The sequence below is a fragment of the Rhizophagus irregularis genome, chromosome 18, assembly GCF_026210795.1.
Source record: "Rhizophagus irregularis chromosome 18, complete sequence".
In the NCBI taxonomy this organism is placed as follows: Eukaryota; Fungi; Glomeromycota; class Glomeromycetes; order Glomerales; family Glomeraceae; genus Rhizophagus; species Rhizophagus irregularis.
In genome coordinates, this window is record NC_089446.1 from 2,194,022 (window position 1) to 2,321,700 (window position 127,679).

Here is a 127,679-nt window from a genome sequence, read left to right on the forward strand (position 1 = left end):
AAAATTGGTTAATTTACAATTTTATCTAATCACGAGAATGTTTAGACATACAAACGAAATGGAATTTTTTTACCGGTTAATTAACTGTCATGGCTAATAATGGTCAAAATACTATCAATTTTCGGCAATGGATTTTTCTTCATTACACAACAGTAAAAGTAGTCATGCACTAGAATTTGTCGATCATCTCCTAAAATAATCATTAAAATGAACAATTAGCTAAATACTTGAACTTGGAACGTATAAGCAAAAATAGGCGTTCAACTTTTCTTTGTTCTATACTATAAGCTACCAAAAAACTGATCTTCGGTAATACCCGAATCCATTGCCGATTTGGCTTCACGTAATACGTTTGCGTTATAACAAAGAGATAAATCTATTTATAAGTTTCACATGGTTATTAATGTAAGCAACTACGATCATAAAAATTTTCATAATTGTAGTTATTATTATAAATTAAAAACTATTCAAATTGGATTAAAAAAATCAAAATATTAATAACTAAATAATTGTATTATACTTGCTAGACAACTAAAAGTTTATAGTTTGTAGATTGCAAAAAATCTGAAGGTTAAACCCTTAAAACACAAAGTACTTCTTATCCATATAAACGTGTACAATAGCTTATTATTTGTTATAGAATAAACTTGCTTTTTATTAGATTTGCCAATTCCTTTCCGATTTCTCAAAACCAAAATCTGCAAACTACTTTGAAGACACGAAAACGTTAGAAAAAAATCTGGATTCATGATTAATTATGAGATCATCCATGTTCACTGGTTAAAATTCAGCATCGTGAAACTAAAAAAATAAATTTTATGTAACAAGATCGAGTTGCCTACTATACTCGAAAAAAAGAATATTATAATATTACTTTATGTATGGTAAACTCGGTAAATGAATTCTTAAAATCAAAAAAATAATTAATTAATACTAATTTTGATACTTAGTTCAGGGATGTTTGTTTACTGAAGATCTTGGATTTTCTGTAGCACGGAAAAGGCTATCGGAATTACGAATATACTTTTCTTTGTTCCGCACCATAAGCCACCAAAACACTGATTTTCATTGATATTCCTTTTATACTCTTGATTTATTCATTGTTCATTGTTTTTTTTAATGAAATAGAATATATAATGAATAGAATAATAAAAGTTTTTTAAAAGGTAAACATGAAGCTTCTATCACATTCTATCATTTATTCATTACACAAATCCACCGAATTCATTGTATTTCTTAACATATCTTACAAAAAATTAATTTAATTTGCTATGAATCCTCCTAGAATGAGTAACGTAAATACGTTAAAGAAGTCAAGACAAATATTATTTATGAAAAAAGGGCAGTATTCGTCAAATTTATTAATAAGAACCATCAAAAAAATATGACAAAAAGAAATGTCTATGTTCCATATTTTATTTAATTAGGTCAATCCCAATTTCTTCTCTCCTTTTTTATTGGTTTTTGTCAACTATTTTAAGATAAACAATGAAACTTGCAAACTTAATAAAATACATCATACAATTCTTCAATGGCGTGACCAGAATATGAAGAGAAGAAACTACAGGGAACAAAAAAAAAAAATTAAATAATGATCAATAATACTAAAATTTTACTTTCAACAGCTTTCCAAATATTGAAATCAAATGTGACTATATAAATTACCGACAGGTAAATTTGAATGACTAATTGGTCGGATAATCATATGTTTTTTCTTTCCTTTTTTTTTAAAAAAAATATATATATATATAATTTCTTTGCGACATAAAGTCAATAAAATTATTTTTTTTTTCGTTAGTTTACAGTCCGCAGTTAATTCCCGAACGAATAAAAATTTTTAGCTACATCTGTGTTTCACAGAAATCGCAGAATAGAGTTATAATTTTCGCCTGATTTAGCTGGCTGACATTAAAATTGGCCAGAATTTAACGACCTTGCATAATTCTGGCCAAATCAAAGAATTAACTTTTACCACATGCAGAAAATCATCGACCCTCCCTATAAAAATTTTAGAAAATTGATCACATATCGGAGTTTTTTGAAATGAAAACTTAATGATCATTTATTGGAATGTTTCCCAGAAAATTCTTTATAGGGCCTGTCATCAAAAATTCGTCACACAAGGATGATCCGATTAGTATTCGGGGTATAAAAGTAAACCTCCTTGGAAAATGGATAAATCGAAAAAATGGTCTCCTGAGGACAAAGGGAGGTTGTTGGATTCATTAAATGACATGTGCGGACAAGAATAAGAGGGCCTTACCGATACTCATATTTATACACTTAAATGTTTATTTAACTCTTTTTTTACAAATTTTTTATACCTAAATTTCTCTGGGGAGAGAGAAAAAAAATTATGTCTAGATTTAATCAGGACGTAATTTTATTGATATTTGAAGAATTACATGATTCAAAATCTTTATTTTCATGTCTAATGGTTAATAGATTATGGTGCGAAGTTGTAATTCCAGTATTATGGAGAAATCCTTGGTGTCACTCTATTAATAATTTCTATAAAAATTCTGTGTACGACATATATAATTACGGGTAGTCTTACCACACCACCTTGGGTAGCATAATTATTAATGGTGACGGTCACACTGCATACAGTTAAGATTACTACTTAACCGATGAAGACAGGTTACTTCAAGCGTCACGTCAATCACCTTTATTTGATTATTTATCTTTCTTTAGGAGTATTAATGTGAACATAATTAATAATATAATTTCTTTCTGATCTTCTTTGGCTTATTATCAATTTCTTTTGCAACAAGAATTTTATAATATATTGATGGAAAAATGTTCAGAATTGAAATATTTGGATATAAAATCAATTAGACATCAAATATTTTTATTTTCCAGACGCAAAGTCCGACTTGAATCACTTTGTGAGTTAATATGTGATACAAATTGATTCTATATACTTTTATGGATTAACAAATACATGTCAGAATATACAAAGATTAACAATTATTAATACAGACACACGTGTTAATTAAAATATTTTCAATAGAAAGATAATATTAAAGTAATTATTTTATAGATCTTTATGAAAAAAATTTTTTGCTTTGGTAAAAAAAGCAAATACACTCAATCATTTAATAATTTATGGTTACAAACATACATCATTCATTATTACAGGACCTTTTTAAATTAAAAACTATTGATAATCTTTTAATTGGAAATGATGAATCGAAAAAGTTAATCTTCCATTATCTTGAGCAACTTGTATTATTGAAAATAATGGAGAATATTTAATTAAAATATTATGATTTTTATAGTTTTGAACGTAATTTAATGAAGATTCTCTCAAATTTATAAACATTGTCCTTCAATTGAATATTTATCACTTTTATTTAATGATTTTAAAAAATTTGGAGGAATTTTTGGAATGGTCGACCTGAATTTAATATATTTACAACTGAATGAACTGATCCTCTTTATAAAAAGAGAAGCCAAGATTATATAAAATTGATTAACAAATATAAGAATAATGGCGTAATTAAAGATTTTAAGTTTGATTTTGAAAGAAATGTTTATTATTAAGTAAGAAATTTAAAAAAAATTATCAAATTTAAGTAATGATGTATGTGCACGTTGGTTACATACGCCTCGCACTTTCCCCTATTTTATACTGTAATAAGTTTTTATAGAAATTTAGACCAAACAAATGTATATGGTGTAGAATACATACTTGTTATCTAATCGTGTATGGCGTATACACCGATGGATTTTATACTTTACTTTTTTATACTTTTTTTATGATGGATTTTATACTCTTTTATACCGTTGGAACAATCAAATCTATCGGTGTATACATAATACCGATGGGATATTACAAGATTTGTATATTATTACAATAAAAATTAAATTAGATTTGAAATTGTACAGTACATTGTAGAACGATCTGCCTTTAATATTTACTTTTTCCTTGGCAGTTTTTGTAAGCAATAATTATAAATTTTACGTACGTTGATCATTATATGGTCGAAGAGTTTTTACTACTCCGGTGCAATTCTTTTTATCGGAGATACTGTATTTACGTTGGATCTTTTTTACTTAAAAAAAAAATGTTCAAATACTCTTTATTGAAAAAAGTAAAAGTTTTTATTATGAACTTTGTAGTATACTGTATATGACGCCATTTGTAAATTGGAGTATTTTTTTCTTGCCGAAAACTTTATCAACTATCATCAAAACATTTTGCTAACTTTGTATTCCTCTTCCATTTCATTATTTCAGTGCGTGAATCTGTACTGTTGATATACATTATACACAGTATATAATTAACAATTATGGTGCAATTATATAAATACTACGTCAAATCTGTTATTGGCGTTTTCTATTCTCAACCTATCAGTTTTGCCCATTTTTTAATGATTGTCATCACCGAGAATCAGTTTTTTTCTCAGTTTAATACTCTGAAAAATTATGTCTCTATCAATTATATAGAATATTTAATAAAGTATATATAATTCATAAGTTTATATTTTGTCCTCACCACACATTTTCTTACCATGAAGTTTCTCAAGTTGTCACTTAGTATCATGCCTAAAGTGGCTTAATTAGGATAATAGTTCATTATATAGTAAAGTTTATCTGATAAGTGATTATGTAATAAATAATAATAATGTAATGTTTTATACTTTGTAATACACCTAATAGAAAAGAGCAGCGTGCACAAAATATTATTATTATATTTTGACCAGTCTTTTGTGAATTACGACTAAATATTTTGCACTGATTGGTAAAAATAAATACTTACAGTGATGAGGTTTGAATTATTTATTAATCACGTTCAATTCCCTTGAATTTTCCGCTAAAATATCAAATATTTATTAACACAATAAATATTTATGATATTGTTTAATGGAGTGTAATTGCAGATTTTCGTGTTCAGATACTTGTCAGTTTGGATGGGATGAAGTTTGTTTTGTGTAAAATTTTCCTATCAATATTTCTCTTGTCATTTTAGCACTTGCTACATTATAACAGTATCCACCACCTGGGTAATGCAACTATCAATTTTAATTATGTGGATACTTGTCATAGTTCCTGTGGGAAAGCGAGCAATAACGCTCAAGAGTAATATTTCATGCCATCACTTTTTTTGTGCGTGCCTTTGTGCAACTATTAAATTGCATGTGTTAAATTTATTATATTAATACGATTCTTATTTATATCACAAATGTGATCAATAGCTTCTTTGCATATCCTCTTTATGGCATTTGGTACTGGCTATAGTGCCTATGAAAAATTGTTATTGTATAGTTTCAAGAGTACTCCACGCTGGGTTAAGTCACTTTCTTTCAATGATTATTAATATATAACTTTGTTGTTTCAGGTAAAAAAATTTATTAATTAAACAGTAAACGTCGATTATTAGTCTTGCATTTTTTTCTTTAACGTGAAAAGCTCATTGTAAATACTAAGTATCAATATAATTTTATTTTTTGGACTTCTACTTCGTCTGCTAATAAAAGAAATAAGACGCATTTAATGCTATATTAGAAACACAATAATAAGAATCAACTGCTAAATATAGATTACAAAAAAAAATTTTAGATTCTGACAAGCTTGATAATTATCACTTACTCGATAACATAATTTTTAAAGATTTATAATCTAGGAAAGTAATATCTTTGCTAAATAAGTTAATTAATATTAAAATCTTTTGTTCTATTATTCTAATTTAAACGTTGAATCATTAACCTAAAAATAGTGAGCAAAATTAGCCAATTATGTATAAACAATTTTATAATAGTATTAAAAAGGAAAGGATATAATCACAGCCACACTGTGTCTTATTATTTTTCTTCCCGTACGGAATTAAAGTCACGGGATACTTGTCATTCGACAAATTTTATTTGTTGAAGTGTAACACACACTCTCTGGGTAAAGAATTGTATCACTTATATTCGGTGCATTGATCCAATTATCGATGCAAAATGATCAGCAACTCGTGACTTTTGAATAACAACTAACGGGAGATCGGCACTAGCTTCATTAAAGGCCGGAATTATACAATGCCACCTGGCATTATCTAAAAAGGAATGATCTACGTTCCAATCTGCGTAAGCTTTTGTTTCCATCTTTTGCTTGTATGACTAATTTTATTATAATTACCAAAATGGTGCATATCAAAAATATAAAAATAGTAAATGGGTAATTTTTTTTTTCTTGGATATAATTAAACTAAAAAAATTCGTTCCCTTCAATTAAAAATTCTCGGTTTATTTTTCGATTTTTAATAAAATAAATAGAACAGAATGATAAAATTAATTATAGAATTATTATTTAATAAATTTTAGATGTTGATTTTATATTTAATTAATAAAACAATTCATTCGTTATATTATGTATGAATTATGAATATTTAAGATTTAAGACATAAACAATCATTTAAGTAAATTATTTCCTGAATAAAATTTTTACACCAATTTTAAATTTGAGTTACGAGATCAAAAGAATCATTATACTTATGATCAAAATATTATGTAATATATACAAATCTGTAATAATTATGTTTCCAATTCTAGAAATTCAACGGTTACGAAGATCGTCATAAAATAATATAAATAAAGCTTTAGTTCAAAAACTTTAAAAATTTTATTACTCTTTTTTTTTTTTTTTAAACAAGTAATAATAATGTATTCAAAATTTTGGAAAGAATTATCTAACGATTATGAAAAACTTTTTGAAACAGAAATAGGATATGATGTTATTATTTATGCAGGGGAAGAACAAAATGTTAAAGAAATTTATGCCCATTCAAATATATTATGTATTAGATCTCAATATTTTCGTTCCGCATTTTCCAACAATTGGGCTGAAAAAAAAGATGGAAAATTTATTTTTAGAAAACCGAATATTTCACCAAAATTATTCAATATAATTCTTAGGTATGTGATATATGTGATAATTTAAAACATATTGTATGTGATAATTTAATACTAGTTAATCAAAAAAAAAATCCTAACTTATAATTATATCAAATCCAGATTTATTTACTGTGGAAATATTGATTTGAAGAATTTACAAGGTCTTGAAGTATTAAATTTGTTGATAGCTGTAGATGAACTTAATATTCATTCATTGATTTCTTATATTCAAGAATTTTTAATTGAACATAGAACTGAATTTTTATATCAAAATCCAACTGGTATTCTTGAAATTGTTTATCAACATGAATCATTTACAGATTTATGGAAATTTTGTCTTGAAAAAATTTGTGAAGAACCTAAAATTTTATTTGATTCTGATAAATTTATTAATTTAAAAGCTCCTTTATTAGAATTATTATTAAAAAGAGATGATTTAAATGTTGATGAAATTGAAATTTGGGAAAATTTAATTAAATGGGGAATTTCTCAACAAAATATAATTATTAATGATCCAACAAAATGGACTAAAGAAGATATTATAAAGATTGAAAAAGAATTATGTCAATTTATTCCTTTAATTCGATTTTATGATATTAAACCTGAAGATTTTTTTTATAAGGTTTATTGTTATAAAGAAATATTACCAAAAGATTTAATTCATGATCTTTTAGAATTTTATATAGTTCCTAATATAAAACCTAAAACTAATTTAACACCTTCAAGAGATCCAGATTTAAAAGATTCAACTTTAATTAAATCAAGTCATATTTCACTTTTTGCTTCATGGATTGATAAAAAAGGTTCTTCTCATTATAATAAGAAAAATATTCCTTATGAATTCAAATTATTATATCGTTCAAGTCGAGATGGAAATGGTACTGATTCTTTTCATGAAAATTGTGATAATAAAGGTCCTACTATTTGGGTAGCAAAAATTAAAGATTCAATACAATTAATTGGAGGGTATAATCCACTTGATTGGAATGGAAATACTTGGAAAACTACTGCTGATAGTTTTATATTTAATTTTACAAATGGAAAAAGTATTTCTACTGCAGAATTAGGTTATGTTAATAATACAAGATATGCTGTTTATTGTGATGATGTTTATGGTCCAACTATGGGTAATTTACAATGTAATAATAATAATTGGTCTTATTATGGTGTTGGTGGATGTTATCATCCTAAATTAGGAATTCCAACAGGTTTTACTGTAGAAGAATATGAAGTATTTCAAGTAATTAAAAAAACAAATTAAATTCATAAAAATTTTTATTATGTTTCACTGGTATGTCATTTTACTATTTATTATTTTTATATTCAAAATTTGTCAGTTTATTTCCCTTCATTATTGAAAATAAGCTATAGTAATTTATGAATCAATTTTTTCATATTTTTCTCAAAAACAATAGTCTTTTTTTCAAAGATTATAGGTCAATATTGTTAATTTACGTTCACTACTAACAAGTTTAATGCTTTAAGGATGGTAAAATGTGAGAAATGATTAGCTGGAACAAGTTTACTTAATGATTTATCAACGAATCCATATTTTATTGAATCATATTGTTCATCACTATAATTCTGGCCTACATTATACTTTATTTTGTTTTTCAATAAAAGATCATAAGATTAGATATCAATCTCTATTATGAAATATTTTTTTAAAACAGAAAAGATATGATGTTATTATTTATGCAGGGAAAGAACGAAAGAAATTCACGTTAATTCAAATGTATTATTTATTAGATCTCAATATTTTCGTTCTGCAATTTTTAATGGTTGGACTGAGAAAAAAGATGGAAAATTTATTTATAGGAAGCGTATATTTTACAATACGCATTTGATAACAATACATTCCAAAATTGTTTTCATTTAGATAAAAAAATTTCTTTGTAATAAATTTATCATGATTGATGAGTCTATTGTATATCACAAAAAATGTGGATAATTAGTAACGTATATATGAGATTTTTTCGATATATAACTAGTAATTAATTTCTTAAATTTTAAGTAAATTACACAAAACTAAAACAAATGTTTCGTAAAAATTATATAATAGATTAGAAATATTTTTTTGCGTCTCTAATTAAATTAATTATTTCTATACCATTCATTTAATAAAGTTTCAGAATTCATTTCTGCAAGTTATATATAATAATCTTCTCCATTTCAATCGCTGCAAATAAATTGTATATTTCTCTTTAACCAAAATTTCTATCAAGTTCCAAAAGTTCTTTAATAGACGGTTCAGTGGTTATGTAAAGTATTAGATAAAGATGTTGAATCTGGAGATGAAGTAGAATCAAATTGCATATATGATACCCGATAAATGTGATGGTAAGTACGATAATGAATATGATGATTGAGGATTAGGTGATGTAAATAGTGTTGTTAAAACTAATATTATTTATAGGATGAAATATCGCTATTTGCGTTATTTGCTAGTGAAGGTGGTTTTGTTGGTGTAATTTTAAATACTTTTCCTATTTCCAGATTAGAATGCGGTAGCGGAATTTCATAATCACAAAAACAAGTTTATTAAAGAACTAGTAAGTGACAAATGTTTATCATCTTTAACATAATAATATTCTGTTTTATCACTTTTATGAATGCTATACTGTATTCATGCTTTTTTTCTTTTAATGTTCATAAAATCAACGTTGAACAATTTCTATTTTTTGTTGCTTTAATGTGATTGTTGATGTAAATTGGTGGTGACAAAAACAAATTTCATGGTAAATTTGAAAAAATTTTTTTTTATCAAATCGCTGGTCACGTGAAAAAATAAAGAGACATTGTGTAGATTTGTGTGAATGTAAATATCATCTACTTCTGACAATAATGAATTTATTTATTGATGTTATTAAAATAACTATTCTGGTATAAGCAAATGAAGGACAATGATAAAAAAGAACTATTTATTATTTAATTTAAAGTGAATTTTTTTTAATACATATTGTGTACTAAAATTAGTTATATAAATACAGCGCAATAAGAGCTCAGAAATATATATATAGAAATCAGGTGGCGAAAAATTTTTTTACTATGAGCTGTATGCCAAGACTTTTTACATGAGTATTACGCATAATTGACACCTGATATTGAAATATTTTAAGTATAAAATAAAATTTTAAGTCTAAAATTATATAAATACATTTTTATTCTAAGATAAATATGAAATATAATATAATAATTTATTTTAAGTTGTGAAAAAAATAAAATTTATCCTATTTTACCATTTTTTCAATAATATTTTTCAAAATAGTCAAAATTTCACTTTTCAACCCTTAGAAATTTCCTCCGATTAATACTAAATATTACAATGCGGTTAATAACTAAATAAGTACGTACAGTACAATAAATATATTTATTTTATATATAAGATTAGCCAAATTTACATATAAAAATTTTGATAAAAAATACGCAATTTTGGTGACAAAAAATTTCTTAAATTATGATGGCGACGCATCTGTGTACCTACCCCTGCATATATATTTCTGCGTCCTGCTTCATGCATTAAAGGTTTCATAAAATTAATCTTTTTTTAGAAAATGGCAATCATTTTCAATAATAAAATTGCCGATACCAGGTAACAATAGACACGAAAGAATAATATTTAATTAGTAATATGATGCTTTTTTTCTATAAATTAAATCATAATTTTTAATAAATATTATTATTAATTAAAATCATGATAAAATACAATTACTATTCTTAGAAATCGAATTTTAGTTATCAGAATGCTTTTTTTTTCATGTTCCGCTTAATTTTTTTAGTGAAAATAATTGGACAATATAATACAGTATGTTACAGAGTAAATTTTAATAATAATTTTAGATCTTTATCCATACATTATTTATATATATGGAATAAATGGATTTTGATTTTCTCTGCTCATAAAATTCTTAATTAATCTTCTTTGTTCTTATTATTCAGTAATGCGATAATTATTATTTTATAAAATTAAAACATGATATATAATTATATAATTATTATTTATATTAGTTCTCCTTAAATAATAATTATTATTTAGACTTCGACAAATGACAATTCATAATGATGAAACAAGGCATTCCTTTTTCTAAGGCAATTATTGCATGCATGTCTTACAAATTTTGATCATTTCCAAATTTATGTTGAATCAATCGCTTGTTTTGTTTGTTTGTTTTTTAAAGTTTTTTTTTTTTATCAAAGCTAATTAAGAATAAAAATGCAAAAAATTAATTAAATGAGTATAATATTAAATAAAACAATAATAAAGATTCGTAATTAAAGTAATTGAAACAATAATTTATTTCGTCAATAACAACAGATAAAGGAATTCTTTATAAATCAATTACTAAATTTAAATTATAATATTAAGCATGAATTCCAGGTCGACAAAGAATCCTTAATTTAAATAATATTAATTTAATTCATAATTATTTACACCTTTGTTGAGACGAACATAAAAAATATTTATGCGTGGGGATTTGGGAAATGTGTAAGGTCATGATTTGCAAGGGGGATTAACGCAAATGGTTTCTATGAGTAAAAAGGTCTTTAAGCCAGTTAACAAAGGAATTCTTTATGATTATACTAACAAAAATTTTTTAAAATAATTGATGTCAAGAATTAGTTTTATTTTACTAAGATACGTTCCATAAAAGATAACAAGACTCATTTCGAACAATATAAACAATATGAAACTTTACAAATTTGTTGACTTTACTATTATCCTTGTATTGCAAAAAAAAAGATAATCATTAGTAATTATCAGATGGAATTAAAAGTATAAATACATTTGAATTTTCCGCTATCCTCAAAAGTTCATGTTCATACACAATAATCTATTTATTATTAATTAATAATCTATAATTTTCTTTCACATTCTCACGTATATCATTACTACACAAATTCTCACATATATTATTAATAAAAAAATGAAAGTTCATAAAAAAGCAGAAAATGATTTGAAAGAAAGAGAGCATTGGTATAATACTAAAGAATTAAACTTATCGGCATTTTTAAATTGTCATAAAGCGCTAGTAGGCCAACTTGATAATAAGACCGAATACGAACGTTATAATGATGCATTGAAGTGCAGTACTACTACAATTACTTCCACCGCTATAAGTTTACCCACCTTCGGTAAAATTAGTTACACACGGCTGAAATCTAAAATAGAAGATAATTCTGTGTGGTATTAGGGCAGTGACATTTATTACGTAATATCCATTTATTATAAGCCCATACCCCCCACCCCCATGTAAATCTTACGTTACACTTATATGTTATATGACCTTCAAATACTCCTCCACCCCCTAAAATATTACGTATAAATGTCATTGCCCTTACAGAAAAATAACGTACTATTATGATATTGATGTGATTACAGCTTTAAGAGCAATGTCAGCTATAATTTTATATTCACCATCACGATTTGGTACCATAGCATGTATCTTTTGCTCAATTCAAGGTCAACAAGAAGGATTTGCAGTAACAGATTTTGCTGCAGTTGTTACAGCTAAGGCTCGACAGTTCCGACTTGAATCAATTTACGAATTAAAATGTGATACATGTATTGGTTCTTCATACTTTTATGGAATTAGCTCGGATTTGCCAAAATATCCAAAGGCTCATTATTATAAACAGAACGTTTGTGAAGATGGATTATGGATTAAACACATATTAAGTAGGAAGCTTAAACCAAATAATACTGTATGTTAAAATTAAGAGATAATTACCAGTAAATGCTGAAAAATCTCGTAAGAGTAAAGCAACATTTACTCCCAATTGTTATGGAGGAACTGGTACGATTTCTAAATGAAAGAAATAGCATGACCAACAATATCTTTTTCCAACCTTTAATAAGATATTTCACTTGCTATGAAGGTTTAGGTGATGTCGAATAAACAGACAGCACAAACCTTTCAAATAATTATAAGAAAGATACAGAATAAAGACTTAATATAATTCACAACTTTATAAAATTAATAGAATTATATTTGATTATATTATGTTCGATTTAGACTGAAGTAAGATGATATGGAAAAAAGTGTGGAAGATGTTCTACGGTTGATAACATTTATTCTCTCTCTTAATAACAAATGACAAAAAAATAGTTAAAATAATTGCAAGAGTTGAGGATAATAATAATGATAATAATAACGAAATATCTGTATGATTTTATTATAGTATAATTTATTCATTTGATTTTATTATAGTATGATTTATTCATTCAATTTTATTATATGAATTATGGATTAAACACATATTAAATAGAAAGCTTAAATCAAATAATACTAAGAGATGCCATACCAAAATTACCAGTAAATGCTGAAAAATCTCGTACGAGTAAAGCAACATTTACTCCACATTCAAAAGATATTACAGAATAAAGACTTAATATAATTCACAGCTTTATAAAATAAAATTTTTTACTTGTTTATATTACCGGTTACGTTTTATTGTCTTCATTATGAATTTATGATAATTCATGATGAAGGTTGTCGTAGACCAAACTTGACCATGTCCCAAACCTTACCATCGGCCTAAATTATCGGCCCAATCTAATAATGCCTTAAGACTGTGCCAACGATGATCTCCTAATTTAGGCTGATGGTAATGTTAGGTTTGGGACATGGTTTGATTTGGTCTACAACAAGGTCATCCTTAGATCGGCTTTGTTTTTAAATAAAATTTTGAAATCAAAAACATAAAATTAATCTATCTTAAGATTGAATTCCCCCTGCAGAAAGATTGGCATGAAGCTTCAGCCTTACGACTTTAAATCATCCATCGCGTTAGAAAGAAACATACCAACGTCAATAGTTTATCTCGGATACATTAAAAGTCTTACAAAATTAACGTTTTTTTTATCGGGACACGTATTTGGACGACACTTCTTAACGGAAAACGGCTTTGTCAAAATAAGTTTGATGATAAAATTATTAATTCTGTATTATATTCGAGTAGTTTATTTTCGGAATCTTATTTTCATTTTTAATTTTTAAATGATATAAATTATATTGTTTATAATTTCGCATTAGTACTTGTCGTCGAATAGTGTCAAAGACTTCTAAATTCGCTTGGTTTAAATATACAGTGGATCATGTGGTAGTGATAACTGATGCATTTATTACTTTTTTTTTTCATTAATTTAATTATTACATATTTTATAAATAAAAACAAGAATTATCTGTTATATATAATTTTAATTGATATGCCCAATACTTAATAAATAATGCACAGTGTTATTCTCGAACGCTTTATAACGTGCGTATTAAATTTTAAGTAATTTGTGAATATTTCGAGTATACACTTCGCCGGATCCTATTTTGGATCGATAAAATGACTTAAATTTATTTTTATTTACACATATTTTAGCAACTTGATTACTCAACATATAGAAATTTTGAAGTTTTATTGATAGCGAATATATATAACTTTAATTATTATAATAAATTTAATTTATAAGATACGAACAAAATTTATATGAGGAATTTATATTTCAATAAAATTTTATTATACAAATTGAAAAATAGACAATAGAAAAAATTTTTACAGAAATAACGCGGTCTCAAATCGTGGATACAAAGTGCTAAATTAAATTAAAGATAATTATAATGTGCAAAAAATTTAAATATTTCAATAAAAAAATTTTTTTTTTCCACTTTTATATTCTCGCTATACTATAAAGTCTATATTTTATTTATAATCGCATTTTTTTTTTCGTTTTTTTTTTTATTTTAAATTTGTGCAGTAAACATACATTGTTATTTTGCGTAGATTAAAAACATTTCGTAATTTTTTTGTGTGACATTAAAAAGCTTTTTATCGGGGGTATCGAAAAAATGATGGTAACTTTAGAAAAGGGGATTTTATTATGATTATCAACTTAATATTTAGTCTAGAATGATTTGTTCTTGGCACTTTCTAAATTATCATATTACTATACTAAATATAGAATTTTGCTAAAATTGTCTGCGTATGGCGTGATAGATCAATATAGTAATTTTCATATGTTTATTTTAATTGACGATTTCTATTTGTACATGGGTGTACGAAGGCTTAGTGGGACAAAATATCTTGAACTAAATCTATAATTACTCTAACTATAATGTCTAACTGATCTTTTTTAACACAGCATATATGGTAGGATTCGATCCTGTATTCAAAGTTATGTAAAATAAATAAATAAAAAACGCCTTACAAAAAATTTATTCCGGGTTTTTTTATTCCATGTTATTTCCGTAACGTATCATATTCGTGGAATTTATAGTCCTCAAAACATGGAGTTGCGTAGATTTTTAATTATTTTTCGGTAAATGTATCATATTTACGGCGTTTTTACAGAAATTCGGATAAAATTTTTTGCGGGGACGTTTAACCTCTTGAAAAAAAAAATTACTTATAATATCATGTGTACAATTCTATACGCTAAAATTAAAGTTTAAGGTACAGTAGAAAATCTCGAATCTCGTATGAAGCTCTCGTATCTATAAAGATCAATTCCGCTCTGCATGACTTCATTTTATTAAGGTAATTTGTGCATATACAAAACTTTCTCTATGAATGTACAAAATTCCTTTATTCACTATACTGACAAAAATAAATAAATAAATAAAATGATATTTTGTTAGCATTATTATTGGATTATTCTCTTACAATCATAACTTGTAATCACACGTCCAAAGAATAAAAAATTGTACGCTAAAAATACCTGCTTATATAATCAATTTTATAAGTACTGCGCATTGAATTTTAATAAAAGCATATATTCTAACATATTTTATACCTATAACATATGTTTATCATATGAAAGTGAGTATTTTTTAAAATACAAATTTTTTAATTTTAATTTTATTAAAACACAAAATATTATTATTTTACAATATACAAAAAAAAGGAAAGAAAAGAAAAGAAATAATCTAAATGAGAATTTACTAAAAAAATCTATCTAAAGTATATATTTCTTTCAGAATCACATCTAAAATCTTTAATCACTCCGTTATTTTTATATTTATCAATTAATTTCATATAAGCTTCTCCATTATAAACAGAATCAGATGTAATTATGGTAAGCGGAGGTCGTTCCTTCCAGTTTTCTAAGAAAAATTCCAAATTCTTTAAAGAAAATTTAAAATAATCAAAAAATCTAATTTCTCTTAAATTTTTCGGAGCTGATTTAATTAATACTTTTAATAATTCTTCACCATTTGACATAATTTTTTCATAAGTTTCTCTCTCATAAATATTTGATATAATTAATAATACTGATTTCAAATTTTTACATACTTTTAATAATTTTTCAAATTCAGCGAAATGTTCTTTTGATGACGAAAATAAAAGTGATAAATATTCTATCTCAGGACAATTTTCATAAATTTTACGTATAAATATTAGAGAATCCTTATAAAAGTCATTATCTCTATAATAATAATAATAATAATATTTTAATAAAATTTCCTTTATATGCCCTCCACTATTTTCAACCATAGAAGCTACTGTATTCATTTTAATATAATCTATATTAAGAATTTCAAGGTCCTGATATATCGAAGTTTTTAATTGTTCTTCTTTAATTAAAATAAAATCACCAATTATTAATGATTTTAATTTAGAAAATTTTGGAAGTATCTTTTGTAAAAATGTATGATCACAACCATCAATAAATTGAAAATATATTTTTAAATGATTAATTTTATCTGCTTTTTTCGTTAATGCAAAAAAAATTTTATCATAAGGACTTTCTATAAAACATTCTTCTTCAATATTATCTTTCCATTGAAAATATTTTAAATTTTCCTGAAATTCAATTAATTTAACAATTCCGTGATTAGGTTTTAAATCCTTATTAATAATTATAAGCCTTTGAATACGACGACAAACACGTGCCAATCCATAAAAATATGAAGGATCAATAGATGTGTCACATTTTAGTTCAATAAGTGATCCAAGACAAGTAGCTCCCGGAAAATAAAATATTTGGTGTTTAAGTGATATTATATCCAAATACTTCATCTCCCGACATTTCTTTATCAAGAGACTATAAATTTCTTGCTGAAACAGAAATTGATCATATACCGAAGTAGACCCAATAGAAATAATATTGTTCATAATTTCTACGTTAATGCTTTTACAGAAAGACAAATAATTGGATGAAAGTGATTGGTATGAAGTTGAAGGTAATTGAAGTCCTTGACTTTTTAAAAATTCTTTGGTATTATTAGGTAAATCGAAAGTAATTATGATAAATAATGAATTTTTATTGCTATAATTAATATCAAAGCGCCAAGGATTTTTCCATAAAATTGGAATCACAGTTTCAAACCAACGTTTATTAACCATAAGACATGAAAAGAGAGATTTTGGATCATTTTGCAATTCTTCAAATATCAAGAAAAGAGTGTCTTTATTGAGTCTGGACATCTTCTATTTATTTTATTTATTTACTTTTGTATTTTTTTTTAAAAAAAAAATAAATAAATATAAATGTTTATAATATGTCTTGTAATTCCGCAGTATGTCAATATATTGGATTTTTTTTTCTTTTTTATTTTTTTTCTAGTGATGAACTATGATTTTATTAAAATGGAATTATATTCGTGCGACCGTGTTGCTGATCGGCAATGTTTCACTAGGCATTTCACAATATTCAACAAACATTACGTCATTTGTCAACGAGTTTTTTTACAATACTTAACAATACTTTAATGAAAGAATGTAATGTAAGAGGCGTTTCATCGTATAGAATTGTCAATTTGTGCTTTTGTTAATTATTTATTTTATTTATTTATTTATTTTATCTATTTTATTTCATATGGTATTTTTCAACAAGATTCGTAGATAACTTGCATGAAATTAGAGGAACACATGCATTTGTCGATAAGAATAATTTACTCTGCATACCCTGCATAATTTAAAAGACAACTCTTTGTGGTTATAGGGACTTAGAAACTAGGGACAGATATGATTCTGAATACAAAATTTTAAAATTTAATAATTTCGATTTTTTACGACTTCGTCATATCTATTTATTTCGATCCTTTCAGTTTTTATTAATGTACGCGATAAAATTCATTTCGAGAGAGAATGTTCATTGTTCTTTGAATATCAACAATCGAATTTTTTTTATATATTGTTCGATATTACATGTATTAACAATAAAAATTTACTATATAAAGTTTGTTATCTTCTTTTTATTATAGATATATGGTTAGAATTTTTTTTTTTTTTTTCTCGTCATTGTATGTTATTATTATTGAACGAGAGACCAATTTAGTACCGTTCAATCACATCGTAAGGATCTGATGCAGATCTGGCCTCCAACTGGTTCCAAGTCTCTTCTCTTTTTAGAATTTCTATTTCTCTCAAATTGGTTTAGTACAAATTAGATATTATTTTTTTTTTTAATATTTCCAAATTTATTTTATTATCATGTTTTTTTCAGTAAATCTGTAAATCTTCAACAATTTCGTGATTTTTTACTTATATTAATATTTAATGACAAATTTGTCGATTGTCTATGCGCTAATGCATAATAAGTTAAAGGTGAAGATCGGCTTTAGCTTTTTGGGTAAGCATTAATTGAAAAAAATTCCCCGTCTGGGTAGTTTTACTATGGTAGATAGGGGCCAGTAGTTCTTTTTAGTTTGTAATTTTTATATTGGTTTTGTATTGTTTACTTTAATAAATTGACTTACAATCTTAATTTTTTTTTAAAAAAAAGAAAAAAAAATCCGATGGAAATTATTTTGGCGTGAAACTGGTATATTAAATTCTTTAATGTAATATGTAAAATAGTAGTAGTATAATTGGTCGGTAGCGTCTCGATCGAGATTCGTACTCAAGTATTTCTTCATAATTTGGATTAAATTTTTTCCGAAATTATCTTTAAATTTTTCTCATAACTTTTCCGGCAAAATTAGAAATTTTGCTAATTCTGACCAAGGTTAAAATCATGAAATTTTAATGATTCAGCCTAGATTCTTTTCAACGAAAGTTTGAACATTTCGCCGAAAAAATTATTTATTCCATTCGGTTATTTTATTATATTAGATGATTTTTATTAAACTTTTTTGTGAATAAATATTATCAGAATATCAGTTACTTGAACAGTTAAAGTGATAGTATCTGAAAAAAAAAGCTCTCTAAAAATAAATTGCGCGATGAATATTTTTTATAAAAATGTTAAACGCTACCATTTTCGATCGAAATGTCCATTCGGCAAAATGGATTTGGTGAATGAAATGGAATTCGGTGAAATGGACGATTCGAAATGGATTCGATAAAATGCACTTTCGGTGAAATGGACGATTCGAAATGGATTCGATAAAATGTACTTTCGGCGAAATGGACGATTCGGTGAAATGGATTCGATAAAATGTATCCCCTTTGGCGAAACATCTCTTCGGTGAATCATCCCTGACTTCGACCGTAACCCTCAAAAGTATTAGGTTATTAATAATTGTTAAGAAAAACATTAATCGCTGATAATTAATAAATTCAACCCAACAAGTTACTTTATCTATTTTACTTAAAATGATATAATGACACTTCCATGTGAAAGTAATTTCCATTTCTTCAAGTAGATATTTCTTGAAACATTTTGATAAATTAATCCAATATGAAACGAATATACAACATCTAAATTTATTCTATCATCAATCGTTGATTGAAGAAACAAAAATTTTATTTAGTTTATTCATATAAATTATTCTATTACATCAATCTATTCAAATAATAAATAATATTATGATAAATAAAACTTTAGTTTCTAAAATCTTTGATTACTCCTTCAGCTTTATATTTGTTAATTAGGTTCATATAATCATTGCTTCGATAAATATTCCCATCACTATAAATACTTATGGAAATTGCAGGTCGTCCTCTCCACTTTTCAAAGAATGTCTCTAAAATTTTTAAGGAAAATTTAATTTCATAATTAAATACAATTTCTCTTAAATTTATTGATGCTGTTTTGATTAACATATCTAATAATTTTTCACAATCTTTTATCTCAACTTTTGTTTCGTAAGTTTCCGTGTCCTTAAAAACTAATGATCGTAATTTTTGACATTTTTTAAGTAATTTTTCAAATTCAATGAAATGATTCTCTAAAAATGGAAACACAGGAATTGACAAATATTCAACTAAATTACAATTTTCACAAATTGTACGAATAAGATGAAGAGTTTTAACGTTAAATTCATCATCAAAATCCTCATAATAATCATGGATTATTAATTTTCTAAGATATTTGCTATTTCTAATTATACAAGTAACGTAATGAATATCAATTACATTTATCTCAAAGATCTCAAGGTCACGATAAGCCACCATTTCTATCTTTTTTTCAAAATCTTTACTATATGGGAATATCAGAAAACTAATATCTAATGTTTTCAATTTATAAAGCTCTAGAAGTGTATATGGTAAAAATATATAATCAGAATCATTATAATCGTATTCATACCAAAGACTTATATTAACATGATCAAGAGTATTTGCATGCTCTTTTAATACATCAAAAATTTCTGCATATGGATAATTAGCTGCATAACTATCTTCATTAGCTTCATCTTCCAATTTAAAATATTTTAAATTTTTTTGAACTTCAATTAATTTAGCGGATCCATGATTAAATTCTGGCTTTTTATTAATAATGATGATTCTTTGTATATTTTGGCAGACACGTGCTAATCTGTAAAAGTAATCAGGATCAATGGATGTGTTACATGTTAATTCACAAAGTGATTCAAGGCGAGTCTTTGCTTCTGGAAGATAAAATATTTGATAGGTACCACGTATATCCAAATACTTTATTTCTGGACATTTTCTCATCAATAGATTGTAAATTTCTTCTTGTAAAAGAAATCGTTCATATTCTAATGATGATCCAACAGAAATTATGTCATCTATAATGTCTACATTAATACTTCTACAGAATGTCAAATAATCAAATGCAAGTGATTGACCTAAAATTTGAATTCCTTCTTTTTTTAAGAATTCTTTAATATCATCAGAAAAATAGGAAGTAATAATGGAGTATAAGGGATTTTTATTGGTACGATAATCAATATAACGCCAGGGGTCCTTCCATAAAAGTGGAATCACAATTTCACACCAAAGTTTATTAACCATTAAGCATGAAAAGAGAAAGTTTGAATTATCTTGTAACTCCTCAAATAACAAGTAAAGAATATCTTTATTAAGTTTGGACATTCTTTTTTTCTTTTTTTAAGACGATATATATATATGTTTATATATATAAAAATATAAAAAGGAGCGAGATTTTTGATTATATATTTTTAAATGGTTATCATGAAAAAAAAAATGGGATGAATGGATGAATGACAAAAAAAGGTTTCAAATGCGATATAGCCATGAAATTAACTCCGCCCGTACGACCATATGGAACGTTTCATCAGAACAAATATGGAAACTATAAAATTTCATGGAATTTTTGGAGTATATACCGATGGATCTTCAAACACGTGTTATCGGCAATTTAACTATCGATTAATTTGAGGTGCAAAAAGCAAATAAAATAAAGGACGGACTAGTATTGATTCTTAATATAGTATCTCTTCAAATAATTCTAAAGTTTTTTCATTAAAATTCGATATAATTAGTAACAATGAATTTAATCTTCAATTCAAATAAATCTCCCTGTCTTTGGTGAAAGTAACAAGTATTAATAGACAAAATTTCATAAATTTCATATATATATATATATACGAAAAAAAACACTACTTTAGTTATCTTAATATTTCATGAAATATTTCTCGGATGTTCTGTTGATTGATTTACCAGTCTTATGATGAGATTTTAATGTAAATTACAATTAGTTTCCACTATTATTAAAATATTTTCAAATAAGCCGGTCATTTAGCTATCGAAATTATTTTAAATAAATATATAATAGAACTTCGTTCTATTAAATGTGATTCGAAATGGATCATTTGTAAAGGTAATTGAATTATCTAAGGGTATAAATTTGCGATCTAGAATTGAACAGTGCTATTGATCCAAGTATTTCTTAACTGAGATTAATTTCCAAACAATTATGTTAATTTCTAAAAAATTTCTCCAAATGTACGATTTTATAAGTTCACAATTAAAGTAATTATTATGGAGATGAATAGGAATTTTCTCTAACGTTAATAGGTAAATTTTTTGCTAAACTTGTAAAACGATTTAATTGTATCATAAAAGCTATGAAAATTAATATTTATTTAATATTCCCACTTCCATTTTAAACGCTTGAGTTGAATAAGAAATATGTTGAATGAATTTTGAAATTTATTTCATTGAATTTATTATTGAATTTTCAATATAATTAAATAAAAAATGATATTATATAATATTCATAAAATATGAAAACTACTACATAACTTACTTTAACAACTTGTTTTCTTCCGTCTTGTTTTATTCGCATTATCAACTTAATATCAAAAAAAAAAAATGCCAATTTTAAAATTTGATCATTTCAGTTCTCTTTTAGTCTTTTTTTCGTCAACTAATGATGCAAGTGCCCTACAAGATTTACAAAATTTTTAGTCACTATCATCTCATACCATATGAGTATTTACCACCCTGTTAATTATGTCTAAGCAGGGAACCCCAGGACACCCATGTGGCCATCATAGGATCTATGGTAAATGGACTCATATAGTATTTAATAACAACAACTAAGTAAGTGACATGACATAGGAGGATATGTGTCATTTCCAACGGGAACCACGGCCTTCCCTCCCATATGGATCAGCTTGGGGATCACCTATGTGGCATCATTGTAGCTACGACTTTGTGCACAAAGCAGATAGCTACTAGCCAGTAGCATATGGTACGTACTACGAGCACATAAACCCCTATGTCAATCATAACAGTTCACCATCCGGAAGACTTTCAGTGAACCCTGCAGTGCACACCTACACATACGTCCATCCGGCGAACTATTACAATTTATACTTACCACTTAATGATGTGTCCTAGCCTCAAATAACGTCTCTAGTCTGTTCTTTAAATACCAAATTTGGCGTCATCTTTGATGGTCTTAAATGTACTGTTTCCATTGCCCTGGTTAATAGCCATAATTGCATAGGAAGTGTGCCAACGTTAAGACACTTATTATACATGCCCTACAAAATTTACAAAGTTTTTTAGTCACTATCACCTCATACTATATGAGGTTTACCACCCTGTTAATTATGCCTAAGCAGGGAACCCCAGGACACCCATGTGGCCATCATAGGATCTATGGTAAATGGACTCATATAGTATTTAATAACAACAACTAAGTAAGTGACATGACATAGAAGGATATGTGTCATTTCCAACGGGAACCACGGCCTTCCCTCCCATATGGATCAGCTTGGGGATCACCTATGTGGCATCATTGTAGCTACGACTTTGTGCACAAAGCAGATAGCTACTAGCCAGTAGCATATGGTACGTACTACGAGCACATAAACCCCTATGTCAATCATAACAGTTCACCATCCGGAAGACTTTCAGTGAACCCTGCAGTGCACACCTACACATACGTCCATCCGGCGAACTATTATAATTTATACTTACCACGTGTCCTAGCCTCAAATAACGTCTCTAGTCTGTTCTTTAAATATCAAATTTGGCGTCATCTTGATAGTCTTATAAGTACTGTTTCCATTAATTTTAGACAATCTGCCTAAAGAAAATTGAATGTGAAGGTTAAAATGCTTTAACAGGACAGAAAACGCGTAAAAAAGGACCACAAAATCGTCTATACTGACAGGATGGTTTCTACCTACAAAAACAAATTTCCAAGAGAACTCGTTACCTATATGTTGTCTGAAGGCAGTCCCGCACAATAAATGCAATGACGGATACCATGGGTTTGTATTTTTTTTACGACTTTTTTTTTGCTTCTTTGATGTATGTTGCCCTAACCTTGGACTAGACCTAGATAGGACAGTGAACACCTACTCATACGACCATCCGGCAAACTATTAATTATACTCACCACTTAATGATGTGTCTTTTCCTTTGGTCATACTAATTCAGAATCTATGGACATGATGTTGACTGCGCCACACAAGAAAGCGAAGGTGATGTTTGTTCTCGACTGATTGTGTAAGCTTTTAAGCAAGTCTTTGGAGCGACTTCTTGCAATAAAACTTCGCCAGTATTGTTATGGCGTTATGACCTGAGTGTTGAATATTCTATAGCCAACTGTCCGGGTCTATACCTAAACATATCATAAAAAATTTTGTAATAAACTCTAAGGTTTAGTGTATTGTTGTATGTGATATTTGGATGTTCGGTAATACTTCTAATATATTTTCTATCGAGTATTGCATTAGTATACTTCTTTGACGGGTTTTGTGTTTATTGTGTCGTGAAATTTTGATAAAGTAATTCAAAAAAAAAAGGAGTCTTTTTATGTATTTTTTTTGTTGTACAAACTTTTCTCTGAATTACGTAATAGAAATAGCAACAAATACATAAATGGAATTCTTATGAAGTCATGATTTATGCAAAAGCATATTTTATATATGAAAATTTTCAATGACTCATTACAGCCAAATATACCAAATATATCAATAATTGTCGTCGCGTCGCGTAACATTTTTACTTTACGCGTTAATCGCGTTAATGTCGCAAAATGTCGCATAGCTTTGACAAGGAACAAATTTTAAGGAATTAAATATTTATTATAGTTCTGATTAATAGTGAAATTATTAATTAAACATATACAATTTAAATAGACATAACTGAAAAAAAATTTTTTACATTACGGTCGCTTCTGTTAATAAAGATCAATAAAATTTCTCACGAAAATGATCCAATTAGAATTCATCAAATTCATATGGTATGACTTTTTTTTATTTGTATTTTTTTCTTTTTATATATTTTAAAAATTTTAAAAATTTTTCAACGATTTTATTTTTTAGAATTTTAATTCAAAATTTTCTCTCCTGCTCGGACCATTTACTGCCCATTTATGGAATGACCAACATTGCACTTTACTTCAAGTGCCCCTTCGGAAGGTTGTTTCGAGTTCCAGTGTTGTTATGAATTTTTTTTCGATACTGGGCCAAAGGCGTGACATTACTACGAGTAATCATTTTTTATTTGTTTGAGCTGTGAAACGTTACGAGGAAAACGATCTTGAGGAGATGAAAATGTGGACATGTTAATGAAAGAGTTTTATTGATAAATGAATATTCAGAAGAAATACCAGAAATACCGCAATAATAAAGGGTTAAATTTTCCAGCTAGTTTAAACTGTAAATAAAACGTAAAAACGAATACTCTAGCGGAAAGTGTTATATTAAGAATATTGGCCAAATTTCGTTCAAATGGTAAACGATTATTAAGTACGCGAGTTCCAAGATGACATATTAATTGTGCGGTCCATTGAAACTGGCATACCATTATTGGGATGACAAACCATACGCGATCCTTTAAATAATCGTTATATAATACACAAAATAAAATCTTGTATTTCTCACTCTACAGAAGATCAGTATTTGTTTGAAAAGTTGACAAGATGTAGATGCAGAAAGAAAGAAGTTTTAATTACTGTGAACATTATAGATGAATGGGAGAAAAAGCCAAAAGTCACTGGATTGGGTCAGTTGATATAGAGAAAAAGAGTAATAGAAATAATACATCATGTTGATATAATTAATTATTTAAGCGCCGTATCAATTTTCATGGTGAAATTAGTTGTATACAAATGCGCTAAACAAATCTCAAATACTCATTACACGCAAAATAGCACCTTCACATAATGAATTACGAAATATAATGATAGAATTATACATAACTTCTACTCTTAAATAATAACATTAATCAAAAAAAAATCTTGACTTACTAAATACTAAAAACGCATATTTTTGACTTTTCAAAAATCTTCACTTTTTATTTCATTATGAATGTTTTAGCACCGATCAATAACATGATAATTAAAGCCGTACCAACAATAATGCTATGCTACGAACATGACAAAGAATATATTACTATTTGGTATTTGGAGTATGTTTGAGTGAGATTCAAACCCAGTAATTGACTGGTTGTCTCCATTGGTTATACTTGCGGTGAGGTTTTACATCATGTGTCAAACTGATTTAACGATGAAGTGCATACAACAGATAAAAGAGAATACACAAAAGCTTGGACACCACCTGTTTCAGTTGAACATCCAAAATTAGAAGCAAATATCCACTGGTAAATTTGGAAGTGTAAGCAATGCTATAGTATAAATGGAGTAATGGACGGAGTTTGTGTTAATGATGAGTTCGTGAGACAGTGGTCGTAACACTTGTAGGGGTATTTCCCTAGTTTAAAGAATGAATATTAAATTTATTGTAGTATATTGTCAAAATTTTCTAAAGTTTAAAAAATTGCAAGTAAAAAAATTGGTTAGTTTAGAGCTACCGATCTCATGGAAAGTAATATAATGGTATTCTAACGTGATCTCAAAAGTTATAATAAAAAAATATTATTTGTTTCAATGATATATTATCATCGGTTGTTCTAATAACATCGGTTATGCCTTCACCCGTTGTGGACCATTTCTTTGAGTAAATACTGTAATTTACTTCTCCCTTAAGAAATAATAATGAAGCGGATAAGATTATGAGCGCCAATGCTATAGTCATTGAGACTCCAATAATCTCGAGAATTCCATGCTTTGACTACCAACAGGGAAAGGGACGGTAACACATCTTGATTATCTAGCTCGCGTAGGCATTAGTACCAGGGAAGCTGAAGAGCGAAACTAGGATTTTTAAGCGTAAGGGTTACAAAAGAAATAGCAAGCATTCAGGAAGTTCATTCCAAAATAAATACAGGGAAATCCATCATCAAAGTTTATTGAAAATAAATGGTTTGCATATATTTTGCTCAAAAATAGACGATAAACTTCGATTTTTTTTTTAAGAAAAAAAAAAAACTTCATGCTGCATATACTTTATTATTAAATAAGAAATTTAAACCAATGCAACATATATTACAAAAAATTTTGCCTTGACTTTGAAAATTTCCACCATTACCATCTACATATCTACATAAAGACCTAAAATCGTTGAAATCCACAATTAGCATATTCATCTGAAGTAATGTCTCCAGTAAGTAGATTTCAGGATGAGGTGTTATGGTTATCGCTGATAAAAGTTGTTGGGAGTGGTGGTGGAGGCAGAGAGAACATCAAATGTAGCGTATCAAAAGGCTAGCGTATTTGCGCCGGACGACTTCCAACATTATTTTTCTCGTGAAAATGATGAAAGATCCTGTTCCGTCCTTCTCGCAATTTTTGATGCAGGAAGCTACAGGTTGTAACGATGCAGTGTTCATCATATTTATAAGAGTGGAGACATTTCCTTCTATGATATTCCACTAGTATTCTAAATTAGCAAATTTTTTGCTTAGTATTCTCTGCTAGTAGTATAAAATTCATTTATCAAAACCGACTTTATGATGGTTTATGCTTACCTATGTTAAATGCAATTTTAATAGCGTGAAAATTATCGATCCAGTCTCTTCATAATAATAATATATAATAAAATAGATTGTTTTTCAAATATTGGGTATAGTAAAAATAGCCGAAGGTTATTTTTTGATTTCATTTTAAAATAATAATTAAAAATGTCAAATAGGGTTTTAATATATTAAAGATATTTATAATTCCGCCAATAATAATTTTACGAGACCATTATGCATCGACTAAATTTGGCACTGCCGATAAGTTTAGACAACCTAAAAATTTTGCGGTTTTATCATTATAAGACGTATGTAATGTATGTAATAATAATGTTTTATGGTTGTATATAGCTCCACCAACTGCTCAGTACTTTTTTTCTTTTGCAACATACCTAAAATATCAAAAGTGTGGTTGAGATGAGTACCAATCAAAAAAAATCGAACGTTCCTCGTTGTCTCGTTATCAATTACTTAGAAATTTTAGAATTTAAACTTGTTATGTTAGATTGGCTATTTATTTTAGTTGTTTCTCTTGCACGAATTTTATAATTCATGATATTTATTTAGACTATTCTACCAATCAAATAATTTTCTTAATAGTTATATTTCGGTAATTTCTTACTACAGTCAAAAAAAAGAACAAGTTGTCGTAACTTACTAATTATTTAATTCATTTACTTTTGAAATTTACTAATTTTGGTGGATGATAAATGAACCTGATAAAATATGGATTAATTGAACTTTTAATTCGTCCATAAATGCATGCACACATGAAACAAGTCGGTCATGTTATCATCAATAATTTGATTGTGAAATTTTATTATTATTGTTAATCAGATAATCAGAAGCTTTATAAGGAAATTTAATAAACATTCAATTTTCCAAAAAGTTATTTAAATAATCATTTGTATTGTCATCAATCAATTTTATTGATAGGGCTGAATTCCTTTCAAATTAAACAAATACTGACAAGCCTATCAAGACGCTACTAAAAGTTATTTTCGTACAAATTTGGATATTGATTAAATTGATCAGATGACCCATTTAAAATATACAATAACAAGTAAAATAGGAAAAATACAAAGCAATAAATTAATAGATAATTATTACGGGGCCTTTTTTTTTTAAGTGTATTCTAATCATGTCGCAAAAAATAAGAGACGTTAAAAAAATTCATATTCTTATATCGAATAGTATTTTCTTTGATTTATTCTGGGAAAACAAACTAAATTTAAATCAATAATCAATAATCAAATAAGCATGCACATACATTTTTTTTATTGCATCCTTTAATAATTTACGGAAAAAAAAATGATAAAGTTTATTTTATTGATAATGGGATTGGTACGTTTCACGTACGAATTTTTTAACCGTTTTTAGTTAATGTACATCCCATTTGTAAACTTTTGATTGTAATGGCATAATCTTTATGTGTAGCCGTAGTCGGAAAATTTTGAAAGAAGAGTCAGGTAAGTAAATGTTGACGAATGATATCTATGTAAAGCCATATTATAGAACGGTCAATAGGCTGATCTATCTAGTGAAACATTATTTGTCGCACTAATAAATTAACAAATTTGGTCGGAGTTTGAACTCCGATGATTTTTATATAAATTTAGATAGGATACGGAATTTTCGTTCCTTTATAATTTTTCTCTGATATTAAATATTTCAATACCGTGAAATTATCGCTTCTAAAAAATATTTTAGCCATAACAAATTATTGAACTTTTTTTTTATTTATTGATTAGAAGGATGCCTAGATTCAACAAAGATATACTTTTTTTGGTTATTGAAGAATTACAAAGAGATATAAAATCTCTCTTTTCGTGTTTATTAGTTAGTAGAAATTGGTGTGAGACGGCAATGCCAATTTTATGGAAAGATCCTTGGTGCTATGATATTAATTATTCCAAAAAGAATTCTTTGTTTATAATTATTGCTATCTATTTATCTGATAACGTTAAAGAATTTAAAGATTTCTTAACAAGACAAGGGCTTTCAAGTTCACCTAAATCACTTTTGTTTGACTATTTATCTTTCTGCAGAAGTTTTAATGTACCCGTTTTGAATACTTTAGTTTCTATTTGTCCTTCAGAATTACATAATCAATTTCTTTTGCAAGAAATTTACGGTTTTATGATTAAGAAATGTCCTGGTTTTAAATGTACGAGCATTGAATTGTTCAAACACCAACCATTTTATTTTCTAGAAAATAAGGCTCGTCTTGGATCATTGTGTGAATTAAAGTGTGATACTTCTGTTGATTCTTTGCACTTTAATGAATTAGCAAATGTTTGTAATTTTATACAGAGACTCATTATTATTAACAAATGTTTGAAAGTTAATGATGGAATAGTTAATTTAATTGAAGTACAAAAGAATTTAAAATATTTTGAGTGGAAGGATGATTTTAATGATTTTGAAGATAATTTTGAAAATGATCCTTATGAAAAAATTTTTCTTGCATTAGCAAAAAATGCAGATACACTTAATTTTCTGATTCTATCCTTACATTATATTGAATCCCAAAATCTTGAACAAATAGTTCTGCAAGATTTACTCACAAAACTTTATAAATTAAAAACTTTAATAATTACTGGCGATGTTTTTATGCAATTTTCTGAAGAACAAATAAGAATGTTGGTCTATCAAGAACTAGAGATCTTTAATATGGATTTAATTTCATTACCTGAAGTTTCTTGTATAATTGAAAACAGCGGAGGACATCTCAAGGAAATTCCATTAAATTATGATTATTATGAGAGCAATTATGATAATATTGAGGAAGAAGAATCTCTCATTTTTATTCGCCAAATCTATGAAAAATGTATTTTGATTGAAAATTTATCATTAATAATTTTATCATCAGAGCAATATTTCACTGAATTTGAAAGGTTATTAATAAGTTGTAAGAATCTGAAATCATTAACATTAAGAATGGTAAATAATGATGATGAAGAAGCTGGAGAAGATTTGTTAAACACATTAATTAGATCAGCACCAACTAATCTAAATGAAATTAGATTTTTAAATAATTTTAAATTCTCTTTGGAAAGTTTGGAGAATTTCTTAGAAGGATGGAAAGGTCGACATGTAATTTCCATTTATACATCTAATCCTGTTCATAAAGAAAATAGTTATATGAACCTGGTCAATAGATATAAAAATATCGGAGTAATTAAAAATTTTATATGCGATTTATAACGGCTTCAATTTTATAATTTTTTTGGGTTAATATTATGAGAAATATTATTCTCTTGAGTTGATATTGAATTCTAACGTTCACTTAATGACATCAAGGCTATAGGTTTATTACGAGATTTTTTATTATTTTTATAAGTATTTCAGTTGATAGGTTCAATAGTATTTTAGTATTTTTTTAAACGATGATGCGGGTGAGGTATCTCGTAAGTCATGTGATATTTCATATTAATATATATATTATTTTTTTTTTCACAAATTGTAAATTTTGAGTAAACCAAATACGATTATCGTTGTTTAATAAATAAAATTCATGTTTAATAAAATTTCAATCTATTAAAAAATTTAAAATGAACATATTGGAAATGAAGTTCATTATAAGTTTGGGGCGAGAATATATCGCGAACATGATGATAATAATAAATCTTACTCTCAAAGAAGTTGATTAATTTTTAATCATTTTATTTTTTTTTAGGAATTGAGTGAATGAAAGTTAATATAGAGATTTCATGAGATATGATGCTTTATATCTAACATGTCGCAATTGTCGTAATGTCGCGCGGTTAACCGGAATTTATATCGTGATCTTAATTGTCACTGACCTTTGTAAACATTACACATAGTCAATGAATATAGTGAATTCGATCGAGCCAAACATGCTTGATCATTATTCGGGTTCAATTAATCGACCAAAATTCACAATTCGGACCAAAATTAGTATTGAAAAATCTGAAATTATCCAGTCCTAGGGATTGGAATCGATCTGAATTAATCGAAAATCGATTCTGAATCGATTAATCGAAAATCGCATGAAAAAATCGAATCTGACGCCTAAGCAATTTTTTCATTCTTATGACCATTTATGGTCCTAGTCAATTGTTTCCATTGATGTTTGGCCTAAAATAATATTAAAAAATTTGTGTTTACCGATTAAATAAAATTTTAATTCCGGCCGGCATTAAAGCTCGGCCGGAATTAACTTCGTGTAACCTAGAAAAGTTTTTTGGTTACAATGTGGTACAAAACTTATACCAATCAATAGGGAATACACGCATTTATAAGTAAATACTATTAGCTATGTAGTCAAATTTTGTGTAACATTTACTGCATAAAAGTCTTTGCTTAAGCGAAACTATTTCTAATGGTTAAAGTGGTCATTTGACTTAGAAGTGGTCGATTTGGGCTATTGAATGAAAATTCATAATTATTAGCTACTTCAAGGCCAAATTGACCATTTTCAAGGTCAAATTTACTAGCCAGAATTAAACCAGTGACAATGATGTAAATATTAAAAGAATAAAAAAAATTCGATTTTCCGTAAAAACCATGATCGTCCAAATTGTGTCATGATTTTTATGGTACATATTACATAATATCGATTAGAATCGATTAATCGAAAGTTCGAAACCGAAAATCGAATTTTTAAATCGAATCTTGAGATTCGATTAATCGCGATTAGTCAAAATTAGAATCCCTATCCAGTCCAACGATAAATGATCCTCTATCACGTGATATTCATCCAACCAAATAAATCACATGATTGATTAAATACGAACAAGCTAATTTTTTTTTTCGATCAATGCATTCGCTAAAGAAAATTAATATTTGTGTCACCATTAATGACCCTTATTGTTGTGAAACATTATTTGATCAGCGTAATAGTCGTACGGAATAATCCAATTTGGCCGGAGTTTGTGGAGGTTGACTCCGACTTCTTATTATATAAATTTAGATTTCATTCATTAAATTTTTGAAATTTTTCTCTTATATTTTTATTTGTAATTAATATTTAAATACCGTAAAATTTATCACTTTTAAAAAATATTTTTATTGTAATCGCAGATTATTATTGAATAGAAAAATGCCTAAACTAAACAAAGATATCCTTTTTTTGATTTTTGAAGAATTTCAAAAAGATTCAAAATCTCTTTTTTCATGTTTAATGGTTAATACACTTTGGTGTGAAACTGTTATTCCAATTCTATGGAAAGATCCTTGGCGTTATAATATTATTTATTTTAATAAATATTATTTGTTTACAACTATTACCTTCTATCTATCTGATGGTATTAAAGAATTCTTAATAAATCAAGGGATTGAATTACCTTCAATTTCACACAAATCACTTTTGTTTGATTATTTATCTTTTTGCAGGAGTATTAATATAGATATTTTGAATGATATAATTTCCATGGGTTCTTCAGATTCATATAATCAATTTCTTTTGCAACAAGAAATTTACAGTCTCATGATTAAAAAATGTCCTGAATTGAAATATTTGAATATTGAATCAATTAAACATCAAATATTTTATTTTCCTGAAGCTAAGGCTTGTCTTGAATCACTTTGCGAATTAAAATGTGATACTTCTATTGATTCTATACACTTTTATGGATTAGCGCGTATTTGTAAATCTATACAAAGGCTCATCATTATAAACAAATGCTTGGAAGTTAATTTTGGAATAGTTAAATTAATCAAAATTCAAGAGAATTTAAAATATTTTGAATGGAGGGATGATTTTGAAACTGAAGAATTTTTAGGAGATCCTTATGAAGAAATTTTACTTGCATTAGAAAAAAAAGCAGATGTTCTTAATCATTTAATAATGTCATTTAATTTTATTGAAGTTTATGAACACACAACCCTACAAGATGTACTTACAAAACTTCATAAATTAAAAACATTAATAATTACTGGTAATTTTCATATTATTTCTTCTAGAAATCAATTAAATAAGATGGTCTATCGTGAACTAGAGATCTTTAATATAGATTTTATTTCATTAGGTAAGGCTTCTAATATAATTGAAAATAGCGGAGGACATATTAAGGAAATTCCATTAAGTTATGAATATTATGAATATGGTTGTGATGATATTGAAGAAGAATCTCTCATTTTTATTCGCAAAATTTATGAAAATTGTCCTTTGATTGAAAATTTGTCACTATTATGTTTATCATCAGATGAACATTTAACTGAACTTGAAAAGTTATTAAAAGATTGTAAATATTTGAAGTCATTATCATTAATTATAATAGATCTTGATAGACTTACTACAGACGAAGAAATTGGGAAAGAATTGTTAAAAATATTAATTAGATCAACGCCAAATAATCTAAGAAAAATCAAATTTTATGGAAATTCTCAATTCCCTTTGAAAAGTTTGGAAGAATTCTTAGAAAAATGGAGAGGTCTAAATGCACTTTCTTTATATACAACTGGTGATATTTATAAAAGTAATGATTATATGAAACTAATAAAAAAGTATAAAAATAAAGGAGTAATTAAAGATTTTATATCTTAGTCACATTTTCTTCATTTTAGTTAATTTTATCACCTGTATTTAAATTGATACCTGATTCAAATCTCTAATTTTTTATTCTATAAATAAATTTGTATATCACAATAAGTTATACATATTACGATTATATGAAATCATACATTGTAAAATTTACTTTGAAAAAGCTCGAAATCTCTATTTAATAATAAAAAATTTTTTAAGACTAGGAAACAGGAACTGTTGGAGCGTTATAATCACATAATCATCAATTACATATTACAAAAAATTACATTGCTAAAGTTAAAAAAAAAATGTACAGTTAAAAAATGTATCATCGCTAAAGTTAAAAATGTATAATAGTTCAAGCTACGATTTAGGGGATCACATTTTATTTTATCTAATTTTTGGAAGCAACGATTAATTTACACTTTAGAAAGCGAATGATATTTATTATTTAAAAATTTTATTATAATTTATAAAAAAATAATTAACATGAATTTTTAATAATTTAGTTTTTTTGTTATTTTGTTTCTACACTTGATCCTAAAATTTCATTGGGCATACACGCGGCGTGACGGACAGACATTGCATGCTTTTGAGTACGAAAGTCCTTTGTTAACGTTTCGGACAATAAGAAAATTTAATGTTTAATTATACAAATTATACATTAACGTTACGACGTTACGTGGGTTACGTGCCAAGTGGCGCACGTCAGTTATCACCTGACGTAAATCAATGCCCTATTCTCGAGGAAAAATTAAATGCTACTATGCTTGAGATTTAAATGCAAAGATTCCAAACAAGAAGAATATATATAGTAAAGTATTTAATCCAAGAAAAACTTTCCTCATTCGGCTTTAATAGTTATTCTTCAGAATTATTTGCTTCGTCGTCAGGATACTTAAAAACCTAATTTGATTTAAAAATATAAATTTCCAATATTTTACTGATATGCCATTTATATTTATTTGGAAAAAAATTTATTTGCGAATCAAGAGTCAATAATTTGATCACATGTTTGGATTGCTTACTTGAATGATCTGATCAAAATGTTCTGATTAACAGATATTTCAGATTATACAGTAAGTAGTATAAAAATGAGGTTTTATCCCAGGAGGTCGTCCTGAGTATTGCAAAAATTACACATAGCGAAATCATAATGAAATATTACTTGTAAGCCTAAGAAATCCAATTTACCTTCCTGCTTTTCATTCTCTTTGAAATCGTTTGTTTCCTAGAAGTAAAAAAAATTTTTCTACTTTGGCACATTCCTATTCGAAACCCATTTGAGTTACCTTCCAATAGCATTCTCAACTTTAAGCAAAGTGGTATAAAGAAACAAGGCACACTGGGGTGGATCCAATTGGTATACCACTTGATTACTACTAAAACTAGAACAAGCCATTGCAGAGGTACTAAGCAAAGATAATTAGTATTTTATTCATATCATGTAAAGCGAACTATTCGCAATTTTTTATGTATTATTGTCCGCTTCCGGCGACGTTTTTATTTCATAATATATACAATAAAAATATTACAAATCATTTCTCTGGCTATTCAAGAAAGCGTTCTGAATTAATTTCACTCTGTTAATACATTCCTAGAATTGATTCACTTCTAAATAATGGGTTAGATCATTAAAAAATCAAACGTTCCCTACGAGCCATTGCTAAAGTTATTCAATACTAATACCAATTCAATTTTTCAAGTCCGGAGTGATGATCACTTGATCCGTTGATCGGGAGAATTTATTCACTGCATTCGTGTTACAAAATAATGGATCACACGGCAGGTCTGTGAAACGATCATATTCTCACATATACCCTACCTCAGTATTAATGTTTTTTTTTATCATTTTGTCCTTTACGTACGCTATTTTACACCAATAATATTTCGCAAAAAATACTATAAAAGTCGCTGTCTATCACTTTACTCTGCCTCGTCAAAGGAAATACGAACGCGAACGCTTTTCTTGTCGATATTGATAGGGGCCAGCTTGTTAGCCACCTCAAGAAAGTAATTAAGGCGAAAAAACGTAACTTTTCATGGTGTAAAGGCTGAAGAACTCAAGCTATGGAAAGTAGAAATTCCTGGCGATCATGTCGATCCCACAAGCAATCTCTCACTTCAGGACAACGATGAGCTGTTAGCAATAAAAAAGAGTTCGAAATACTTTCCTGACTCGCCGGTCGAGGAGCATATTCATGTCTTAGTCGAACCGCCCGTGTCAACCGCTACTTCGAGCCATGAACAGGAATTACTTGAGCAAGTCGCCTCGTTGCAAGCATTACTCAACAAGTCCACACATGGTATGTATTAAATAATGGGAAAGGTCGAGAGGTTTATACTTTTTTTCTAACCGTCTTCACATTACAGACGTCGACGTCGTCGTTCACCCGAAACGAAAGCAAAATAAGTGGACTACAAATATCGAACATGCGACTCTCGAAGGCCTCAAAGATTATATACGTAAGATGTATCAACCACCCGCACTTGAAAGTGATGGGCGGATCTCAACTTCATGAATGATGGAGAAAATATTCGCCTCGGAACGATCAAGATCTCCGTGAAATCCTCCGCATATTTGTGTCAAATAAAAATCTCAAGTTTACTGTATTTATCGAGACGCTATCAAAACCTTTCTCAGATTGGTCGTTCCCAAAAGTGTGCGCTTTATAGTATTAGCAATGACCCAAATTCAGACATAGACATGTTCCCTCCTTTTTCATGTGGTTCTGCGGACCCAAATAATGATAAGTCCAAGGCTGTGATTGAGCTCGTAATGGCAGAAATAAAACTTCGTCAAGATGTTACTCCTCTCAACAAGGCGAATGAGGTAACGAAAACTATTTATTCTTACAGCTATCTGGCTTCCGGTCTCGTTTTACAAAGATAATTTTCAAGCTCATACCGGAAAAACTTATAGAGGGTCGAAATGGGCAAGGAAACCTTGATTATGCGATAGAGTGTCATTCAACCGGCAGGATCCTTGGTATAATCGAAGTTAAGAAGTTAAGAAGGAAGATTTTATGAAGGGATTTACTCAGGCATCTGTGCAGATGGAGTCAAACTTTGTCACGTAAACGTAAAGCCGAAGACATCGATAATGGGTGGGACGTAGATAGGGTGTTTAGAATTGTTACCGATGCTTCCGAATGGAATGTTCGCTAGATAATGAGGGAAAGCCTTCGTTTAAGCTATCGGAACTGGTGACTGTCCTGTATAAAGATGAGAATTTGCAAGCTAAAGTGGAAAAGGTCATCGGGCATATTGTATGGTTACTGGAAGAGGCACAGAAGCCGATGGAAGCTTCTCAAAGTGGAGTAAAAAGGGTAAAGTCATTAAGCAACATCGCAGGAAAGTCGAATTAGAATTTAGCCTTCAAAGTCATAGGAAGCTTCCAGTGCATATCACTGGTCATTGGTTTTTTTGAAGGAATATACAATATAATTGTACTATTTTAAGATTTCACTCTAGTAATAATTAAAATAAACAAATCTTAGTTTCGATTTCGGAGTTGAGGTGTTGGACAGATAGGGCTTAGGATAGAAATGTAGAAACGGGCAAAGTCCCGAGCCTTGTATGTGTTTTTCCGCATGTATTAATAAAAAATTTTTCTTGGACAAAAATCGTTAACATTGATCACGATCAGTCGGTATAACCTAATTATTTGTTACTTTCGGTAACGTGTCGTGTCTTATATTATATACAGTATACTAACGAACTTTTGAATAATTCCCGTCATGTATAAAAAACATTCTCAAAGAATGTCATCCAAGCTTGATTTATTAAAAACAAGAAAAAGTTAGGCTTCGGTTATGAAAGCCGCTGAAAATGCCAAGCTTAAATCCGAGAAAGCTGAGTTTATAAATTCTTGAGGCCCATATAGCAAAATTAAAGCATCTTAGTTTGAAACAGCCAGACCGCCTTGAGAGTATTGAGGCTATAATTATTGATATCAAGGCTCAGAATGCAAAAATAAATAAATTATAGAAGAATATGAAAAGGCATTGGAATCTAAGAAAAATCGCAAATTACAGACTAGATGCATCCAGATAGCTAAGGAAATTCTTCATGAGGAGCCGATATTGAGTATCGCCCTCCTTTCTTGAATGGATTAGAGCTTGATGCTTTCTTCCAAAAACATCGAATTGCATTGGAGGTGTAAGGGGTTCAGCATCGGTTTCATAGCACCAGCTGGTATAAAAGACTCGAGGACATCGCTAATCGTGATAAGCAAAAAAGATGCATTTGTCTAGATAATGGAATCTGTTATTTCAGAAAGGATACGAAAAAATTAAGAAATTTGTTGATCAAACATCCAAAAGTTTCGATCTCTTATAATCAATAATCTTATATTGTTTTCATCACCACAACAACGTGACTTATCACATGTCTACCATATCTTGCGCGTCATATATAAATGATTATTCTCCTTACATCTCATTCTTATCAAAAAAAAAAAATGAATATCATTTATATTTGCTGTTTCCTCCTTTCACTTCCTTTTATCAATTTTTCATCCTTTCTGTGGCTTCTGATCATTTTTATATTAGTTATTTTTCATTTACTTATACAACTTCTCAGGTATTATTAGATAAATAAAGCCAAAGCATATTATTATACCATCTGATATACCAACTTTTTATTCACAGCTTCTTTTGTAGTACCTCAGCCTCAAACAATACTTCTGAAGACACTCCCTTGAACAATATTTTGAAAGACGTAATACCCGAAATTCCTTCTTGTTTTGAAGGTTTAGAAGAACAGTGGGCAGATCTCAATAAAAACGGAAGAGGTTTGTTGTTTATTATTTTTGAATATAACTAGTTATTGTATTAAAGGTTACTATATTACATAATAGATTTTCGAAAAGAAATCTGGTTCAAGACACATATTAATCAAGCAAAAAGTAAGTATTTAATTTATTATTGTTTTACTACGATAATACTTTTTAACAATTTATTTTTTTGCAGAGGAAAATATCACTCCTTTAGAACATCTTGCTGACTTTTTAAGAAGAGCATACCAAAAAAAAGAGGAAGATTTACAGGAAGAGGATCTATCCGGAGAGGACAACGAAGATTCTAACTACCAAGAGTTCGAATTATGTCTCACCGATCGGACGAGGACCCCGTCGACAAATAAATTTAAGCAGAAGAGCTCTTTCTAGAGTGAATAATCTGAGCAAATGTAGAAAGGCACTTTGTATGCATTGATTGATATTTTTTGTGCAACAGCAACTCATTTAGCTTCACGTATGTTGCCCCAAGTTCAAGGTCAGATCAGATCAGATCTAAAGTCATTTATCTAAATGTGAATCAGACACATTATGTAGATGTTAGAATTACATTTAGACGTGGAATCCAAATTAAAGATGTATTTAGTGGATAATTAATTGCTATTCAAAGATTAAATAAATAAAATTCATGCATTGATTTTTTCTATAAAAAATATCTTATTACAATGAAAAATTCAAGATAGCACATGGAAAAAGTCCCATAATTGTATTTATGCTTTATCTGTATTAATAAATCAAGTCTTACATTTGTCACGTAACATTGAATAATTCCCATCTTGTACAAAGTATTGCATCCAAGCTTGGATTGTTGAGACCGCGCATTACTGAGCTGAGGTATTACAATTATATTCTGGAAAATCAAGTCTGGATACCTGGAAGCATCTCTTGAAGTTCCCAGGTAAAGGTATAGGCGCAGTTTGCAATGAAGGGTGTTATTGCCCAGAAGGGTGTATAGTTCACTGGAATTCACCTAATCGAGTTTCCTGTAATTGAATGTGGTAAATTAACTTCCTCTGTATATGGCGCTTGCAGATAAGTATCGTTTTAGAGAATCAAAAGCTTGCAAAAATTCAGACCCTCACGCAGTACCAAAGGTATGGTATGCTATTGGGAGCGTGCCTTGTTTCTTATACCACTTTGCTTATATTTGAGCATGCTATTGGAAGGCAACTTGCATCCAGAATTTGAATTAAATCATCTTTATTGCTGTGAAACATTATTTGATCAACGTTATAGTTGCACAGACTAATCTAGTTGGGCGCTCCTGATTTATTATATAAATTAGTCTTCATTCATAATTTATGCCCTTTTAAATTCTTTTTCTGTAACCTGTAAAAACTGTCACTTCTAAATATTTCATTTTACAATTTTTTGTTTTATTTGTTGGATAAAAGAATGCCTGAACTTAACAAAGATATTCTTTTTTTAATTTTTGAAGAATTGCATGAAGATTCAAAATCTCTCTTTTCGTGCCTAACGGTTAATAGACTTTGGTGTGAAAATGTAATTCCAATTCTATGGAGGAACCCTTGGAACTACATTATTAATTATGATGATAAAATTTCTTTATATTATATTGTTATGTTCTATTTACCTAACGATATTAAAGAATTGTTAGCAAGACAACCTCCAGAATCAATTTCATTTGATTATCTATCTTTTTGTAAAAGTATTGATGTAGATATTTTGAATATTATAATTTCTAGAGGATCTTCAAGCTCATATAATCAATTTATTTTACAAAGAGAAATTTACGGTCTCATAATTAGAAAATGTCCTGAATTAAAATATTTGAATATTAGATCAATTGAACATCAAGTATTTTATTTTCCAGAAGCTAAGTCTCGTCTTGAATCACTCTGTGAATTGAAATGTGACACATCTATTGATTCTTCATACTTTTATGGATTAGCTAGTATCTGTCAAAATATACATAGAATTATTATTACTAATGAAGGAGTATCAGTTAATCATGGAATTGTTAAATTAATAGAAGTTCAAAAAAATTTAAAATATTTTGAATGGGAAGATAATTTTGGATATGAAGAATATATTGGGGATCCATATGATGAAATTTTTCTTGCATTAACAAAAAATGCAAGTTCCCTTAATCATTTAATACTGCTCTTTCAATTTATTGAAGGTTGTGAATACCAATTTCTTCAAGAGACACTTCCAAAACTTTATAAATTAAAAACATTAATAATTACTAATGTTTTTATTTTTATTAATGAATACAAATTAATTTATCATGAACTTGAGGTCTTTAATGTAGATTATATTTCATTAAGTGCAGCTTCTAGTATAATTGAAAATAGTAGAGGAAATCTTAGGGAAATTTCATTAAGATATTATAATAATTACGATTATGAAGTTAATTTTAATGAAGATTCTCTCGTTTATATTCGTAAAATTTATGAAAATTGTCCTTTAATAGAATATTTATCACTTACGTTTTCATCAGAAAATTTTATTGAATTTGATAAATTATTAAAAGCTTGCCAAAATCTAAAATCATTATTATTATTATTTATACATAATTCTGATAGAGAAGAAACTGGAAATGAATTACTAAAAATATTAATTAGGTCGGCACCAACTAGTCTAAGAGAAATTAGATTTTTCAATGATTTTCAATTTTCTTTGAAAAACTTGGAGGAATTCTTTGAAAAGTGGAAAGGCCGGCCCGCACTTTCCATACAAACAGCGTATTTAAGAGATGATTATATGGAGTTGATCGACAAATATAAAAGCATTGGAGTAGTTGAAGATTTTAAATGCGTTCCTATGCTAGATATATATTTTTAAATATAGGGTCACAGATAACGTTATAGAACTTTTTTTTTTCTTTATAGCATGAAATTAAAAAGAATTGATGAAATTTTTAGAATTTAAAGCCAAAAATAATATCTAATATAACAAAGTTGTAGATTTATTACAGAATTGTAAAAAAAAAAATGATTAGATTTTTTTCTATTGTATTTAAGTATTTTTCTCATGATTACTAATTGGTCGCCAGTGATTTTTATCTTTTCGTTATTTTATTGTCCGGAGCGAAGCGTAGGTATGGTCATGGACAATTTGTGATATCCCTGTAATTCTGTAATTTCCACCCCCCCTGCTCTCCTTTTTAGGTTATGCAATATAACACTAATATAACAATGTACCTGATCGATTTTTTTGTAGCATATTGATCACGTACCTTTATTTTTACTAAGATTACGTGACAATTCATATGAATTTCGGCCGTCTACTGTATAATGTACAGTATATACGATTACTAAATGCCTGCTTCTCATAAAAATGTAAATTACTTCCCCTTAATAATAGTTACAATGGAATATTCTAAAGTAAGCTCAACCTTTATATCTCGCTGTGTATCACGTGATCTACTTAAGATTTTTTTTGTTGTGAAACACTATTGGCGTTAACAATCACATGGAATGCATGGTTATACAAATTTAGTTTACATTCAGTTTTATTCCTTTCCATTGTTGATAAATTTTTCTTCTAAAAATATTCAAACTTGTTCTCATTTATTGGTAAAAGAATGCCTGAATTTAATAGAGATATTCTTTTTTTGATTTTTGAAGAATTACAAGAAGATTCAAAATCACTCTTTTCATGTCTAATGATTAATAGACTTTGGTGTGAAACTGTTGTTCCAATTTTATGGAAAGATCCATGGCGCTATAATATTAAATATGCTAATAAAAATTTTTTATATTCGATTATCACTTCTTATTTGTCCAATGATATTAAAGAATTCTTAACAAGAGAAGGAACTCAAATTTCAAACCAATCACTCACATTTGATTATTTGTCTTTCTGTAAAAGTATAAATGTAAATATTATTAATAATATAATTTCTATCGGAACAGCATCAACTTTTAAGCAGTTTCTCTTACAACAAGAATTTTATAATATTATGATTAGAAAACGTTCAGAGTTGAAATGTTTGAATATGATATCACTTAAACATCAAATATTTAACTTCCCGGATGCTAAAGCTTATCTCGAAACACTTTGTGAATTAAAATGTGACACATCTATTGAATCTTCATACTTTTATGGATTAGCATTTATTTGTCAAAATATTCAGAGGTTAACCATTATTAATAATGTTGTAAAAGCTAATTATGGAGTTGCTAAATTAATTGAAGTTCAGAGAAATTTAAAATATTTTGAATGGGAGGATGATTTTGATGAAGATTATTTTACAGAAGAAGATCCTTATGAAAAAGTTCTTCTTGCATTAGAAAAAAATGTTGATAATATCAATCATTTAAAGATTATCCTTTCATACGTTGAGGATTTTGAACACATATTACTAATGAAGTTATTTCCAAAATTTCATAAATTAAAAACGTTAATAATTGAAGATTTCAATTTTATTATTCAAGAACAACTTAAAACATCAGTATATCGTGATCTTGAGGTCCTTGAATTATTTTATATTTCATTAGATGTAGTTTCTATTATGATTGAAAATAGTGGAGGACATCTTAGGGAAATTTTATTAGAATATGATTATTTATTCGAGGAAGATAATTTTAATGAAGATTCTCTAATTTTAATACGTAAAATTCATGAACATTGTCCTTTAGTTGAACGATTATCGCTTGCGTTTTCGCCTTCAGAGCAACATTTCACAGAATTTGAAAAATTATTAAAAGTTTGTCGAAAATTAAAGTCTTTATTAATTATACCATATTTTAAAGAATTTAAAAAAAATTATGAATATGGAGAAGAATTATTGAAAATAATAATTAGATCATCATCAACTAATTTAAGAGAAATTAGATTTTTTGAACAATTTATATTAACTTTGAAAACTTTGGAGGAATTCTTTGAAAATTGGAGAGGTAGGCCTGCACTTACCATATTTACATCTAATCCCATTTATGAAGAAGAAGATTACGTAAAACTAATTAATAAATATAAAAAAGATGATGGTGTGATTAAAGATTTTCGATATAAATTATTTAGAGATCTATTTAATTTTAGATGAATTACTTTTGTAGATATAGTAAATGAATATTTTTAAATAAATAGTGTCATATATGTAATGTTCAAATATTTGATCCTGATTGGTTATTCATATAAAAATTGTTATAATTATATAATTATTATTTAGAACCATTTAAAGATGCTAATTTGGAAATGGCGGTAAACTTGTCAAATATATTAATTAGAGCAGCACCAATAATTTGAATTATTATCTCACATTGAACCATTACTGGAAATTTTTGACATTTTTTTTTTTCGTAATACAACTGAGTCCGATCGATCAAACTACTAATTTATTTGATCACAATAAATCAGTTAAATTGATGCTTTTTATTATTGATTTTTAAATTTATTTAATAATAGTTTAAATTGATTAAATCATCTCAGATTATTTGGGACAATTAAATAATTTAACCAATAAGAAGTTTTGGTAAGTTTCATCATATATCGTCATGTTTTAAATTTCACGGAGGTTTTGGGAATTAGAAGACTAGACTCATAAGTTTGCCCACAACACTATTTAGTTTAATGTTATAACGTTTCAATGAAATGTTCTAGCCACATAATCAAAATTTTAAAAATCGTATTACATTATTTTTCAAAAATTTAAAAAATCTATCGTATTTCTACCTCCCACGTGACCTAAAAATATTCATCACCGGCATTACACCACAAATTATTTTTCACATTTTCAATGTCACCGGTCACGTGGGGTAGAATTTTATTGTTGGTGTTACAACGGTAATTTTGCGACATTTGATCATTTACACAATTATTTGTGACCTGATCACAGCGTAAATATTTATTTATTTAGTCAACTCCGTATATGATTTTCTTTTTAACCTTGACCTTTTTTAATTGAAATATCTTTTAGAACTTTACTAATTTATAATTTATTGATATGGAAATATCAAAGGAAGAATCCGAAGGAAGGTCGAAGAATTTATGGAAATATGTTGGTTATTATCATGTAAAATGAATTTCATATAATTAAGAGTTTAATATTTTAATATAATATTGATTTTTAAAATTATCATTTACTTTGTTTTAAAAAAAAGGAACATGTAACCATTATCAATCCAATCACTAAATCAGAAGAGATAAAAATGAGTTATATGGAAGGTTTGGAAGAAGGTAACCCTTATGTTGAAGACACTCATTCAATTACTGAACATGAAAAGAATAAAGTTACTTATAAGAAAGGCTTACAAGAAGGACTTTTTGTCGAATATAGTCATCCAATTATTAAATTTGAAGAGAATAAAGTTATTTATATGGAAGACCTAGAAAAAAGAAAAGAAGCATATGGAATATGTGGAGAATGTAATGAACCTGGCACTGGAGAAAAATGGTGTCAAACTTGTAATGCTAAAAGATTGAAGGAAAATTTTAAATTTTGGACTAGTGGAAATAAAATTATTGACGAATTTATACAGAAATCACAACTTGAAGCAACACATTGTACAAATTGTATTGAATGGATACCTTTTGAAAAATTTCATAATGTTACTTATATTACCAAAGGTGGGTTTGGTGAAATTTATTCAGCTGATTTTCCTGAAGGATTTATCAATTGTTGGGATATAGATAATCAAAAATGGGATAATATAACGAACAAAAAATGGGTGCTGAAAAGTTTAGGAAATAATAACTTAACTTCCGAATTTTTAAATGAGGTAAATAAGATTAAAAAGAATTACTTAGGTTTATTAATTAAAATCATTATTAATTTTCTTCATTTTTATTACTTACATTAGGTCGGTTCTCATCTTCAGATTTTTATTCAAAATGTTATTGTATGCCGTGGAATAACTCAGGATCCCAGTACAAATAATTACATGATGGTTTTAGATTATTGTGATAGAGGGGATTTGAGAAATCTTAATATATCCGAATTAGATTATAAAGAAAGAATTAATATTTTAGTAGAAATTGCAAGAGGCCTATTAGAAATTCACAATGCTGGAAAAGTTCACAAAGATTTCCATTCAGGAAATATATTATTCTATAGTACGCATTATGATGAACGAGATATACAGAGCAGGGAAGGTGAACCGGTTTTTTATTATAATATACATGCATATATTAGTGATTTAGGATTGTGTCGACCAGTTAATAATGAAAAGCTATCGGATGAAATACGTGGAATAATACCTTATATGGCACCAGAAGTTTTACGTAATCAACACCCATATACAAAAGCAGCAGATATTTATTCATTCGGAATAATAATGAATGAATTTTTATCTGAAGAAGCTCCTTTTTATGATTCTTCTTATGATCATTTACTAATGGTTGACATATGTAATGGGATTAGACCAAGGATTTCTAAAGACATACCAAAATTATTTGCAGGTTTAATAAAAAGGTGTTGGGACCCCGAAATAGAAAATAGACCAACTGCTAAAGAATTGTTTCTTATATTAGCAAAATGGCAGATTAATATATTGTCTGATAGTTTGCAGGATAATGAAGAAAACAACGATAATAATAGTACTTGTTACAGCAATTTTAAAGATGCTTTAGAAAATTTTAAGATTAATAAGGTTGAAGATGATAAAGATGATGAAAATGGCAAAGATGACAAAGATGATGATTATGGAGATGATAAAGATGATAATAAGGATATGGAAGATATTTATCTTGAAAATATTGAAGATACCTACGAAACTATTGATTATGATGAAAGTGATTGTGTAGGTTTTTTTAGTGAAATTTATAATCAAATAAAGGAGTGCGAAAAGATAAGAGAAAATAAATTAAAAGACAAAAATGAGCTTAAGAATATTAAAGCTACAACTTATTCTCAAGAGACCTATAGCAGCAGTTTAATACCAGAAAATGAAAGTTCTCAATATCGATTAATTTCAGATAATTATTCAGATTGTGAAATTGATTGAATATTGGATAAGTATTTAATTTTTTACTTCTTTATTTTTGTTTATTTTTGTTTATATAGTTATTTACGTTATTTCATTTATAATATTTATGATTTTATTGATTTATTATTGTAAGATTTTATAAATAAATTTATTTTATTCACAACCGATGAAAATATCAAACAAAAATTGATAAAATGGTGCCATAAAAACCATGATGAAAATCTGTATCAAATTTTATGATAGTGCCGATTTCAGATGGATTGGCAATTAAATAAACTATAATAAACGTTTCCTCTGTAGTTTTTTATTGAAACTACGTGAAAAGATAAATGTTGCACAAAATATCTGACCAATAAAATTCGTCAAGTCATGTTAGCGTTGTAACGGCCTGCGTAAAAATTATCATTTTTTTTTTATATTTTTTATATTAAGAATAAATTAAGACACTTAAGAGTATCGGTAATATACTTTGATAATATTCCTCCAGGTAAAGAATATACATTGGAACGTCAAAATTTTTGATTAGAAATAACCAGCAGTGCAGTGGTCAATTAAAAGGTTTCACCAATATCGATAAGTTTCGGCAATTTCGCCTTAGTATATGTACATTTAAAGGCAGAAATTTTAGGGATTCATTATTTTTTTCAGCATCAGTACTAGTTAATCTGACAACTAAATTAATTTAGTATTTTTTTTTTTTTGTAAAAGTAATGAATTTTTTTCTTCTTCCAATAAAGACAATTTTAAGTCATAATTATAATAAAATTGGAAATGGCTAATAATACTTTATTATGTTCATCTGTAAGTGGAACTTTATAAAATGCAAATGAAGTCTCAGCGTTCCAATTTTTCCAATTTTCAAAAAAAGATTTTGATCCATTAACAGTAAAAATCCATTCTTCACTAAAGTAAATTTTGCATAAAGTTTTTGGTGAATATTTTAACAAAATTTCAAAGAATTTATCACAATTAAGATTATTTTCATTATATAATGAGAGATTTATCATTCTTAATTGATTACAATTTAAAAAAATTTCTTTAATATCATCCAAATTTTCAAATTCAATTTCTATAGTTAATCTCTCAAGATTTGGACAATATTTAACAACACTATTAATTAATTTTTTGGTATAAATAGAATCTGGTTCTTGAGATATATTGATTTCTAAAATCTTACCATTAGATTTTTCAATTAACATATAATCATTATAAAATGGTAAATATGTAGTTTCAAGATGTTGAAGATTTGGGAAAGAAGAAATTGATAAATATTTTTCCCATTCTTTCATTTCTACGCTCCCATCATAAAGTATTTCACTGTTATGAAGCCTTAAACATCGTAGATTTATTAATGATGGAAAAAAATTAGGTGAAAGTGAATTATCAGTTAAACTTATTTCAACTTCTTGAAGTGTAATGGCTTTTCTTCCTATCACGTCACTTAATTCTTTACATTGCTTTTTTACATTATTAAATTCTAATCTTAATGATTTCAATTTTGTTTGAACATCAATAAATCTATTTAATCCTGGAATATCTCCATCACAATATAGTATTGTTAGATCCTCAACATTTTTACAAATTTTTGCCATTCCAAATAATATTGTTGAAGATACATTAAGAACATTAATTGTTAAGACACAGATCTGAGAGAAACAAGTTAATGCACCTGGAAATTGATATAAATGTTGTGTTGTATTCAAATAAAAACACTTGATATCTTTACAATTACTGATAAATAACTTATAAACTTCTCGTTCTAGTAAATTTCTTTTATATAAACCATATTTATCTTCCTTTTTAATTAGAGTTTCTATCATATTCTTGATAAAACGTGATGGAACTTGGGGAGAAATATTAATGTAATTAAATAATGGTCGATTCGAAAAGGTAATATTTTCATTATCAATATTATTAATTAATAACATCTTTGAATATGATGGTAACAAATAAATTATTGTATTATAAAGTTTAGAATTAGATGAAATTTCATTGTCATCAAAGTTTCTATTCCACAATATTGGTATAGCTACACGGTACCAGAACTTATTTACTAAAATACATGAATATAAAGATTTTAGATCATATTTCAATTTAATAAAAACAATTCTGAGACAATCTTCGTTGAGATATGACATTATTGAGTTAATGAATGAATGAAAAGAAGAATAGTCAAAGAATAAAAAGTTAATGAATGAAAAGGAGAATAGTCAAGAATAAGGATATGGTAATACCAAATTGTAAATACCCTCTTCTTTTATTTATATTTTTTTTTTGTAATATGTAATGCTAATAATAAGTCACATATTGCTGTTAGTTGTAGATGACTCTCAGGAACACTGTTATAGAATCGCCGTCCTAAAATTATATTAATACAAAGTTAGATGTACTCTGAATCACTTCAGAATACTCTTCAAAATATTAGATGTTACGATGATTTAAAGACTGTTAACATCGTAGTAATGTTATGTGACAAGTGACACGTGTCAGGTATCAATGACGCACGTCAGGCTATCAATTGACGCAAATCGACACCTGAGGCACAACAAATATATGTCTGATAATAATAATATGTTATATGTATCAGACCCAACTATCTGATTCTAAACTATAATAATTACGGTTAATTGTGTTACTTATTTATATATTGGCCGGAGTGGGGGTATTTAAATTTCCAGGCTTAATAAATTTTTTTATCACATTAAAAAAAATATGTAATCCTAAAATATTAGGTTAATTATCATGGAAAACACTTTATTCAAAATTGTTTATAAATTACAAAATTTCATAAAAAGTGAAAAAAGTGTTTACTATGGAAGACCTTATTGTGCAGATACATACATCATACAGGTGACACGCGTCAGTTATTAACTGACGCAAATCGATGCATAAAACACAACATATATATTCATTTTTATAAGTTGTATGCAAAGTGACTTATTTTTATTACTCCAAATATCGATTACGTCGATTACGATTAACTGGTCATGTATTAATTGATTGGCTATATATCACGTGTTTGTAGAGTGATCAATCATTGTTAATTACATTGAAACTTTCATTTTTTGTTGAGTTATTGAGTGATACACATCAATCATTAACATATAAGCGTAATTTCAATTGATTCTACACATAGAATATTAAGACACAAAATTAGTAAGTACGTTGCCGCAAAAACTTTCATATGTTGATATATTGCACGATAGTACAGCAAATAAATAGAATCTATTTATTTTAATACATACAAATATTGATTTCAATTGACAAATGTGACATGATCTCTTATTACGCAAAAATGCATAAATTATAAAGTTATAATTTTACAAAGAAATCTCATGATTTCACATAAATCATAATATTTAAACCTACTTACACAGGTGCCGAAATTGTTGTTCATGTTCTCATATTAAAAATCCACATTCTTGCTCTTCAATTGGTAATGCTAAAAAAATTAATTAAAAAAAAAAATCGTTAGTATGGTTGGTACCAGAGACCACACAACATAAAAAAAAAAAACCTCCAAGAAAAGTGAAGGTAGCAAAACCACTTCAGTGTACTGTCATGGTCTTGATACTAACGTAGGAGTGTGTTGGTTAACCCTTCTTCAGGAAAACCAGTTCACTCCTCTTCTCTTTTCAGTCTTTTTTTGTCTGTAAGCTTATTTATCGAAATTACCCTGCTTAGCCTGCCTAGCCTGCTTACCTAAATAGACTCAATAGATGCATGAAATACTATTAACTCGGTAAAACCTATGTCCTTGTTGATATTGTTGATAGAAATAATTTCTTCTTCAACAAGTGCAAAAAGTTCAATACGGTATTGTCCGGTTTCTTGTGTAAGTTTATTTATTAAGTAGATATATTAATAAGAAGGGTAAAAAAATTAATAAAAAAAAAGAGGGAAAAGTAGGGGAAATAAGGTCTTTTTATATCTTTTTTTTTGTTGTACAAACTTTTGTAATGGAAAATAAATCTTTTTCAGATTTTCCCACAGGTACACACGAAAACGCGAAAAATAATCAGTTTTCGCGTCTATTAATACTATAGTATATATATTTAATCAATCTAATCAATCTTAACTCGGCCCCACAGTCCAAATACGGGTTTACATATGAAAACGCCGAAAACGCCAAAATACAGTTTTCGCATTAAACATATAAACTATTAGTTATTAAATAATACTTATAGTATATTTAATCAATAAACTCAGAAACGCCGAAAACGCCAAAAAAAATAATCAATAAACCCAGAAACGCCGAAAACGCCAAAATACAGTTTTCGCGTCTATTAAGCATTAAAATAAACTAAAACTTTAATATACTATAGTAATAAACTATTAGTTATTAAATAATACTATACTATAGTATATTTAATTAATCTTAACCCACAGTCAAATTAATTCATAGTTTTCCACGGGTTACATATGAAACTTTAATACACATGAAAACGCGAAAGATAATCAGTTTTCGCGTCTATTAAACATATTAAACAAATTTTAAATCTTCCCACGATTAGAATTTCAACCTCCAGAAATTTGTTTCTACACATTATGACCAATTATATCTCCAGAATTTCTTCACTCTTACCAGATTTTCACGATTTGACCACAATGCGTCCGGGATCTTTCATGGAAATTCTTAACATTATTCCCTTTATCATGGCCCTCGTTTCTATTTTAAGAACCATAACTTAATGATATTCCGGCTAAAATTACTCTTTGAAGCACTTTCGACCCTATAGCAACGAAGGTGAGGTGGGTTTTTGTACGGATCTGAAAAATTCCTGCACCTAATGCACCTAACTTTCTATTGTACTATAATAATCCAACTCAGGATCCGGTTTATCGAAGATCCAGTTTATTGTGTAATTTAAATATATAAGATTATACAGTATAATATTATTTATACTCACGTAATTACATTATTCTAGAAGTTGGATCAGTTGTTTGAACGGAATATCGAGATAAAAGAAATGATATAAAGATGTATTACAAACACGCCAAAAATATTTTTAATAGTTTTTTAATGATAGCAGCATTAATAATAGTCATTGTGAACAACTAATAATGGCGTGAATAATATTGTACAGTTTCGAAATTAAGCAACCATTTTTAAACTTAATTCCGGCCAAAGACCTCATAATTCTGGGTTCGGAACTGTATGGTATTCGATACTGACTATTATTTATAGTGACCAAAAAAAGGAGATTTATTATCTAAATTTTGTTTAATGTTAGACAATTTGTCATAATTATTAAATGACGAGTTATTTATATATTCACTCTTTTAAAGACATTTTAAAAATCATAGTATTCATGTTTGGCAGATTTCAATGATAATGATCGGTGAAAATTGACATTTATTTACCATTTTTAATTATAACGTATAACAAATAGGGACTAGTAGAAGAAATCAAGTTTTTTATTCAATTAAGCCAAAACCAAAAAAAAAAAAATATCGAACATTATTTTAATATGCCATATTGCATATATATTTTAAAATAAGATCACATTAGAAAATTATTATTTGAAATAATTGAAAGCGAAATAAAATTAAAAAATTAAATTAAAAAAAAAAAGCTCAAACTACTTTACACTAATTATAAATGTAAAACTTTAAATTATTAAAAAATTAAAAAGATATAATAAATTAATTGTCCGTCAAGAGATGATCAGATTCATCATGAATTTTGGACTATCAAATATCCAAAAAAAATGTTACATTATGGAACATGAATTTGTAGGGTTGCCTGGATTTTCTGTTATTTCAGAGACAACGACAACTGGTTTTGTGGGAGTTTTTACGATTATTTGATTCATTTTAAATTTGTTTGTTTTATTTGAAAAATTTTTAGAGTTTTTTTTTGATAATTTTGTTTCGTTTAAAGATTTAAAGAATCTTTAGTTTGTTTGATTTATTTTGTTCTTTGAAAAATTTTGATACTATACAAGAAAGCGAAAATGAAGTTATATTTATAATGAATCGAAACAAGCGAAGATATTAATATTATCTAAAAAACCGAGGAAAATCGAATATTCTCTTCTCACAGATTACTTATTTCCCTTAAATGCTTCCAAACGAAAATAGCAAACTATTGTAAAGAAATTTCGTATTGTGTTATATGTTCTTACCTTGTCAAATAAAAAAGAACTAATTTTAAGACCAAATTAGGAAAGTTAACATAATTGTGCATTATTGCGCATTATACACATGCAAATCATTTAATATAGTTCGGCCTTAATTTCGATACGTCAAATGCCGCCAATTTTGAATTAACATAAAAATAGTTGTATAAAACATGTGGTTTTTAGAAGCTTTTTGGGCTGTGAAAAATTTATAAGCATGGCTTAACATGTGATTGCTAAAATTTTATTGTACAGTAGTATTTTCCGATTTCCGGGTGATATGATTTTGTTGCAATTTGCAAATTCTCTGATACCCGATTTTCTGTCCTTAAATAATACTCTCTCTTTGTGAACTCATTCAACATTAACATATTTTAATTCATAATATTTATTATCTCAAAGTTTCAAATTGTTTATTTTTTTAAATAACTTTATAACTTTTTTACATTTTATTTAACACAACGAATTTCTGCAGATCCATTGTAATTGACTTACAGATCACGAATTAATATTTTATTTCTTTGGTGGAAATTATCACAATTTAATAATAATAAAGTTTTCAAGATTTGATCATATAATTAATTAACTGAATGGTTTTTTTATTAATTTATTAAATCATTTAAACGATAAAAAGGATAAAAAAGTAAAATTAAATAATACAAAATATTTAAATATGCTATACAAATAATTACATAAATTTAATAAATTGGACCAAAAAAAAAAAAAGATACAATTTAATTAAATTTAGAATTCTCTTTTCTTTTTTTTTTTTTGAAAAAAAAAGAAATCAATTTTAAAAATATAATAAATCATTCATTCATCCCACTAAGCAAAAAATCGTAAAAAAGCCGATCAATTTTATTCGCGGAGAATTTTCCAAAGAAGAATCTTGACGTTTTACATTATGGAGCATGAATTGGTAGGATTTCCTGGATTTTCTGTTATTTCAGAGACAACGACAATTGGTTTAGCAGTAATAGTGTCGATGGTTGTTTGCTTCATTTTGATTTATATAATTTATATATGAAAAGTATTTGAACGCTTTTGTTCTTTTTTTTTATTGTTTCGTTCGTTTCGTTTAAAAGAAACCTTTTGATTTGTTCGTTCTTTTGAACTTTTTTTGTTATTTGATGGAAGGGCGAAATAAAGTTATATTTATAAAAAAAAAAATTCGAGATACTCCGAAAATTGCATATCAAAGCCCATAATATTAAGACAATCAAACACAATACTCTTTTTTTTTTTTTTACAAAGAATCTCCTAAATGTTTCAAGATTATATAACTTTTTTTTTGTACTTAGTATTGTGAAAAAAAAATTATTTTTCCTGAATACATACAAGTTTCGGATCAATCGGACTTTATAGTAAAGAGGTTAAAACATATGAAATATGGGAAGAATACGTGGCGTTTTTATTATCCCTATATGTCAAATAAAACCATTACGAAGTAAATCCCTTAACTACATTAGAATTACCTTCTTAATTCATCATAGTTTTGTTCTACCTATTATGTCGTGATCTACAATTTCGGCAAATGATTCAAGGAATTGAAAAAAGTTTATCTAACTTTTATTAATTAGCATAAATCTGACTAATCAATTATTTTTTAAAAAAAATGAGCATTATCTATTATTATAGAATAATTATAATCTACTTCGCCACTTGAGTATTCATGTCTCTAAATATTTATTATTATTACTAATTTCTAAAAATTTTCATACTCATTTTCCTCGTTTCAATACTAAATAATACTAATGTATTGCCGGCGTGCATGATTATTTCTTTCTTTGTTGACCTGAAATATTAATAATATCTCTCGAATTTAATTGTCAGTTCAAACATAAGAATATGAAAAATAGTAAATTCTGATCGGCAGAGAATTGAATAAGAACTGGAATTACTAATAAATTTTCTAGAAATTATCGTCAATCATCTTTTAAAACTTTAAATATATTTGCTAATGACACTTACTTAAAATGATGCCTATATGTCACAAAAATAATCCCAATAAAGATAGATTGTATGGTAAATTCTTTTGTTAAATTGGAAATTTGGAATTTCAATTACAAATTTCTCAAATTGAATTTTGATGTTTTATTGGCACCGACAAAAAAAATATTATCACGTGACTTTTGGCTGAATTATTTATTTATCACTTAAAAGTAATTGTTACAATGAATTTTTAAACCAATTTACGTAATTAGTTGATTTTTCTTCCGTTGGTGTATCATAATTATAGAGATAGTATTATTGATAATGTTTCTTTGGGAAAATTTTTTAATGTATGACTGTATATATTCGAATTATTTGATGCTTACGTCTTTGGTCCGACCGGGTCTATCTTATTTATCGCTTGAGTAATGAATGTCATGTCGAAACATCAATCATATGATGTACATGAAATTACAATGATAACGCCTTATCAAATAACTGATGTTTTTGTACTTTGTTATTTAATCATGTGGCCAAATAATTGCCTTGCTGATTAGATTTTCACAATTATTTTGATCCACATGATTATATAAAATTTTGATCTTTCTGTGTCATATGATGTTATAATTCACTAAATGCTAAATATATTCAACTAGCCTATATTAATTATTTATTAAATCTCTCATTTTATTATGATCTTTTCGATTACTGATAACAGAGTCCCTAAAAGGTAATTTTCATATTGATTAAATTATTAATACAACTTATTCATGTGTTCATGTGCTTATGGTTAAATTTAGAGTTTTACCTAATTTCATATTTCAAATTCATTTATAACAAACAAACAATAAAAAAAAAAATTGTTAAATGACTCCGCCGGATTAGTACTTTCAAAAAATAAAATGAATTCAAATAATTAGGAAATTTGAATAAACGAAAATAAGGCGTATCTTATAATTATGAAAAGAATTTTTTTGATTGATAGATCTAAATAGATATGACGTATAATTCCAAAAAAAAAATAAAAAAAAGAAATTGTGCAAAAAGAAATAACATATAAATATATCAATTTGACATGATAAATTAAAAATTTCTACATATTATTCATATTATCTTCGTAAATAATTGATAATGAGGAATATTCGACCTTTTGAGTTGGTACTTTTCGCAATCATACTTTTAGTATTTCAGGTATGTTTGCAAAAATAAAAATAAAAAATTTAACGCCATCAACTATATTCACTATGACTTTTATATACATTTATTAATGATAAATTGTTAGGTTGACCAAACCTTATCGTCAGTGCCACTTGTAGTCAATGACAATTTTGATAATTTCGTGACATTCACTGGAAGGGATGTTTTTACCGCTTTTAAACTTGCGTCTAAAATAGGTGAACTGAACATTAGTTTTCATATATCATAAAAATTTAAATACGGTAATATAAATATTGAAGCAAAGAAGGAAAATTAAGAAAAAAATTGCTATTTTAGAATATAGCTGGGAATTTGTTGAAGGAGATGCTTCCGCCTTATCCTTGTTTGTGTTAGATGAAAAAACTTTGAAAGAACACCCAGAATGTTTCGTAGTTGAAAACTGTAAAGTTTTTCCTTATCCAGAAGCTTCCTGTATCAGCGGAGGTTGCGGAAATGGGGCAAAATCACTAAATTCGAATTTGCCAAAACAAAGACTAATGTTGGCGATTGTCAAAGCAAACTTCGACAGCTCTTTGAAATTAAAAATCAAAATCACATTTGACCCTCCAGACACTCCTAAACCAGAAGTCTCAGGCACTCCTAAACCAGACACTTCCCATCCCCCTTTATTAACGCCAACTGTGACACCTCACCCCGGGAATCTACTTACTGGAGACATTACTCCAGATGGATATGCCAATTGTGGATCTATCAAATTCAACGATTTTAGAGTTTTGTATTCAAAAGAACAGAATAATATAGAACTATATTTAGAAGGCAATGGTGAAAATATTCAAAGTCAAGGTATTTTTGTAATATATATTGTACTGATTATTAATTTCTTATTTAATAATAAAGTATATGTAGCATTGAAGTTGTAAATTTTTTCAAAAAAAAAAAGCAAAAATTTTCGTCTATTTTGATGCGGAACATATTGTATACAAGAAGTTTCCCATACAATTTAATGGACTATTTACCTATAAAGATAAGTTTTCAACAAACTTTGATGATAGAATTCCTGGTATTTATTTTGGTATAAGCTTTCTGGATGCTTGTTATTACTTTTGGAATGGTAAATAATCTTTGCGTTTAAATTGGAAAAATCTTAGATTCATTCTTCAACGTTCCTGGCACTGGTTCCTATGCAATACTTACCCTCCAAGATGCTGACCAAGGATGTGTTACAGCCCCTATTGGTAGCCAAAGCACGGCATACTCGAATGGAATTACTGGAATCTCAATGACTATAGCATTAGCGTTCATACTCTTATCTGCTTCATTATTATTTCTTAGGAGAGATGTAAATTACAGTATTTACCCAAAGAAATGGTGGTCAATAGGTGAAGGCATAACTGACATTAGTAGAACGACCGATGATAATATAAATCGGAACATACCATCGTTGATTCCTATAAGTGCTACGGCTACTGCCTCGTATAATTCATCATTAACACAAATTCCGTCCATTTATGATCTTATAAGTGTCGCTCAGTGGATTGTTACTATAGCATTGCTTACACTTCCAAATCTACCAGTTGGTTACCGTCAATTTGCTTCTAATTTTGGTTGGTCAACAGGAACAGGTGGTGGAATAAATGTCCAAGCTTTTTCCAATGCCGCCAGTAATTTGCGAAAGCTAGTGTGTCCTTTATCACCCGTTGTATGCACCTCATCGTTAAATCAGTTTGACACGTGCCAACCTTGGTTTAATTCTGATGTAACACCAGAGCACTTATTCACTGCAAGTATAACCAACGGAGACAAAACTTATTTTCCAGATCCTACTGGATTTGAATCTTACTCAAACGCACTCCATATACCAAATAGTAATATATTCTTTGTCATGTTCGTAGCATTATTATTAGCTATTGGTGCAGCTTTAATTATCATGTTATTGATCGGTGCTATAGCATTTATGATGAAAGAAAAAGTAAAGATTTTTGAAAAAGTCAACAAAAATATGCGTTTTTTAGTATTTGGTAAGTCAAGTTTTTGGTTTTTTTTTATTAAACGTTGTTACTTAAAAGTAATAGTTATGTAATCATTCCTATTATTATATTTCGTAATTCGTTATGCGAAGGTGCTATTTTGCGTGTAGTGAGTAATATAATTTTATTGCATATTCGAGACTTGTTTAGCACATCTGTATACAACTAATTCACCATTAAAAATTGGTACGGCACTATAATAATTGTTAGGTCAATACGATGTATTATCCTATTACTCTTTTTTCTCTATATCAACTGACCCAATCCAGCGACTGTTGGCTTTTACTCATGCTCGCGTCTATAATGTTCATAGTAGTTGCCGTAGGACTTCTTCCTTTCTGCATCTACAAGGTCTTGTCCACTTTTAAAACAGATGCTGATCTTCTGTGGAATGAGAAATACAAGATTTTATTTGGTGTACTATATACAGATTATTTAAAGGATCGTGTATGGTTTGTCATCCTAATTATGGTATACCAGTTTCTTCGTTCGCTAATAGTAGCAATTGGTCACCACAGTGGAATTGCACAATTAACATGTCTTGTCATCTTGGAATTTGCGTACTTAATAACCGTCTATTATTTTAAACCATTTGAACGAAATTTGGCCAATATTTTTAACATAACACTTTCTGCTGGACGTCTGATAGTCCTCTTTCTTCTTATACCATTCTTGGGTGGTGATATTACAATCACGCCTACAACTCGCTTCTCCTTGGCTATTGTGTTAATTATCATACAACTTCTAATGGCAGTTTGTGTTGGTGGATTGATCCTCCTCAATATCCTCTGTGCTGCTTTTAAGTTCCTGTTTAAAAAGAATGCTAAAACAGATGAGAGTGCTGACTTAAATCAAACACAAGAAGCTGGTGACGATAATAACTTATCTATTAAGGAAAAAATTGATGATTAAAATGATTAGTAAGTTTGTTAAGTTTGCATCAAGAAATATTTACATTAAAAAAAAGTTGATTTAAATTTATAATTATAATGGCTTTACAATTTACATTTTTATTACTCTTTTATATTTAATAATATATGAATGAAGTTCTTTTTTTAAATACTCGTTAAAAATTTGAAATTTTGATTTTGATGTTGCTCAACCATTTTCATAAGTAAATTAATAAAGAACCATGATTATTCATTTTTATTCCCTTGAGACCGCACGTTAGCTGCACTTTTACCAGTAAGTCACGATGATATTAGCTAATAACACTTTTTTCAACTGCTAATATTGTTTTACACGTTGCAATACATATTTTGAATGTTTTTAAGTAGCATTTATTGACAAAGGGTTTGTTGTCTGACATTTTTTGGTGTTGAGCAACGCACGATATTTATTGACACATTATACGTCTATCCAAGCTTGTTCGAGAAAAAAAGTAGACAAATGAAAGTTTGGTCAAGGTAAAAAAAATCTACTTTTGCTTCCTCTACTCCTAAAAGTAAACCACCCTACAAAAATACAAGCGTAAAGTTTAAACTATCGAGGAAACTTTGGTACAATTCTTTCATTATCTGCTCGACTGATTCGACATGATGATCCGTGTAGATTCCTGGTACATAATTTCTTTTCGATCATTGATTCTTGTTTGAAATTCGTATTAATTAGTTTCACGTTCACCTTAAATTGGTTTTAATTTTTTTTGTGATTTTTATATCTTTAAAATATTTTTAATTTCTTCAGAAGTACTCGTACCAAGACCACTGCAGTGTTCAATCAGCTTTTACCATTATCGTTATTTTATGACTTTTTAGTGTTACCTCTTGTGCACTTTACAATGAATTCCATCAGGGACAATAAAGGATAAAAGAGATAAAATTCCTTACTGTCATGGTCCAAAAAATAGGATTTTCAAAGCGGGTTAATAAAATAAATTCATAATATGAAAATAAAATATAGTTAACTTCAATATTACAAATCGTTTCACACAATATTTTAATATAATCATGAGACATCTTTTGTGTACCCGTTATTTACAACAAATCATATTTTAAAATAATAAAATGCTCAAATTGTAGTTATTTAATTGGGTTCTATTTATTTTAAATTAGTTATTTAAAATACTTTTAAAAAAATTTTTATTCTAATAATTATACGTAATTTTCATTACAATTTACGAAAAATTCGCACTTTTTCATGATAAATATTTATTATTTATTTGATAATTCACGTAAAAATTTCTCATTTATCTCTTTTATTTCATTTATTAATTAATTCTTTCATTTATTATTTGAGAAATCATAAAATTTAAAAATATCTTTTTGAATTTTTAATTATCTTTGAGGATTGTGGTTATAGCTTTTAAGAATTTAAAAAAAAAATTAAACGCAAAGTTATTTTTTTGACTTGATCACTTACTTTCAATCTAACCAAATAAAAATTATTTACAGTACATTTCCGATTTTAATGGGATTATAGGATTGGAAAATTTCAATTTCTTAGGTAATTTTTTTTACTAAATATTAGTTATTATTCATATTTTTTCCTGCCCCACATTATTTAAAGAGACTTGAAAGATTTATAATTGCTATTTTTTAACTTTTTTATTCTATAATAACCATATTATAGTATTAAAAAAAAAAAGTACCACTCGCTATTTTATAATAAATAATTTTCCAAAATTTCTAAAAATGAAAAATTAGATGATTCTATTATCTGTAATTGAACGAGGATATTTAAGAATTTTGAAATTACGTAAATAATCCGTAAAGTTGAAAAAGAAACTTAATCTATAAAGTTAACCCCAATTCTCACCAATTATTTGAGATTATATATTATATAAAAGTTAAGAATTTCGTGAAAGATGATTAAGAATAACATATAAGAAACTAAATGTTTAGATATTTTTTTTTTAAAAAAAAAAATGTAAATTTTAGAAATAAATAGTTTCAATAATACTATAAAGTAAAGTTATTGACAAATAATTTTCTTCGTTTATAGAATAAAATATTGCATACTATTATTGTTAAAAATTTTCTTCGGGTTCGAACTTCGAAAGTCCTGAAAAGAGCGCTTTTGAAGATTCGGCCCGGAAAATTCTTAATTGTAATCTTCATTCGAAGGAAGGGATCGAATAGTTACCAACAGAAATTTTGGTGATTTTCGAAACAAATTTCTGAGGAAATGGTAGAAAAAAAGGGTACCCTTTAGCATAAAGGGTTTAATAAGAATCGTCGAAAACTGTATTTTACGGAAAGTATATATAGGTGATTTCGAACAACTTGCTTAACTTCGATAGAAATAATACTGACGTCGACTTGCGCCACGCTCTAATATTCGTTTAACAATTCACGAAACCCTTGCTTTCTTGTAAAAATATCTTAATATACTAATTTCTAGTGAATTCTTTTAGCTCAAATTTACAAGCCGGTTGAATGTTTTGCAATTCCAAATAAAGTTACGCCACGGAGAGTACATCTTGATACTTGAATAAAGTTATACCAAAAGCTAATCCGGAAGAGAGTAAGTTGGATGATGTGACGGAATACTTCGATGTCCACAGATTAATGATTAATTATATTTTTACGCTATACAACTAATGGTTTTCGAATTTTGGAGAGAGAGTCGAGAGAGATGCTGATATATGTTCTACGATAGAGGATGAAATAAACTCTTACTGATGATAACTGAAACAGGAGATATCTTGATTATCAGTTTTATAGCCAACATTTGCATATATAAATATAGGAAAAAGGCTTTTTTTTGTCTTTTTTGAGTTAATAACACCGTAGATATGAATTTAACCGTTAAGGGGAGGAAAATGGAAGGGATAATCGGATAAAATTCCTCTTACATAATATTTTAAATATTTGCAATCAAATGTAGAGTATTGTTGTGCTACAATAAGCACTAATAAAAATTTGTTGAAGGGCCATTTACTTCATCAAGAATGGTAGGAAATTCGTTAGATTCCATTGTATTAAACGTGAAACCTGTATTATACATGTTTGAAACCATATCATAAAAAGGATCTGGCGCTTGTATTTGTGCTTGAACGACAGGCGGATTAGCCGGTTGTGTATTGGCATTTATCTGTGCACACGCATTTTTTGCGTCGGTATATAAATCCTCATAAATTTTCTTTTCCCCAACTGTTGCGTTTCTCCATAAAATTCCAGAAGCTTTAAAGACAATACGCATATTTCCGTTTCCAAACCTGTTAGCTTCTTCCTTGACATTTTTACAACAGAAAAAGAAGCAGTTACTTTTCACAACATGACCTTGTTGCGTAGAAACAATAAAATCATTCGGTTGATTATAATAAAATGGAGGAAATATTCTATTTTTGTCGAGTCTCGAAACTAATGCATCTGCTAACTCCTGGATCGAAAAAACTTGTTGATTATAATGAAGCCTAATCATTTTCACGGTATATATTTTTTTTTTTGAAAAAAAAAAACTATGGTTTTTCTTAATAATTTCACTTTATTTTACTTGTTTATTTAATTTTATTAATAAATTTTTATTTTTTTCTTCTTTCTCTCTTTTTCTCTCTTTTTTTAAAAAAAACTGTTATCCTTCTTAGAGAAAGAAGTGAGCAAAAGGAGCAAAAGGGGAGAAAATAATCAAAGTAAAATGAGACATTCTTATAATCCTGATTCGGTAAACTTGATTATACGTGTGTCACTCAAGTTTATAGAAGAATTTCCATAATTCATCGTTATTGAGTACATAGGAATAAAGTGACTTATCTCAAAAAAGAAAGTTTTCTTTGAATCAATCCCATGACACATTAAAAAGGATTTCATGAAAGAAAAAAGTAAAGTATTTTCCCGTATTCCTCCGAATTAATTTATCACAAAATTTTAATTATAGCTTATCAACTATTTTCCGGAGTTTTTATTATTAAGAAATTGCGAGGGAGTTATCTTTGAAACACATAACCTGAAACACGCTTACAAGTGCTACTAAGTACGTGATCATTTGATCATTAATCACATGTTACACTTTACATTGGAACCAATAAAAATGCGTGACGCAACGATATGATAATCAATTTTTTTTTCTTAAAAAAAAAATGTTGAAATATAATTTTTGTCGATGGTTTTCTTCTTCGTTAATTTCAAAATACAATTTTACTGGCTCTTTAAATAGTCATTTTAAATTTCATGAATATGTAGTTAATGATGATGAATCAGACATGAGACTTGATCGATATTTGCATTTAAGAACAAATCTTCCAACTTCAACGATTCAAAAAAAAATTCGTAAAAATGAGGTATTTTTTGCCATAGTTTATTTTATTTCTTTATTCTTTCTAATGATTTTTTTCGTATAGGTAAAATTAAAACCACTAGCACATGAAAATGAAGAGTTAGATAGTAATGAGATGCGAATAAAAAAAACAAAAACTCTCTCATATAAAGTTCGTCCTGGCGATGTGGTTTTAGTAAGGAGCACAGATTTATATAAAGAAGCCAAATTAGTTCGACCCACGAGACTTGCAATTAAAGTATATATTATTATTTGATCAAGAAAGAATTTATTAAATTTATAATTTTTATAATTTTTATTAAGTTTTATCGTGATTTATTTATTTAGTCTTTTAGTGAAAATGAAATAGAGTCAATAAGATCAATGATTGTATATAAAGATGATGAAATTATAGTTATTAATAAACCACAAGGTCTTGCAACTCAAGGTACAAATATAATCAATTTTTATTTTAATTTTTATTAAATGATTTTTATTCTTGCGACTCAAGGTACACACATGATTGATTATAGATTTTTATTTCAATTTTTATATTAAATGATTTTTTAACGACTTTTAATTAATTCTTTCTATGAAAGGTGGACCGAAAACGCTTAAACATGTTGATGGTTTATTACATGGTATTATTTGATCTCTTAATCAGCTTATTCTAAAGACGTTCAGAATTTTTTAATTTTTCTTTTCTTCAGCATTGCAGTTTGATTATCCTGATCCTCCGCGGTTAGTTCATAGATTAGATAAGGTTTTATAATTTATAGAATTTTTTTTTTTAATCATTGAAAGTATTGAGTTAATATTAAATAAATAAAAAAAAATATATATATATATAATATACAGAACACGACAGGTGCTCTTGTCCTTGGTCGAACTAGATCAGCAGCAGGAAAATTGTCTCACCTGTTTCGCGAAAGTACAATAGAAAAAATGGTATAATTTTAATTTATTCAAATTTTCTTTAATCTATCAAAATTAATATTTTTTTTTTCTTTTTAAATAGTATGTTGCTATTGTTACTAAATTTCTTCCAAGAAATCTGGCACACACCAAAATTAGTATACCTATTCGTTATGGCGGTAAGCCACCCTTTGAAAAAGTCACTTGTATATTAGGTAAAATGGTTATTTCTTTAAGGAATAAGTTTTAAAACAGCTGATCTTTTTTTTATTTAAATAACACAATAATAATTTTTTTTAGATAAAGAATCATCTTTAATGGCAAATTGTAAAACTGCAATAACATATTATCAGGTAATTGCAGGAACTGGTAATTATTCTTTACTCAGGTCAGTATTTTGAAAAAAAAGTAATAACGGAATTAGAATTTATGAAGCAAAGATTATCAGAATGTTGAATGGATTATATGATTTACGTTTTCAAAATGGTTGATACTTATGATAGAGGTCAAAATTTTTTTTTTTAGATTATATCCTCAAACAGGGAGGAAACATCAGCTACGATCGCATTGTGCATATGTACTCAAAGGTATAAAAAATTTTCGTAATTATCTATTAAATCATCATTTATATGTAAGAAGAAAATTCTCTAAAATTATTTTATTATTAGCCCCTATTTTAGGAGATGATAAGTATAGATTGGATAAAATTGATAAAACTAGTACGAGATCAGAGACATCATTTGAACCAATGTATTTACATTTGAATAGACTTGTCATACATGTAAGAAAAAATATTTATATATGATTCTGAAAGGTAAAAAAAAGGAATGAATAAAAATTTACATTAAATTATTTTAAATTATTAATTAGAATTGGAGAACAAAAGAAGGTAATTTAACAAAGTCCATAGAAATAACCGTACCTTTACCAGCATATTTTAAGAAAAAGTCAGAAGAATTTTTTGGAATTAATGCTGAAGCTGATATTCTGATTGAATGAAATTTTTTATAAAAAGAAAAGTTTAAATTTATTGATAGAATTTATTATGATATAATAATATTTAATTAATAAAATTTTATTTCAACTAAAATTATTTTATGAAATAGATTTATATATGTATTAATATAATTATATAGTTAGGCTAATTGGATGATATTCCACCCATCCAAATATTTTTAATATAATAACTTTGTCTACGCCATGTATTCTGATTCGTTCATATCATGGTTTTCACTCCCCCTTTAAGCCCAATAACTTACTAACCTTTTTTTTCATAATCCGTACATCAATTAAAGATATTGAAGATTATTACTATTTAAAATAATTATAAAGATGTGACTCATTTTTTGTATAAAAGATTAAAGAATCATCAAAAAAAATATAACAAAAAGAAATTTCTATGTTCCATATTTTATTTAATTAGACCCTTTTTTATTGGTTTTTATTAACTACTTTAAGATAAACAATGAAACTTGCAAACTTACATCATACAATTCTTCAATGGCGTGACTAGAATATGAAGGGGGAGAAACTCCTCATTTGGTGAATAAATTTATCATTATATCTCCGAATTTCTACCCCTAAATAATTATGGTAATTATATAGTCACATTTTGATTTCAATATTTGTTGAAAGAAATTTTTAGTATTATTGTAGATCATTATTTAATTTTTTTTTTGTTCCCTGTCATTCGGCATTCGACCGACAACGTGCATAACAAGTAAATAAATATGCATATAAATTGGTAATTGGTAATAGATCCCGCAGCACCGCAGCATTGAAGGGAAAAATAAGTTAAAAGTCAAGAAAAATAAAAATACGTGAAAGATCTTTTTTTTTTAGCACGCGTCAATCACGTTTATTATTCTTGATATTATATAAGTAATTTTTTTTTAAAAAAAATATACGATTGCTTAAAGCATATGTGATATACTGTAAGTAAGTACTTTAAGTACTTTAACGCGTCTTGATGGCGCAATCAAGGATTTCTAACACAAAAACCATTATAAATCATAATCATTATAATTCTTATGATCATGAATCAATGCATTTGAACACAAAAAAAAAGTGCATAAAAATAAAATCATAAGACCAGGTAAGAATTACTTGTTGAACAAATTAGTAAATTTTAACAAAGCGAACATGATCTTGTTCTATAAGTAGTAATTAATATTCGAATTAAAAATTCCCATCAGCTAATTAGGAAAAAAAAATTCCGGAATCAACTAAAAAAAAAAAATTTCCATTAATTCCGATTAGAATTATTTGTTACTTATATGTCAGTATTTGTGGACGGATTTTGTAAAAAAGACTGGATTTTTCAGTAAAAATTCCTTTTATAAAAACTTTGTTTGACTTTTTAACAAAGATTATCATCCGTAAAATTCCATGATTTTTTTTATAAATATAAGCATATTGGCAAATATTTGGGATTAAGAGAAAAAAAATATATGTACTTTTTATTCAACAATTTTTTTTTCTTTCACACATATATATAAATATACATATAAATTTTCATCTTATTTATTTTTATTATTATTTTTTACTTTACATATCTTAAAAAAATGGATAATATTAAAAATATTAGAACCCTTCAAAAAGCTCTTAATGGTAGACTACCTAGTACAAATGTCGATCCAATGGAAATTTTTAATGAATTACTATCATTACATGATAATAGACCATTTAATAAGCCTACCAACATGAGGAATTTGGCAAGGTTATTTGTCATGAAAGAAGCGAATGCCATTCAGATTACCAACTTTCATGTTATTAGTAGAGTAACCGATTTATTGTTGAAATCTGTTGCGCATTCAGAAAAACTTGAATACCATAAATTGGCATCTCAAGTGAACGAAATTATTAAAAAACGGTTTCGTAAAACGTTTTAATCTCATGAAATGTGAAATATTTTCAAAAAATTTTTCTTGAGAAAAATTTTTTTCTTTAAACAATAAGAGTGTAATAACATACTGCTAAGATTTATAATTTTTATCGTTTTTTTTTTAAAAAAAAAATCTTTTTCGGTTTTCATAATTTTTTATTTATCGCATTGATAATTCGAATCGTAATAAGGGTGGCGAATAGGTTTTAAAAAATGTGATGATGGGTACGATAAGATCACGAACGATAACATCGTTTTCTTTTTATTAAAGTTCGAAAAATTGAAAAATTGGTGGCATAAGCATTTTCGATTTGTTTTATTTTTATTTTTTTGTTTTTATTTTTTTTTTACTCTTCGTTGGCAAAATTTCTTTCGTATTTATAGAATTTTTTTTTATATGATCTAATAAAACTGATGACTATTTTTTGTTACGTTAAATGAAACGAAAACGTGATAGCCGTTTCATAATTTCCTTTAAAAATTTTTTATTATTTTATTCATTTTATATTCTACATCCATTAAAAGAAAAAAAATGATCGAATATAAAAGGCATATCAATGGACAATCAATTGACACGAATAATTCATATAATGTATAAAATGAGAACAACAATATAATAATATTATTTAGATTGATGATATGAACATGATAAGGGAAAATTTTTAAGAAAATAATTTTTTTTGTTCTTATTATTTTTTTTTCTTTTTTTTTGATATCACCAATAATATCAATAATCAATAATCAATAATCAAAGTTTTAAAACGTTTCAAAATTATTAATTATCTATCATCTTATTTTGTTATTTATTTATTTATCTTTTTGAAAAAATATTTACCGTGTTTACCATAAAGTAATATTATAAAATTCTCTTTATTTTTTGAGTATAGTAATAAGTCAACCTCTGAAATTTTATAGAATGTATTATATAACTTCTGGTCAATATCATGAAAGTTTTACAGTCATTCAAAAAAAAAAATCTATTGTTCGAGATAATTACGTAACAATCGGCATTAAATTCATTTGTTCATTCATTTAGAAATTTTTCACATTTTTCATTACTAAATCGAATTAAGCTGCCGTAAAATTGCGTAATCGTTTCATTAGTTCATTAGTCAGTTTTAGCCACAAAGTTTAGCCACGAAGAAATCTCATGTGATAAATTGATAAATTTACCTAATTAATTAAATTAAATTAATTTTAAAAAAAACTAATTTGTCATGTATACATTTGCCATTTTGAAACACAATCCGCTTTTTTGCTATTTTTGCCTCGCATAAAATTAATTTCCGAAGATGATCACAAAATAAACCGGAAATTTTCGGAACGTCGGATAAAAGAACGAAATATTTCTTACGCAAAACAACTCCTTTTTTAATATTTAGTATAATCGAAGAAAAAAAATCCCATTATAATTATAATTAGAATCACTATGAGTAATATTTGATTGATGAAATTTACGTTAATTAAAAAGTTTCAAATTTTCAAGAATTTGTAATAATTGTTTACTTTTCAACGTACCGTAGTTCTAAACAATAGTTTTCTTATGAGAATATATTATTCTCTTAATAATTCTCATTTTTTCTTATAAAGACTTTTTATTCTAAATAATAAATTCTTTTTAGATTCTTTTTCTCATAATAATAAAAAAAAAACTTCTTTACTTTTTTACTTTACCTGTAAACTTTACATCTTTTAAATGGTTCTCTTCTATCTCTTTTTTATTTTTCAATATCACTCCTTAAAATGATACTGTATCTCAAATGAAATTTGTCTTATCTTTTAACTTTTCTTACGATGTAAAAATTGCTTTGTCGAACGCTTTCAAAATTCTATTTACATTCCTTTGACTCCAGTACTTTCGCTGCGAAGAAGCCTAATTCTTCACAGGAGTAAGACGAGTAACAAGGAGGTTTTAGCAGAAAGTTTGGCGATATTGCAGAAGTTGTCGTAGTCTAGTTTTTTTTATTTCTTCAATGTAGTGTATTCCTGCTCGTAAAAATTTTTCTATACAATAAAAAATAGGACTTGAATAAGCACTAGACAGATTGTATAAATGCTATTTGCGCTTTTTATAGTATTTTTCCAATTCTTCAATGTAGTGTATTGTATAGATGCTATTTGCACTTCACTTATGATCATCCATACAAAAATTACAAAAATTATAATTTAGGAGGAATCTTTTTATACTTCTATTTTTTTTTTTTTTTTCTAAAAATAAATAAAAAGGTGGGAATTTTGGCAAACTATAAAGAAATTCTTACCAAATAATACTATAGGATTCCCAAATAAAGTATTATTAAATAGAGAGTTAAAATTTGATCGGCTAATTTCCCACGAATGTATCAAATTTTTTTCAGCCTCATTTAAATGCGGCATTGATCAAACTTGCTTGAGAAAAAATTTTCATAGTTCATTATATTTAGGCGTGGAAAAAAACTTGACGTTTAATTTATCCTTAAAAGTCAAAAATTTTGACAGCTTAATCTCATGTTTGATTAACATAATACATACGTACTTCAACTTCAAATTATTGTTTGTTATCACATTAAGTTAGCTTGAGTTCTATAAGTTTTTCACAGAATATAAAAAGGTAAGTCTCAATTAAATACTTGAAACAAAAAAAAAACAAATGAAAAATTTCCTTTTTTGATAATGCTGACCGGAACTATGAAATACAACCGTAAGTTATCATCTCAAGGTATCTTCTGGCTCCCGAGAAAGTAACCCTCCCAAAAAATAATTTCGCACCTGATCAGAGCACAATGGAAGGTTCTCAGCTTCCTAAAATTCCGAAAACTAAGTAATGATTTTCAATACCGAGATATTGTATATGATGCCGCTCCAAGGTTGTTGCGGGTAGTTGTCAGACTTAATCTTTGACATACAGTTCATATAGTTATAATCTTTTTCTTTTAATAGCAGAAAAGAGCTCATTAATTTTTTTTTAATAAATATAAAATATATATTTCTAGCTCTGGTCAAAATTACAGATCATGCGTGACGAATATCATAACTAAAATAAATCGTGCCATAGGCACCAATTGAAATCAATTGATGATCAAAATGGTAATGACAATACAAAATTTAGAAACTAATGAAAGAGAAAATGTATGACAAACCCCATTCGTTTCGTATTTCGGAATATTCGTGTAGATACCATCCGTGAAGATCCTTTATTCAAAAAAAAAATATATATATATAATTTTAATGATAAATTTTTCTCTTAATATTTTTTTTTAAAAAAAATCTTTTTAGTTTTTTAGTTACAATATTGAAATACCTTTTAAAATAATGTTTCCAATCTTAAATTTTAACAGAAATTTATCTAATATATGATTCGTAAGGAGAATGAACTAAAATACGTACAATGACACCTCTATAAGTGCACGGTGGGCCTGGTCCCAACTTATAAGAGCTCTTAATATTTTACTCTCTATAAATGCACACCCCCCTCTAAGTACACATTCTACTATTTTTTTACTACGGTCCCAAGGGGAGGTGCACTTAGAGAGGTGTCACTGTATCATATATGTGATTAAAACAAAAGAAATTACAAAATAAATTGTAAAAATGTTAAATATTCTTTTATTGCAAAACACCAAAACCTTTACACCAAATATTCAGCTTCTTCGTGCCTTTTAAAGATTGGTTATTCAATTTTTTTCTTACAACAAATATTAGCGTGCCCGTATTGTTTAAGATATTATAAAACACCTGATTTAAAAATTATATAGTACCAATGGCCAATGGGAGCGGGATTTACTAAAATGGATTAAAATGTGATCATTAAAATGTGGTCATTAAAATGTGGAAATTAAAATCAATGACCTACATATCATATATTTTGCAATATTAGAGACGGATACTTCATAAATGGTACTCTCAAAAGGGGATATTTTAAGCAAAGCAGTACGGTAATTGAATGAAGATAATCTGTGCCTAATTAAGTTAATCATTGGATACTACAATCAAGCGAAAGAAAATTTACGTTTTAAGTTCAAAGATTCAACCTTTACCCGCCTAAATTTCAGAAAAATTTAAGAGATTATGAAGATTTAAAGGATTATTAGTGAAATATAGAAAAATGTAAGAAATTAATGTAAAATAATCGAAAGTCTCACGTTTATCTTTAAAAGATCAAGATCTGCTGCTGGTAATTGAATTATTAGTAAGATTACCCGTTAATTATTCTTAAATTATAAACAATTGACGGCAAATATGTAAATAATGAGAAATTTGTGATGTTTTTGATGAAGGTGAAAATTTCTGTTATTCTTTTTTTTTTTTGAAGTTAATAATTATTTATTCTTTACTCTTTCTCCCATTTTCAGAATCTTTGAGAAAATATGCTAAAAAGTAATTAATTTTTTGGGATTTTTTTTTTGGGGGTCTAATGTTCATAAATAATTTTCAAGTTACAAGTTTTTTCAAGTAAATTTTACAATATCTTTGTCGAATCTTTTGTGAATATTCATTTAGTTAAATAGCTCTAATGATGATAAAAATCTTTAGAAAAATTATAGTGATGGATAGATGGAATAGATGGAATAGTTAAAAAATGGTTTAATATTTGTTATATATTTCAATATCAAGAAAATAAATTTTCTTCAAATTTTTTATTTTGGGGGAAAAAAGAAAAAGAAAATTTTGTAAAAACTAACGACATGAATATTATCTTAATTGGTTAATATCGTAAATTTTAAAATATTGTTATTGTTATTTCAATATAATAAGGTCTAAATTTTCTAATAATAATAATAATATATATATATATATTCTCGGGTTATCCGAACTTTTCCCGAAAATTATTATATAATAATCCGATATGAAAAAAAATTTGTTGTAAATCATTGATTAGGAGAGACAATAACACACACGTATATATATATAATATTATAATATATACAGTATATGATTTCTTTAATTAAAACTATATAAATAATTTTATATCATTCACGTTTAATAATTCTACACAACACATACATATATAAATATAAACAAATATATATTTATGGTTTATTTTACACAATAATTATTCATTTTTTATATTTTTTTATATTAATTATATTAATTGTATTATTCACTTTATTATTTATATTATTTTATATATAATAAAATTATACTTATAAAATAAATAAATATATATATATATAAAATAATAGAATATAAATAAAATAAAATAAAGTAATTAAGTAGTCGGTTTTTTTTTTTTGAAGTACCGATATATTCGAACGGTTTAATAATTTTTCATTCAAAAAATTCCATAATTATACTTTTAACAAAGGATCTTAGATCTCATTTGATAATTGCAATTTAAAGTTCAAAACTTTTTTAATGTTAACAATTATAATAATTTATATTGTTGCAGATTCTTCGAGTAAATGTAAATATATATAGATAGTTAACGAACTGATCAAACTTGTCATCAAAATATAATATATACGAAAAATATATATATACATATACATATGTATTATATATAATATATATACGAAATACTGTATATATATACATATACATATGTATATGGTATACATTTATATATATATTATAATAAATATACTGAAATAATTTTATAATAAATTTATTATGTAATATGTAATAAAAGAAAAAAAAAATTATAAATAAGCTGCCCTGCTTCCCTGCTTTCTAAATTTTTACGTTTTAATTTTCAGAAAATAAAAAAAAAACTAACTTGTCTAAGATCCAAAATTCCCTCCTTATCAATTTATATTATTATTATTATTATTAGTAACTATATGCTCTTCTGATCCCTTCCTTTAAGTTACCAAAAAAAAAAAATTAAGATTCAAATTAAGATAAAAAGAAATTTATAAGCTTTATAAGATATAAGATATGGCAGCTGAAGCTATCGAACTTAGAGCGCAACTTAAGCAAAGGTTTACTATAAATAATGTATTAACTGCACCATCTTTGGCCGGCCTAAATTTGGAAAATTTTGCAATAGATGTATACGAAGACCTAACTCGTGACAACAATATTAGGCTAAGAGATATAAAAATGTATGGTGTATTACGCTATCTTGTTAATAGGGAGGTCGAACAAATGGGGAACTATAGAAATTATCAAATTGCATCCATTTTTACAAATGATTTAATGAAGATAGCGAATATTCAAGATAAGCAACAATATCAAGAATTAGCTAAATATGTAAATATGATAATCACTCGTCGCCATCCTTGTCCTCGATCTCCCGGAACTCATAATCATCCCTGAAAGTTTCCTTTCTCGAAATATTTTCAAAAAATTTTTCTTCATTCAAACCAGATATTTATTTATTTGGTTTGTTTTTTTAGACTTTGTATTCTAAATAATCTGGCAAAATTCATTTAACAACAATCTGAATATTTTTTTTATTTCATTCTTTTTTAGTTTAACAATTTAAATTTAAAAAAAAATTGGTATTGATTCCGTTTCAAATTATCTGTTTTTTTTTAGACTTTATTTTTTTTAAGAAATATGGCAAAATTTTACATTCTTTTTTTTTTTGTTTAACAAATTTTGAATATTTTTTTTTAAAAAAATTGGCAAATTTTCGTTTCAATCTATTCGAAATATTTTACGATAAAATATAGATTTATTAAATTATTTTACATTCGAATATGTAACTTAATTTCGTCGTTAGTTTTATATATATATATATATATAATCCTATAAAAAATTTATTCCGTGTTTTTTTTTATTCCATGTTATTACCGTAAATGTATCATATTCACGGAATTTATAGCCTCAAAAACATGGAAATTATCCAAGTTGCTTAGATTTTAACCGTAAAACCATGGTCATATTTACGATATATACTATATATATATAATATATATAATATATATATATATATATATAAATTACTGGTAAAATTTAAAAATTTTTTTACTGGGTAATATCAATCGGCCGATATATGAAATAACAATAAAAATAATTGGTCCTTTTATAAATGCGTCGCCCGAAGTGAAGTAATGTTTAATTTTTTGTATGACAAACACGCAAACACGTTAATCCTATATGTCAAAAAAAACAAAGCAATTTATTAACTGTTACTTTGTCTTCAGCCCTCATTACGCGGATCCTTATTTTATACTAGCTAATCTTTTAATAAATAAGTATTTAATCTATTAAATACTTTATTCGTATTTATTTATAATATAATTATTTTCTTTCAGTATTTCATTTTTTAAAATAACAATCATATTCGGTTTCAACTTATTGATATTTATTTAAATTTCTTTATACTGTATGTGTTTAATTGATAAATTGATAAACTGATAATATTAGCATATATTTTTTAAATTTTATAATAAAGTTCTTATACTATCTATGCTCGTTGAAAAAAAAAAATTCGGACCGATGACATCCCGAATTTACATTGAGCTTCGTATTACAAACACGTGAAGTTAATGATGAACTATTAAAATTACTATACCTGTGATATCAATAGCATTAAAATCATTAAAATGGAAGTTATATAATATACTGTACTGTATATTGGTATATTGATTTTATTTTTGCTATAAATTATAAAATACGAATCCTTTTATTTTTTTGGCTTAAAATATTTTACAATTAAATGTTCAAAAAAGAGAAATACTAAAAAAAAAACCCATTATATAATACAATTAGCATAAAAAGCTGGCTTAAATTGTAACTTGAATTGTAATAATTCATTTCCTTTCCTCCTCTGAATCAAATTAAATTGGACTTTGGCATAACCGACTTTAAGATATTGAGCTTTTGAAGTTCATAGTATTAAAGTAATGTTTCAAATAATAATCACAAGTTATTAAAGAATGAAATGGGAGAAACGAAATGAACACATATAAATGAGGTGAACAAAATTTACGGGTCACATACTGCTCTGTAATTATAATAAAATGTTAAACCGAATTCTGTATATATATACAGTATATATATATATATTGTCTTGTTGATTGATAGGCTGCTATTGTAGTGATTGATTGGCTAAATCTAATATCTAAGGTAAGTAAATTGATAAATTCTGATAAATTTCAATTGGGCGGTAAATTTTGATTTAATATTTTAAGCACGGTAATTACCACGGATATGACGCTAATGACTAAACTACGCGTTTGTACGTTATATCAGGATTTTACTTATGATCCGGTTTATCGAAGATCCAGTGATTCAAGTCCAGTAATTATGATCTAGCGCCTGCAATCCTACAATTGTCTTATTCGTTGATATCCATGGAATAACAAGTATGTATTAACTTTAATCTGAAATTCAATTGTTAAGTTTCAATAACATGCTCTATTAGCTATACAATTTATCATATATCTAAATGTTTCTTCTATATATTCTCCTTTCCCTAAATAAAAACAAGAAAGAAAATTTTACGAATTAAAAGTAAGATGATCTGATAATATTTAGACGCTGATGATGAGATTATTTGAGACAAAAGAATAGAACTACTTTATAGAATAGTTGTATTTAGTATCACTACTCTGTTTAGCGCGAATTTCATTATATCTGGTGTAAGCATTTTGTTGATGCAAACTTAACAAATGTTCCATTCTTTTCTGCTTGTATTGAACTAAATTTAAATACGTCATCTTATTAAATATAAAACCTTATCCGAGTATTATGGTGTTAGTCTACCGATAATACTTCAATAATTATGTTTTAAATAGTTTTATTCAAGATTAAACAGAAATTGATTTGTTTTAATCGTGGTATCATATATTACTACTGTCCGCCCCAATTTATTAGCCAGCATGATTACAACAACTCTAACGTTCAAACTTTTTCAATATTTATTATATAATGTTGTTGCCTTCTAATCTTTGTGCAGCAAAAAGTTGATCTAGTGTTTGTTGGATTTTTAAATAGGTTTGTTTTAATTCCTCCCATCATTATATTTCACGTCTAAAATCTTTAATCACGCCATCATCTTTATATTTTTTAACCAAATTTATATAATTTTCCCCTTCATAAACAGGATCAGATGTGAGTATGGAAAGTGAAGGCCGACCCCTCCATCCTTCTAAGAAACTTCCTAAACTTTCCAAAGAAATTTTAAAATTATCAAAGAATCTAATCTCTCTTAAATTATTTGGCGCTGATCTAATTAGGATTTTTAATAATTCCTCCCCATCCGAAAATTTATCTTCATTTGACATTTGATCATTATCATCAACGATACTATTCTTAATTAATAATAATGATTTTAATTGTTTACAAGTTAATAATAATTTTTCGAATTCAATGAAATGATCAACTGATGATGAGAATACAAGTGATAGATCTTCAATTAAAGGACAATTTTTATAAATTGTACGTATTAAAACAAGAGAATCTTCATTAAAATTGTCGTAACTACAATATTTCAATAAAATTTTCCTGAGATATCCTCCACTATTTTCAACTATACAAGTAGCCGTTTGGATTTCAATATAATCAATTTTAAAGATCTCAAGATCACGATAAAATAATTTTTTTAATGATGATTCGTTACTTAAAGTAAGATCATCAATTTTTAATGTTCTCAAATTATGAAGCTCTGGTAGCACTTTTTGTAGGAATGTATGTTCATAATCATCAATAAATTGAAAGATTACTTTTAAATGATTTAATGTATCCGCCCTTTTTGTTAATGCCATAAAAATATCTTCATAAGGATCTATGAAAAAAATTTCATCAAAATCATCTTCCCACTCAAAATATTTTAAATTCTTTTGAACTTCAATCAATTTAACAATTCCATGATTAGCTTTTGGAATTGTATTAATAATGATTAGCCTCTGTATCTTTTGACATATACGTGATAATCCATAAAAATATGATGGATCAATAGATGTGCTACATGTTAACTCACATAATAAATTAAGACGTGTATTAGCCTCCGGAAAATAAAATATTTGATGTTTAATTGATATAATATCCAAACACTTTAACTCTAAACATTTTTTTATCAGAACTTTGTATATTTCTTGTTGTAAAAGAAATTGAGTATAAGATGTAATTATTTTAGTTGATCTAGAAATTATAGTATTAATAATACTTATGTTGATACTCCCACAATAAGATAGGTAATCAAATAAAAATGATTTGTGTGAAGTTGAAGGTAATTTAATTCCTTGTTCCGTTAAAAATTCTTTAATATCATCGGTTAAATAGGAAACAATATCGTAAAATAAAGATTCATTATTATAACTAATTTCGTAGCGCCAAGGATTCCTCCATAATATTGGAATCGCAGTTTCACACCAAAGTCTATTCACTATTAGACATGAAAAAAGAGATCTCGAATCATTCAGAAATTCTTCAAATATTAAGAAAAGAATATCTCTATTAAGTTTGGACATTTTCTTTTTTTAAAAAATAATAAGTTATGAGGAAAAAATAAACATTCGGTACGGTCTATCAATTTATAATAATAACGGATTTTACCTGTTACCCCGTTTCTATTTAAATATTTTACCTTTTTTTTTATTTGTTACACCATAAATGTAATCATATAAATAACATAATCACATGATGCAGAATTGCAGATGTCATTTAATTAATTTCTTTTATAAAGTTAAAAAGTTTAAATCAAAATAGAAAACTTTATTATATTTATATAATAAATTTAGAAGCATGCATTGTTTATATTGATTACAATGAAAAATTAACCTTTTTCTTAAATTTTTTTTATTGCTAAATTAAAATTTTTTAAACTTGTTTTTACTTTATACTATTTATATCCATTTAATATATAACTTAAATTTTATTTAATTGATCTTTAATTATAATATTTTCTACCATAGTTAGAAAATCTAAAAATCTTACAGTAAATTTAAATAAAATAATGAACATTAAAAGGTTAATAAATTTTTTTTTTTTATTTCAAAAATTAAATGAACTATATTATCAATAATAAAAATATAAATTTTAATGGTTTCTTAAAATTATTATATTTTAATTAGCATTATTTATGTGTGATTAGTTATACCTACTAGATATACCATCCAAATTCAAAATTATTAATCCTAAACCCCAAAATTCCAATTTCAAATTCCAAATTATATTGAATTTTGGTAATCTATAGACATACTACTAGGTAGCAAATTTTATATATAAGATAATGGCACATTTTTATTAAGTTAATTTATATCATGTGATATTATACAAATCCAAAAAAATGAAATTTTGCTTCTGGTAAAAAATTGAATTTCAATTTATATAAAATTACACAACTTTTCAAAAAGAAAATTTTTTTGCAGATCACTTGATATAAAATGATTTTTGTCAAATAAATCAAAAATAATATTTGATATACTAAATAGACTTCTTGTTATATTAGTATTTTGATTTTTGTCAAGAAAATCTTTAACTATTATTACACTGGTCATAGGTACCAGGTAAGAGAAAAAAAGGATGTCCCTCATAAGCGACGAAGGAAGGCGCGATCGAGAAAGGTTAAGCGGTTGGTAGTTTAAAGAATTTTCCTGAAGGCACTTTGCATATTTTTCGATCAAAGATATTTGCCCTTTATCTAAAAGACTGCGGGTGTAGTCAGCGACTAAGCTTTATCATTTTTTCAAATTTAATGAGAAAAAAGCAGTCTACTTCGTCTGAGACTAGTTCATCTGAATGTTCGTCAGTGGAAAGGAGCAGTGACCATCAGCTCGGAAGAATTTGCTGAGCCACAGATAGTGCGACAAAAAATAAGTGGATCATCAATCAGGTCTTGTGCGACATAATAATTTTATTCGAAAAGAAATTCTTTATTTTTTTTTTTTCCCGAACAATCATGAGAAAATGTGAAAGAAGGTCTATACGCAACACAGGACCTACTGTAAAAGTAAATATTAACGTCAAAAGCATATGTTATGGAGGGCTGAGGGACTCGCAATTTTGAGATCGCCAGGCGTAAAGCTAACTATGTCTTTCCGGTAGATCTCCATGTAATAGATAATGAAAATTCCATTTGCATGTGTTTTCATGGAACTCTTGGCATCAGATGACAATACTAATTACGACTCATGCCTTCTTAACTTTTTCCCAGCAAGATATAAAGCATGTAGGAATATGTGGAAGTTCAGCCAACTTTCCGCAAAATCATTCCTGTAAAAATAACGCAAAATAAGGTATGTATATGCCAGAAGTTATGTATGCACTAGTGCTCCAAAAATCGAGCCAACACTTGACATCATTTCTTATGTTTTGAAACGTGAACCGCTTCTTAACCTTCAAGTCAACTCTGGGAGGAAAAAGTTTCGTAATCTTTCTTTGTGGCTCGAAAATCGGAAAAATACTCACTATAGGCCTTGTATTTAGGAAAACAAGATATCTTCTACCACCCGTGATGATACTAGTAAGATTCGCTTCACCTGCTTTGTTTGTGGCGAGACTATCAAAGATATTTTCCATGTAACAATTGATAAGAAATTGACTGTTAATAACCTGGAAGCTGAGATCAAAACTGTCCGGCAAGATTTACAAGAAAAAAAAACATTGATCTATATAGGGAAAGTTTCATTCAAGAAAATACTGCTCTAATCTCTACTGTAAATAGTTCTGGAAAAAGACTGGGGGTATTAATGGATCCGCAAAAAAAAATTTTCTCAATGTTTTCCCGAAGGAGAAATCGTTACATCGTCTTATCCTCGAGAAGACGGTAAAACAGGTCCCACTCACATCATTATATACCTCCAGGAAGTGTTGCCGGAGGAAGAAAAAAATCCCTCGGATACTGGGCTCTAGCGAGTCAGAAAGTGAACTTCCAAGGAGAATTTTTCTAGTTATATTTTTATTCACATCATGTAAAACGAACTATTCGCAATTTTTATGTATTATTGCCTGCTTCCGGCAATGTTTTTATTTCATAAATAATTATTTTAAGAAAGTGAGTCACATGTAATGATGATAACATTTTTTATCTAACGCTATCAGATATCATGAAATAACCGATAATAAAATACATCATTTTAATATCATAACGCGTATAACGCGTGAAATTGATTAAAAATTATCCTTTATTTTAACAGTATGACTTAATTATAAAAAATAGTTTGAATAGAAAGTCCGAAAAATTTACTTCAGAGTTTAAAAAAAAAAATTTCTTTATATTAAGCCTTTCGGTTTTTTCGTTTGTTTTGTCTTTGTTTCGCTAGTATGCCTAGAGGTGGTTTGCCCGAAAAGGTACTCCCCCAAACTCTCTATCGTGGTAAGTTTTATTTGTCTCTGCTATTATGCTATATAATATGCTCAGTTAACACTGTACTTATGTTACATTAGAGTATTGGGAGAAACCCGTTTCTCACTGGAGCTTGGAAGGTTGGGAAGAATTCTTTTCTAAAAGGTGTAACAAGACGAAACAAGAATCCATAATTTTCTTGAAGAAGAACTCAAGGTCCTAATTCAAAATTTGAAAAAAGGTTCCAGATCCTTTACAAAAGCACAGAAAATATTAAATGAATTTATGGTCAGTTTTTTCGGTTGTTCTCTCAGGGATAAGTGAAAATTTTCACAAGAAAACGTGCGTCCAGGCTTATGTACACCATTAAATGTGTGTCTTGGTCTTTACATCCCTGGCTCCCAGGCTTATGTACACCATGCCTTGGTCTTTACATCCCTGCCCCAGGCTTATGTACACCATGTCTTGGTCTTTACATCCTTGCTCCCAGGCTTATGTACACCATTACACGTGTGTCTTGGTCTTTACATCCCTGGCTCCCAAGCTTATGTACACCATGCCTTGGTCTTTACATCCCTGTCCCAGGCTTATGTACACCATGTCTTGGTCTTTACATCCCTGCTCTCAGGCTTATGTACACCATTTCACGCGTGTCTTGGTCTTTACATCCCTGTGTGCTTGCACGTTTTCTTTGTGGATAGGAGTCTTGTCTCCTACTGGTTTAGTATTAATTGAGATCTATTGATTCTGGAGGAGGAATCAATTATGCACCTTCCTCAAATTATATTTTCTAATCCATTTTTATTATTATGAATACACAGAATATTAATATTTCGTCAATCAATGAAACAACTTCTCCACGATCATCTTCAAGTCCGTTTATTTCAGATGGAAACGTTGACAATCCATTACAGTCAATTGATATTTTCTTACAGGACTAACCCGAGTGATCAACAATATAGTAAAAAAGAGGGCTAGAAAACTGTTAATCCAAATTATATTGAAGAGCATTAAAAACGAAGATGAACTCACTTGAATATACGACGACTTTGTGGAATTTTTGATCGATAATTTTCTATATTTTTGCCCATTCATCGTTGGTTAATATTTGTCCATCCCTATTTTCCGTCATACGTGGTTCATGCAAGTCAGATTCTTCAACATAATCATAATTTTCATTCCAGTAGTCTGGACCAACCATAGAACTACTTAAAGAATATATGCCATCAATATACAAATCACTGCCTGACGTATTTTTTGATTTGCCAAAGCTTTCACCTGACCAAAATAGATTTTTTGATGAACTATTTGTGGTAATTATAACATTGTGTGTGTTTTTTTAAATATTTATTTCTAAACATTTGCTAAATTACTAATACAGGCAGAAGACATACAAGATGTACATGCATCGACTGCTGAACAACGAGCTATTAAAAAATTGGTTGACACGATAGGACCCAGAAATATATATATGGGGGTCAGGTGATGAAAAAATTTTTTTACTATGAGCTGTACGCATTTTTTCAGGGTCAGAATTATGATAATGCCAGTCGGTTACTATAATAGGGGGACGTCTAAAGCGGAGTCAAATCACGTGACTTAGAAAAAAATTTATTTTCTAAATAAAATTTTTCGCAATATATATATACGACCTTTTAAACATATATACTAAGTGTATTTTGGCCTGCTCTGCAAGTTTACTTAGAATGACAAAATGAGTTTTGAATGCCGTTTTCGATTTATTTGACTTTTCATTTTTGTCTATCCATCTTTGGATATGATCAGCAAAAAAGCTTTTGCTAATATATAAAGTGAAAACCAGTATTCAAAATCTACCTTTTAACCTTAAGTAAACTCGTAGAGCAGGCTAAGATACACTTATTTTATGATTTTCAAGTTTATGTTCAACTTGATTCATAAAAAAATTAGTTCACTCATATTATATCGAATCACGTGATTTGACTCCGCTTTAGATGACCCCTATAATAGGAAATAAAATTCTGACTGGCATTATCAAAAATTATCTAAAAAAGGAAAGATTTTCATGATTTTTTTAGTTCAAAATACGCAAACTCAAACCTGACCCTTTTATATATATTTCTGGGGTCCTCCCCGATACGATGTAGGTTGACATGAAATTTGTTGCTACAACCTTGGATGATTGTATATTATATCTTAATAACTTAATTCTTATTTTTTAGTAATGACTCGATAAATGATCAGTACAAGGATGACATCTCTGAATATGAACATATGATGCGAAATATAGCGCCATTTATAGATGCATCAATTCAAAAAGTTCCAGATTATCGAGTTCGCTAGTAAGTTGAATTTGGTTAATGCTCTGTTAATAATTACAATCTCTTATATCTATACTAAAAAAATCATTAGTTTTGAGAGTACACTTCAAGCCACGGCAATACATCGTAATCTGGGTGGAGATCACACTGAACATGCTCGAATGGGATATAGAGTTGATGTTCTTATTAAGTTACCTGGCCTCCACTGCACTGGAGTCCTGATATCGGATGTGGCAAAATTTCGGGGGGTCTTCCAAGGTGCACTCGTGCTAAAGAATGGTTGGACACCTTAAAGCTCAGATTGGAATTACGCGATGTGTGGACTTAGCAAAAGACCAACTGAACGGAGTTAATACCAGCAATTTGGTTGTGTGGGGTTTTACGGTTGTTGGTGAGTAATAAGTTTTGTTATCAATTTTTTAACTTACAGATCAATAATTAGCTAATCAGGTGAATGAATTTTCCAGCACGTTCAATTCGAATTTATGCACTTGCTGTCGCTAGGGTTGGTAAAATAACCGTTAGTTATGAATTTGGTTAATTAACCGGTTAATTAACGGTTAGTTAACGGTTAATTAACCCATAAATAACCTGTATATATAATTTTAAGGAAGTTAAAATAAATTTATAATTTATTAAATATTATAAAATTTTAATATATTTTATTTATTCTTCATCATCTAAATTAATAACATTTGCTTCAAATCCAAATATACTATCATTATCAGAACTATTATTATTATCATCTTCTTTATTTTCATTATCAGAACTATTATTACTATCTTCTTCATTTTCATTAAAATTACTACCCATTTAGCTGTATGAGATTCTTCGCCAGAATAAATAGCATCAAAGAATAATGGTTTTGGAGTACAAATAACAAAATTTTGAACTGATTCTCGATTAATATTAGACCAACCATCTGAAACCATTGTAAGAGATTTAGCTTGTAAAATTTGTTCATTACATTCAGCTTTAACTTCATCAAAAACATCATCAAGTAATTCATCAGCAAGTTTTCTTCGATTAGGTAATTTGAATGCTGGACGTAATTGTTGAAAAAACTGAATAACATAATTATTTTCAAGAAAAGAAAAAGGAACTCCAGCAGCAAATAATGCTTGAGCTAGTAAAATTTCAAGAGTATCTTGTTCTTCTTCACTCATACGATCAACAAAATTCTCAATTGTTGTATTTTTTAAATGCTTTTTTGATGTTTTTACTGTAGGAATAAAAGTAGAAGTAGTAGCATCAGAAGTTTCTAATAGTTCAGGAATTTGTTGTTTCTTTGTTTTTGCACTTTCTGGAGCTCTAGGACAACTATCATTAAGATGAACTTGCATTCTTTTAGCTGTACCTTGTTCAAAAACTTTAGAACAATAATTACAACGTACAGAAGGATGTGTTTTTTTCTTAGACCTACTACTTTCTTCATTACTTTCTGCTTCAGTAATTATTGTCCAATGTTTCCAAACAGTTCCCTTTTTTTTTACCATGATAATGAACAATAAATTTGCAAAAAAAAAGTGTTTTTTTAAAAAAAATTATCTTAAAAAAAAGATCATGCAATATGTAGATCATAGATTTAATCAATATTTATATTAATTAATATTTAATTGTGTAACAAAATAATGGATTATCATTTAATCACATGATTTAAATTCTGCATTTTGATTGGCTAATTATAAATAACGGTTAATTAACCATTTTAAATCAATCATAACTAACAAAATTAACGGTTAATTAACCATGGTTAATTAACCGTGGTTAATTAACCCCCATCCCTAGCTGTCGCTGGTGGATTGAACCACCTTATATTGGCGTACGAGGCACCTATCCCATCAGCTAGCTGGAATATGTGCAATACAAAAATTGCTTATTGCACAATGATAGGATTTTTACAGAAATTAAATGCTACCAAAATGATGCTGGCTAATCTGAATAACGAGAGAACAAAGACGTTGTGCTGTGGAATTAAGCGAAAAAGAAAGGCTGTTTCATACTCTTTCCCACCAATTGTATCAACACCACAATCAAAAAAGAGAAAAAGATGAATATTTTTTTATAACGTAATGATTTCCAATTGTTGATATGTATTGTAAGCTGTATTGTATTGTATTTTATTTCTCTCTAGATTTATGATTATATTTATATTTGAATATAACTTTTACATATAATGCATGCGCTGTTATAAATTTTAATAAAAATGATAACTTATGATAATGCTAATAAGCCATTGGACTCTTGATAATAATTTTAAGGTCTGTGCAACTTTTTAAGGTCTGTGCAACGAAATCTTAATTCATCTACTATTAGGTCAAGATTAATATATGTAGATTGTTAATCGTCCGGTTATTGTCAAAATTTTTTAATTCTAGAAATTTATTCATATACTATAAAGATAAAAAAAGTTAATCATTAAATGATTCTATAACTGATAAAGAAAATAAAGACGTGTGATATAAAATACAAATTATCGTCACACCTAAAATGATAAACGTTCGACGGAAGATTTGAAAATCATAATTTTCGCGTGACACCGCAATTTTCGTGTGGCACCTGCACACAGGAAAAAAAAAATAATTTTTATGTTTCTATAACTTCACGCATTGGAACTCTTCTTTTTGCCACTTCTAACACACTCTTTAATCTTCTTTTAGAAGGAGCTTCCCGAATTTAGTAACATTAGTGTTGTACCGATTTTAACTGTTAATAAAATAAACTATGTAATTTTTGAGTATTAATGCTAAATTTATAAACATTGCATGATTTTGAATATCTTGTGTATAAAGAAGCAATTTCTATCATTATCATAAATGCCATTTATTAACTAAAGACTGGTCCTGTTTAAAAACAAGAGGTAAAAATGATTTTATTGCTTGCTCTCTATTTAGTGGGATCTCTTCTCCATCGAGGATCAAGTGGCCAGGGAGATGTAAAACGTAACTTTGATAACCTTTCACCAATTTCTTTATTACAATTAAAAGATTGGATGTGTTGAATATAGAGAGCCCTACAATAAACATTATTTCCCATATTTCGTGTCTTCATGGGATTTACTTCTTTTATCTCTATACTTGAACTACTTGTACCAATATCAATATAGATGCCCAGAATAATACCATTAAAATTATTTCTACTAAGGGCAGATATAAGGTTTACTAAAATAGGAACATCACTATCTTGGTAGCTTGTTTGTTTTGCATTCTTATTTTGGATTGAAATGATACCATAATTATCGGTTCTATTACTAGTTGAGTATTTAAAGGGAATAACGTGATCAATGGTAGGAAATCCTAATGGCATCTTGAAAGCAGTATGTCTGTGATAAGCTTCTTTGACAAGTGCTGCTGTTAAATACTTATATCCCCCTTCTTTCACATAATCTTTATTGGAAGCTAATAAAGATGTCCAATGGTTAAAGCCAATTTCTGCTTGGTCTAATTCCATCTTTGTAAGAAGATTATCGAGTTTTTTATCAAGAGACTTCAAAAATAATGGCAAAGGAACTTTTTCCAAGTATGTATATGGCGATTCCTGACTTTCTTTCACAGCACGAATATATGCTTCTAGGAACGAGATGCGACCGACAAGCTCTCCTCTTTCTCCTGCTTCAACTACTCCACGACTGAACTGTTCCAATAGTGTATCCAAACAATTTTCAAGACCAACTTCGATGATTCCTTTTAATGCTCCGGATGCAAGGATAGGATCAGAAGGTCTCTACTTCTGCAGAGCAAAGGGACAGGACATGCATGCAAGGTTAGCAAGATGATCTTTCTCTTGTTTTTTATTAAAATTGCGAATTTTTGTGAAGCTAGGTGCAGAATATTGATGAGATCAACTCCAGCTTGGGCCAAAGATCCCCATAGAGGAATTCCTAAATATAATGTCCTTTGTGGAACATAAGATTTTCCAATTGGCGCAAGGCTTACTAACGCATCTATGGTGTGAACATCCAGATACGCGGGAAATAAAAAATAATCGTGCATCCTGGCAGAAGGAGTGTCTTTAGTATCTGGAGGAAGAAAATTGTCAATTTTTCCGTTTGTGCTTAGGATAACATTAAAAAACCCATGCCATATGATATTTCGAATTTGTCTCCTCCATCGAACAAAGTAGGTCTCATCATTAGAATTCGGTATCCTTTCAAGCAATCATCAATGCAACAAACAACTGAGATCGAAGTATTTTATCAAATAAGTCTATTACAAAATTTCTGTTTGTTAAGAAACTATTATGCTGTGGTAACGATTCAGCTGATTCTATGACACTTTCCAAAACTGGGTTCGCGTATTTTCGTGTTCAACTTTGACCTGCAATTCCCAAAACTGTTTTTCGCTCCAGTTGTTAGCTTTAATTAATTTGATTGCCTCATATAAAAGTAGTTAAGTAAGGAGCATATGACTTGTTTCCAGCACGCCATTCATCATGGAAAAGTACTAATCGTTCGTAGAAAGTGTCAAGAGCTGATCCTTGGTAATTGATATGAAATGCATTTTTAATACGCTTTACTTCAATATTACCTGCATAAAAACATAAGGTATACGAAATAATAAGTTAATAAGAGAAGTTTAGCTGTTTAGTAATGAAGAATAACAACATATACATTCTTACTTTCTTTTATCTCCATTTCTTTCTCTTTACCTTTCTCTTTACTTGAAGAGCTTACATCGTCTAATGTTGACAAGCGAGGAAAATGATAGAAATCAGTATGTAGGGTCTAAATTTTTGAATACAACTATTTATGCATACCATTTTCTTCGACTATAATCTCATATGCATTATCTATAATTCAATGACAGGTTTACCGACTTCCAAGATATCGTTCCCATTGCGAATGGCAATATCTCCTTTTATTTTCAACTGCGACTTTATTATTGGAACAAGGTCACCCACATTAAATACCCTCAATAACCCCAAGATATTTTCTGGTAAAAAGACGCGTTCATCATTATAACGGACCCATAATTTCTTATCTTTTTTTGTAGTTAGATGGAATGTGAGTAAAAGTACTCAGGCATTTAGTAATAAAACTCGTGTATGTTCAAAACAATCAATTACCTTGGAGTTGGAGTTCTGCTATACCAGATGTCAAAATTTTATTCCTAATATAACGAAAAAATAATATGAAAGCGAAAAAATCAGTATAGGTTTAGTATTCGATGTTATTGCAGAAGAAAAATCAAGACATCACGCGTTTACTCGCGTTGACCAATTTATTACGACACACTTACCAGTAACAGGTTGCTCGTAAGTTAGCACAGAAGAAGACCATGCAGAAGCTAGCAATGTTAAAGACAGAATAGCAGTATAAGTTCAGTATAAGTTCAGGCAAAGACGCGTCGCGTTCACACTGCGCTGACAAAATTATTACGACACACTTACCAACAACGGGTTGTTCTACGATAACGCGAATGTGGGTTTGATGATAAGAAGCAGGAAAGAAAAGCACAAGAACAAGTAAGTATTCGGTATTATTGGCGAATATAACAAGAAACCATATCACGTTGAAATTTTATAACTCACTTACCGAGCAATTCTACAATAACATGAATACATTTTTTGAACGGTATTTGTTCTTCAGCCCAGTAGTCTACGATATCATTTGTTCCATCCAGTAAAGTTACATTCTCGTTATCTTGAAGTGTAATTCCTCGGAGCCCCTCAATGTTTTTGCTGAGAACAGGTTAAGCTTCCATAGTTTGATATTATTTATCAATATCGATTTTTGCAAAGTCATTCGGTTTCTCGTTCTTGATAAACCTTGAAATCGGAAACATCATTATTCCTTCCAAGAGCAACTTTGAAAGGAGCTTTGCTTTCTCGGACAAGACAAAAAAGTGTGATAAGTGTACCAGAAATCATCTTCCCAGTATCACACCCGGGTGTGACTATGAAAATAAAATTTCACGTGACTATACATTGAATTCGGAAATTTTTATAAAAAAAATCCCTACTTCACGTTTTTGATTTTTTTTTTAAAAAAAAATTTTTTTCATGTATTAGAACTGTAAACGCAATTTATATTTTCTTTATTATGATTTATAAACGTATTATTATAAGTTTAACAAAAAAAACTAAATATATTTTTTTTAACGTTTTTGTTGATTTTCTATTTCTAATGCTTCAGCTTTAGCTTCCATCATTCGTGCTTCAGCCTCAGCTACTCGTGTTTTAATTTCAATATAATTTCCTTCTCTTTAAGTTCTAACTCGAGATTTTTTTTATGAATCTCTTTAGAAAATGTTTCTTCTTCATTGTCTGATAAAATATTTTCAGCTCTTTCATGATTTTCCTTTGATCTAATAGGTGTTCTACTATTAGAAGGTGATAATTTTCTTTTTTTTTTTGATGACTTGGGTAATTTATCATTAAGAGATACTTTATTCTTTTGAATACGAGATGCTATATATTATAAAAAAATTTTAAAAATTTTTATAAACAAATAAATTAATTGATAAATAATGTTTTTACTTACTTTTGCGTACAATTGAATTTTGTAATCTCTTAACATCACTTTTGTCTCTATGAGTGTAAGGTACTCCATTTTTGTTATGAACTTCAATCGTTATATAACACCTTGCATCGTACCTTTTTCCTCTTTAAATTATTTATAATTAATACATAATATTCATAATATTAAATGTAATTTGGTAATTAAAAAAACTTAAACTAACTTTAAAATGGCTGATAATAACTTCAATTGCTTTCCTTCTCTGTTAGCCATGGAATGGGCCGCTTCAGCATTATTAGTATCTGATCCACTTTTATTCCAAATCTCATGATCAACATTTGAAACGTATTTATTTAAGGAAGATAAAACATATGATTGTCGATAATAATTCAACCATTCTATAAGAAAAAACATTTTTAAAAATTTATATTAATTCTTTTAAACTTCTAAAATAAATAAATAATATACCTTTTATTCCTTCATCATTTGTATCTTCTATTTATTGCAGAAGATCATGAACTTGTTCTACTAGTTGCATTAGGAATTTGTCATATTAAATTTTTTGTGCTTATAGTAAATGTTTTATGAAATAAATTTCTAAAAAAAAAAAATTAATTAATTAAATTAAAAGTAAAAGAGATAACTATTCAATAAATTTATAAATACCTTTCAAAGTGTACAAGGCATGTGTGTTTCCCAACTTTTTTCGTGATCCAAATCATGTAATGCTAATCCTAACCCCTTAGCCTGTGCAGCGTCCAGATCAGCCAGAATACATCCAATACCACTTCCATGAATATGTCGAAATTGAATAGATTGACCACTTACTTCACGAATTATTTGGAATAAAGATGAGAATAACCTATGATACCTTTCAGCAGTAAAAACATTAGTAAATATATGACAAAATGACAATACTTAAAAAAAAAACTATGGTTAGTAACATCATTAATGTATATCATTTATAATACATGATGGGATTAATTTAAATAAAAATTTCACTTACTCAGGTGATGTTTGGAATCATACATGTTAATTTCAAATTCATTTATCTCTCCTTTTACTCGTTTAAAGCTGACATCAATTTGAAAATAATCAAGTGTAATTAATTTTTTAGCCTGATTATCAAGCATACAAGTAATAATTACTTGGCCATTATTTGAATAAAGATCTAAAAATAATAGTTATTATTAATGAGTAATTTAAATAAAATGCATAATAAAATTTTAAAAAATTTACCAATTTGCGAATATAATTTATTGGGATTTAATATATCATAATAAATTCCTATAACTCCTTGTCCAAAAAGATGCAAGGTCTTGTATGCTTTTCCTACTAAGTATCGTAACTTGTCTATATTATTGAGAGAAACATGAACTTCTGCCAATGTTTCTTTATTAAAATAAGCACTGAGTAGATTTCCTATTAGTTTAATATATCAAAACTAAATTAATTATTAATTGATAATGATAAATAATAATCTTATTAATATTTTATACCTGACAATATTGATCTTGAAGTAACATTATCATCTTGTTGAATAACTTGGATAATTAAAGATTCTAAGTTATTCTTAATTCCAGAAGAAATCCTTTACCGTACTGAGGGTGAATGATTATGTGTTCCTATACATACAAGTGCTACAAAAGGACATTTGACAATATCATAACTTATAAGAAATAAATTTGATAAAGCACACTTGACAAGGTTTGTCAATTATTTCTCCACAGACAATAGTTCCATACTTCCATTATATATATGTGGCATATCTTAAAATAAAAGAGATTTAGTTATGATTTAAAATAAATTTAATAGTATAATTAAATTTAAATAATTATCACATTTTTTATGTTTACAACTTTTAGAAAGTATCATACTACACTTTACTATATCTTGTATCTAAATAATTGAATAATTGAATAATTTTAAAAATAGAAAGATCATATAAAATAAATAGCTATTCGCAATTTCCAATTTGACAAAAAAAATAATAATGAGAAATAAATAATACTTACAGATGCAAAACCTGTGAATAGACTTTGAAGTAATGAAATATCAACTTCATTTTGTTTTATTTTGATATATCAATGCCACTTATCACCTTATTTGTATTTGTTGTAACTGATAAAATATGATATAATACAGTCAACTCTGAATATAACGAACCCTCCGTTCCAGGAGGTTTAGTTCGGTATATAGTGAATTCGTTATATAATATACTGAACTAGTTTTCTTTATAGGCAATTTAGGCCAAATTTGTAATGCTGGCCAAAATTATAATTTCTTTTAACATAAATTTTTGAAAAAATTACTAGTAATTCTGGCCAGCACTATAAAATTGGCCTGGACTACTATATAGTCACATGACCGTTCGTTATAGAAAGTATAAAGTTATTATATAGCTGATATATAGGGCTGGTTAAGTTTAGTTCAGATGCGTTATATAGTGTTTTATTATAAAAGTTCGTTATATCCAGTGAAATTATTTATAAAAAATCAGTTCTGGAAATTATAATTCGGTATAACGAGGTTTCGGTACAAACAGGTTCGTTATAACCAGAGTCGACTGTATTTGTTTGATAATTAGTTATTCTTCCAATATGAGGTCTTCCATTGCATAGGATATTGTTTTTTTTGAAATTACAAGGAGTATTTTTTGCTGCCAAAAATAAACTAGTAAAAATTTGAATCAGTAATTAAAATAAGTTTTATACATTTAAAATTAACAATAATTAATAAATTTACATATATATTTTAACTTCTTTAGTATTATTATTATTTTGTTGTGTATAATATTAAAAAATTTCAGAATCAAAATCAACATTACAGTGTTCTTGATTAATAAATTCAGGGTCAGTAAACTGATAAAACTTTATTCCTTGGCATTTTCTTTGATTTTTTTTAATGGATATTCTTTCAAAAAAAGGACATTCTTGAATATTTATGGTACCGCCTGAACCATTTGTTGAATATTGAATCTTCATTGTAATAAAAAGTATTTATAGTTAAAGTTCTATAGCTTGTTGTTAAATTAAAGGTAAATAATATATACTTACATCTAAAAACGTGTCTGTATGATTTTTCTATCTAGTTATATTGTAAACGGTTGCAACTTCTTCTGAAAATGTATCTGGATATTCTATAGGAACAGTTGTATATAATTTTGGGAACTCGCAGTTAAAAAGTAAAGAAAGCTAATGTTTCTTCACTTTTTAATTCATTTTTGCTATCACTATTATTCTCTCTCTATTTTTGTTTATTAGCTTTTAATTGCCGATCCGCATGTGATCGATAGAATTTACATAGTAAAATGCGGCGTTATGTTAATTAATAAAAAAAATGCCGTTTGAAATCTCTGTTTCCCCAAGAAACAACAACGTCAAATACATACATAACTCCTAAAAAACTTGTTGCAACTGGCGCTATTATATCAGAACTTTATTATTATGTCCATATTTATATGACTTGTTTATTATTTTTTAAAAAAAAATTCAAGATAACTATTCCTATTTTGAGATTACGCTAAAACTTAATAAAAGTCCTTTTATTATTCATATATTTCATTATATTCATATTTTTTACAAACTGGACATATTTGTGAAAGAAAAAGAGATATAAAAGTGCATAGTGTTATTAAAAATGTAATAGTTGACAGAAATAATAATCAAAAAAAGTTTTATAATAAGCGTCAAAGAAAAGTTAAAGAGCTAGAAATCATTTATACCATAGAAGTAAAATAGTAGTAAATACTATGAAATGCAAAGTTCCCCACATATAAAACTTTATAAAGCTATGCAAAGAAAAAAAACTTTTTATAAAAAATTTTTTTTTCTAAGATCTTAAACGTATATTGCAGGTGTTAAATTACGTAATTGTATAACAATATGGTTGCATTTTATTTGATATAAAAATATGATCAACATGGCTTATATATAAATGTTGCGCCACATTTTATTATATAAATTCTATCGATCACATGCGGATCGGCAATTAATAATTTTCTCTTTAATAAAATAATATAATTTGAATAACATTTACTTAACATTTTAATTAAGTTTTTCTCATTATAATCATCTATATCTGAAAGTTCAATAATTGAAGACATTATAAAGCTTGCAATTAATTGAAAATTGATTATATTTTAAAAAGTGTATTCTGAAAAAAACGTGTTACAAAATTTTTTTAAAAAATAAATGTTATGTGTTATATGTACTAGTTCTATGAATTTAACTTAAAAAGCTAAATCATGGTTTAAAAAGATAAAAAAGAAATAAAAATTAGTTTTATTAATCGTTTAATATAAAAAAAACTAATTATAGTTAAATAAAAAATTCTCCAAGAAATGACTTAAAATCGGAAAAACAGGAAAAAAGGCATTAATATTTTTTCATAATGCCGTTAACCACTTTATACCAATTCAAAGATGCTTACCTTATTAATAGGTTCATTCCAAAAGAACTCTAAACCCTAAAAAAATAAGATGCTAGTCTTTTTAAAATGTTATTAACATCACATCATTACAACTACATATTTATTAAAAAAACTTCCTTTCAAGTTTAAAAGTAAAAAGAAATAAAAAAAAACGGGTTAATATCATTTTTAAAAGTAAATTTAAATAAAACTCTCACCACTTACCAGAAATCTGTTAAAAAAATAAAAAAATAAATAAGAAAAAAAAGAGCCAAGTCACAATCATGTGAAAAAAATGTTATTTATACAATCATACAATTATACTTTATTTTCTGGTTCGAAATAAATATACATATATGAAATCATTACCATACATAGCATATATGTAACAGTTTGTAACACCATATATAGTGAGTACAATAATGAGAATATGCGAATTAAAGTAGAAAAGGTTTTCAGTCATATTGTTTGATTACTAGATAAGGTGCAAAAGCTAAATTCATTTCTTGATATAAATGAGGTAATAAAAAAGCATAAATCATTGATCAATCTGACAAGAAATAGTTAGGTTAATAGATAAAAACGTTGAAGGATATTCTTGCCACAAGTATCACCTCATTACATAACAACTACCTTCTCAAGGGTATAGTTGAGTGTAAACTTCTTCATTTTCTTGCTTGGTTTAGTATATAAAGGGTTTAAAACAAATATAAAATATAAAATTCCTTTTCCATTTTTCTATTTCCTTTTCCATATTTCTTTTCCTTTTTTCATTAAACTTATTCTTTTTCCATTATCTTCATCCTAACTACATCCAAAAGGTATACTTATTTCCATATTTTTATCCCAACCGTCATATTAAAATAAAATATTATTCACTCACCTTTTAATCATTTTATGGAAATATTTCTGGAAATAAAGAAATAAAGAAATACGTTAAAAATAAATTTGATAATTTTTGTTTGTAATTAATTCATGTTTTTATTCATAAAAATAAACTTCAATAATCTTGGGATCAAATAATTATGAGTTCAATAACTACTGACTATATTAATTCCTCTATTAACTCCTCTATTGACCTTTCTGTTAACTACTGAAAATAAAGTTCTGAATCTTCCTTTTATAGGAATTTTAAGGAACTTCCCCTATCTTTCTAAATTATTACATCATTATTATCATGTGATTTAAGGATTCTCTCCTAAATTTAATTATGAACTCTTCTATATGTCTAAAATACTAATATACCTATAACTTTTTACTTTTGTATACTATAACATAATAACATAATAATGCAGTAACTTCATCATACATCATAAGTTTTGTATTTATTCCTTGCATATATTAATAAAAAAGAATCAAATTTTGACTGACTTTGATATATTTTATATTGGTTGGTTTAGTTCATCATAATTATTATACATGCTACTCAAATTATTTTGGGATGCCATAATTATAATTTGGGATGTCGTAATTCATTCAGTTTATATATAATTTACTATGTAAAGTGCCAAAATAATTTGGGATGCTATAATTGAATTTGGGATTTTACTTATAATTATGGCAGTCCAAAATAATTTGGGTGGCATGTATAATAATTATAGATGATTTTACTTAATAAAATATTTTTTGTATAATATCAAATCAATCAGTATATACGGGATTAAATGTCAGGTGAATTTGCAGATCAATTGAAAATTTTTTTGATTTTACTTCACGTTAAAACAAAAAAAAACTTAGTATAAACCCTGATTTAACCTATCTAACATAATTATTAATCCATCTAACTTATAGTAGGTCATTTTTTAAGTTGTATGAATAGTTATAGTAAGTAATTTTTTTTTATTTTTTAGCTGTTTTTTCTGTTTCTATTTTTTTCTTTTCTGGCATTTTTTCTTAAAAAAAATTTTGTTTTAATTTCTTTTTTTTCTTTTGTAGTTTTCTATTTATAAAAATATTTTTAGAGATATATATTGAAAAAAGCTAAAATTTGCTTTTTCAATACTTTTTATCTTTATTCTGTCATAATGAAGGATTATTTTAAATGATTTTTAATTAAGGTAGTTTAGTAATAACACATGATATTGCAGATGAATCAAACTTACCCATATGTAGACTTATGGCCTGGCTTCAAAAACTTAATTTTGTCTCTTGAACAATATATCTTAAACAAAGATAATAGTAAATATAAATAATTGGCAAATTAGCTTTATTTATTACTAAAGTTTTACATTGAATTTGTACATGATTAAAATTTTATATAAAAAATATTTGTTGTTTGACAAGTCTATTCATAAAAGATATTAATGCAATTTGAATATCTGTAATTTGTGTTAATATGAAGGTTTTTAAATGATACTAATTGATTGTTTTTTCTTTTGAGAAGAAATAAATGCTGGAAACAGTTCAGAAGGTTTAGAAGGAAATGCTAAAAATAGTTTAGAAGGTTTAGAAATAGGTGCTACAGATACTGGTTAAGAAATCTTTATTTGCTCACTTGGATTTAAAATAAGATGCACATTCCAGCTAAACACATCAAACAATGCAATTAGACTTGTAAACATTATCCCCATTGTTTAGAATAATAATATTTTTATTTCTTTCTTCATATTATTTACTTCATTTCTCATCTTATCTACTTTTAATTTTAAAACATTTCATCTCTTTTCCATTTTCAATTCTAATTCATTCCAATTTGAGTTAATCACATCTTTAATTTTTTCATTTATTCTCTTTTCCATTTTCATATTTTAATCAGCCAAATTTTCAATTTTTGATTCAGTTTATTGTAGACTGATTCGTATATATTATTATTAGTGTTGGTTTTCATAAATAGTTGTAAGTTTAAAAGTCAAGTAAATACAAACAAATGTGTCATTAACTGTTATGCAATGTCATATTTTTTATAAAGAAAGGGATCAAAGTATTTTGCAACAAAAGATTTTGTACAAGAATAGAAATATGGACACGATTGCACCTATTTTCTGTAAATTGATTACAGTAATCTTTAAATTTAGGAGTCAGATCCCAAGTTCTTTTTCTAGCATCTGGTTAAATCATGATTTCTGTTTTTCATTTAGTTTTGATCGTACACTTTTCTTCACCCTGAAATCTGTTGTATTAATTATTTTGTTTAAAAAAATCAAATCTATTATCATTTTGCCTGATTTAAGATTTTTAAATCGAAATTGATGTAAAACTTTAAGAAAGATATTCTGAATTAATAAATCATTCGTATCCAAATGCTTCACTTTCTGAAAGATGGAAAAGTAATTGGAATATATTTTATATGCAAAAAAATAAAGATTAAATTACCTCAGTAAATAATAGTTTTCATCATTATATGAATTTAAGAGATATTTTACCATATGATTCATTATCATTACATTGTTATGATTCATCTTCAATGTTATTATAAATCAGAGAAGTATTTTCATTTTCAGGTGAAGAGATGAATTGTAATTTAAACTTGACCTAAAAAAAAAAATTGTACTAAATTATTTGTTAGTATTTTAACTCCTAGAATATCTTTATCCAAATTATTCTTTGATTAAAAAAATAGATTGTTTTCAGCATTCACAATTGGTTCACTTAATCCAAATAAATGATAATGTACTAATAACAGGTATCAAAATGAATGATGAATATGATAAAACTTACATATATTATCTCTTCTATGATGAGTTTTGCTAATATCTTTTCTTATGATCATCAAATCATTAATCATATTAAAAATGTTAGCTTTATTAATTATTTTTAAAAAATTTTGAATTATGATTATAAGATTTTTATATGTTATGGCATTTTTTTGAATTATGGCTAACATTTTTAATTCTGCACAAATCAAATTAAATCAAATCAAATTTATTTAAATTTGAATTTGATTCAATTGAATCAAAACTATAAATTTTTAAATTTAAATTTGAATCAAATTATTTAAAGATTTAATTTAAATTAAATTTAAATCAAATAAAGAATTTTATTTTTTATTGCATTTGCAATATATTTAGTATTCTGTAAATAATTAAGTTAAATCAAATCAATATGAATTTGATTTAATTTAATTCAATAATTAAATTTCAAATTCAAATTAAATTTATTAATTTATTAAATTAAAGTTTAAACTTGAATCAAATCTCAAATCCAATTCAAATTTTAAATCTAAATTAAATTTCAAATCCAAATTAAATTTTAAATCAAATTTCAAATTAAATTAAATCAAATCAAATTCAAATTCAAATCATTTAAATAACTTATTATTTTAGGGTATTGCTAAATATCACCAGTGGTGATCGTCACCACATGTAAAATATTTTTTGAATTTTCAAAAATTTTTGACTGAGATATTATTCTAATTATAATATAAATATCACTACTATATGTAAATTTATGGATAGAACAAGTTTGCCTTAGATTATAAAGGCTGTTGTTTAGATAGTTTTTGAGAAAAATAGGAAAGTTTGATTTTATAAGCAAAATACAATTTTTTGTTTTAAAAAAGATTTTTTTTAGTCAAATTTTCAAAATTTTAGTGTGATTAGTATCTACTCAGGTTTGTTTTACACATTTATTATTTAAATTGAAATTTTTGAAAAAAAATTTACGATGTGTTTTTTTAACTCTGGCCAAAATTATAATTTTCGGCCAGAATTAAGTGGTGTGGTGACGATCACCACTGGTGATATTTAGCAATACCCATTATTTTATATTTCTTTTTTTATTAAAATTCTTAATATAATTAGATTTTTTTAATATTAAATTTTTTTAATAAAAAATTAAGTAAAACTTACTTTTTTAAGGATAAAATTAAATAAAAATTAAAATTTAAATAATAATTTATTTATATAAAAAAAAGGGTATAATCAATTCCTTTTTTAATTTAACTATATAAGATAAATTCCATTTTTTTTTGAATTTATTAATATATAATTTGAATTTTAATAATAAAATCAATAATTGCTACTAAACTTCAGTTATTAAAATAAAAAACTTTAAAATTATTAATTAAAATTCTTTTTCTTTTTCTTTTTGAATTCTTTTGCTTTATGATATAATCACATTTAATTTAAATATAAACTTTTTTTTTTAAAAAAAAATAAAAATAAAAATAAAAAATAAAAAATTATTTTAAATATATTAAATGTATTTATAAGTACTACTTATAAGCAAACTAGTTATTATATCCAAGTGAAATGTAAAATCTTTAATTTTTAACTTGAACTAAAAAAAAAATCATTATTTTTATAAAAATAAATTTATAATAAAAAAGTTAATTAATAAAAAATTTCTTTTTGATTAATTTATATAACTAGTAATATATTTTTATTAAATATTATTTTTAAAATATTCAATATATTTATTTTTAATATGTATTTTTTTTTTGGTTTATTTTTTTTAAAAAAAATTAAATATAAATATTAAAAATTTACATTAATAGAAGATAAGAATGTATTATGAAAAAAATATTAAACTTTTATTATTTTTATTAATATTTTAGCTCAAGTATTCTAGTTGTATCAAATTTCAAATAAAGCTAAATTCTTTTTAAACAATTTTCATATGAAAATCACATGATATTTGGCCTAAATTATAAATTAGCTATAATTTAACCAGCATTAAAATATAACAAACTTCTTACCTAAATTGATTTGTAAGTTAATAAAATGTAATATTGCATTTGAGTCATTAAAATGTAAAATATATCTTCTTGATTACCATATAAGTCATCATCTTTCCATATATTTTTCCATATTACAAACATTTTTCATATAGATTTTCTTATTAATATTTGTTTCAGAAACTTATTACTTTTTTTCAGCAAGCCAAAGAAAAATTGTATATAATTACATATATGTCATAATTATATTAATCATTGATAATTTTGCCATATTTTTCAGTAAAAATTTTGAGCATTAAGAATTAAATTTGGAATTTTTATATAATTTTTTATTAAAATAAAATGAAAATAACTTTTTATTTATTAATCCAATTTGAAAAATTAAAACATACTTTTATAGCCTTTGATCCAATCTATTAAAATATGATATTTAAAATAATATTTCTTTTTTAAATTTTATGGCCATTTAAAATTAGGGTTTTAGACTTGATATGACTAAGGTGCTCAAGCTGTATAAAATTGTATATATCAGTTTGTTGCTAGTCTGTATCATTTGATGAATGCCAATTGAAGAATTTTAGATTTACCTGATATCATAATAGTATATTCAAAATAATATTGAACCTGGCCAGAAAATAAGTCAGTTGTTTCATTTTCTTGATTTCTTTGGATAAACTTTGCAAGAAAATACATATATTTAATACATGAATAAATGACAAAAATGAAGGAATTATTTAAATTACAAACTAAGAAATTTGTAAAAATATAAATTTATAATTCATTAGAAAGGATATCTAATTAATCAAAGAAAGTTTGAATTCATTAGAGGCAATAAGAGCAATTAATTAAATATAAATTCTAATCATTAAAGACTAATTAATTAAATAACTAATGTAAATAGATTCTAAACTTTCATAATTAAGAATATGAATAGATTCTAAACTTAAATAATTTAACTTCAAATTATATAGATCAATATTATGAAATATAATGATTTTTAAAATATTTGAGCAATTAGAATTTTTAAACTTTTTAAAAGGATTATTCCTTTCTAGTAATCTCTTTAATGACTCACTGCGTCTCCTTGTCAACCTCATAGCTTTACAGTTAAATGTTTCCACAGTCAAATAAATTTCTTTTATAAGTTTACTCACTCACCCTGACTCTGTGTTCAATACAATAACATTAGACTCATTATGTTTCTAAGGTAAATTTCAAAAATCCTATAGTTACATATATTATAAGTAAGTTATTAAGTTACAATTAAATAAGGGCACAAGAAGAAGCTGGCAGAAATATCACCACTTTAGTTATACTTTACATAAAAGCAACTAACCTGTTTTATAAGCTCTTTAGAGCATTCAACTAGCTTCTTGTAAAGTTTCCATACAATTTCTGATACAAATCAAACTCCTCATATAGTGGACGCTAGTCCGAGGTCGAGGCCGTGGCCAGAGGCCTGCAGGCCGACGACGTATAAGGGACTAAATCTTGGCTTTATCGATGCGATTATTCGTGGTATGAGTTGGTCACATCACAATTACATTTAATAGCCCAAGTTACTAACAAACTTTTCATATAGATTGACTAGTGTTTGCACTGTTATGCTTATTGATCTCTCGGTGTTTTTTATCATGCTCCGCTAATTCTATGAAAATTATTAATGTTTATAATTCTATAAAGTTAATAATATTATCGCGAATTATTAAAAAACAAGGAGAAAAGGGGATTTGATATTGTTGACCCATTTTTTAATAAATATATTAGTTAATATATATTAATGAAATTAAAAGAAAGGAGCGTGTAGGAAAAACAAAAACAAATGGATTTGATATTGCTGATCTTTTTAATAAATAATTTAGGTCATCCATTTTGACCAGAGAAGTAATGTTCCGTAGATTTACGGATTTCCGTAAATATAATTTATAGTATATTTCTTTTGTTTCTTCCGGCTCGTTTTGCCACATTTTACCGACTTCGTTTGATATTTCACGATTTCACGCGGAATAGCTGGAATCTTAATCCGATCCTCAGTACTTCCTCAGTTAATTCCTTCCATTCTGCCTCAGTGAACAAATGCCTCGACATTTTCATTATCATAATCTATAATGTAGAAATGATTAAAATCCCTCTTTGATCACACCATATAGTATTTTTCATCATCTTTATTCGATTCCAAGGGGTGTAACAACTGTATTATGCAGTTCTCCATCTTAGCCTTAATATCTGCATAAATATTATTACAAACAGCATACATCACAGAAATTTCAAGCGACCAAAGCCCATGCAGAGTGAGCTTAAAGTAATGTTTTCCCTAAAATGAAGTGAAAACGAGTTCGTAAAGGATTACAGTATATTTTCACATTAAATTATATATCACCAGAGTAAATTATTTTTCAGACATGATTTTGACTCTACATCAAATATTCTTCTATTCGCTTTACTAACTTTATCATCATTCTTTGATACCAAAAGATTTTTAAACAATCCACCTGAGAATTCAAATTGCGTATCATTTTCTCTCCTACGTATTATTTGATTTAGAAATATGAATATTCGGCTCTAAAGTTTCCTCCCCTTTACGAAGGATCTTTCTTTAATGATATCAGAAGAGGTTATCATTTCAACCGGTCTTTGATTGCCTTCTACAGCTTGAGCGCATTTCTTTCTATCAACTCATTTTGACCGAAAAAGGTGTGTCGAGTTTCATTGTGTTTAGAACACACAAGGTGCAATCAGATATTATTAAGTAATTTTCTCATCAGATACATAATACTCATGTATGATTCTAAAATATTTACCGTGCCGAGTTTCCTAAGTCTAAAGAACAGAAGTTAGGTATGAGTAAAGTGAGGTTTGAAATAAAAAAAAATGCCATTGTAAAGTTCGTTGTATCGGCTAAATTTATTTCAACTCACTCGACGTAATAGCAGCTGCTTCAAGTGTTTCAGTTGAATATTTGTTCAGCATAAAAAGACTCGCTAGGTTTAAAAGTTTAATGTCAGTCTCACGATAGTAATAAGAATGACTTTTCACAATTGATTAGGCAATAGAGTAAGGAGGAAGGAAATCAGGAGGATTAAGTATAATGTATTTTTATACGCGAGTAAATTACAATTTGCTCTATATTGATTATTTAAAAAAATATTTCTTATATTTTTTACGATACAATTTAATGTACATATTTGCACATTATTTGCGTTATTTTGATGAAATCGAAATGCATATATTAAAAAAATTTTTACGACAAGAAGCTTTACATCATATTCGAATTTCGAATCGAGAAATCGATTGTCGTACAAAAAATTATCAATTACCCGATTTGATAAAATTTGCTCTTGACTAATATCCGTCATTCTTGTAGAGTGAAAATTAGAAATCTCTCAAGATGGTATGAAAGCGAAGACGAATAGAATAAGAAAGAATCGACGAATTCAAGACGCTCTGATGTAAGTATAGTATTTTTGGTTTAGATTTTTGATAGAATTTATTTATTTACATTAAATTAACTTTGCATAATACAATATCAGATTGTTAAGGTCACAATATTTATGCGTTGTTTGAAAGTTGGAGAATGTTAACTAAAATAATTTGTTAATTGATTAATTGGTGAACTCATGGTTATTAATATTGATTTAGGTTTGTTTAATTCATTTCCTATTCAAGTTATCTTTTAAGACCATAATACATTTATTCATGAACAAAATCTTTCGTATTAATGGTTGTGAAGACGTGAGCTTCAGTGTTCCATTTTCCACGTATCCATATACACGGACTCACAATCGGCCATTTCATGCATTGAACAATGCTCTTCACATTCTTATTCCAACAGTCTTCTGTATTCCAATTATTGCCAGAGTGGGCTTTGACTTTATACGGAGAGACTGAGTCGTTTCGAATAAATGGAATGTTCGATGGCGGACAGTACAGCGCGAAAATCCAGAAAAGAGTCCAATTAGTCCAATTCGTGATAAACAAATAACATCAAGGAAGAATACGCAAATATCTTAATATACCCGGAAATTTACTCGGTTTGATGCTATCATTGAACCGCGTTACTGTTCCATTCTCCAAGATCAAGTTATAACCGCATGAACACCCTATACCGGAAATCAGCCAAAGAGGAAACTTATCTTTACGAATTTTCTTTTAATAAAAGAAATGGATAGAATATGCATGCATCCAACAAAATTGTTCTTTATTTTATTTTAGATTTATTTAAAAAAAAGAACAAATAGTGTAGCGGTACCACTACGCTATTTATTCTTTTTTTTAATTATTAATATTATATTTCATATTTATTATATATATATATATATATATATATAGAATAAAGACATGCTTTATTGGTATTTTTTAAAGATTTTTATATTTTGTATCCCTAAATTTTTACTAATTTTAAATGTATAATTAGGTACACTTATATTATGGAACCAATAAGAAAGGAAATAATCATTATTACATAAAGGAATGGATCTCATTGGAAGCGGTTTACGTGAACCTTGTTGAGGTTTGCAAATTTTTAATTAATCTCTACTTAATACATACTAAGACGTTTACACTAATGTATTATCCAATAAATTTTTTAATTTAAACAGCTTCAAAATTATACGTAAAGCATCTTCCTTTCAATTAGTGTTAATGATAACTATGTCCGCCACCTAATTTAGACCTAAATTCTTATTCCGGCTTAAATGCTAAAGAAAGCTATAAAAAAGATCGCCTGATGGCGATATTTCTCTGGTGGAGAGGGTAGGAAAAGGAAAGATAGCAGACACCAGAGTGAAGTTAGGTAAAACTATTAAATTTTAGTCTATGTAATAAGCATAATTAGGTAAATGAATGTCGTAATTATATGTTAACTCAAGGATGTAATTCTGTTAATACTTAATGTATAAGATTTTGCCCTTTTTTGAAAAGTATTTACTACAAATAATGTGGATACATTGATTACTGCCGACAGGAGAACCATTCTTGGTAATTCAAAATCGGCGAAGATTTAGAAGCATTACAGGAGAAACGATTTAGAAAGCAATAAATGGGCTATACTCTTGGGAGGGATTTATTCAAAAATCGAGAATAATGGATTAAATAGAAGGTTTGGAGAAATATAGCGAAATTTAAATAAGTTCTAGGCTACGTTTTATATATATAGGAAATAGATCTTAGCAATGGTCTCTAATGACATGTTTTGGAACAAAAAAAAATCAGGCTAAATTTAATAAAATGATAAACCAACTCTTTAATTGAACGAATTTTTATTACTTTTCACTTTTTTTAAAAAAACAATTAATAATTATAATAAATAAATATTTCTATTAATGGTATGGAAGTAAAGCTGCTATTAATAAGTAATTACAGATTATTAATTTAATTTGTGCTGGGGAACAATATCCACTACAACATCCACTATAACAATGTCCACTATAGCAATGTCCACTATAGCAAAGTCCACTACGTCTATTATGCCTACTACGTCTATTATAACCATTATGTTAAAAGAAAAAAATTCCTATGATCAGGTATGTATCTAAAAGTATACGTTCAATTTATAAACACGATTAAAATTTTTAATTACGCCATCATTTTTATATTTATTAATTAATTTTACATAATTTTCCTCTTTATAAACATGATCAGATGTAATAATAGAAAGTGCAGGTCGACCTCTCCACTTTATTAAGAACGCTTCCAATTTCTCTAAAGAAAAACTAAAATGATCCAAAAATCTGATTTCTTTCAGATAAGTTGGCGCAGATCTAATTAATATATCTAATAATTCTTCATCAGCTTCATTTGATTTAAGTTCATTACATATCACATCATTATGATTCAATATTAATAATATTGATTTCAAATTTTTGCAATTTTTTAGTAATTTTTCAAATTCAATAAAATGATCATCTGTTGATGAAATTACAATTGATAAACTTTCAACTAAAGGACAATTTTCATAAACTGTACGAATGAAAATAAGAGAATCTTCGTTAAAATAACCTTCATCTAAAGAATAATAATATTTTAATAATATTTCTCTTAAATGACCTCCACTATTTTTAATTATACAAGTAGCTGTATTAATTGTAATATAATCTATTTTAATAGTTTCAAGATTACGATAAATCAACTTTTTTAATTGAATATTATTTAATTCAAGATCATCAATTATTAATGTTTTTAAATTATGAAGTTCTGGTAATACTTTTAATAAAAATGCATGTTCATATTCAAAATATTCAAATACAATTATTAAATGATTAAGAGTATTTGCCTTTTTTGTTAATATAGGAAAAATTACTTCATATGGATCTATAAAACATTCTTCTTTAAAATCATCCTTCCACTCAAAATATTTTAAATTTTTTTGAATTTCAATTAATTTAACGATTCCATGATTATCTTTTGAACTCGTATTAATTATGATAAGTCTTTGTATATTTTGACAAACACATGCTAATCCATAATAGTATGAAGAATCTATAATTGTATCACATCTTAATTCACAGAGTGAATCAAGACGTATATTAGCTTTCGGAAAATAAAATAATTGATGTTTGATTTTTATCATATCTAAATATTTTAATTCTGGACATTTCCTTATCAATAAACTGTAAATTTCTTGTTGTAAAAGAAATTCATCATAAGCTGAAGGTGCACCGATAGAAATTATATTATTAATAATGCTCACGTTGATACTTCTACAGAAACTCAAATAATCAAATAAAAGTGATTGACATGAATTTAATGGTAATTCAATCCCTTGTATTCTTAGAAAATCTTTAACATCTTCAGTAAAATAAAATGTAATAATATAAAATAAATAACTTTTTTTATTATAATCAATATTATACCGCCAAGGATTCCTCCATAAAATTGGAATTATTGTCTCACACCAAAGTCTATTAACCATTAGACATGAAAAGAGAGATTTTGAATCGTCTTGTAATTCTTTAAATAATAAGAACAGAACATCTTTATTAAGTTTAAACATTTTTTTTTTTGCAAACTTGGTAAATTTTTTTAATAAATTAAGTATAGTAAGGGGGTTAAAAAAGGCGAAAAAAGAAATGGGAAATCCTAATTTATACTGTAGTACCGGAATAAGACCCCCCGATTAAAGAATTTATACATGCAGAGAGATCGACAAGTTGCCACATTTTCCGCGTGATTGATTCAATTGTACAATCGTCGTTTAATTTAGATAATCGGGTTATAGACCCTTGATAGATTTATAGATTTATCTTACTTCACGTGATCGAAAGGATTTAGATCTTGCAGAAACGTATAGAAACTATTGGTATGTCAAAAAGCAAGTATATTTTATTGGTGAGTAAAAGAAAGAGACCTATAGATAGTTTACCTATGTTACACAAACATATACAATAATAAATTAGCTTGATACAGACTAAGTCATTTTGATATTATAGTTCGTGTGTACAGTACACAGTGCGTCGGTTATTTATAATAAAATAAACCAACAAACTACATGGACGTTTTTGTTTTCATCTTATGCTATCTATATAAGACCGAGAAATAAGTATAAACTCGGCTAATCACTCGCAATTTTCAAAAATGATTATGAAAGTAACACTTAGTGCGACAGGGGATTAACATATATGTATATATCTTTCTGAAACACATCATGACTAAATAGACGAAAAATCTAACATTCAATCACATCACATAAATGTATGATCAACTTTACTCAACAACTTTTTTTAATACTTAAACAAATTATATTTGTAAGTATGGAACAAATTGAAAATTCATTAGCCAATCTTACTATTAAAGATTGTGACAAAGTAACTGAGTTTTTGGAGAAATGTAATTTTGAAAGTAAGTATAGTGTACGGGTTATAGACTTAGAGTAACCTAAATGTAATTTCTCTTTAATTTTCATTTAGATTTTACTGTAGTTCCAGTTTGCTTAAAACAGAATGCAAAGATACTTCTTGATTTAGTTGAAAAAATGAGTGCTGATGAACAAATTCTGATTATAGAGTGGACTAAACACACTAAACACAATAGTTGTAATCAGGGAAAGGTATTTCAATTGAGTTTACCTTAATTATCTAAATTAAAACAATACATTAACGGTTAATATTATAAAATTCCTACTTTAGGATGTTCTTGTTAAACATATTACGGTTCATGGTGGTTATAATCTGTATTCTTCTAATACGATATTCGTTTTTCGTAATTCTTCAGCGCTCGCGGATTGTATTGATAATCTTCCGGACTGGTTAGTAGAAAGTTTTGTCCTTTTTTTAAAATTATTCGTAATATTTATTTAACTACCATGAAAAAATTAGGGCAGGAAATGATATAAAAAACATAACTGGGGATATATGTCATGCTTATTTAATTTACAAGAGAGCAAATAACTATTATTCCCGGACGTACGAATTCTAATTTTATATATTCCATATACCGCTTTTTGATCAGAATTTATTTTTGCTCTTCTTGTTGCATTTCACAATATAAAATTTTCCTTTTTTTTCAAGGCTTCAATTTTCATTTAAATTCACGAATTTAAATAAAGAGGAGAAAATTTTGGATAGGCACGTAAAAATCGGGGCGTTTTTCTAAACATTAAAATTATTAAAACTTATTTAAATATCATAAAATTCATCACACATACGGAAAATTATAATAAAATAGATTAAGCAGTGCCGATTTGGCAATTAAATTACTTTATTTTTAATAATCACAAACTATAGATAAAATCAGGATGAAGGTCACCCAGATTTTCAATTTCTTCTTCAGTTTTTCCTTCTAAAAACGATTGTGGATTTTCTTTCTTTCTCTTATTTAAAGTTTCGAAAACAATATATTGAATAATTGACATACATGTCGCAGCAATTAATAATCCTAAACATATAGAATGACCAAAGAAATAATGCGGAAAATCTTTTTGTTGATAAACTTGTGAAGCTAATGCACCTCCTATATTTGTGCACATCAATACCATTGCTGTTGCTATACCTCTTTTCGCATGACCTGCTATGTTATTTGTTAACCTGTTTAAAAAGGACGAAATATTAGATATTATTGTTTATATTAAAATAAAAAAAATGAGAAAAATTATTAAAATTTACCATGTGATTGAAGTTATATTTATTGGAGATAAGCCAATCCCAACAATACAAGCTCCAACATATTTTCCTACATAAATAATATGTCAATTTAAAACAACTGCATTACAATTACCTTTTCATAAAAAATTTTCTTACCAGGGATGCCTATCGAAGGTACGATTAACAAGATATAACCAATAATCGCAATAAATGAACATGAGAAGATAAATGGACTACGAATACGTTTACGATCCGAGAGTATTGCTACAACTAATGTTGATACGCCAGCACAAAAAAATGGTGGTACTGATAATAATTGTGATTTAACTGTCATACGTTTGAAAAATAATAATAAATTATTTGAATAACTATTATATGAGAATTACTAATTGAAATAAAAAATTATAATTACCAAAATCAAATCCCATTCCATTTACTATTGTTGGAATAAATAATGAATAAGAATAAAATACTATTGAACTTGCACTAAGATGTAACATAGCTAAATAAACTTTCTGATAATTAAAAATAGAATATTAAAAAAAGGATAAGATTGATATTTTTTGTTAACGGCTAAATATCGAATATTTGCAATCATATAGACCGCTATAATTTAATCTTTACACCTTATTATAAATTATCAGCATGATCATCTGACTGACGCAATAACTGAAATTATTTATATTATTAATATATTACGTACCCAATCTGTTAAAGCGGCATAAATTTGTTTTTTATTAAAATGTGCTACATGTGCTTTTCCTGCATCATATTCTAATCGTTCAACTACATATTTACGTTCTTCATCTCTAAGCCATTTAGTTTTTTCAGGATAATTAGAGAGTAAGAAATAAGAAATTATAGAAACTATAACTGTCATTAATCCTTCAATTATAAATATCTGTTAAGGTTAAAAAATCTTATCAATAGGAGAAAAATTATTCATAAAAAAAAAGGAGTTAATACTTAATACATACCCATTGCCATCCTTTTAAACCTAACTTTCCATCTAATCTTACAATACTATATGCTAATAAACCGCTAAACGAACCAGCAAAACTAGTTCCCATAAAAAGTATGGCTATACGAGAATTCGTTTCTGATCGTTTATACCATGTGGTTATATAATATACTGCGCCTGGAAATAGTCCTGATTCACAAGCACCTAAGAAAAATCTTGCTGACATTAACTCTGCAAAATTCTTCACCTAAATAAATTTTAATTTTAATTTTGGTTTAAATTTAACATTTAATTGATTTTTTTCTTCGAAAGTTGAAACTTACAAACGCCATAAGTATCATTACGAGTCCCCATAATGTCATAATAAAAGGAACTAAAGTACGAAAATGAAATTAAGAAAGTTCATTCGAAGATATTTAATGAAATAATAAAAAGATTTACTCCACAAAGATGGATTTGTCCTGAGAAGAATTAAATTCGAGGGAATTTCAAATAAAATATATCCACTATAAAAAGAAGAAATGTATCATTATCATATAATTTGTACCCAAGTATCTTAATTTAAATAGTTACTTACAAGAAGAAAATACTTAGACACCAATTGAATTGAACTCCAACCAATCCAATATCATGTTCAATATGTGCCAATTTCGCGTTTCCAATATTTACTCTAATAAAGAAAATAGCAGAGGTGAGCAATGAATTATATGAGTATTTTATAACTAAATTTTACACGAAATATGAAAAATCGGTGATTCAAATTACCTATCCAAGAAACTCAAAAGATATAACAAAGTTAATAAAGGTATAATTCTTAGATCTATTTTTCGTAATAATTTCTTTTCAAGTTCTTTATTTTCAATAAATATCTCTCTACTATTATTGGATTCAACTTTTTGAAAATTATAAGCTTCCATCGTTGTTAGTAAAGGGTGTTGATAGTTGCGATAGTTGCTGTGTATATGGTGGTATTTATAATTACTAATATTACTAATATACTGTATTTTATAATTACTAATATTAAACCTTTTTTTTTACAAATATTTTTACTAACTATTTTAAAGAACCATATGTCCAATTTGAGCTAACGATATACAACAGATTGCCTAAAACAAATTTTTTAAACCTAATATAAATAAAGTAAGTAAGTTTTCAACAAAAGGTAATTATCAGTTTATATATAGTTATATAGTTTATAGTTAAGGCACAATTGCAAATTTAGTAATAAAAATAATGAAATGAAATTTTGATAGAATAAATAAATTATCATTCCTTTTTTTTTAAATTAATTTAAAATTTTATAAAAAATTTTATCCGTTATTCTTTAAAAACTCCGTAAAAATGAGTCTTTCACGGATCCATTCACGGAAAATGTAAATAATTCGATAAATTCCGCGATATAAGGTTATTAATTCCGGAAATATGAGCCTTTTACGGAAAAAAGATGGAATATTTTACAGGATTTCGTATTAATAATATTAATTAGTAACATTTTATTTAATTTAGTTTCTTTATTCTAAATAATAAAAGTAAATGGTAATTATTATGCAATATATTGTACTCTAAATTAATTTCATAGTAATTAATTTATTTGACATGTTCATTTATTTTTGCAGTGAAGATGCTGCTGCGGATCTAAAAAATCTTATACTAACCCATTAAATAAAAAATTCAAATAAACCCTTACCAACATCCTGCATGTCCAAAGAACAAGCCGTATCTAAAAAAAGAAAATAAAGTAGAATTTGCAAAAATTTGTCAAAGAATAAATTAAAAGAAAAATTCCGATTTCTCACCGAAATCCATACATCTAAAGACGATCGCCTAAAAAAAAAAAGTGAAAATTCGAAACGTTTGTAAGACGTTTCGTTAAAGGAAATATAATCAAAGAAAAATACCTAAATACACGTCCAAAGATGTGTACACCTAAAAAAAGTAAAAAATCAAAATGTTAGTAGGACGCGTTCGTTAAAGAAAATATAATCAAAAAAATTAAAATACCAACCGAAATCCGCACGTCCAAGAAAAAGTAGATCAAAGAGTTAAATTTCTTCACAATAGTAGATCATGAAGAAGTTGAGAATAAAGCATGGCATAAATGCATATATACTGTAAATTCTCTTAATTTCATTAAGATTTGATTAAGATTTGCTAACGTTCCAGATTTATTTGAAATTTATTTGAAAAAATGATTGCTAACAGTGGACTGAACGCAAATAGTTGTAATTATGAAAAGGTATTTCAATTGAAGTTATCTTATTATCTAAATTAAAATTAATGCGTACAATATCAATCTTCGTAATAAGAGCTTTCGCGAATTGTATTAATAATCTTCCAGACTGATTTGAATAACACTTAACAAATCTACAAGGGAACAAACAATTTTTATTCACACCTAAAGAATTAGGATGGAATAGGATTTTTTATATAAACACCGATATTTTAGGCGTAACGCTTTTTGATTTAATTTAATTATTAATCTTTTTGAACGTCATTATAAAGTTTTCTTTTTTTTTGTCAAGTTTTCAAGTTTTAAATTCGTTTAAAGATTTAATTAAGGAAAAATATTAAAATTGATTACATACTAATATTTACAAACTATAAATAAAATCAGGATGAAGGTCGCCCATATTTTTAATTTCTTCCTCAGTTTTTCCTTCTAAAAAGGATTGAGGATTTTCTTTCTTTTTCTTATTTAAAGTTTTGAAAACAAAATATTGAATAAGTGTAATACATATCGTAGCAATCAAAAATCCCAAAGACATTGAGTGGCCAAAGAAATATTCCGGAAAATCTTTTTGTCGGTAAATTTGTGATGATACTGCACCTCCTATATTTCCACTCACCAATACCATTCCTGATGCTATGCCCCTTTTCGCATGACCTGCTATGTTATTTGTTAACCTGTTAAAAAGGACGAGAGAAAAGAAAACATGATGTTTATATTAAAATGATAAAAAAAAAAATACGAATTATTAAAATTTACCATGTGATTGAAGTTATAACTATTGGAGATAAACCAGCTCCAACAATACAGGCTCCAACATATTTTCCTAAATAAAAAATTTAACTTAAATTAAAACAATCACGTTGTAATCACCTATTTATAAAAAAAGTTTGCTTACCAGGGATGCCTATTGAAGGCGTTATTAATAAAACATAACCGATAATTGCAACAAGTGAACATGGGATGATAAATGGACTACGAATACGTTTACGGTCCGAAAGTATCGCTACAATTAATGTTGCTATACCAGCACAAAAAAATGGTGGTACTGATAATAATTGTGATTTAACTGTCATACGGGTTAAAAAATAAACAAATTACTTGAATAGCTATTAAGAAAAGAATTATTTTGTTTAAAATAAAAATTTTTATAATTACCAAAATCAAATCCCATCCCATTTACTATTGCCGGAATAAATAATGAGAAAGAATAAAATGCTATTGAACTTATGCCAATATGTAGCATAGCTAAATGAACTTTCTAAAGAATTAATTAAAAGAGAATATTAAAAAAATGATCTTTAAATAATATTTACATTATTACAGTATAAATATTTACGTACCCAATCTGTTAATGCAGCGTAAATTTGTTTTTTATCGAAATGTGTTATATGAGCTTTTCCTGCATCATTTTTTAATCGACCAACAGCATATTTACGTTCTTCATCACTAAGCCATTTGGTTCTTTCAGGATAATCAGAGAATAAGAAATAAGAAATTATAGAGACTACAACTGTTATTAATCCTTCAATTAAAAATAACTGTTCAAAATTAAAAGATTTTATCAGTTAAAGAAAATTATTATAGCAAATAAGAAGTTACTAATGCCTAATATACTATACCCATTGCCACCCTTTTAGACGTAACTTTCCATCTAATCTTACAATACCATATGCTAATAAACCGCTAAATGAACCAGCAAAACTATTTCCCATGAAAAGTATGGCTATCCGAGAATTTGTTTCTGATCGTTTATACCATGTGGTTATATAATATACTGCGCCTGGAAATAATCCTGATTCAAAGGCACCTAAAAAAAATCTCGCCGACATTAACTCTGAAAAATTCTTTACCTAAATAAATTTAAATTAATTTTGATTTAATAACATTTAATTGAATTCTTGTTTCGAAAGTTGAAACTTACAAATGCCATAAGCGTCATTGTTATTCCCCACATTAACATAATAAAAGGAACTAAAATACGAAAAATGAAATAAGAAAAGGCATTCAAAAGATAATTAATTTAACGAAGTAATAAAATATTTACTTACTCCACTTAGATGGACTTGTCCTAATAAGTACTAAATTTGAAGGAATTTCAAATAAAATATATCCACTATAAAAAGAAATATTATTATTTAATTTATATTAAAGGTATCCTAATTTAAAAGGTTACTTACATGAAGAAAATACTCAGACACCAATTAAATTGAGATCCAACTAATCCAAGATCTTCTTCAATATGTGCTAATTTCGCGTTTCCAATATTTACTCTAATAAGAATTGATAAGTACAGTGAATTACATAGATTATAATATAGTAAATATTACATAAAAAATAAAAAATCGCTGATTCAAATTACCTGTCCAAGAAACTTAAGAGATATAACAAAGTTAATAAAGGCATAATTCTAAGATCGATTTTTCTTAATAATTTTTTTTCAAATTCTTTATCCTCTATAAATAATTCTTCTATATTATTGAATTCTCCATCTTTATTATTGGATTCTTCATCATTTTGAAAATTGGAATTTTCCATCACTGTCGATAAAAATCAATTGCTGGGTAGGAGTGTTAGTTGCTGTATGATTTGTTCCTTGAATAAATTGGATGTATTTATATTCAAATTTCTTCTTTTTTACTTACCATAATTATCGTTTCTTCTTTTACTAACCGATATTTTTAGCTAAAGAGTCACATCTAAATTAAGTTCTGATTGAAATTATCATGTACATCATAGTAAAATGATAATTCATTCATGAAATATTAACTTTGTGTTTCAAAAATTCAAGATAGAATTCATTCATTTTTTCTTTAAAATTCTTGGCATAAACAGTAAATTACGTAAAGCTAGTTTTTTGTTCAATACTAACCAATTTTGTAATTAATTAATCTACGGATTTCAAAAAATTTCCCTTTTTTGTCGATCGGGCAACAAAATTTACTATATTGCATATAAAGAAAATATAGTATTTTCCGAATTCCCAAGTTCGACCCGGCCGAAACATTTGAAAATGGTTAAACTAATACGATACCTTAAGGCTACTCTTGTACGTATCCTCTCATTATGTAATAAAAAATAAATAAATAAAATTCGCGAAAATTATTTGTGCAACCATTCATATGGTAAGCGGAAGATCAATTATTACAGTAAAAAAATAGAATTTTGTTTTGAAACTATACATTTGTAGAAAAAAAAAAGAATCAATTTCAGAAGTATGACTCTGTTTTTGCACTTTCACCTTTACTGTTGTAGGAGAATTTATCGGGTTTGCTATTTTTAAATCAACTGTGCAAAAGACCATATAAATTCATTGTTTATGCATATTTTAATTTTAAATTTCCTTATAAATATAGACAAAGGCCTATTGTAAAATACGTATTTATAGCACAAGAATAAGCTCATAGCTTAGGACTAAACTATTTAGGAAAATGTTTTTTTTGTCATAGTATAATCAAACTTCCGTATTTCACTTTTACTATTCTTTTAATAATAAATGTAAAGCCATTATGAATAGCAATATTTCACGCCTTTTTCTATAATACGCTTGGATCAAGAATTTTATAAAGAATTTTTATGTTCAATTGAGTTTTAATAAATTTTATTTTCATTGTCTTATTACTATTTGCTCTTTGCAATTAGTAAATTGGTTTTCGTTAATAATTTGACGTTATAATCATGAATGAAGTATGCTCTTTTCTATTTTTTAATACAGTGATATATTAAAATTTATTTAACGATGATTTTTTGTACAAAATTTTCCGACCCTATAAAAAATTCTGGAAAAATTTCCGATCAATGATCATTTTTCTAGTTTTTATTCTTTTTATTCCGAAGAAGTGATCATTTTCTGAAAAATTTTTTATAGGGCGATTTTTCTAAAATTTCGTTAAATAATTAATTATATGTAAAAAAAAAATATATTTGCCAAAATAATTTAATATCAACCAACCATGGTAACTAATAAAATCATTTTAAAAAATATTTAGAGAAATATTCATTTAGGTACACGAGGGCTAAAAATTAAATAATCCATAGTACTAACATTTTTACTAGGCAGGCGCATTCAACTATAAGTGAGAATTTAAAGCAAATATTTTGGCTGTTTTATTACTTGCTCTACGCGTGCGCATTGATGTTTAATCACGTTTATGACTGACTAAAAATTGATAAGAAATACCATATACTGTATTATTCAAAATTTTCGCTTGGAGTCTTATTTCTCTAAAAAAAAATCACATGTAAATATTAAGAATTTTATCGTTGTAAAATATTAGAACCTATTTATAAAATTTCGCGTGTAATATCAAAAATAATAAATAAGAAAATTATTAAATAAAAGAAGCGTAAATAACAAGACTAAATTATATATATAAATACATTAAATTTATAGTAATATTATATATAATCACTTTCAGTACTAAAGTCTCACAACATTAAGAAATAATAGAGAATAATCTTCGCATATAGGCAATTTGGTATGCGGAAACTCAAGTTAAAACTGTAGCTTCGAAAGAAGAGAATTAGTAGCTAATAACTACCGACTGACAAGAAATAGGTTTGAATTACTTGAAATCGCTAGAAAAATTAGATTATTCGGTGTGTTTGTACGGAAAAATCAGCTCCGAAAAAAAGGTATAAGATTAAAGAGTTGTTAAACATATTATAGATTACGGTGGCTGTCTTTAATTTGTACTCCTCTATCTGAGATTTTCGGATTGGTATCGGGACTTTTCGCTGAAACTCATTTCGTTGAAGCCATTTTGCCGAATGAACATTTCGCCGAAAAATTATTTATTTCATTGATTAAATTATTGTTTTTATACTAAATACAGAAACATTTTTTTATCTAGAAAAATTTTTGAATTAGTTGAATTTATTAAATTTATCTTATTGTTGTTTATAGTATATTAATCTTTCTTTTACTTACATAAATGTTTTCAGGTAAATTTTATTTATTTATTGCAAAAAAAAGATATTTAAAGATAATTTATTTTTTATTTCATTGCGCGTTGAATATTTTTATAAAAATGTTAGTCTCTAGTCTAGGGTTCTTAATCGAATCAATTAACATCGATCATTAATTGATTCAATCAACGACTCGATCACAAAATATTGGCCTCATTTTTGATCGAACAAATTCGGTAATTTGATCGATCAAACTTATCCAAATTGATCGATAACGGAAATCTGGTGCATGAAAATCAATTTTTTTCTAATTTCTGCATAAAAAAATACTTTGATCAATTAATATAATAAATAAATTAGAATAGAAATGATGAAAAATTCAATCATTGATGGTGGTTTAAATTTAATGATCGATCAAAAAATCGATTGCACGTGATTAAATAAGCCAAATGTTAAGCACCTGCAATTCCTCGATTGCAACTTTTTGAGTCAATTAAATACCTAAGTCTCTACCATTTTCGGCGAAATGTCCATTTGGCGAAATGGAATTCAGTGATATGAAATTCGGCGAAATAATGAAACATTACATTTTGGATGATGGTTGGTTTGGAAAAAGAAGATATATCTATCTGAATTTGATTTTATTAGAGCATTACAAATTTAAAATAGTGCATGTAAAAGAAGAATTTAAATTTATTTCAATAAAGATTAAATTTTATAATTTTTTTTATGTTTTACAGTTTTACTAAAAAATTTATTCGGCCGATAAATTTTAGAAAATCCGGTAAAATATTTTCATTCCGGATTCTTAACCAGTAAAATTCAATTTCTATTTTAAGCACTGGCTCCATGTAAAATTAATCGAGTTTTTTCATCACTCACATCGGATTAGTTATTTTTATCCAGCGAAGAAGATTATATCTTCAAATACGGAAAAAATGTTCGTTTTGGGAAAAAAGGTCTTCCTAGCATATTTTAAGGACGAAGCGTAGATGAAACCGACAGCGATCAAGAATTCACCAGAAATCGAAAGTATGGACAAAACTTGGATTATTCATGGAGAGGAGTTTTACCTTCGTCATCTTCAACTCGGCTATGCTAGAAGAATCATTTGATCTGTAACCCATCAGGTGAGATGTAGAGTTATGTTCTTGAAGTTTCCATAAATCCATAATAGTAGAGGCATGAATGAATTGTCTATAATCAATCAAAGATAAGATAACGGCCAAGTCGGAGTTATGTAATACATGAAAATATCTATATGTTAACACGTACTTATCATAGCGCCAAGATGTCAAAGATCTACATATATTTAACAAACTCGATAGTCAAGTTTTGATATTATAATTTTTCTAAATCCTTCTTTCGTACAGTCGGTAGATGATGGTGAGTATTACTATGATAACAATTCTAAATTATCATGAGGGCCCTAAGAAGGTACAATAGCAAAATTTGAACAAACGCCTTTAATAACTTCACTTTAATAACATCCAGAAAATGATAAGGTTTTGTATATGTCACTCGTAAAATTAAACATGGTGGCCAAAATAAAGAACCTTCGCTTCTTAGGAAAGTTTGCTACCCATCATGCAATCAAAGTGAACACGGAGAAAGGCGGACAATATTTGATTGAACGTACGTCAGATAAAGATCCTAAAGATCCTAAATCCACGGTGATTTTCGAATTATTCAAATAAGGATGGCAAATGGAAACTTAAGGAGTTTCATAATTGTAAAGATGGTACTATTACACTCGAGCAGGACAAAAAAGATGAGTTCGACAAAAAAGCATATAATCTTCTGACCGCCAATTGTCAACAAGCTACCAAAAAATCCATTAGTCAAATTCTGCTTATTCCGATAGTAAGTTACTTTCGTCCATTTTATTTTAAATGTTTTTCAACTCACAATCTCACAATATGGCCCAAACATAGAAAATGATCCAAATCCAAAAGTATGGACGACCTCCCAAACTCAAGCATCGACCTCCCGAACTCGAGCATCGACTTCTCAAACTCAAACATCGACTTCCCAAACTCGAACGCCAACATCCCAAACTCGAGCATCGACCTCAAGGCAAAAAAGAAAGTAATACTCCTATAAATTGATTTATCTGTTATCAGATTAACATATAGCCAAATTCGAAAAAGTATTGTCATAGTTACTTTTTCTTTTTTTTAGCTACGTCACTCATTAAATCAATGAACTCGTGACGTAGCTCGATATTATATAAATTATTTTAAAATTTCTATGTGAGCATTTGCAGTGACGTTATTGACGTAACTTTGTTACGGCAGTTACGTTGCACCCAATGATGAGAAAAGCGTTGGTTGTACATCTAGACTCATAGTCATGTGGCAGTGATGTAAGCGATCTCATAGTTTAGTATTTTTATTACCAGTTATACTACACCATTATATTAGCAAAGAAACCTATCAGTAATAGGCAAAATTAATAAAGTATTTATTACCCAGGTAAAAAATGAGGTTAAGAGAGAAATCCTCGAGACAAATGTTCTAATGATACTTTACGAAAGGAGCTCGAGAATATTTAAAACTATAGGTAAAGGCAATAGCGCGAATTAATATCTAGCTATCTCTCCAACATTCATATTAAATTAACTGCATATGATACCGATAATGTAATTGCCGAAGTTTTAAAGCATAAAGTTTGATAATGACTGCGCCACATTTTTGCGCCTTCGTGACATGTTCAGCTGTCCAGGCATCAAAAATTATGTATGAATTTTATACCGGGCTTTGGTTTTTAACCCATGTATGCTATGTACAATGTATTTGATGCTGTTGATAAATGTTTGAAAATAACTCAAGTTATAATCTGCATACGATACTCTCAAACTTTTTGGAAGTTTTCCGGCTTTGATCCTGGAATGCTGGAAAATACCTTGCCCCTGCAGAAGCTATCCTTCAATTAAACGTTTTTGCACGAAAATTTTGCATACAAGTAAAAACAATATCTTACAGTCGCAAATATTGCGCATATAAATCTGTAAATCTGTAATTAAAAGTGAAATTGGGAATATCTCATAATATAGCGATTGGATTTCGATGATTGTTATATCATTCAATCCATCTCAATAAGATGAATCTAACGGTAGTAAAATCATCTCCCTATGATTGATATAAATGGATTATGACTTAATAATTATTAATTTAGAAACTGATCTAATGATTGGATTGTGATGAACATCGGTCAAATGATGACAGACAGAAACAAGAAAAGTATCAGAATCAGGTAATATTGCACTTATCACCGGATAGAATATAATTTTTTATATAAACACCGATAGTTTAGATTTTAGACGCGACACTTTTTGATTAAATTAAATTTTATTAATCTTTTTGAACGTCATTATAAAATTTTCCTTTTTTTTGTCAAGTTTTCAAGTTTTAAATTCGTTTAAAGATTTAATTAAAGGAAAAATATTAAATTGATTAAATATTAATATTTACAAACTATAAATAAAATCAGGATGAAGGTCGCCCATATTTTTAATTTCTTCCTCAGTTTTTCCTTCTAAAAAGGATTGTGGATTTTCTTTCTTTTTCTTATTTAAAGTTTTGAAAACAAAATATTGAATAATTGTAATACATGTCGCAGCAATCAAAAATCCCAAAGACATAGAATGCCCATAGGTGTAGTGTGGAAAATCTTTTTGCCGATAAACTTGTGATGCTAATGCGCCTCCTAAATTTGCAAACATCATTACCATTGCTGTCGCTATAGCTCTTTTCGCATGACCTGCTATGTTATTCGTTAACCTATTAAAAGAGACGAAGAGAAGAAGAAAATATGAAGTTATATTAAATAGGGTAAAAAAAAATAAATTAATAAAAATTTACCATGTGATTGAAGTTATAATTATTGGAGATAAACCAGATCCAACAATACAGGCACCAGCGTATTTTCCTAAATAAACATTTAATTTGATTAAAATAACTACATTATAATCACCAAGTATTCATAAAAAAGTTTACTTACCGGGGATGCCTATCGAAGGCACTATTAATAAGATATAACCGATAATTGCAATAAGTGAACATATGATGATAAATGGACTTCGAATACGTTTACGGTCTGAAAGTATTGCTACAATTACTGTTGCTATACCAGCACAAAAAAATGGTGGTACTGATAATAATTGTGATTTAACTGTCATACGGTAAAAATGATAAATTATTTGAATAACTATTAAATAAAAGAATTATTTGCTAAAAATAAAAATTTTTATAATTACTAAAATCAAATCCCATTCCATTTACTATTGTTGGAATAAATAATGCGAAAGAAAAAAACGTTATACAGCTTACACCAAGATGTAACATAGCTAAATAAACTTTCTAAAAATAAAATTAAAAGAGAATATTAAAAGAATGACCTTTAAATAATATTTGCATTACTATAAATATTTACGTACCCAATCTGTTAATGCGGCATAAATTTGTTTTTTATCAAAGTGTGTTGTATGAGCTTTTCCTGCATCATATTTTAATCGACTAATAGCATATTTACGTTCTTCATCACTAAGCCATTTGGTTTTTTCAGGATAATCAGAGAGTAAAAAATAAGAAAATATAGAGACTGCAACAGTTATTAATCCTTCAATAAAAAATAACTGTTTAAAATTAAAAAGATCTTATCAGTGAAAGAAAATTATCATAACTGAAAAGAAGTTAATGCCTAATATATACCCATTGCCACCCTTTTAGACGTAACGTTCCATCTAATCTTACAATATTATATGCTAATAAACCGCTAAATGAACCAGCAAAACTATTTCCTATAAAAAGTATGGCTATCCGAGAATTTGTTTCTGATCGTTTATACCATGTGGTTATATAATATATTGCGCCTGGAAATAATCCTGATTCAAAGGCACCTAAAAAAAATCTCGCCGACATTAACCCTGAAAAATTCTTTACCTAAATAAATTTAAATTTTTTGATCTTAATAATACTTAATTGAATTCTTGTTTCGAAAGTTGAAACTTACAAATGCCATAAGCGTCATTATTAGTCCCCATGCTAACATAATAAAAGGAACTAAAATACGAAAATGAAATTAAGAAAAGGTATTCAAAGATGATTTAAAGAAATAATAAAAATATTATTTACTCCACAAAGTCGGATTTGTCTTAATGAGCATGAAATTCGAAGGAACGTCAAATAAAATATATCCACTACAAAAAAGAATATTTCATTAACTTATTACTCAATTTATATCAAAAGTACCTTAGTTTGAAAAGGTTGCTTACATGAAGAAAATACTTAGACTCCAATTAAATTGAGTTCCAACTAATCCTAGATCTTCTTCAATATGTGCCAATTTCGCGTTTCCAATATTTACTCTATTAATAATTGATAGGAATGCTTAATGAAGTACATGAGTAATATTATATAAATGTAATCTCTGTTTTAATTTACCTGTCCAAGAAACTTAAGAGATATAACAAAGTTAATAAAGGCATAACTCTGAGATCTATTTTTCGTAATAATTTCTTTTCAAATTCTTTATTTTCAACGAATGTCTCTTCTTTATTATTATGTTCTTCATCTTTTTGATATTTTTCATTATCAGTTTCCATTTTTGTTGATAAAGTGTGGGGTTGATAGTGCCTGTATGATATGTTTTTTAATAAACTGGTTGTATTTATAATTAAAAAATTTTTTTTTTTTACTAACAATAATTATTTTCTTCTTTTTACTAACCAAAAATTCTAAAAAATCCCTTCCAATTTGACCTCAAATTAAATCATGAGAATAGAGATCGCTATAAATGTGACGGTACATCCGGTGCATCCGGTACATCATCATAACAGTTAAACTCCTCGTTACAAAAAATTAATTTTAATTTAAGGTTTTGCGTTGTATGAATAAATGAAAAAACTTTGCAATAAAATGTTTTAAATCTTTTCACAAAGTAATTTGCAAATTTGCATTGTAGAAAAAGTAAATTGCGCGTTCAGTTGTTATTATTTTATTATTGTTTTTGATTAATCTGCGAAATTCAAATTTTCCCACGGTTTGTCGATCAACAAACAAAATTCGATTTTACATTTTTCCGAATCCGCAAATTCCGACCGACCCAATAATCTTAAAATAACTAAATTAGTACGATAATTTGTGATGAAGACATCAGCTTACCATGTGAAAAAAGAATAAAAGAATTCGCATCATATTCATAAAAGGATTTTATTATATTTTGTGCGACTAGTGATCAAAATAATAATTAGATCAAATAAGATCAATGGTTCTGTTACCTAAAGAACTATTGTTCGAAACTATCAATACATATACATGTATTAGGAAAAAATCCTTCTGCTTTTACTATTATTGTTGCTACAGAATCGGATTTATTGGGCTAAATAAACGGTATAAATGATCATGTAAATTACATATATTTATATATTTATTTTATTTTAAATTTAGGCTTTCTAGTTTTATAGTATGCAAAAAATGTGTCGGTGAAACGTCTGTCAGTGAAATGAACGGTTCCCGTTCAGGGGTGTTCAGCAAGGAAATAATAAAACTATATAGAAAAGTGGTTTTATCTCGTGTTTCATTTTCAATAATTCAAAATTTTATAGTGCTTTGTCATTTATTGTGTATCAAATAGCTATTGGACACGAAATTATTATATTATCGTAATTTTTTATTTACCCGTATTTGCCCAAAAATAAGCAACCTTTTTTTATTATAGGGTTGCTTATTTTTATTTAGGTACAAATATATTATTCAAAATCTACAACTTTTTTTTTTATTAAGCTGCGCCAAATCATCATTTTATGATCATAATGTAATAAAAGAAATTTGGAAATTGGTAATCAATGAAACTGACGATTAAAGTAACTAGGATTATAATACTTTTAATGACAGAATAGAGCATTTCCTTCATTGATTTTAATGCCCAGAATAGCATAATTTTCTTCATTAAACATTATTTTCAATTATAATTACATTTATTATAAAATTTTACAAAGAACTTTTCGAGTTGCTTATTTTTGGGTACCGTACAAATATATATTACTTATTTTTGGTATTTGCTTATTTTTGGGCAAATACGGGTATTTAAACAATCACACACTGTACATTAAGAATTTTATCGTTATATAATATTAGAGTTATTTTATAAAATTTCGCGTGTAATATCAAAACTGAAATAATAAATAAGAAAATTATTAAATAAAGAATAAAAGAAGCGACATTAAATTATATTAAACATTAAATTTGCAGTAATATTAGATATAATCACTTTTCGTACTAAAGTCTAACATCACAACATTAAGAAATTATAGTCTTTGTACAGTAATATACACTACTGTATTCGGTATGTGGAAACTCAAGTTATGGGTGTGGCTTCGAAAGAAGGAGAATTAGTGAACCACAAGCCCTAAACTTTGTTGTCGCTACTTGTAGTTGGCTCATTTAAGAATGCAAACTTAGTAATTGACTATTATGAAAAATTAGAGTGAGCTTGTATAGAAAACCAACTCGTAAAAAAAGAAAAAAAACTCAAAAAACAGAAAGAACTTATCAGCTAATTCTGCCAAGATCATGCTCAAGATTATCAAACAGAATACAGTAAATAGAAAATTTTATTGCCAACTTTACTATCGAAGATCATCGAAGATCGCACCGAAGTAACTGAGTTAGTTTAAAGAGAAATGTATTTTTGAAAATAGTATATCGTAAATAAACAAGTGACAGGGCTATGTACTATTTCTCTAAATTTTTAGAACTTGCTGACGTTCCAGATTGCGAGCAAATTATTAAAGAAATGGTAGGTAGGTTGAAAGACTAGTTAAAATTCATATTCGCTATAAAATGAATAACAGAATATAAAGATACTTTTTGGTTAATTAAAACTTCGATTGTTTACCTTGTTTATCTGATATGATTATTATGCTTTTCAAAATTGTGCTACCCCCCTATAGATCTGATAAAAAAATTATTAGATCACGATTACTGTAAATTATAATCACAACGTACACAGAATTCTGAAAACTACGATAAACTAAACTAATATGCTCAAGGTACAGTATAAAGATTATTTTAAGAGCTTGTTGTTAAACAAAATTTATTAATTTATCTCATTGTTGTTTATAATATATTAATCTTTCTTTTATATATTTGAATAAATGTTTTTGGGAAAATAAATATTTTATTTATTGCGAAAAAAAGTTATTTATCGCCGTTTTCAAATTAGTGCGACCCCCTGTAAGTCACCCCTCTAAGGAAATCGGTATTCACAAATCTGGAAACCCAGATTTTTCCCGAATAACTATGTAGAGAAGGGTCGATTATTAGTGGATTTCAGTTTAGTGGTTTCTCTTGAAAATATGGTAGTGTTACGCAAAGTTTTAACCCTTGTTCATAGGAAAGCTACTTAAATAATTGAGATTTCTGCATGAATTCCTTTAGAAATCGCTAATAATCGACCCTTCTCTACATAGTTATCCAATAAAATTCCGGGTTTTCCGGATTTGTGAATACCGATTACCTTAGATGGGTGACATCGCACTAATTTGAAAACAGCGATAAAAATAATTTATTTTTTATTTCATTGCGCGTTGAATATTTTTAAAATGTTAATCGCTAATTTGGTGAAATGGATTCGATAAATGTACTTTATGTGAAACGTCCTTTCAGCGAAACATCCCTTCAGCGAAATGTACCGTAACCATGCGAGTGAAATGGGAAGCAAACAAATCTAAAGAATTAAGATGGAGTTTATATTACAGAAACGCCGATAGTTTAGATGCGACACACTTTAAAATTTATTTTTATTCATCTTTTTGTACTTCAATATAAATTTTCTTATTTTTTTTCAAGTTTTCAAGTTTTATTTGGATTAAAGAATTTCAATAATTAATTAAAAAGAGAAGTTAAATATAAGTTTGATAAAAATATTTCAATAATTACAATTTATAGATAAAATCAGGATGAAGGTCACCCAGATTCTTAATTTCTTCTTCAGTTTTTCCTTCTAAAAATGATTGTGGATTTTCTTTCTTTTTCTTATTTAAAGTTTTGAAAATAAGCAATTGAGCAATTGAAATAAATGTTGCAGTAATCAAAAATCCCAAAGATATAGAATGCCCATATGTGTAGTGTGGATAATCTTTTTGCCGATAAACTTGTGATGCTAATGCGCCTCCTAAATTTGCACACATCATTACCATTGCTGTCGCTATAGCTCTTTTCGCATGACCTGCTATGTTATTCGTTAACCTATTAAAAGAGACGAAGAGAAGAAGAAAATATGAAGTTATATTAAATAGGATAAAAAAAAAAATAAATAAATTATAAAAATTTACCAAGTGATTGAAGTTACAATTGTTGGAAATAAGCCAGATCCAACAATACAGGCTCCAGCGTATTTTCCTAAATAAATAATTTTAATTTATTTTATACTCAACATTACAATCCAACCCTTTAAAAAAAAACAACTTTACATACCAGGGATGCCTACTGAAGGTACAACTAATAAGATATACCCAATAATTGCAACGATTGAACATGAGATGATAAATGGACTACGAATATCTTTGCGGTCCGAAATTGTTGCTAGAACCAATGTTGTTACACCAGCACAAAGATACGGCGGTACTGATAATAATTGTGATTTAACTGTATACGGTTTAAAAAATAATAAATAAATTATTTGGATAACTATTATATGAGAACCACTTAATTTGAAAAATTATAATTACCAAAATCAAATCCCATTCCATTTATTATTGTTGGCATAAATAATGCGAAAGAATAAAATGTTATTGAACTTACGGCAAGATGTAACATAGCTAAATAAACTTTCTAAAAAATTAATTAAAAGAAAATATTAAAAAAAAATGATCTTTAAATAATATTTACATTATTACGGTATAAATATTTACGTACCCAATCTGTTAATGCGGCGTAAATGTGTTTTTTATCGAAGTGTGTTGTATGAGCTTTTCCTGCATCATTTTTTAATCGACCAACAGCATATTTACGTTCTTCATCACTAAGCCATTTGGTTTTTTCAGGATAGTCAGAGAGTAAGAAATAAGCAAGTGCAGAAATTAGAACTGTTATTAATCCTTCAATTAAAAATAACTGTTTAAAATTAAAAATCTTATCAGTAAGAGAAAATTATTGAAACAAAAAGAATACTTAATACATACCCACTGCCACCCTTTTAGATGTAACCATCCATCTAATCTTACAATACCATATGCTAATAACCCGCTAAACGAACCAGCAATAGCAGTTCCAATAGCAAATATGGCTATACGATAATTTGTTTCTGATCGCTTATACCATGTGGTTATATAATATATTGCTCCCGGAAATAATCCTGACTCAAAGGCACCTAAAAAAAATCTTGCCGTCATTAACCCTGCAAAATCCTTTACCTAAAAAATGAATTTAATATTAATTTGATTTAATATTTAATTAATTTCTTGCCTCGAAAGTTGAAACTTACAAATGCCATAAGCGTCATTACAAGTCCCCATGATACCATTATAAAAGGAACTAGAATATAAATTGAATTTAAGAATACTTATTCAAAGATGATTTAAAGAAATAATAAAAATATTATTTACTCCACAAAGTTGGATTTGTCTTAATGAGCATGAAATTCGAAGGAATTTCAAATAAAATATATCCACTACAAAGAATATATCATTATCTTATTACTCAATTTATATCAAAAGTACCTTAGTTTGTAAAGGTTGCTTACATGAAGAAAATACTTAGACTCCAATTAAATTGAGTTCCAACTAATCCTAAATCTTCTTCAATATGTGCCAATTTCGCGTTTCCAATATTTACTCTAATAATAATTGATAGGAATGTTTAATGAAGTACATGAGTAATATTATATAAAAATGTAATCTCTGTTTAAATTACCTGTCCAAGAAACTTAAGAGATATAACAAAGTTAATAAAGGCATAACTCTGAGATCTATTTTTCGTAATAATTTCTTTTCAAATTCTTTATTTTCAACGAATGTCTCTTCTTTATTATTATGTTCTTCATCTTTTTGATATTTTTCATTATCAGTTTCCATTTTTGTTGATAAAGTGTGGGGTTGATAGTGCCTGTATGATATGTTTTTTAATAAACTGGTTGTATTTATAATTAAAAATTTTTTTTTTTTACTAACAATAATTATTTTCTTCTTTTTACTAACCAAAAATTCTAAAAAATCCCTTCCAATTTGACCTCAAATTAAATCATGAGAATAGAGATAGCTATAAATGTGACGGTACATCCGGTGCATCCGGTACATCATCATAAAAGTTAAACTCCTCGTTACAAAAAATTAATTTTAATTTAAGGTTTTGCGTTGTATGAATAAATGAAAAAACTTTGCAATAAAATGTTTTAAATCTTTTCACAAAGTAATTTGCAAATTTGCATTGTAGAAAAAGTAAATTGCGCGTTCAGTTGTTATTATTTAAATCTATTTTATTATTGTTTTTGATTAATCTGCGAAATTCAAATTTTCCCACGGTTTGTCGATCAACAAACAAAATTCGATTTTACATTTTTCCGAATCCGCAAATTCCGACCGACCCAATAATCTTAAAATAATTAAATTAGTACGATAATTTATGATGAAGACATTCGCTTACCATGTGAAAAAAGAAGAAAAGAATTCGCATCATATTCATAAAATTATTTATTATATTATGTGCGACTAGTGATCAAAATAATAATTAGATGATCAAATAAGATCAATGGTTCTGTTACCTAAAGAACTATTGTTCGAAACTATCAATACATATGCATGTATTAGGAAAAAAT

General features: G+C 27.2%; 32 protein-coding genes across 33 annotated transcripts; 17 read left to right on the plus strand and 15 right to left on the minus strand.

Moving 5' to 3' along the window:
- Positions 1-15,821: 15,821 nt before the first annotated feature.
- OCT59_010121 (uncharacterized protein) lies at positions 15,822-17,297 on the minus strand (the record flags this gene model as incomplete). Its single annotated transcript, XM_066132822.1, has 1 exon — positions 15,822-17,297. One exon carries the CDS (start codon positions 17,295-17,297, stop codon positions 15,822-15,824), a length of 1,476 nt encoding a protein of 491 aa, XP_066000431.1.
- A 2,340-nt stretch (positions 17,298-19,637) lies between these two features.
- On the minus strand, positions 19,638-21,092 carry OCT59_010122 (uncharacterized protein; the record flags this gene model as incomplete). The annotated part of the gene is made up of 1 exon (XM_066132823.1): positions 19,638-21,092. The coding sequence occupies one exon, from the start codon at positions 21,090-21,092 to the stop codon at positions 19,638-19,640; it is 1,455 nt and encodes a 484-aa protein (XP_066000432.1).
- An 8,112-nt stretch (positions 21,093-29,204) lies between these two features.
- On the plus strand, positions 29,205-30,545 carry OCT59_010123 (uncharacterized protein; the record flags this gene model as incomplete). The annotated part of the gene is made up of 1 exon (XM_066132825.1): positions 29,205-30,545. One exon carries the CDS (start codon positions 29,205-29,207, stop codon positions 30,543-30,545), a length of 1,341 nt encoding a protein of 446 aa, XP_066000433.1.
- Positions 30,546-32,403: 1,858 nt separating this feature from the next.
- Positions 32,404-33,849, plus strand: OCT59_010124 (uncharacterized protein; the record flags this gene model as incomplete). Its single annotated transcript, XM_066132826.1, has 1 exon — positions 32,404-33,849. One exon carries the CDS (start codon positions 32,404-32,406, stop codon positions 33,847-33,849), a length of 1,446 nt encoding a protein of 481 aa, XP_066000434.1.
- Positions 33,850-35,769: 1,920 nt separating this feature from the next.
- On the plus strand, positions 35,770-37,449 carry OCT59_010125 (uncharacterized protein). The gene is made up of 2 exons (XM_066132827.1): positions 35,770-36,134; positions 36,202-37,449. The coding sequence occupies exon 2, from the start codon at positions 36,347-36,349 to the stop codon at positions 36,719-36,721; it is 375 nt and encodes a 124-aa protein (XP_066000435.1). The 5' UTR covers positions 35,770-36,134; positions 36,202-36,346; the 3' UTR covers positions 36,722-37,449.
- Positions 37,450-38,290: 841 nt separating this feature from the next.
- OCT59_010126 (uncharacterized protein) lies at positions 38,291-39,273 on the plus strand (the record flags this gene model as incomplete). The annotated part of the gene is made up of 4 exons (XM_025314759.2): positions 38,291-38,412; positions 38,481-38,623; positions 38,690-38,737; positions 38,802-39,273. The coding sequence occupies 4 exons, from the start codon at positions 38,291-38,293 to the stop codon at positions 38,996-38,998; spliced, it is 510 nt and encodes a 169-aa protein (XP_025184449.1). The 3' UTR covers positions 38,999-39,273.
- Positions 39,274-40,021: 748 nt separating this feature from the next.
- Positions 40,022-41,434, plus strand: OCT59_010127 (uncharacterized protein; the record flags this gene model as incomplete). Its single annotated transcript, XM_066132828.1, has 1 exon — positions 40,022-41,434. The coding sequence occupies one exon, from the start codon at positions 40,022-40,024 to the stop codon at positions 41,432-41,434; it is 1,413 nt and encodes a 470-aa protein (XP_066000436.1).
- Positions 41,435-42,176: 742 nt separating this feature from the next.
- Positions 42,177-43,707, plus strand: OCT59_010128 (uncharacterized protein; the record flags this gene model as incomplete). The annotated part of the gene is made up of 1 exon (XM_066132829.1): positions 42,177-43,707. The coding sequence occupies one exon, from the start codon at positions 42,177-42,179 to the stop codon at positions 43,635-43,637; it is 1,461 nt and encodes a 486-aa protein (XP_066000437.1). The 3' UTR covers positions 43,638-43,707.
- An 830-nt stretch (positions 43,708-44,537) lies between these two features.
- OCT59_010129 (uncharacterized protein) lies at positions 44,538-46,536 on the plus strand (the record flags this gene model as incomplete). Its single annotated transcript, XM_066132830.1, has 4 exons — positions 44,538-44,606; positions 44,695-44,998; positions 45,161-45,312; positions 45,394-46,536. 4 exons carry the CDS (start codon positions 44,538-44,540, stop codon positions 46,534-46,536), a joined length of 1,668 nt encoding a protein of 555 aa, XP_066000438.1.
- A 725-nt stretch (positions 46,537-47,261) lies between these two features.
- On the minus strand, positions 47,262-48,656 carry OCT59_010130 (uncharacterized protein; the record flags this gene model as incomplete). Of its 2 annotated transcripts, XM_066132831.1 has the most annotated exons (2): positions 47,594-47,628; positions 47,696-48,656. In XM_066132831.1, the coding sequence occupies 2 exons, from the start codon at positions 48,654-48,656 to the stop codon at positions 47,594-47,596; spliced, it is 996 nt and encodes a 331-aa protein (XP_066000439.1). The 2 variants fall into 2 exon arrangements, with proteins under 2 accessions (XP_025184447.2, XP_066000439.1); XM_025310236.2 differs by having other exon boundaries at positions 47,262-48,656.
- A 7,047-nt stretch (positions 48,657-55,703) lies between these two features.
- Positions 55,704-58,669, plus strand: OCT59_010131 (uncharacterized protein; the record flags this gene model as incomplete). Its single annotated transcript, XM_066132832.1, has 6 exons — positions 55,704-55,763; positions 55,855-55,966; positions 56,067-56,573; positions 56,671-56,790; positions 56,879-57,748; positions 58,071-58,669. 6 exons carry the CDS (start codon positions 55,704-55,706, stop codon positions 58,667-58,669), a joined length of 2,268 nt encoding a protein of 755 aa, XP_066000440.1.
- Positions 58,670-61,609: 2,940 nt separating this feature from the next.
- Positions 61,610-61,900, minus strand: OCT59_010132 (uncharacterized protein; the record flags this gene model as incomplete). The annotated part of the gene is made up of 1 exon (XM_025324784.2): positions 61,610-61,900. The coding sequence occupies one exon, from the start codon at positions 61,898-61,900 to the stop codon at positions 61,610-61,612; it is 291 nt and encodes a 96-aa protein (XP_025184445.2).
- A 207-nt stretch (positions 61,901-62,107) lies between these two features.
- Positions 62,108-64,996, plus strand: OCT59_010133 (uncharacterized protein; the record flags this gene model as incomplete). Its single annotated transcript, XM_066132834.1, has 14 exons — positions 62,108-62,129; positions 62,286-62,378; positions 62,663-62,671; positions 62,881-62,978; positions 63,039-63,212; positions 63,302-63,401; positions 63,553-63,594; positions 63,664-63,716; positions 63,812-63,901; positions 63,972-64,083; positions 64,169-64,256; positions 64,394-64,455; positions 64,537-64,649; positions 64,739-64,996. 14 exons carry the CDS (start codon positions 62,108-62,110, stop codon positions 64,865-64,867), a joined length of 1,185 nt encoding a protein of 394 aa, XP_066000441.1. The 3' UTR covers positions 64,868-64,996.
- A 1,304-nt stretch (positions 64,997-66,300) lies between these two features.
- Positions 66,301-66,793, plus strand: OCT59_010134 (uncharacterized protein). Its single transcript, XM_025324783.2, has one exon. It carries the CDS (start codon positions 66,433-66,435, stop codon positions 66,757-66,759), a length of 327 nt encoding a protein of 108 aa, XP_025184443.1. The 5' UTR covers positions 66,301-66,432; the 3' UTR covers positions 66,760-66,793.
- A 5,815-nt stretch (positions 66,794-72,608) lies between these two features.
- OCT59_010135 (uncharacterized protein) lies at positions 72,609-72,989 on the plus strand (the record flags this gene model as incomplete). Its single annotated transcript, XM_066132835.1, has 1 exon — positions 72,609-72,989. The coding sequence occupies one exon, from the start codon at positions 72,609-72,611 to the stop codon at positions 72,987-72,989; it is 381 nt and encodes a 126-aa protein (XP_066000442.1).
- A 2,651-nt stretch (positions 72,990-75,640) lies between these two features.
- Positions 75,641-77,092, minus strand: OCT59_010136 (uncharacterized protein; the record flags this gene model as incomplete). The annotated part of the gene is made up of 1 exon (XM_066132836.1): positions 75,641-77,092. The coding sequence occupies one exon, from the start codon at positions 77,090-77,092 to the stop codon at positions 75,641-75,643; it is 1,452 nt and encodes a 483-aa protein (XP_066000443.1).
- A 1,430-nt stretch (positions 77,093-78,522) lies between these two features.
- Positions 78,523-79,271, plus strand: OCT59_010137 (uncharacterized protein; the record flags this gene model as incomplete). Its single annotated transcript, XM_066132837.1, has 3 exons — positions 78,523-78,573; positions 78,797-78,859; positions 79,050-79,271. The coding sequence occupies 3 exons, from the start codon at positions 78,523-78,525 to the stop codon at positions 79,269-79,271; spliced, it is 336 nt and encodes a 111-aa protein (XP_066000444.1).
- Positions 79,272-79,886: 615 nt separating this feature from the next.
- On the plus strand, positions 79,887-80,849 carry OCT59_010138 (uncharacterized protein; the record flags this gene model as incomplete). The annotated part of the gene is made up of 4 exons (XM_066132838.1): positions 79,887-79,938; positions 80,010-80,048; positions 80,150-80,196; positions 80,730-80,849. The coding sequence occupies 4 exons, from the start codon at positions 79,887-79,889 to the stop codon at positions 80,847-80,849; spliced, it is 258 nt and encodes an 85-aa protein (XP_066000445.1).
- Positions 80,850-81,128: 279 nt separating this feature from the next.
- OCT59_010139 (uncharacterized protein) lies at positions 81,129-82,501 on the plus strand (the record flags this gene model as incomplete). Its single annotated transcript, XM_066132839.1, has 4 exons — positions 81,129-81,221; positions 81,290-81,390; positions 82,110-82,229; positions 82,300-82,501. The coding sequence occupies 4 exons, from the start codon at positions 81,129-81,131 to the stop codon at positions 82,499-82,501; spliced, it is 516 nt and encodes a 171-aa protein (XP_066000446.1).
- A 373-nt stretch (positions 82,502-82,874) lies between these two features.
- Positions 82,875-83,551, minus strand: OCT59_010140 (uncharacterized protein; the record flags this gene model as incomplete). Its single annotated transcript, XM_066132840.1, has 2 exons — positions 82,875-82,993; positions 83,128-83,551. The coding sequence occupies 2 exons, from the start codon at positions 83,549-83,551 to the stop codon at positions 82,875-82,877; spliced, it is 543 nt and encodes a 180-aa protein (XP_066000447.1).
- A 1,543-nt stretch (positions 83,552-85,094) lies between these two features.
- OCT59_010141 (uncharacterized protein) lies at positions 85,095-85,658 on the minus strand (the record flags this gene model as incomplete). Its single annotated transcript, XM_025314754.2, has 1 exon — positions 85,095-85,658. The coding sequence occupies one exon, from the start codon at positions 85,656-85,658 to the stop codon at positions 85,095-85,097; it is 564 nt and encodes a 187-aa protein (XP_025184438.1).
- A 130-nt stretch (positions 85,659-85,788) lies between these two features.
- On the plus strand, positions 85,789-86,117 carry OCT59_010142 (uncharacterized protein; the record flags this gene model as incomplete). Its single annotated transcript, XM_066132841.1, has 2 exons — positions 85,789-85,970; positions 86,030-86,117. The coding sequence occupies 2 exons, from the start codon at positions 85,789-85,791 to the stop codon at positions 86,115-86,117; spliced, it is 270 nt and encodes an 89-aa protein (XP_066000448.1).
- A 465-nt stretch (positions 86,118-86,582) lies between these two features.
- Positions 86,583-87,991, minus strand: OCT59_010143 (uncharacterized protein; the record flags this gene model as incomplete). Its single annotated transcript, XM_066132843.1, has 8 exons — positions 86,583-86,734; positions 86,826-86,885; positions 86,964-86,996; positions 87,104-87,187; positions 87,273-87,316; positions 87,446-87,611; positions 87,742-87,887; positions 87,975-87,991. The coding sequence occupies 8 exons, from the start codon at positions 87,989-87,991 to the stop codon at positions 86,583-86,585; spliced, it is 702 nt and encodes a 233-aa protein (XP_066000449.1).
- Positions 87,992-88,374: 383 nt separating this feature from the next.
- On the minus strand, positions 88,375-90,416 carry OCT59_010144 (uncharacterized protein; the record flags this gene model as incomplete). The annotated part of the gene is made up of 3 exons (XM_066132844.1): positions 88,375-88,616; positions 89,442-89,582; positions 90,398-90,416. The coding sequence occupies 3 exons, from the start codon at positions 90,414-90,416 to the stop codon at positions 88,375-88,377; spliced, it is 402 nt and encodes a 133-aa protein (XP_066000450.1).
- A 10,649-nt stretch (positions 90,417-101,065) lies between these two features.
- OCT59_010145 (uncharacterized protein) lies at positions 101,066-101,659 on the minus strand (the record flags this gene model as incomplete). The annotated part of the gene is made up of 3 exons (XM_066132845.1): positions 101,066-101,213; positions 101,491-101,509; positions 101,608-101,659. 3 exons carry the CDS (start codon positions 101,657-101,659, stop codon positions 101,066-101,068), a joined length of 219 nt encoding a protein of 72 aa, XP_066000451.1.
- A 2,087-nt stretch (positions 101,660-103,746) lies between these two features.
- Positions 103,747-105,718, minus strand: OCT59_010146 (uncharacterized protein). The gene has a single exon (XM_066132846.1). It carries the CDS (start codon positions 105,678-105,680, stop codon positions 104,220-104,222), a length of 1,461 nt encoding a protein of 486 aa, XP_066000452.1. The 5' UTR covers positions 105,681-105,718; the 3' UTR covers positions 103,747-104,219.
- A 674-nt stretch (positions 105,719-106,392) lies between these two features.
- On the plus strand, positions 106,393-107,255 carry OCT59_010147 (uncharacterized protein). The gene is made up of 4 exons (XM_025314751.2): positions 106,393-106,525; positions 106,594-106,733; positions 106,813-106,931; positions 107,002-107,255. The coding sequence occupies exons 1-4, from the start codon at positions 106,438-106,440 to the stop codon at positions 107,099-107,101; spliced, it is 447 nt and encodes a 148-aa protein (XP_025184435.2). The 5' UTR covers positions 106,393-106,437; the 3' UTR covers positions 107,102-107,255.
- Positions 107,256-107,347: 92 nt separating this feature from the next.
- Positions 107,348-109,644, minus strand: OCT59_010148 (uncharacterized protein; the record flags this gene model as incomplete). Its single annotated transcript, XM_025314750.2, has 10 exons — positions 107,348-107,709; positions 107,788-107,854; positions 107,923-108,093; positions 108,179-108,281; positions 108,470-108,667; positions 108,744-108,974; positions 109,051-109,100; positions 109,169-109,233; positions 109,305-109,397; positions 109,493-109,644. The coding sequence occupies 10 exons, from the start codon at positions 109,642-109,644 to the stop codon at positions 107,397-107,399; spliced, it is 1,443 nt and encodes a 480-aa protein (XP_025184434.1). The 3' UTR covers positions 107,348-107,396.
- A 1,674-nt stretch (positions 109,645-111,318) lies between these two features.
- On the minus strand, positions 111,319-113,492 carry OCT59_010149 (uncharacterized protein; the record flags this gene model as incomplete). Its single annotated transcript, XM_025309095.1, has 10 exons — positions 111,319-111,631; positions 111,714-111,780; positions 111,853-112,023; positions 112,113-112,215; positions 112,298-112,495; positions 112,577-112,807; positions 112,879-112,928; positions 113,006-113,070; positions 113,135-113,227; positions 113,317-113,492. The coding sequence occupies 10 exons, from the start codon at positions 113,490-113,492 to the stop codon at positions 111,319-111,321; spliced, it is 1,467 nt and encodes a 488-aa protein (XP_025184433.1).
- A 3,905-nt stretch (positions 113,493-117,397) lies between these two features.
- Positions 117,398-117,970, plus strand: OCT59_010150 (uncharacterized protein; the record flags this gene model as incomplete). The annotated part of the gene is made up of 3 exons (XM_066132847.1): positions 117,398-117,535; positions 117,624-117,725; positions 117,797-117,970. The coding sequence occupies 3 exons, from the start codon at positions 117,398-117,400 to the stop codon at positions 117,968-117,970; spliced, it is 414 nt and encodes a 137-aa protein (XP_066000453.1).
- Positions 117,971-119,331: 1,361 nt separating this feature from the next.
- OCT59_010151 (uncharacterized protein) lies at positions 119,332-121,467 on the minus strand (the record flags this gene model as incomplete). The annotated part of the gene is made up of 10 exons (XM_066132848.1): positions 119,332-119,644; positions 119,726-119,792; positions 119,865-120,035; positions 120,121-120,223; positions 120,301-120,498; positions 120,575-120,805; positions 120,876-120,925; positions 120,998-121,062; positions 121,138-121,230; positions 121,307-121,467. 10 exons carry the CDS (start codon positions 121,465-121,467, stop codon positions 119,332-119,334), a joined length of 1,452 nt encoding a protein of 483 aa, XP_066000454.1.
- Positions 121,468-124,800: 3,333 nt separating this feature from the next.
- Positions 124,801-126,939, minus strand: OCT59_010152 (uncharacterized protein; the record flags this gene model as incomplete). The annotated part of the gene is made up of 10 exons (XM_025329544.2): positions 124,801-125,113; positions 125,200-125,266; positions 125,342-125,512; positions 125,596-125,698; positions 125,783-125,980; positions 126,049-126,279; positions 126,351-126,400; positions 126,472-126,536; positions 126,609-126,701; positions 126,779-126,939. The coding sequence occupies 10 exons, from the start codon at positions 126,937-126,939 to the stop codon at positions 124,801-124,803; spliced, it is 1,452 nt and encodes a 483-aa protein (XP_025184430.2).
- Positions 126,940-127,679: the final 740 nt, after the last annotated feature.

What these genes read in the sequence shown, in the direction of transcription:
- OCT59_010125 (XM_066132827.1), top strand. Translation starts at nt 36,347, where the DNA reads ATGAATGATGGAGAAAATATTCGCCTCGGAACGATCAAGATCTCCGTG.
- OCT59_010134 (XM_025324783.2), top strand. Translation starts at nt 66,433, where the DNA reads ATGGATAATATTAAAAATATTAGAACCCTTCAAAAAGCTCTTAATGGT.
- OCT59_010146 (XM_066132846.1), bottom strand. Translation starts at nt 105,680, where the DNA reads ATGTTTAAACTTAATAAAGATGTTCTGTTCTTATTATTTAAAGAATTA.
- OCT59_010147 (XM_025314751.2), top strand. Translation starts at nt 106,438, where the DNA reads ATGGAACAAATTGAAAATTCATTAGCCAATCTTACTATTAAAGATTGT. An exon ending in ATAGTTGTAATCAGGGAAAG is followed by an intron (nt 106,734 to 106,812) that starts GTATTTCAATTG and finishes TTCCTACTTTAG; the next exon opens with GATGTTCTTGTTAAACATAT. An exon ending in ATTGATAATCTTCCGGACTG is followed by an intron (nt 106,932 to 107,001) that starts GTTAGTAGAAAG and finishes TGAAAAAATTAG; the next exon opens with GGCAGGAAATGATATAAAAA.